This window comes from Acomys russatus, chromosome 10 (assembly GCF_903995435.1).
Source record: "Acomys russatus chromosome 10, mAcoRus1.1, whole genome shotgun sequence".
NCBI classification, from domain to species: Eukaryota; Metazoa; Chordata; class Mammalia; order Rodentia; family Muridae; genus Acomys; species Acomys russatus.
This window is the reverse complement of record NC_067146.1, coordinates 64,369,384-64,513,545: the sequence shown is the minus strand read 5'-3', so window position 1 is coordinate 64,513,545 and position 144,162 is coordinate 64,369,384. Positions and strand designations below refer to the sequence as shown.

General features: G+C 41.6%; 2 protein-coding genes across 2 annotated transcripts; one reads left to right on the top strand and one right to left on the bottom strand.

The window, feature by feature from the left end:
• Positions 1–60,358: 60,358 nt before the first annotated feature.
• Positions 60,359–141,362, top strand: Herc3 (HECT and RLD domain containing E3 ubiquitin protein ligase 3). Its single transcript, XM_051152266.1, has 24 exons — positions 60,359–60,624; positions 78,827–78,986; positions 79,755–79,831; positions 80,542–80,763; positions 81,625–81,716; positions 82,705–82,835; positions 83,674–83,834; positions 85,245–85,321; positions 90,554–90,678; positions 92,223–92,282; positions 96,038–96,149; positions 96,491–96,680; positions 98,691–98,854; positions 99,159–99,272; positions 103,993–104,016; positions 104,104–104,193; positions 106,415–106,585; positions 107,698–107,841; positions 109,581–109,747; positions 114,961–115,027; positions 115,488–115,570; positions 138,139–138,322; positions 138,548–138,650; positions 140,735–141,362. Exons 1-24 carry the CDS (start codon positions 60,399–60,401, stop codon positions 140,941–140,943), a joined length of 3,153 nt encoding a protein of 1,050 aa, XP_051008223.1. The 5' UTR covers positions 60,359–60,398; the 3' UTR covers positions 140,944–141,362.
• Nap1l5 (nucleosome assembly protein 1 like 5) lies at positions 125,529–127,434 on the bottom strand. Its single transcript, XM_051152265.1, has one exon. It carries the CDS (start codon positions 127,262–127,264, stop codon positions 126,794–126,796), a length of 471 nt encoding a protein of 156 aa, XP_051008222.1. The 5' UTR covers positions 127,265–127,434; the 3' UTR covers positions 125,529–126,793.
• Positions 141,363–144,162: the final 2,800 nt, after the last annotated feature.

Genomic DNA, 144,162 nt, shown 5'->3' with positions numbered 1-144,162 from the left:
TTGTTTGGGGACTTTACTAGGCAGCTGCCAAGAATGGAAGGATCCTATGCCGGAAGGTGGGAACTTCTTTTAGGTGGATGTACAGACTAGAAAAGGAGCAATTCAACGCCTTAGAAAAACGACACAAAAACCGGAAGACACCAAACTCGTCTCTCATGACAGTGAGACTTCCTAAATCCAGATAATCCTGAGAAACACCAGCTATGGCTGCGTCTTGAGGGTTTCTGTGGCTGTGATGAAACACCATGAGGAAAAGCCTCTTGAGGAGAAAAGGGTTTGTTCTGTTTACACTTCCACACCACAGTCAATCAGTGGAAGTAATCAAAGCAGGAATCTGGAGGTGGGAGCTGATGTAGAGACCACCGAGGAGTGCTGCTCACTGCTCTGTTTTATTTTTTATAGAATCTAGGATCATCAGCCCAGCAATGTCCCCACTTAAAATGGACTGGGCCCTCACCCAGCAATTACTATAACCTTTCTTAATTAAAGAGGCCTTTTCCAAAGTGAGATTCCTTCTTCTCAGTTGACTCTGGATTTTGGCAAGTTGACAAAAAATAGTCTAGACAGTTTACTTATTGTGAATTTGACACAACAACACTATTTAACAAAAACTGATTGTTGCTGCTACTGCTACTGCAGTTGTTGCTGTTGTTGTTGTTGTTTTTACATCCCCAAGGTCTTACATTAATAAATGACAATATAAGACATAAACGTAAAAGTCAGGGACTTTTTATAAACTCAAACAATTTAAAAGTTCATTCATTCTCTCTTGAAAAAAAAAATCCAATCTCTTATGAAATCCAAAGTCTTTACCTGTGTGGGCTCCTATAAAATCAAAATAAATTCAATCCCTTCTTATTGCAAGAAGAAAGAACCAGGCCCAGCCACAGTCAGATCAAAGCAAAACAAAACCAAAGTCCAGCCATATAAATTAAAGGTCAGGGCCAGACTTCTGAGATTCACGATCTCCTGGGCTCGTCCAAAGGGCTTGCCGTGGCACACACAGCTTGTCTAGTGGGCTCAGGCCTTTTCCACTCTAGGGCTGCTGCTGTCCTTAGCAGTTGTCCCATGGTACTGGTGTCTCAAACTGCTGGGGTCTTCTGCTGTAACTAGGCAGCACTTTCACCAAAAGCTTCTCCAGTCTCTTTTCTAGTACACCAGACAAGCCACACGCAGTGCCAAGCCTCAGCCGCTCTTCACAAACCTTTCATGCCATCAAAACCAGCACCACCTGGGGACTACCAAGATCTGCTGCCAACACTGGGTACAACCTTGGCTATCTCTGGAACACAGCTTCTGTGTTGCAGTGTGCTGGAAACACTTCTCAGTAGATTTCTCCTCATTTACTAATGTAATGCAAGGCCCAGGAGAAGCCTTCACAGATTCTTCCAGAGATTGGGTTCAGCTCTAGATAGAGAGCTATACCAGACCCTGAGACCAGACAGGCATTGACACTGATCATGGTATATGAGAATGTAATACTGAATATAAGAGAGCAATTAGACCATTAAAATCTTGAGGAGGCCCATTACATGAATGGATAAGAGAAACAGCTAATATTGTCTCCTAGAAGCAGCAAGCCAATATCATAGGAGAAGCCATAGCTAGAGGTCTCAGATATCAAAACACCCAGTGCTTTTTAATTGTGATAATTTTGACCATTTACAAAGAAATTGTCTGAGATTCCATCTTACACACATCAGAATGGCTAAGATCAAAAACTCAAGTGACACCACATGGTGGTGAGGATGTGGAGAGAGAGGAACACTCCTTCTTTGCTGGTGGGAATACAAACTAGTACAACCACTTTGGAAATCTATCTGGCACTTTCTCAGAAAAATGGGAATAGGGTTTCCTCAAGACCTAGCTATTCCACTCCTTGGAATATACCCAGAAAATGCTCTACCACGCAACAGGGACGTATGTTCAACCATGTTCATAGCTGCCTTATTCATAATAGCCAGAACATGAAAACAGCCTCAGTAGAAAAAATGGATAAAGAAACTACGGTACATTTACACTATGGAATACTATTCAGCTATTAAAAACAAGGAATTCCCGAAATTTGTGGACAAGTGGACTGAACTAGAAATTATCATAATGAGTGAGTTCACCCAGAAGGAAAAAGAGACAAATGGTATCTATTCACTTATATCGAGACACTAGCCTAAGGGGTATGTCCCATGAAAGACTTTACTTACCAGGAACATGGGTCACAGGGGAGGACATCATATTGGGATCTAGGTGAGAGAAGCATGAGAGAATGGGGAAATAGAAGGATCCAGAGGGTCCTGGAAACCTACAAGAAGAACATTATGACAGGTGGATCTGGGTCCTGGGGTCCTTCCTGCTCAAACTATGGCACCAGCCAAGGAAAATATAGGCAGTAAACTTCAAACCCCTACCAGACCTAGTCAATGGACAGGACATTCTCGACCAATGAGTGGTGAGTGAGGTCTGACTTTCATACAAACTCTGAGGCCCCATTTCTTACCATGTCCCCTTGATGGGGAGGCCTGGTGTCACTCAGAGGAAGGATAACAGGTCACCAAGAAGAGACTCAATACCCTATGAGCATATACAGGGGGAGGAGGTCCCCCTCAGTCACAGACATAGGGGAGGGGAGTGGGGAGAAGCAGGAGAGAGGGAGGAATAGGAGGATACAAGGGATGGGCTAACAATTGAGATGTAATATGAATAAATTAATAAAAAAAAAACAAACAAAGAAATTGTAAGGTTAAAAGGGCCAGACCTGAAAATAATAGGTGCACTAACTCTGGAGAAAATGGTACTTGCAGACGAGAACAAGGAGATTTTGTCCATAATGGACATGGTATTCCAAGATTTCCAGGGTCTTGTAGCAGCTGTAGGAAGGGAAAATATTGGCCTAGGGATTGCCAATCCAAGAGTGATGATCTCTCGCCATAGGGGAAGGAAAGGAAGGGCCTGTAAGCTTGAGGCCCCACAGCAAACAATACTAGCCATCTTTCTTTGGCTAGCCAGGAGGTAACAAGCATGCAAGAAGAAAAAGACTAGATATTGATGATTTAATGGATGCCTCTGAAGACAGCAAGACTTTGGATCTGGCCTTAGATAAATCTCTTACACTGTCCTCACAGATTAAAGGTTATAACATAACTACTGTTGTTTATGGTCCTTTACCTTCATGAACAGTAGGAATAATCTTGGGAAGAAGTGGATTAACTTCTCAAGATGTTATTGTGCAACCAGGCATTATAGATGGGGATTGTAAGGAAGAAATTAAAACCATGTCATACGTAAAAAAAAATGAGATGCAAATTAATGCAGAAGATAGAATTGCTCAGCTCTTACTGTTTTCTTACATCAAGGGCAAAGCTGCTCCAGTAGAAAGAACAGGTTTATTTGGGAGTACTGGAAGACATGTGTTCTGGCAAACAATGGTTAACAATCAGAGACCCAAATTACTGGTACAAATGAAGGGTGAAATGCTAAGTGCTCCTGGGGACGTATTGATATATGTAATAAAGGACAATCATAAGTTGTGCCATTGTCCAAACACAGAACTTTACAGGTATTGAGTTTCCAACTTTATAAAAGGGATCATTGCTGACATACCAATAGCCTTGCCCCTAAAATGGTTATAAAACAGTCCTCTGTGGCAAGAACAGTGGCCCATAACAGAAGAAAAATTGCAGGCAACTGAACAACTGGTCCAAGAGCAGCTGAAGGCTCACTACATAAAAGAGTCTACCAGCCCATGGAATTCCTGTGTTTGTTGTAAGAGAAGGGGAGAGAGAGAGAGAGGGAGAGAGGGAGAGAGAGAGAGAGAGAGAGAGAGAGAGAGAGAGAGAGAGAGAGAGAGAGAGAGAGAGAGAGAAAGAATAGTATTGTGAAGTTGTCCTTGGCAGGAAATTCTTGGAGTATTCACATGTTGAACAAGGAGCTTGTTATTTCCTCTTCAAGGAGACAAACTAAAGGGTGTTCCATTAGAAATGTAAGGTATGTCATGTGCATGTTGCCGTGGTCTCTATGCATTCGTATTTCTACATAGAGAAGGAGAGGACATGTCTTTATGTGGGTGAGGAGGTGGGATGAATCTGGAAAGAGATGCTGGAGGGGAAATCATGACCAGAGTATATTGAATGGACATTTTCAATAAAAAATAAGTAAGTAAAATATAAACATTAAAGATAAACTATAATACATTAAAAAAAGTCCAAGGTGTCTAACATCTGAAGAAGAAAAAGAGTTAATTCTGGTAGAACCAAGAGTACAAGATGCATATGTGGATAGAATTGATCCTAAACATGATTGTATTTTGATTATTTTGCCATTCTCCTACTGGGCTCATTATGCAAAGGGAAGATAATAATATGGAATGATTTTCTTAGCATACAAACAATGGAAAAAGTTGAAGACATGAATATAAAAATTTTGAATTAATTATAAAAAGTAGAATAAAACTGAGTTAACTGTGAGGAACAGAACAGGCTGAAATTGTAGTGCCTCTTACTAATGCTGAGATTATGTCACTATAGGTAATGAATAAAGATTGACAAAGAGCTTGCAGTAACTCCTTGGGAGAAATTAATAACAAATACCCAAAAAACAAGCATATATAGTTTATAAAAAGAGCTAATTTGATTCTTCCAGGTATTGTAAAAAGAACACCAATTCCAGAGACATCAACATTCTATACTGGTGCCAAAAAGATGGGAATGACAGGTTATGAGTCAAGTTTTTTTCTTAAAGTAATCAAAAGCCCATATCGCTCAGTTCAAAAATCAGAATTTAATGCAATCCTTATTGTTCTATTAGATTTTCCTGAATCTCTTAATATAACTACTGATTTTCAATATGCAAAAAGTTATTTTACATATAGAAACTGCTGGATTTACTCCTGGTAGCTCCTTTTTAATTCATGGAATTGTAATAGGCCATCAGAAGTAGAAACTATCCCTTATTTACTACTCATATTTGGTTCTCATACAGGTCTACAGGTCTAATGGCACAAGGAAATGAGGAAATTAACCAATTACTAATAGGAAATGTGTTAGAAGCCTCTAAATTCCATGAGAAGCATCATGTTAACAGTAAAGGCTTAAAGATAAAAATCTCTATCGCTTGGCAAAAAGCCAAAGAAATAATTAGAAAGTGTTCTACATGTTCTCTGTTTAACCAAACTCCATTGCCTGCTGGAAGGAACCATAGGGGCACCAAAAGGAATGAAGTCTGACAGAGAGATGTGTTCCATTTTGCAGAATTTGGAAAACAAAGATACATACATCATACCATTGATACATACTCAGAGTTTCAATGGCCAGCTACTTCAAGTTCTGAAAAGACGGATTGTGTAATTATACTTTTATTGGAAATAATGGCAATTATGCAGATACCTGCACAAATTAAGAATGACAATGCTCCCGCATATGTATCCAATAAGGTGAAGAATTTTATGTGTATTATAATATAAGACACATTACTGGTATACTACACAATACTACAGAGCAAGAAGTTGTAGAAAGTGCTAATCTTACCTTTAAAAATATGCTTATTATTCAGAAAGGATGGGTACAGTCCCCCAGGGACAGATATAATAATGCTTTGTTGACTCTAAATTTTCTTAATGTTGGTGACAAAGGAACAACAGCAGCTGAGAGACATTGGGTTATAGAAAAGACTGGGGTACTAGGACAACCAATATACTATTAGGATCTGTTGACAATGGATAGAAACCTGCAATAGTTTTGACATGGGGACACGGTTATACTTGTGTATCTACATGGAATGAAAAAAATATGGTTACCAACCGAACTTACAAAGATTAGATCTGACAAGGGAAGATCTCCTACTATCTGAAACATGAATGTCTTCACACAGCAAGGGAATTTTATGGGCTACCTGGTCCTTATGGCATGCCATTCTTTCATACAGCATGTATATTACAGTTCAAACAGGCATATGAAGTTGATGCCTAAAACTTGCTCAAAAATAGGGCAGAAATTTAATTTTAGATGATTTGTGCACCTTGCATTTTCCATATATAAATGTAAAAATATGCCAATACTACTACTTTTTGAAGTATGCTTATTTTCAGAGCAAAAGACGAGAGAATAATGAAGACAAAGTAAGTAGCCCAGATGAATCAACCTTGCCTCAACTACTGTTTCTTCAAAAATTTGCATGGATATCAATTTCAAAAGGTCTGGCCCAAAAAAAATCCATCCCAAAAAGACTGAACAGAAAAAGATACAGCTAGCTTTTCCAGCAGTTGGCCAATATCCTAATTTTTTTAAGGGTACTCAAAAGATGTTTTTACTTCCACACAGCAAAAATTAATTTTAAAAACATGATGCCCCCATTCCTAATAGGTGGGGTAGGTATTTTTGGTGGGTTACCTATGTTTGTTATTGTCTAGGGGAGTCGGTTATAAGTTAGTAAAGGTTATATTAAGAGATCTCTTTCTTTCTCCCCTCTATCTTTTTTCTCTTCTTTTTCTTTCCTATCTAGTGTTAGGGGAAAGGAGAGAAAAGGGACTGATAAAAGAAGGGATACAGAAGTATAGGATAAAAGGTTGATTATTGAATCTACTACCCTCAAATATTTTACATTGGTACTGCATATTGATAGAAATTTAATATTATTTTGTCCAACTTTTGTTTAATGTATTGTTCATATGCAATTCATTTGAAAATGTGATGAAAATTCTAGTCTTGAGAAAGCTAACTATTGCAAGTGGTTCAGGATGATTGGAGATGCAAGTTAGTAGTTAGGTAACTATAAATCTTACTTGCAGTCTTGTTAGATACTAGTTTAGCTAACTACAGAAATAAGCTTTATTTAGTCTCATGCATACGTTTTTAAGGTTAAGCATAGCTAGAAACAAGCAGTGTTTGTCAATTTAGACATACTGAGTTAGATAGATAAATCAATTGATCGATAGATAGGTAAATAGATACACAGATATAACTGTGCTATTATAGATAGATTATCTTTAAACACTTCAGAGACCTACATAAGATGGTCTTTAACAACAAAGGGTTTTTCTGACAGAGAGACACATCTGCTCCTTGAAGCACCTCCAATCTACTTCAGTGAAGATGATGGGCTTCAAAGAAACAAATATAGCAAAATAGCCACTGGAACAAAAAACTGTCCTTATCTCGACTGCTGATAGCAGGCTGACTGTCCAACCATGTGAACAAGCATGACACTGAGAAATTGAATGTCTAGCTTTGCAGAGACTAGGTGGGCCAGTCCTTCAAAATTCCTGCTTCAGAGAAAAGTCTGTCAGATATTCTGGGCTGGTAGGCTGAAGATTGGATGCCCCCAATAATATAGAAAAATCTTTGGTGGTTGTCCAGGCAGTCAACTGTCTTTATCATGTCTATATTTTTGGAAGCTGCTTGTCTGTACTTCCTACATATTAGGTAATATTTCCTTCTTAAGTCTCTGATGGGGTTGAAGACTAGATAGCAATAGTATTACAACAACTAAGCTTTAGTTGTTTAAGGTCTAAAATCTTATTTTTAGGTTGATAAATGTAAGTTATGATAAGAAAATGATTTAGTAAATCTTGGGCACTATGATAGGACTCACTAAGATAGGATAATGGACTACTTTCTCCAAGAATGTCAAATACAAATGGACTGGACCGTGTAAATGTAACTTTTACCTAATAATTATCATAATTATTCTTATTGTATATAGCTTATTTTTTAATAGGAAGGGGGATGTGTAGTAGATGTAAACATGTTTTTGTTTTGATCCCAAGTGTTGGATGTGAAACAGACTTCTGTGAGCGTGTGTGGTGTTTTTCGCCCAGGAAACAGACTACAAAGAGTGGAATTGCTCCAAGGAACTGAGTCTAAAAAGGTCTACTTCTCCTGTTCCCATTAACCTCTTTCCTGTCCTATATAGGGTAAGTGGTTGGAAGGGAGGTAGGTTGTGAAAGTTTTGGTTTGTATGTAAACATGCTTCTGTTTTAATCTTATGTGTGGGACATGGGGGCTGCTCCAGTTTCTCCACATCTGATAATTGCCTCCTGAGAGGGTACATGATGCTTGTCAGCTGTGAAGTGCCTCATGCAGGGGTGTGGTATATGTCCGTGGGGATAAAATCAAGCCCCTAAGAGAAACTGGGGGCTCCAAGAAAGCAGGCTGTTTATGTTTACCCCTGCTGCTCCTGGTGGCTGATGATACAATGTGATGAGAAGTCAGAGATTTCCTGACGTGAAGATTGGGCTCACCCCAAAGAACCCAATGATCACAAACAGCAGGAAACAGCTAAAGAAAACTCTGCTCCCTCTCCCCACTAATCTTCTTTCTCCCCTACCTGATCTTGGGGTGTTGGATGGGATTGGGCTGGAGAAGGGAGAAAGAGATTTAAAGAACCCAAAATAAAAATAGTTGGTTAAAAGTACACCAACAGCAGTATAAGCATTAAAGAACCCCAAGTAAAGTAGGTTTGAAAAAGTTCAAAGCCTACACAAAATACATTGTAGTTTGGATTAACAAACACATTTTTATAATCTTTATCAATGATCAGTGATGATTCTGTGGGCTTTTGTCCTTTGGAAATCAACAGCTACTATAGCTGGGTAGACACACTACATTTTTTGTCACTGGGGTATGTTGAGACCTGCTTCAGCCTCTAACATAGCACAAATATAGTCATTTTTGTTTTTCAGTCTCCATCTTAATTATAAGGTTAAATTAAGTTCAAGTTTTCAGGCTCTGCCATCCAGTGATTATGTCTCTATGGTTTTATTTCTCAAACTTTATATACTTTTTTACACTTGTATAATTTGACATTTGGTAAAGATTCCCAACTACAATCTAGAAAGCCTATTTTTCTAGTTAACTACATTAGTACCTAACATGAATTTGATTGTCCAACTGTTAATATGTATTTATTACTTATCCTAAACAGCTTGTTGTTTTCTTCTGAGACAGAGCATGTTCTTTTCCTGAACACAATACATTTCTTGTCTTTCATCTTGTAATTAGGACATTTATATTCTAATCTAATTCAGTAGTCCTTTCTAAAATCCAGTCTATCTTGGCAGGTGTGCTACTCGTCTCATTAAAAAAATTTTTTTTAATCAATAAATCATTATTTAATATATTTTGCAGAGATATCATATATTCCCCTTCTGTTTTATTACCACCTTTTAAAATTATTGTTAGATATTTTCATAACTGTTTGAACTATAGGATTATAAATCATATTGGAAGAGGTTTCATGTTATAATATCTAAAAATTGATGTATTCCAATGGATATACGTGCTGAAGCACCATCATCCCCAACTTGCGAAGGTGCCTCCAAGACAGTTACAATCTCTAACAAATGTGTAACCTTAGAATCATGCTCTCCAGAATTTAAGGCAAAAGGCCATTGCAATTCTGAATATGAAACTATAGCACGGTACATATGTTTCACCTCTCTAATCTCTGTAAAATGGAGCACATAAGGCACTGTATGACCATGTTCCAAAGCAACTCCAAACAGGATCTGCCTTTCTACTTTAGCACTTAGACCTTCATCCCATAATTGAACATTGACAGTACACACATAACATCTAGTCTGACCGTGTTGGCCTATAGCTGAAGCCTTTCTATCCACCATCCCCATGGGCTGCCATTCTGTGATTTCCTCATGTCCTTGTGGATTTTCCTTATCTGTAACTACCTCTTTTGCTGCTACTGTAAGTTCCAAACTGGATTTTTCTGAAGGTTTCTCACTTTGATTAAAAGATTCCTCCAACCTCTGTTCTATGGCCTTTAATTTACCATCTAATTTCTCAGTCTCTTATTTCTCCAAGCCTGTCTTATTCTGATCTCTCCAAAAATGGATATACAAAACCGTATTAGCTTGTAGGCTAAGAGAAACAAACTCAGATGGAATCCAGAAACACTGTGCCACTCTGTCTTCCATTTTTTATCAACATAGAAATTAATCTTTTTTAATCTCAAAACCTCTCCCTAAGGACTTTACTTTCTTAAATCCAGCTTTCCTTCTAGAGCTTACCAGCTCAGATGCTTGAGATTTCTCAGTCTGTCTTTGGCTCCTGTTTCCAGAGAAATACTTTTTTTCTTCCTCCCTCACTAGATCCTGACCCCTCCTCTACTCTGGGAAATGATTTGGTTCACAAGCATATGCTACTCAGGACAGGAAGACCCCTTTCTCAAAGAGAGCTAGGAAAGTCTGGCTTTGAGAAGTTTGCTTGTGTTAAAGTGCCACTTATTTTTCTTAGCAAGGGCTTCCTAAAAGAACTGCCTCTGTAGGGTTTGTATCAGGTTTTGTTTCTCTGGGGCTAGCAGGAGGACTTGCTCCTCTCTGTGGGATCTAATCAGGAAGCTTAAGAGCACCTGCTCTTAATGAACAGCGCTAAACGTAAACTGCTTTCTGTTCAAGTTTAGATTCTACGTAAGTTCTGGCTAGATTTGTGTAGCTTCTGCCCTATGTTGGGTGCCCAAATATTACAGTTTTAATTTAATTTATTTTTTTTCAGTTTTAATTTTATAAAACTGTATTTATTTCTTTGTTTCTCTCCTAACCAGGCTATCTCACAAATAATTGAGACTCTTTTATATTTGTTTAATAACAAGCTTCACAATACAAGAATTGAGCAGTTATTACTCTATTCTTAGCTCTTTAAGCTAATCTAGCTACCACGCAGTGTACATCTCATCAATACTTTCACTTTGTAGCTATCTTGCTCCAGCTTTTGCTCTTGATGTCTCCTGGACTTCTGCCTGTGCCTCAGTCCTCTCCTTCCTCTTCTAACTACTCCTCCCTGGATGGCAGCAGGAAGTCCGGCCTTATTCTCTCCCCTGCTCAGCCATTTGATATAAGCTATTTTACTGGCATATCATGGGACAATTGAGGAGCAGTGTTTATACAACATTGAGACAGGAAATTCTCAGAAGATTACAACCAGATGTTAGGGGGAAAGAAATCAGCCTTTGAATTACACAGTAACCTTATGCCTACAATAAGCTGTGATCTGTATACTGTGGATCATCTCAGGATTTCTAGAAATAAACAATTCAGGAAACCGTTGCCTATGGGCAAATGCAGGCTGTAATAACAGCTCCAGTCACATTTCTATGACAGTGAAATCCATCTATTGTCTCCATAATGTGATAAAGAAAACACATGGACTATTTAAAATGCAGCTAGTAGGATTGAAAAACTGGATCCTCGTTTATCCTCCATTTGTATCCAAATATAAATGTGCATATCACCTGTGACCAACAACAACCGGGACCTGAGCTGGTGAAATGGTGGTGGCGCCTCAGAACGGCTGGCTCTCCTGCTTCTCCAGAGAGGCCGTGCCCAGTCTGTGAGATTCCCCTATTCTTCTTCACACCCAGAACAACTGCAGAAATAGCTTTGGGATAGAAAGAAAGCAAACCAGTAAGGCATGACTCAAGAGTTTTTGATGCGATCTTGGTTCTGCGTAGTACTTCTCCTGGTCTCCTCCTGAAAAGATGTCCTTCCAGTGAGTGTTCCTGGTGCAGCAGCCCATCTTCCCTTCCTTAGAGCCCTTTTCTTCACCCAGTCACCTGATATCAGATGAAAACGGGACTTGGCCCCGAGTCATACTAGGGCACATGCTAAGATGGTGTTTTGTCTTGTGTTCAAGAATGTGACCATCAGGAGAAGCAGCGTCATCCACGAGAAGAAGAGTATTCAGACACACTTCATCCTTTTCTTAAGCTCAACTATGGAAACCTTCATCTAGCCAAAATCCAACTCCTCTAGTGTTTTGTATGAGTTGTGTTAATGAAAATAAAGAAAAAATATGTAATTAAAACCCAGGAAATGGTATTACATCAACCCACTTAATCCGGATTAAAACCACCATGAGCAACCGTGCCACTCGCTGTATTTTCCAATGTGCCAAATGCTCAAAGTTCAAGCAAATATTTAGACCTACTAGAATCTGTAGTTGCCCTCCAGACTGGCAATAGATTGCAGACATTTTAAGTTTTGTCCTCCCAGTTCAGACCACACCTCCTAAAGCCTTTCAAATCTTTCCTCTGCTCAACAAATACAAAAGTAAATTTTAAGATACAGTTTGCCCGTTAGAAATTTAAGCTCTGGTTCAAAAATCACACAAAGATAAATACCAAAGAACCTAAGAAATAATAGTATCATACAAGGTAAGGTGAGGAAGTGAAACCAGATGTATTAAAAGGGAATACTTAAAAATAAAAAGAGGAGTGTACATGATCTTAAATGATGGTGTAGAGGCATAAGCAGGTAATCATTAATCTGAAGAGGATAAGACAGGACCATGGAAAGTTTGTGAAAACAAAGTGAACGCCAAGCATTTCCTTTGTGTTCATTTCCGGTTTGTGAATATTTAACTTGTGAACAAACACTTTTAATTTTCGATCTGAGTTTTGGAAACGCCATCAGATATCTTGGCACCTGTCACCAGGTAGCTTTGCCCTCACATGACCCTGCAGTAAACTGGCTATGGCAGGTGCTGAGCTCTTTGCTGTCTAGTTTCTTTCTTCTTGGAGATGGTTATCAAAGATATAGTCATCGGCCCCTCCTGAGAGAGCTGTTTACACCACAGTCCAGGTAGTATCAGACCATAGACCTCTCTTCCTGCTGATGAGAGTTAAAAAGCCAAACTCACTCTCCCTCATTTTTGTTTAATCTAGGGAGACTTTTCAGAATCAATCTTACGTTTTGTGCTGGTGGTAGGAAAATGTTCTTTGTGTTCTCTCTCTCTCTCTCTCTCTCTCTCTCTCTCTCTCTCTCTCTCTCTCTCTCTCTCTCTCTCACACACACACACACACACACACACACACACACACACACACACACACAAAGTTTTCTTTCATGGATTCATCTGTGTGGGAACAAGGAGGCTGGGTTGATTGTACAAATCTAGCCATCGCCCAACTCCAATGAGGTATGTTTGCCATTCAGACCACTTGGTATACTCTGCACAGGGCAAATGTTTACAAAAATAGTGGAATTGGTAGTCATTTTTAACATTAATATCACACTAATACACTGTATTTCCTCTAGGATAGAGAGTAACAGAAAGGGGCCAAGAAGCTTGCAAGCATCCATCACTCCTGTCTTTGGGATTCTCATCCCTAACTTGAGTAGTTTTTCTCTCCAAACAAGACCATGAGCTATAAAGGGTAGAGATTTTGCTTACTTAGTTTACTCCTGTATCTGGATTGTTTGGAGTCATGTTAAGTACAGAGTACTTGGAAAGTATTTGTTGAATAATCAGTAAAGCCAAGCAATCAACATTATTTGAATTCAAACTTTAGAATCATATTTTCTCAGCTATTTTGAAAAGAACAAATAGCTAACTGATGTAAGCCGGTGTTATTCAGAATATTTCCTGAAGAAAAGCAGAGACAACAGTTTCATCTTAATTCCAAATGTGATATTCAGGATGTCGTTTTCTTTCAGGTTTCATAGGGAATCAGATTGACTTCAACCAGATTTTTTTTAAAGCCTCAGGGGTTTTGTTTTGTTTTGCTTTGCTTTTTGTTTTGTTTTATTTGTTTTCAGAACTTGACGGCTGATAGACAGGAGTGTACTTTGGGGTGATCAGCAAGCATACCCTTACCTGCAGCTTATTAGAGAAATTTTCAAAGGAGATAAGGGATGCAGGGGTGCTTCTCAGATTTTCATGGAAGAACACTCAAAATTGTGTATCCTCTCCATAGTGTTAGCCCAAAATAATAAGCCAAAGTGAGCAGGGTTTCAGTGAAATGTTTGCAGAACATGCCTTGGCTGCTGAGCCAAAGTAACTACGTCCAGTCTCTATAATACATCAGCTATTTTCCACGGTGTCTTAAGTGGGTGCAGGCCATTCACCAGTGTGTGACAAGTAAGCTTGGCATCTCATAGTCAGATGGATATGAAGTGTTGGAATTCTGTTTGTTTTAAGCTTTACCATTCTCATTAAAAATCTGTGCTTGTGCGTGCTTTTGTAGCCATACCTGTTACACTAACACACAGCTCCTTGTGTTAGTTTGGTTAGTGAATAGTTAGTTTGGATAAACAAAAATTCATATAAATTATCCCTTCAGCTTTCTTTTCCATCCTCCCTATCAGGTATCTTGATCTCTATGACTTATAAATAATGCACTAATGTTGATTTATTCAAGTCATAATTGTCTCCCTATTGACTGTCAACATGCCAAACAAATTTCATGATCTACTTCCCGGACCAAGTCTTGCAGTCTCATGAAGTTGCTGTGTACAGAACTCAACAGACAAATGTTGCCCATGGTGCTCGCCTTCTACAGTGACACTGGTGGGCTGTCCCTGGTTTCACTGAAGGAATCTTCATTCTTCTCTGTCCTGTTCCATCCCTAAAGCTGGCTTCTACTGTAGAGCAACTTTTTTTCTGAGACAGAGTTTATCTGTGTAGCCCTGGCTGTCCTGGACTTGCTTTGTAGACCAGGCTGGCCTTGAACTCACAGAGATGCACTTGTCTCTGCCTTCTGAGCGCTGAGATTAAAGGCTTGTGCCACCATACCCAGCTCCTGTAGAGTAAGTTTTAGTCCAACAACATGGCTGCTTTGGCAAGGGATAACATACAAAGACCTAGAGGTCTGTATGATCTGGCTAGAATACAAATATACCTTTAGTACAAACCTTTAGGAACACAGACCCTTAATCCCACTGGATGGAATATAGGCACAATAGTTAAGAAATGTTCACACTCAGGGCTGTAGACAGAACACAGCAGCTAAAAGTACTTACTGCTCTTGTAAAGGACCTGTGTTCAGTTTCCAGCACCCACATGGTGGCTCAGAGCCATCTGTAGCTCTAGTTCTAAGGGGCCCCATGCCTCTTCTGACCTACACAGGCTCTACATGTACATGGTGCATATGTGTACACTCAGTCACACTATGTGTGTATAAACAAAACAAATTTTTGACATGTCCACCGGAGATGCTTCTTCTTTTCTGACTGCCTTGCTATAGCAGATCTTGTGAAATACCACACTTGCTATACTTAGCTGGTTAGAAGCTGTACAGGGAATGGGTATGTTTTATGTTGCTCTTCCTTATTCTACAGAATTGGGAATAGAACCCAGGGCTTCACACCTGAAACATTCTAGGCAAGTAGCTAAAGGTCTGTGAATTGAGTACTAGTTTGCAAGACCGTCCTCCTTGTGCAGACTTCTTCACCTTTCAACATCACAGAAGATAAATTTATGGATGGTAAAGGGAAGGTGTAAACAGGAGTTTATTTCAGTCGGTCAATTAAGCAATACACATATGCTTAAAACACACAACTGGGGTAATGTATCAGGAGAGAGATGCATGACTTCTAGACACCTGTTGTCCTGTCACTCAAAGTAGTTAGGCTCCAGGTTTATGTTAGCAATTGAAGCCTCTGTCTACCACTGTGGACTCTAAAATCTCTGAAAACGTAACCCAAATATTTTCCCCTATGTTTCCTTGGTCGTGGTGTTTCATCACAGCAATAGAAAACTAATACAGGTGGATGCAAGTAAAAAGCCTTCCATAGAGACGTTTTGTGGTGCTAGAGTCACTGTGGCAGACTTACATGGAACTTACATAGAAAACTAAAGAGTGAGGTGTCCTCTGTGCCAAACTACATGGTTAAATGGATTGTTTTAAACTTGTATGCAATCAGGATGGCTTTTGGGTGGAGTCATCAATAAAGACCATTCCAAAGGGTTTGTTTTTCTTTGTTGCTGAAAGAAGCAGAGGTGAATTATTTAAAAATTTGACTTCACAATTTATAAATGTATACATATGTTAGTCCCAGATATTAAAATGTGTGTATGTGTGTATGTGTGTGTGTGTGTGTGTGTGTGTGTGTTTGAAAAGGCATGGTGGTGCATGCCTGTAATTCCAACACCTAGTGGGTGGAGACATGGTAATTGCAAGGTGTAAGATTGCCTGGGCTGAGGGGTGGGAGGAAGAATATCCTTTATTTCCTTGTGCTTTATGATCAGTGCTGCTGCATCCCTTCCCCCTTGCTGGGCTGCCTTCTCAGGCCCCAGTGGGAGAGGATGCACTTTAGTCCTGCTTTAACTTGCAGGTGTCTAGGTGGGCTAATCCCCTTTGGAGCCCTCCCCCTCTCTGAAAAAAAAGGAGAAGAAAGAATAGGGGACACTGAGGAGTGAGGACGGAACTGGGAGGAGAGAAATGAGGAAGCTGGAATCAGGCTTTGAAAAGATTAAATTAATAAATAAGTGGAGGGAAATCAATGCTGGCTTGTGCTGCTGAGATTCTTCTGCTATGTTCTAGTGTTCACTGCTTTCTGCAAATGCAAGCAACAGATTTCCCTTGTTTGCACCGCCCTCTGTTGGACAGAGAGGGAAACACTGCCTCTAGCTTTCAGAGATGATCATCTGTGAAGAAATTTAGACAGCAAGAATTCAGTCCTTGCCCCAAGCCAAGGCCTGGTTATCCCATTTACCAACGACTGGCAGCTCTACACAAACCAGGAGTCACTGCCCAGGAGTCTGTGCAGATGGCTGCGAGCTCAGTGTTCCATCATCTGAGTCCAAGTTCCCACCGCACAACCATAAACCCTGAAAACAGAGTCAGGATGGAGACTGTGTCTTAGCATCCTGGGCAACTACTATTAAAACTCCCTAGGATGGGAGTTTATTGCTTAGGAAGTGAGAAAAACAACACCTTGCGCTTATTTGAAGATGTTTGCACACCATAAAGCCATGGAAACATGACTGAAATACCACTGTTTGACAGAGAAAGCCCACTTAGAAGGAGGTGTGCATGTTCTTGAAACAAATTATAAAGACAAAGCAGGAATGAGTAACAGACATAAGTAAGGACCAGAAAGCAGAGAGGAATATTGACCCACATTAGACGAAATGCCACTTATATACTCAATGTGAACATAAGTCTTCTGCTATTTAGTTTTTATCTTAAACCACACTTTTATTTTTAGAACAAAATAAAATACATTAAAACACTAATAAGTAGCAGGCAAACTAATAAAAGCTGCCTTCAAGACATGGACTATCACTTTAGAAATGTTAATGCATACTACTAACTCTTGATATTAGTGAAAAATAGAGATTTGATTATCAAAGGCCTATCCAGTATCTTATGGAAGCATGTTTGTTGGATAAATTCTGATCATTAGAATACAAAAAAGTGAAACATCTTTGACCCAAAAATTAGAAGAAAATTAATATAATAGGAAAATTTTTAAGTGAAACAAAAATAAAAATAGAATTTAAAAAACATTAACATTGAATAGGTTAAACTCTTACTAGATAATAAGATTTTAACTAATTGGACAAAAAAAAGAAATTGCTTCTCTAGAATTCTTAAGAGAAACATACTTCAGCTAAATGGAGAAAATACATAAGAGACAAACATTTTAGAAAATTAGCAAGTGGTGTTATACTCATTACTAAGGCTAGATGTGAGTCCAGTAAAAATGTTATTGGCAAATGATACTATGTGAGGTGACTAAATCAGAATTCTATGTAATAAATGACCTAGGACTTACTTTTACCACAACATAACATCAAAATATCAATCACATCTGCTAATATAAGAGAATTAGCAACACTGAAAGTTAAGCTTTTTTGGTGATTTTCTTTATTCAACCTTTTGTGTTTTCATAGCACTCTTGAGTCTTTGCTTTTGGTTTTCTGGCTCCATCTCATGTTCAATGTGCGCCACTGCATCTATGGATGGATGTTTGCTCATGAATCACTGCTTCAGGGAACTTGAGATCCCATTGACACAGGATTAAGGGACTTTCGCCTAGCCTCCTGTCACCCAAGGACAGGAGCATTAGTTTAGAACTTTAGTCACTCATGCTGTTGGAAAAGACTAAAGTCTGCAATTGTCAGGGCTTGTGTCCTCTGTTCTAGAAGGTGGAACTAAGCCAGCATCATTAATTAACCTAGGAAAAAGAAGACTTACATTTCTAAAAGAGTATTGACAACTAATTTAGTGACACTTCAAAGCTACTTACAACTCTCCTATGTTATGTTTAATATTGTTAGTTCATCTTACAGTTGATCTCCATTTGTATTCTCATTTGATTTCAAACACAAGACAAATAATATAAAATAACCAATAACCAGCATAATGACTACATAGCCATTCTGTGGCTGGAGGTCCCTTTCTACCTCATGGTTCGAAAAATTCACATCACAAATATAGTTGAAATAAAATGCTTTCTGAATAAAATTTGCCACTCGAGAGATATGTCTGAGTAGAAAGGAATGACCTAACGTTTTTCACACAAAATGGCCGCAGTGCTGTGTATGCTGGTGATCTAGGCTTAGCCCTTCAGAGGCCATGGCAGGACACTTGGCAATGGAGGGCTCTCCTATTTGACATGGTGAAGCAATGTTTCAAAGAACAATCTGTGTTGATCAATCTTTGTTATCAACGTGACTGAATTCGGCACACAATTATAAGTTGGCAAATTTCTCTCCTTGTACTTTCAGATATAGATAGATAGTAGGTAGATGCATAGACAGCTGCATAAATGATGCTTTTCCATACATGCCTTTTTTACAAGAGTAAATTCAATATATTTCATTACACTCACCCACATTCTGGCAACTTCACAGTAAATTTGATTAGTAAGAAAGTTGTGCTTCTAGGTAAATTTCCCATTGTTAAGTGTACCACCAAATTTATGTGGTGAACGACTCCCTCCTTTGGTAAAGACTGTAGAAATATATGAATATGAAATTATCTGTACTAAAATTTTTGTATTCCTGTCATAATGTCTGATGTCAATTTTAGATAGTCATATAACAAGTTTGAAATTACTTCTATATGCTGAATTCTAGTTCTTTAAGGTAACTTTCAGTCTAGCTCTACAAGGGACTCTAAAAAGGAATCAATCAAGAGCGCAGGGTGACTCTAACCAAGTTCTAGTTATTCTTTCCTTTCTCTCATTCATCCCCAAGAGCTCACATTAAAAATATAAATAAGTTTCAAAGTCCTCCAGTCTTTATAAAATGAAATACATTAAAAGCTTAGTCTCTTAAAATAACCAATCTCTTTCAACATCCAAAGTCTTTTAAAATTCAAAGTCTTTCAACTGTGAGCTCCTGAAAAATCAAAAATAAATTTAATACTTCCTTACTTCAAAAGGGAAGAACCAGGGCAGTCAGAATCACATTAAAGCAAAACAAAACTTTAAAAGTGTAAAAAACTCAATGTCCACTTCTTCGCTCCTCCAAGGGGCTTAGGTCATTTCCCCAGCTCTGCCCTCTGCAGCACACACCGCCTGTCTTCTAGGCTCTGGCTCCACTCCACAGCTGCTGCTCTTCTTGGTGGTCATCCCCCGGTACTGGTATCTCCAAAATTCTGGAGTCTTCTTCTGCAAAAGTGATACAGTTTTCACCAAAAGCCTCTCTTGGGCTCTCTTCAAGGTGCCAAACCTAAGTATCTCTGCAGGTTCCTCGCTCATGGGCCTTCAACTGGCACTGAAGTTGCACCTCCACCAATGGCCTCTTGAGCCTCACACAGTACAAAGCCTCCAATGCTTTCCAATGCCCCTTCATGCCTTTGGAACCAGTAGCACCTGGCTGATTCTTACACTACCAACTTCTGCTACCAGAGTCTAAATTTAAAATAACATAGCCCTGATAGAGACTTTAAACTTTCCTCTGAGAGTTGAGAAGCTCTGAGTAGGTGGCTTCCACTTTCTGCATTGCCCTCAACATTCTTACTCCAAGCTCACAGCTCATCAAGCACTGAATACTCAATAGCTTTTCTCACCCAAAGTTCCAAAACAACATAGGAAGCTCTATCAGGGCAATATCCTACTATTCCAGTTCCAACTTGTCTTAGTTAAGGTTTCCATTGCTGTGATGAAACACCATGACCAAAAAGCAAGTTGGAGAGAAATGGGTTTATTTGCTTCATACTTCCACAGCACTGATAATCAAAGGAAGTCAAGACAGTAACTCATATGGGGCAAGAACCTGGAGGGAGGAGCTGATGTAGAGGCCATGGGGTGGGGGTGCTTACTGGCTTGTTCCTCCTGGCTTGTTCAGCCTGCTCTTTTTTTATTAATTTTTTCATATTACATCTCAATTGTTAGCCCATCCCTTGTATCTTCCCATTCCTCCCTCCCTCCTGCTTCCCCTCTACTCCCCTCTCCTATGTCTGTGACTGAGGAGGACCTCCTCCCCCACTATATGCTCATAGGGTGACCTGTTATCCTTCCTCTGAGTGCCACCAGACCTCCCCATCAAGGGGACGTGGTCAGAAATGTGGCCCCAGAGTTTGTATGAAAGTCATACCTCACTCACCACTCAACAGTGGAGAATGCCTTATCCATTGTCAGCCTGCTTTCTTATAGGACCCAGGAAAACCAGCCAGGGGCGTCATCACCCACAATGGGTTGGGGACTTCCCTACCAATCAATAATTAAGAAAATATCTTACAGGCTGACCTACAACCTGATGTTGTAAAAGTATTTTTTAAATTGAGGTTCCCTCTTCTCCAATTGCTAGCTTGTGTCAAGTTGCCATAAAACTTTCAGCACATCTAGGTTTAAAACAACAACAAAAAAAAAACTTTTGTGAGGAAATCATTTTGAAATGTCAACAAAAATCTATTGGACAGAAAAAAAATAATGTGCACAATTCTCAATACATGCTTTTTAAGAAATGACAAGTTGAGGGAGCACCAGCTTCCTACAGTCCACTTCCTGGTGTTAGTGGACTGCCTCTATTTAAATGAACCCACAAGTATGGCTCCTGAAGCCAGCTGCTTCAGTCTTCCAATGTGGACAGGAGACCTGTTTTCTTCAGGAATCCTCTACGCCTTCAGCACCAAGGTGGAAGTAGGGAGTCATCTGGCCTCAGGGCTGAGCAGCTATAGTTTTCAGCCTCTTAGAGGGAAGACAGCCATTGTTGGCCTACATGGTATGTTAGGCCATATCATGTAATCCAATCTAATAAATCCATTAAAAATAATTTAATGTTACTATTTTTCCCACATGGATTTATTTTGTCCTTATGAAGTCAGCTCTTTACCTAGGCTTTGATGGAGTTTGTGGGGCAGCAACAGCAGATCTAATCATGGTGGAGGTGTTTAGTCCCTCTGAGCTTCCTGAGATCGGTTCCTGACTCTCTTGCTATGAATGGCACAGCTTGTTCAGTAATGCAGAGGGGAGAAAGAAGGAGAGGAAATTTTCATGGGTTAACGTGAACTAAAAACATGTGCCCTAGAGCCTCCTGCTCTCCATTGCCATAATGAAGAGATTCAGCCTAAATGGAAGAGATAGACAGGTTTTTTGTTTGTTTGTTTGTTTGTTTGTTTTTGGGGGGCAGGGAGGCAGACAAAACAGCTCAGAGGGTTGATTATCTGCCCAGCCATAGAGCTCTAAGGCTTGAATTAAATCTGACAGGTTTCTGTGTCTTTTATTTATAAAATAGCAGGTTAAGGAATAATTTCCACTGTGTTATAATTCATTCCATTTACAAACCCCTCTTCAACGAGTACAAAACAACCACCCTCCTACACAGACCTGCCTTAATAGGAAACATTTAGAATAAATCCCCGCCCCGCCTCCCCCCTCCTTTTTTTTTCTAACTCCCCCCTCCCTTAGGACTTGGAATAATAGTTTCCCCATTAAGGGACTACATTTACCAGCTTCCATTGCAGCCTCACAAGACAAGAAGGGAGGGACTAGGTGAGGTAAAGGGGAGGGGGAAGAAACATGTGCTACAGTCATTCCTGCCCTTATAAAGGGTAACAAGCCACCTTTTTCTGAGGTAGATGGGTCATCTTGCCCAGATTTGTCATGTTCCCTTGTCCTGTAAGTCAATAAATATGGTCCTGCCTGTCTATGATCCTTTGTTTTCCATCAACGTCAGAAATTTAACCCTAACTCAATTCCCTCTCACATTCATGGTCTCAGGAAAATATAAAATAATATAATTCCTAGGGCTTCTTTCTGGCTTTCAAATATAGTTATTTATTCTTTCTCCCCTATCTTCCTTTGTATTGTTTACCATCCACAGTTAAAGCCACCTCAACCACCACCCCATTTTAGTTTTTTTTCTTTTTTCTTTTCTTTTCTTCTACTGTATTTTATTCACATTACATTCTGATCATAATCCCCTCACTCTTATCTTCCTACTCCCACCCTCCCTCCCTCTTCTGCCCTGTTCCCCTCCCCTAGACCTCTGACAGATGGGGTCCTCTTTCCCCAGCATCTGACCACAGCCTATCAGGTCTCATCTGGATATCCTGCATCCCCTTCCTCTGTGTTCCCATAGGGCCTCTCCCCAAGGGGTAATGTTCAAATCCTGGGCACCAGAGTTCATGTCAGAGGCAGTTCCTCGCTCTTCCCCCTGCCCTACATGGAGAATGAGCTGTCCATCTGCTATGTCTGAACACAGGGTCTAGGGCCTCTGCTTTCAGTGTCTTTGGTTGGTGCATCAGTTTGTGCAGGCCTCACCCCCTCCCCAGATTAAACAGTATCTAGCCACAAATACAGCCCTACAGAAGATACTAGAAGGAAAACTCCAAATCCAAGGAGACTAACTTTACACAAGAAAACACAGGAAATAAATAAACCCACATCTGCAAAAACAAAAGAAAGGAAGTTCACACACACACACACACACACACACACACACACACACAGAGAGAGAGAGAGAGAGAGAGAGACACTACTACTACTACTAACACCACCACCACTCACAAAAAAAAAAAAAAAAAAAACCCAAACCAATAACCACTGGTCATTAATATTTTTCAATATCAATGGCTTCAACTCCCCAGTAAAAAGACACAGGCCAACAGAATGGATGCAAAAACAGGACCCATCTTTTGCTGCATATAAAAAACATACCTCAGCAAAAGAGATAGACATCACCTCAGAGTAAAAGGCTGGAAGAAGGTACTCCAAGCAAACGGACTTAAGAAACAAGCTTGGGTAGTCACTCTAGTATCTAATAAAATAGACTTTCAACCAAAACAAATCAAAAGAGATGGGGAGGGACACTTCATATTCATCAAAGGAAAAATACACCAAGAGGATGTCTCTATTTCGAACATCTATGCCCCAAATGCAGGAGTACCCACATTCTTAAAAGAAACATTACTAAAGCTCAACTTACACACTGAACCCCACAAATTAATAGTGGGAGACTTCAACATTCCACTCTCCCCAATAGACAGATCATTGAGACATAAAATGAATAGAAAAACAAAGCCCAAAGTAATATCTACAGAACATTCCACCCAAACACAAAAGGATATACCTTCTTCTCAGGTATTTGAGGATATTATAAATGATAGTATATCTGTGATCTCTTTTTCAATGTATGTTGGTGGTATATAGAAAGTGTCTCAGTTGGAATTTCTACTGCTGTAGTGAAGCACCAGGACCAGAAAGCAAGTTGGGGAGGGAAGGGTCTACTTGGCTTATACATCCATATCGATGTTCATCATCGGAGAAAGTCAGGACGGGAACTCAAACAGGGTGGAAATCTGGTGCTGATGCAGAGGCCATGGAGGAATGCTGCTTACTGGCTTGCTTCCCATGGCTTGCTCAACTTGTTTTGTTTGTGTGTTTATAGAAGTCAGGACAACCAGGACAGGGATGGCACCACCTACATTGGGCTGCACCCTCCTCCATCAACCAATTAAGAAAATGCCTTACAGTCGAGTCTTATAGAGGTATTTCTCAATTGAGGTTTCTTCCTCTCAAATAACCCTAGCTTGTGTCAACTTGACACAAGAATAGCCAGCACAGAAAGATACTGATTTTTATAAGTTAATTTCGTTTTTTGCCACTTTGCAGAAATTGTTGATAATTTCTAGAAATTTTCTAGTGGAATTTTTGGAATTTGCTATGTATAATATCTTATCATCTGTAAACAGGGATAAATTAACCTTTTTTTCTTCTATTTTTATACCTTTAATTTCTTTCTCTTGTCTTATTGCTCCCCTTAGTGCTTTAATAACTATATTGAAAAAGAGTGACAAAAATCATTCACTTTGAGTTTTTCTCTATTTCTAATAATGTTGGCTACGGATTTGATATATACATAGTTCTTCCTATGTATATAATGTATTACATATATAATATATACACACAATATATTATATATTGTGTGTATATAATAATACTATGTTACTTCGATTCCTTTCTTTACCACTAGGATGTTTATCATGAAAGCATGTTGGATTTTAGCAAATGCTTCTCTTGTATCTAACTGAGATGATCATGTGAGTTTTGTCTTCAAGCTTATTTATAAGATTTATTATTATATTTATTGACAAATATATTGAACCATCCCTACATCTCTGAGACAAAGCCAACTAGGTCATGATGGATGATTGCTTTTTTTTTTTTTTTTTTTTTTTGCCTGAGGATGGAGGGAGGAAGAAGAGGGCTGGGGGGGGGGTGCACGTTGGGGCACATCCTGGGGATGAGGCACCTCCCTGTGCCCATGAGCCTCACCTTGGGGCTGATTGGTCTTCACCATTGATCTGCAGCCTCTGCTCTCCCTGCATCCCTATGAGCCTTCCCAAAAGTCAACTCAGGCCTCCTGTCTGCATCTGCAGTTCATGTCAGAAATTGTAGAACTCCCTTCATGAGTGCATGTGGCTATTACCCTGGGTCAGATCTTCTTTCTGCCCTACGGCCACATCTTGCACTGCCCTAAAGAACCTATGAACTTCAGTCTTACTCCTTTCTAATTCCCATTACACTATTGCAAAATCTTCCTTTGAGGGGAAAAATCAGTCACAAAACTTACCACGTAAAAGTCTATGCTTAAAACATCCTATCTACCTGATAGTAGCTTATTTATTTGATCGATTGACTGATTGATTGATTGATTGATTGATTGATTGATTGACAGAATCTCACTCTTTAGCACCGGCTGGCTTTGAGCTCGTGGTTTTATGGCATCAGCTTCCTGAGTGTTGGACTAACATATGAGACCTCTGAATATGTTGCTTTTAGGGGGACTTTGCCATTTAATATGCATAGTTGCCCCATGCATGTTATATATTATATTTGATATAAAATGTAAAAATCTATATTTATATTAATATTAATGGATCTGTGCATGTGTGTGCATTTGTGTGTGTTTGTGACTGGGTGGAAGGAGGAGTTTGGTTTGCTTCCCTGTTTGGAGGGTGTAGTCCATCACGGGCATAGCAGTGGTGACGCTCCGTGGTCGTGGCGCATCTGTCCACCTTAGAGACAAATTCATCACATGTTTGCAGGTCAGGAAACAGAAAGCTCCAGCCAGAAAAAGAAGAGGCTATCACCTTCGAAGCTCATCCTGAGAGTCTACTACTGCTTGTTGTGTCACATGTCATCAAAGTTGTGTGATCTTCCTAAATTGTTTCTCCAGCTGGAGATCAAGTATTCAAACAAATGGGCCTGCAGGGGTCATTCCACATTCAAACTGTTCATCACACACACACACACACACACACACACACACACACACACACACCACCACAACAACACCTACTTTATTGTCAAACTCATTTATACAAAGCAGATGGCAGTGCTGTCTTAAAGCACTGTAGATTAAATGAGCCTCTTTATGCAATATGCAACTTCAGATCTTTATTATAGCAATGCAAAAATGGACTACTAGTATTGTGTACTTTAGAAATATGACAGGAATTTAATGACCAACAGAAAGAATGACCTAATGAATTTTAATTTTTATTTCAAAGAAATTCAAAACATATAAACTGTTTCGAGTTTCAGTTCAATTTTGGGCAGCATGAGAATGGAGCTAGTAGGAGAACTGCAGTAGATGTGCCATTGAAGTTCTTTCTTGCCTGAGAACATACTTCTTTTGTTTGCTTGATTTGTTTGGTTTTATGTTTGTTTGTTTGTTTGTTTTGAGACCAGAATTTGATATATAACACAAACTGGCTTTGAGCCAATGATTCTTTCTACTGATTGGATAATGGAAGTGCATATTATATATTTTAAGACCTTCATGAAAGCTTTAAAAGTGCAAGAAATAATATTTATATATTCACTCCTATATTCCATTAACAACAGTTTGCTGCAGCTACACTTTAAAAGTGAATTTGAGAAAAACTTTCAAATGTGAGATCACACAAAGGGCTTTTGCTTATGGAAACATAGTGTAATTATCAAAATCAGGAAGGTAATACCGGTATGCTCTTACTAAATAAAGTATTAGCATACTTCAATTTCATCAGCTCTCTCATTAATATTTTTTCTTTCTTTCTTTTCCTCCTTCCTTCTTGCATTTCTTCCCTATATTTGGATAGAATATAGGGCATCTTTCATGCTAAACAAATACCGTACCACTGAGCTATACCCTATTATAATAATTTTCTTTAGCAAAACAAAGGCATTGCTGAAGTAGGTGTGGTAGCTGATATTGATAAACATGGTTTTTAGGAGACTAAGATGGGGAAGATTGAGTTTGAGGCCACCATGGGTACATAATGACAAACAGTCTTTAAAAAAAAAAGAAAAGACTCAAACAATCTCTTATCAGAACCAACTTTAAGATCAAACAGGGCATTTAGTTGTCATGTCTTCTCTATCTCTCTTACTCTGAAGTGCTTGCTTGGTCTTTCGTTCATGACATTGACGTTTTGAAGTACACAGGAAGTCTACTACTTCTTAGCGTCAGACTCACATTATGTGTTTTTTTGTTGGGAATAACACAGAAGTGGCCCATGTCCTTCTCAGTGCATCCTACCAGGAACTATCACTAGTCACACTGGCTCTGATCATCTCATTAAATTCAATGTGCAACTTGCCTGCACTTTAAGGTACTGTTTTCCTATGCGCAACGGAGCTGGTATTCTTAGTGCTAAAACAAAAGGATACCAAAGAGTTTCCGTGTGTGAAGAGGAAATGGTTGGCTCTGCTATTTCATCTTTCTAGAAAGTACAAGTAACAAGAAAATGTTTAAATGGAAATCTGAAATTTTCAGTACTTTTGCTGCAAAACTATTTATCAAAGAATCTGCAGCTCTGAGTTCCCTGGAGACAAACAGAAAAGCCTTAGAGAAACAGCGTATTCTTCCTCTAACAGCAGCTCCCGGTGAGCGGAAACATAAGACAAACAGAGTCCCTGTGATGCTGTATGTGGTTGGCTCACTATTGGATCGCGCTTCAAAACCCTCTGACAGGAGAATAATGTCCTTACGCTATTAGTCACACTTTACAATCAAAAGAACACAATGCCAGTCTTAAAACTAAGAGTCCTGACTTCCAGCTTCTTTGATCTTCAATTGTACAAGTGACTTGATATGTTTGTTTGTCTTTTGGAGTTTACACATGTAGTGCAATAAACAGGCTCTCCTCAACCTATCCTTTCCAGTGGTCCCATGTTCTAGAAGAGGGTACAACATGCCTCCTACCTAGCTGTAGTTACAGGAAGACACTGCTCACCTTGTAAATGGCATCTGTTATTACTAGTCTTGCTTGTCAACTTGACTACGTATGAAGTTAACTAAAACCCCAGCATCTGGGTTCGCCAACTTCATTAAATTATTTGAAGAGGGATGATCCATGCTTAATCTGGATCATTGAGATAAGAAGACACATCTTTAATCCAGATCCTTTGAGGTGGTAAGATCCACCTTTAATCTGGGCCACACTGTCTGATAGCAGCCTATACGGAAGATATGGAAGAAGGAAGCTCTCCCTTAGCACACTTGTTCTCACTCTTTCCAGCAAGTCCATTCCTTCACTGGCATTAGAGCCTACATTTCCATCAGGGTTTTTGACTTATACTGAAGAACAGCCAAGATATCCAACCTTGTGGAATGAACAACTACTGGATTCTTGGACCTTCCCTTTGTAGACAGACATCAGTCTATAAGACTGGACAACAGTCTATAAGTCATTCTAATAAACCACACACACACACATGCACACACACATTTCTATGACTTCTGTTCCTCTAGAGAACCCTGACTAATACACTCCAGAGAAACATTGTACAATAGTGGAGGTGCTACTGGTCAGTTTTTGGGAGCTGCTAAAACAAAGGTCCACAGGCTAGGTGCCTTGAACAATGGGAACTGATTTTTCTCCCAGTTCTTCAAGATAGAGAAAGGGATAAGGGGCAACCATAGATAAGAATGTATGGAAAATCCACATAGGAACCTACTACTTTAGAAGCTAACTAAAAATATATTTAAAATAAATAAATAAATAGATAGATAAATAAATAAATAACAGAAGCAGAGCTTCTCCACAAAGGCGGATAACGCTGCTACCAGAAGTCACAGATTTTTTTAAACCAACATTCCAGTGCTAATTGTTGGTTACTTCTGCATAATTTTTGGCTAGGGAGCAGCCCCTAGAAGAGTGGTTCTCAACCTTCTTAATTTTGCAGCCCTTTAATATAGTTTTTCATATGGTGGTGGCCCCCAACCATACAATTATTTTCATTGCTACTTCATAAGTGTAATTTCGCCATAGTTGTGAATTGTAATGTGAATGTGTTTTCTGATGGTCTTAGGTGACTCTGGTAAAACGATTATTTGACCCTCAGAGGGGCTGTGAGTCACAGGTTGAGAACTGCTGCCCTAGAGACACCCAAAACTATACAAGCTATTGTCACCACCCTTGATTTCCCACCAAAACTAGATGGTGAGACCCCATTACTGAAGACAACACAAACTGTAGAAGTAAGACTTTTTTTTTTTTTAATGAAACTGGGATTGAGCTAAAATCTTCCTCCTTGCTGGCTAGCACATATAGTGCTAGAAGGTGCTATTCCAGCTGTTGCAAGAGAAAAGTTGTCAGTTATCTAACACAGTATGGACTCTGTGTGTCCTATACTTACCTGAAAGACTGTCCCCTAGAGCTGGTGTTTGCTACTTTGCGGGTTGTTCTTTTCAGTCTTCTCTACCCCTTTTCTTCCACCCCTTTAGCCCCCTAACACTAATGAAAGAGGAAAGAAGGATAGAAAGGAAAGGCACGTGATCCCTGAATAAAGTCATGGGTCAGAAAGAAGGTGAAGTTATCACTAAACTACTTCTTGCTGATTAGGAACATCAAATTCCTTGAGGCAAGTTTGATATTCACCTTGGGATATTTAATTTCTTCTTGTTGCTGTTTCTTCTTTGGGCATGACTATTTAACAAACCATGACCAAAACAACCAACCAACAAGAACCAACCAACAACTCCCCCTAAACAACAAACAACCAGCCATCCCCCCTGTTGTGGCTCTAGCATTTCTATATCCTCTGAACATTTCCCAGAAGTCCCCACATTAAACTATCTGCACTTTGCCTCCTTTCCCACCCCATGTCCCTTTAATGTTTCCTTTCTCTCTATCTTTCCTCACTATAATGGTTTGTTCCCTTTAGTTGAAGCGCAGGAAGATGATTAACCGATTATGCCAAAACAGGCAGTTTAATTGTAGCACCTGCTCTGTCAGCTGGATTGTAGCCTTCTCTCAATGGTCTGAATCAAGAATCTGAAAGTATAAATGAGCTATAGCTTTCCTGTACTTCTTATTCCATCTGGGTTGTCTCTGGCTTTTGCATCATTTGCATGTTAGGTGTTCCACATCATCTCAACCATTTATCTGGCTGAGATGTTGATGGTTCTTGCTCATTGCCATCCCCAGGCAGTGTGCATACTCTGAGGAGTTGTTTTCTTGTGCTACTGACCCTTCACAGGTAGGCCTGGACCCTCATCAAGTCTGAAATTGTCCTGTCCTTCAATAGTCCCTCTTCCCTCAGGGACAAGCCCTAACACTCAGCCTTTCTGGTTCTGTCCCCAACCAATCACCTGTATTTTCCAAGGCTTTCTTCTGTAGGTCACAAAAGGCTTTTTGATGGTCTAGGTAGGGCTATCTTAGCCTCTTGTTTTTATTTTCTTGTTTCTTTTTATTTCAATATATAGTAGTATCTTTTTTTCTATCCTCCAAAAACAGTATGTAGCAGGGAGAGTACACAGGATAATGTCATTTGGACAAAGAAGAGAATCACTTCACTTAATTTCACAGGGCTAGAAAGGCACAAAGCCAAAACTTAACCCTCTTATCAATGAAATCCTTTTTTTCCAGGATCTGAAGAAGCTTTAAAAGGTATCTTTTATAGTCAGTTGGCTATAATTCATGTAGACTACCTTTCCCCTCCTTTTCATCCTCCACTCAGGTCTCTCCAAATTTACTCTTAATCCTCCTGCCTCCTGCCTACCCTAGCCCCTCCTCCAGAACCGCATCCATCTCCTTGGAGTGAACGTCTAGGTGTAGAACCAGGGTCCAGGGTCCTTCTAGTTCTTCTCTTTTACCTCTTGGTCTTATAGCCCATCTATAATCATCCGTGACTCTTCACGGAATGACAGAGTTCCTCTCTACCTGTCACCCCACAGCCCCCAAACCTGAATAACACCCAGAGTGGACAACAGCAACCAAAGAACAGACTATTCAACCAGCAAAGGAATGACCAGATATCTACACCAAGAATCATTTTATATATCATAACTCCAGATACCTATATCTCAGAATAAAAACAGAAAAATGAGCAAAGAAAACTAAATGCCTCCTCTAGAAAAGAGTAGGTCCCAGTCCCCATTGGAAAAGAATTATAGATTCAGACACAATTACACTTACATGCAGACAATTGATTTTTTGATGAAGAAGTAAAAAAAAAAAAAAAAAATACTCACTGGAGGAAAAACCAGCATCTTTAACAAATGGTGCTTGCCAAACTGAAGAGCTGTGTGTTGAAGAATTAAAATGGATACATATCTATCACTCAGAAAAATTCAGTACCAAATAGATTAAGGACCTCAATGTAAGACCAGATATCATGAGTCTGATAAAAGAGAAAGTAGACAATACTCTTGAAGTCATTGGCAAAGGAAAGGGCTTTCTGAAAAGAACAATAAAAACAAAGGCACTAAGAAGAACAAGTAATAAATGGGATGTTATGACCAAAATGTTTCTGTACCACAAAGGACACCATCATTCAAGCAAAGCAGCACCATATGGAATGGAAAAAAATCTTTACTAAGTATACATCTGATAGAGGGTTTATATAGAATATAGAAATAACTAAAAATCTAAATGTCGAACAAACAAATGAACAAATACCCCCATTAGAATTGAAAATACAACTAAACAGAGAGTTCTTGAAAGATAAAACACAAATGGCTGAGAAACACTGTAAACATGTTCAACATTCTTAGCCATTAGGAAAATACCAATTAAAACTACCTTGAGATTTGCTCTAACCCTAGTCACAGTGGACAAGATCAATAAAAGAAATGATGACACGTGCTGGCAAGGATGCAGGGAGGAAGGAGCACTCATTTATTGCTGGTGCGAGTGCAAACTTGTGCAGTCCCTAGGGAAAGCACTGTGGAGGTCCCTTAGAAAGCTGAAAACTGAAGTGCAAGACCCAGTCACACCACCATGAGCTGTATAAGCAAAAGATCCCACAACTTACTAGGAAAACACTTGCTCATTCATGTTCATTGCTGCTTCATTCCCAATATCCAGGAATTGGAAACAGCCTAAATATCCACCAACTGATGGATAAGCAATGACAATGTGGTACGATAACAAATTGGTTGTTATTCAGCCATTAAGAAAAATGAAATCATACAGTTCACCAAGTAAATGGGTGGAAGTAGAAACAATCATCCTGGGTGAGGAAACCCAGACCTTGAAAGACAAATATTGCATGCTTTGTCTTATATGTGGATATTACCTTTTAAGCTTTAGGTATGTGTCTTTAATTCCAAATAACCACAAAGGTTCGGTAGCTAGTAAAGAACCAGTAAGGGACAGGTGAAGCTCTTTCAAGGAAGGAGAAATAGAACATAGTGTCATAAAGAAATGAAGTGGAAAGTAAATGTAGGAAGGTTAAATGAAGATGAGAAATGGAAGGACAGAGCAAAGAAGGGAATATGGGAAACAACAAAACTAACACTAAATGTCTTTTGAAAAGCTATATTGGAACCTACTATTATAGCATCTTCCTAAAATATATACATATATAAAATAAACCTAAATGGAGACTATTGTTTTTTAAAATTACCTGTATTATCTGTAGGCCTGGCTAACTAACAATCAATCAAGACACTTGTTATATTTTCAAATAGCCTTAGTTAACCTGCGGCAGGGCAGATATCAATCCTCTAACCTACTTTCCATAGTAGGGCCTCAGGCATGGGATCCCTGTCTCAATCCCATGCCATCTGTTTTTAATAACTTCTATCAAGCTACCTCCCATCTGTAATCCCATATACTTGTTTATGTTCTTCTTCTGGGCACACACCTTTAATCCCAGCACTCCACAGGCAGAAGCAGGCAGATATCTGTGAGTTCAAAGCCAGCCCAGTCTACAGAGCAAGTCCAGGATAGCCAGGATTGTTAAACAGAAAATCCCTGTCTTGGAAAAAAACAGGAGAAAGAACATAAGAAGAATAACTGCCTGAGTGATGCCTAAGGAAAAATGAATGAAAAGATGACAGAAATGATTAAAACAACTCAGGACTTGAAATGGAATTCAATAAGGAGGTAGACACATTGAAGAGACCTCAAGCTGAAATAAGTATGGAATTTTAAAAATTCAAAATCTTAACTGGAGAACTCAAAGAAAAGCCTTAAAAGTAGAATGAATCAAGCAGAAGATAGAATATCAGGACTCAATGGTAAAGTAGAGGATTTATACAAAATACACAAGTAATATAAAATAAAAAGGAACATACAGGAAATGTGGGATACCATCATAAAACCAAAACCAAACCTTCAAATCATAGGCATAGGTGAGGGAAAAGAATGACGAGTCAATGGCATAGAATAGATCTTCAAAAGATCATAAAAGAAAACTTCCAAGCAAAGGAAAGACAACATTGATACAGAAACAGGAAGCACACAGAACACAAAATAGACAAGACCAGAAAAGAAAATTACAATGACATATTATAGCTAAAACAGTAAGTATACAGAGCAAAGAAAGTGTATTTTAAAAGCTGCAGGAGAAAAAGTACAAGTCACATATAAAGGAAAGCCCACTAGACTAATAATAGCTGATATCTCAATGGAAATTTTGAAAAGAAAAAGATCCTGGAGTAATGCATTCCAAGTCTGTGTTGGCCAAACTCCACTAATATACCTGCAAAACTATGTATCATAAATGAGAGAGAAGTAAAAATTTGCCTAAAAGTTTTATAGCCAGTTAACTACATTTAAGGAAAATACAGGAATCAATACTTCAGGCTGAAGAGAGGAATTAACATAATCAAAAGACTGAAAAATATGAAGTCATAGCTATTATAACACAAATTGTCATTGAGAACACAACACCAAAAAATCAACAACAGGATGACCACAATTAACACACATATTTTAATAACTTAAAATATCAATGACCTCATATCTCCGATCCAAAGACACAGGCTTACTGCATAGAAAATCAAAATCTTCACAGACTATTTCAACCCATACCAACTTCATTCTGAAAATTCCTTGTCAATGTGCCATTCCTTTCCTAATTGACCATAACTCTAGCATGTACCTTGTATTAACCTCTAGTTGATGTGTTGTTTTATTTGCTTACATTCTTAACTAGTCATCAAAATTCCAAACAACTTGTAAGGACCCAACCTCTTTTTAACTCCTCAGCATAGCTTTGTGTTTTTTTCACATGGAAGATTCGTGGTAAGCCGTTCTCCACTTTAAAGAATTATTCACTAGTTCCTAAATATGTTGTCAGTTTATTGGGTAGAATATGACATTTACCTAGGATTATTATTAACTCTCGCTTTTTAGAGCAAATACTATTTCCACAAGAAAAGTAAAATACGTGAAAGAATCTGTGGGTCTCTTTAGTAAGTGAGAAACAGAAGTTTCTCTGCTGTATGTGAGCTCTTGTCTTTTACAGTATCAGGATTTCAGTAAGGTGAAAATGCACAGAAATGGAATATTCTAAGTTCCCTTGGGCGAATGGGGGGGGGGCGGTGAACTGATGGGGAGCGTATCTGGATGCTTTGACAGTCTAACTGGGAAAGCGTAATACATTACAGCTTTGCTCACATGTTTGCTTGAAAGGATGTAAGTGCACGGTATAAGCTTTAGCCGGAGACTATAGCTCATTGAATGCCATGGGTAGGAAGACACTCTGTCAGTTTCAAGACAGAATTCTTTTTTGCTGAGCTGATATTTAGAGGACATCGCACATGAAGGCTTCAGAGAAAGGGAATCCAGCTGGTTGCTGAAGAGAGGCAGGTCAGCCTAGGAAACACTTTAACAACTTAGGACTCTCCCTTACTTGGCCTATACCCACACCTCTCTTCTAACTGGAAACCTAGGACTCTTATCTCTACAAATGACACATACACTACTCTCCCAAGACAGTGAACCTATGAACCCGGGAATAACCTGGAACTCGCATCTGCAAATACATTCCTTCTCTGCTTAATGGCCATCAAACTTGGCCAGTTTCTGTTCAAATACATCTAGGTCTGATCTGGTTTTGGAGGCCCATGCAATAAGGCAAAACCATGTCTTCATAGGAAATCTGAAGGAGATCCCCCTGTTTACCATGCATTATTGGACACATACCTATCCATAATTGGACCCATTCGATTAAAAGCAGGTGTATTATGAGAAGATGACTACAAAGTAAGGATATGGTCATATAACTCAAAAAACTATCTATCAAAGAAGAAAAACACCCACATTGCACCCATAGTGAGTAGATTGCTTTTTCTCCCAAATCCCATCAAAAGAAGACTCAAATACTTACTGAGGCCCTTGAGTACTTTCATTCATTCATGTGGCTCACTGTCAATCTTGACAGTGTGTTCCTCCTTAATCTATATCATCACTTTGTTTGGAATTAAAATTCCCTGTTACCTTTGCAATTTGTGTGAACCATGCCTTTCATTCTTGAACAAGAGGCCAAGGTCCTGAAAACACCTGGCTAAACTCCGACCACTTGGTCACAGTCAGTGAAGTGTAGGTGGTAATAGACGTCCCAGCCACACCACATTAAGGGATACAGTAGATGAATTTTGTAGCATTGCCCTTACTACAACTAGACGTTTTGAAACAACTAAAGTTTAGTGTCTCACAATTCTGGAATCTAGGAGTCTTAGGCAATAGTAGTATTGGTTTGTTCAGTAGGAGCCGAGAGAATCTGTTCACTGCCTTTTTCCCCAGAATCTGATGGCTTTGTGTCTTTTGGTTTATAAATGGTCCACTCAGGCCAGGCGTGGTGGCGCATGCCTTTAATCCCAGCACTCAGGAGGCAGAGGCAGGTGGATGGCTGTGAGTTCGAGGCCAGCCTGCTCCACAAAGCTAATCCAGGACAGCCAAGGCTACACAGAGAAACTCTGTCTCGAAAAACTAAAAAACCAAAACCAAAACCAAAAATAAATGTTCCACGCATCTTAACTGATGGCATCTGTAAAAAATTCAATTTCCAGATAAATTTTCACTCCAAGATTCCAGGCAGACATGAAACCGAGGAGGAATGTACTTAGCTAAGCATACCTTCAGGTTTGGGGCTTGGTGGGGACTTGTTTCCTGCCTCACAGGTGGAGCCTTCTTGCATCCTCACAAGCATGAGAGGAAGAGGTAACTCTTCCAGGGTTTCCTTAAAAGAGGCCAGCCTGGTCTACAAAGGGAGTCCAGGATAGCCAAGGCTACACAGAGAAAAACCCTATCTTGAAAAACTAAAAAATAAATAAAGATAAAAAAGGCACCAATTCCAGACACGAGGGCTCTGCTCTCATGACTCAATCACCCTCCATGGGCCTTCCCTGCTACCACTGTCACTCCGGGACTGAGGATTTCAACATACATCTGAGACGAAACCTCAGGACTGTGGCAGGCTCAAAGACTGTGTCCACCCATGGCTGGCCAGCATCCTTGTTTTCCTGTACAGCTTTGGAAGCCTTGGCTCATAATACAGCATGCTGATGGACAAAGGCAATTAGACCACAGTGGATGGTTAGCTCACAACTGTGGGGTTTCACTTTTTGGTTTTGTTTGGGGGGGGGTTGTTTTTGTTGTTGTTATTGGTTTGTTTTGTTTTTTTGTTGGTTTTTTTTTTAGAAATGGAGAGTGAAGTGCTTTCTCTCGTTGTCATTCTACTGCTGATGACAAATTCGGATGCTTTGCCTGGAACTTGGTGAGCCACCAGCTCATTGGTACTGCCTGGTGCGTATGTGCTGAAAATTAGAAAGACTAACAGCAGTCTGAGTTTGTACAGAGCTTCCTTTTCAGAACCTTTATTTTTGGCAACTATGTGGGAGTACCAGGGGAAAAACAACAAAAAAACAGAATTGTGTACTGATATCTATAATCGCACATTTTTAAGTTTGTAGTTAATTTCAAAATAAATAGGTACAAATATCTTGCTTAAATTAATTGTTAGGTGTTGGTATATTAATTTTTACTGCAAGACTTTTAGGTTTCATTTTATTTCACATATATTTTGATAAAAACTTAAAAGATCTATGAAACTACTCTAATAAAAGGGATTTTTAAAAATTACTGCTGGGGCAGTAGGGGTCAGGGGCTAAACAAATACCACTCACATGCTGTATTTGGCTCGTGCCACCTTTTGAAACCTGAGAAACTACAAGAACTTAGAGTCTGCATTCGACCTAACCCAGCCATTCTGAGGAAGCTGTTCTTGAGAACAAATGTCTGTCTCCATTACACAATTGTTTATAGTGGCAAAGAACTAAAAACAATTTGAACATGTGCCAGGAAAAATTTGCAATATATTCATTTTGCCAGATATCATGCAGTTGTTTAAAGTAATGTTATCGATTATTACTTAATTTTACTTAATTTTATTAAAGAAGTTCAATCTAGACAGGGGTGTGTGTATCTCTGATCCTAACACTTAGGAGATACAGACTGGAGGATTAGAAGTTCAAGGCCAGCCTTAGTTACATAGGGAATTCGAGGCCATCCAGGAACACAAGTGATTATCTAAAAGAGCAAACCAACAAAATTGTGGTGACCCGTGCCTATAATCGCAGTGCTGAGGAGGTAAACCAGGAGGGTCGGGAGTTTAGGTCATCTTTGGTTCTGGTCTGTGGTACAATAACATCCTGTCTCGAAAAACTTAGACAAAAAATCAAACAAACAAAATAGCTAGACCTGCCGGCTTACTTCTGCAGTTCCAACATGGCAGAGGCAGATATCAGTATCTCAAGGTCATTCTTGGTTATCTGTAAATTTAAGGGCAGGCTGAGCTACATAACATTCTGCCTCAGACAATGAAATGACAAAAATACCAAAAATGTCCATTTATGTTGTTAAATTCAGAAAACAGTGAAAATATTATGCATTGAATAGGCTACTTTAAAATTACATATGCACATTGGAAAATGCCAGGCTTTAACGTAGGCAATATTGAGCTATACTCCAGCCCTTGGTGCCAGGCTATTAAGAATTAAATGCGGTTCATGAACGACAGTTTATTTTAGGGTTTTTTTTTTTTTTTTTAATGAAATGAATGCATTTTATATAGTAACTATGTATTTGTGAAAAGAAAAACAAAATTTCTATATTTAACATTTTCATTCAATTTTAAATGTTATGCTTTGACATGCATCTATATAAATATTTTAGACAGATTCACTTTTATTACTCTATTATTCTCTCCTACTCTCTCTGGATATTTCTTTTGCCCAACAAGTTCTCTTCTTACTTTCATGTCTTTTTTTTTTAATGACACATTATTTAAATAGGGTTACTTGCATGAGCACCAGTGTGGGGACATTTGCTGGAACACGGGGCAACTAACAATGACAAGGTCACCTTAGAAGAATGACTCCTTGTCTCTCAGCAGCCACTATGTGGAGCCTCCAGAGTCTCTCACCCATCTGTGCTGGACTTTGACTGCTCCACCTTACACAGGTCTTGAGCAGATAATCATAGCTGCTGTAAGTTTAGGAGGACAAAGACCATGTTATACCCAGAAGAGAGAATGTCACAAAACTCCTCCCTAGCCTCCAGCTCTTCTATCATTGTATCCTGATGTCTCCTGAGCTTGGGCTGGGGTAGCAGGTAGTGATATATACATTCTGTTTTGTTGGGAAACCTTGCTGCTAAGGTTGCAGTCTACCCTGACTGGAAAGCCCTGAGCTTAGTGTAAATGGAGCACCTTGTGCCTTCCAGCACAAAGCAAGGCTACCACAATCAAGCTTTGTCAGTGGGGCTTCCTTTTCTCTGCCTGACCTCATCTGGAGAGTGTCTCAAGGCAGAGAAGCCTGCAACCATACCTGGAGTGTAACCTTTGACACAGTTCCCTGCTAACACGCTCCCCACTGCTGCCTATAGGATAATGAGGTACTGTGGTCCAGTTCATATGATAAGCTGTGCTGCCGACTGCAAATGAAGCATCCCTGGCACTTCAAGCCCCAGGCAACAGTGTGCATCCACCCTGGCAACCCTTCACCCACTCCCCAAGAACTATATTGCCTTTGCTCACCAGGATAAAATTGAGCAGTTTTGCTCAAGCTGGTCCCAGAAAATTTTATTTCCATCATGCTCATAGGCCATCTGAATCCCCAGTTTGTCAATTCTGCCCCCTTGGTCCCTAGGGACTGGTGGCCAAGAACCCCCACACCCCTACCCCCAGTTTGGGGATGACCACTCAACAGTAACTTTCAGCACTTCCACTTAAGAATCTCTGCACTAACTACTGACCACGGAAGCTTTTATGACAGATGTTGACAGTGGTTTACTATCTATGGAAATTAAACAAAGACACAAATATTTAATGTATTAGTTACTCTTCTGTTGCTAAGATACCATGATCGCTTTACTCTTGCGTCTTCCTGACTTGACCCTAAAGCCAGCACCATGTGGGTAATACCCTTAAGTTCAGCAGCCAGTGTGGGATGGATTTTTGGTCCCTTGAATGACATTTGAATCAGCTTTTCAGCTTTTTAAATTCAGTTGCTTGCTAAGAGCAGAACACTCCTTAGCCATTTTTCATTTCAGAAGTTGAAAACTGTGTGTGTGTGTGTGTGTGTGTGTGTGTGTGTGTGTGTGTGTGTGTGTGTCCTTGCCACAAGGGCACCCTTCCCTTTGTTAACACCGATCTAGTCTTTCCTTTATATTTACAGCTTAGTCAATCTCCTTTGTATTTACAGCCTCTCTTCTAGCACAAGGAAAGGCTATAACATCAAGCTTGCCAGTGTCCCTTTCCTCTCCAAACTCTACATTAAAAAAAAAAATTATTTCTGCCTCACTTGGTCTTTGTCATGTGGACCTACAAAAGAGTGATTGATAGCTGGGAATGGTGGCACATGCCTTTAATCCCAGGATGTGGGAGGCAAAGGCAGGGGATCTTTGTGAGTTCGAGGCCAAGCCTGGTCTATAAAGTGAGTCCAGGACGGTGAAGACTACACAGAGAAAGTCTGTCTCAAAAAGCAAACCACCACCACCACCACCAACAACAACCAAAAACAAAACAAAACAAACAAAAAACCCAAAACAAAACGTTCTAAAGTCTTCCACATTCCTCTAAAAAGCAACCACCCACTCTCTGGTTATGCTTTAAGTTTAGTGTTGCTATGATGAAACGCCATGACCAAAAGAAACTTGGGGAGGAAAGAGTTTGTCTAAAGTGATGACATGGTATGGTTAAGGGGAAGATTTTTATTGGACATATTAGGAAGAAAATTGCCCAAGGCATCTGAAAGTCCAGATCAGAGATTTAGAAAGAAAGAAAGAGAAAAAGAAAGAAAGAAAGAAAGAAAGAAAGAAAGAAAGAAAGAAAGACTGAACATTGTCAGCTGACTGTACTAGGCCATGAGAGGAGAGAGAGAGGGAGAGAGCACAAGATGAAGAGAAAGAGGACTAAGAGGACCAAGGGAGCCCATAGTCAAAACAGCAGAGCTATAAGGAGAAATGAGCAGCTGGGGTGGGAGAGGGAAGAAACCCCTGAGCTGGAGGAAGTTTGTGGGTGGGGCAGTAATGAGAAGAGCTAAGAAAAGCCAGGATGCCAGCATGGACTATGGGATGTGTAACAGCTGCTTGTGGTACTGAGGAAGCCTAGAAGCCAGCATGTGCACTGATATACCAATAGGCACTATAGACAGCCATTTTGCCCTTTCGGCTCACTTGCTAGAGAAGAGTTAGTTTCACAAGCTCCTGAGGAACGCTGGCTTTTGTCTAACTGCCAGAATTCGGGGAGAAGGAGTTTCCTTTGGACCTGGCAGGGTTCAGGTTTATTTGGCTTACACAATTAAGTCACAATCTACTGAAGGACAGCAAGCCAGAAACTTAACCGAGTAGGAACCCGGAGGCAGGAGCTGGGTTGGAGGCCATGCAGGAGTGTTGCTTACTGGCTTGCTCCTTACGGCTTGCCCAGCCTTCTTTATTACAGAACCTAGGACTACCTGCCCAGGGGTGGCACTACCCACAATGGACTGGGTCCTCCCCCCATCAATCACTAATGAAGAAGATGGCCTGTAGGGTTCTCAGTTGAGATTTCCTCCTCTCAGATGAGTTTATGTGAAGCTGACTTAAAAGCTAGCCTGCATGAGTGTCTCAGGTAGGGCTTCTATTCCTGTGACGAAACACCGTGACCAAAAGCAGCTTATAGATGAAAGAGTTTATATGGTTCCAGAGGGTTTAGAGTTAGTAGTTGCTGTCTTGGTGGCTGGGACAGCATGCTGAGATGTCACACCCTTTACTGGAAGCAGAAAGCACAGAGAGTGAACTAGAAATAGGTGAGGCCTTGAGCTTCCAAAGCCCACCCCACCTGACATACTTCCTCCAGCAAGGACACATCTCCTAAGCATCTACAAACAGTGAGACTAACTAGGAACCAAGTATTCAAATCCCTGACACTATGGGGACACTTCTCATTTAAACCAGCACATTCATAACACAGTATGGCATGATTGTTTGCCAAAACAATGACAGTAGGTTCCACTTGAAGGCCTATGACTTCTCCGGGCTCCAGTTCTTGACCAGGGTTACAGTGCTAGGTGTGGGGACTTTGCTGGACTGAGATAGAAGTCCACTTCCCTCCCAGAAAAGCCTGTCGATTTGTACTCGGAGAAAGGGGACTGCCCCCCCCCCACTACCATTCCCAGCAGGGCCACAAAAACCCAGTTGGTAAAAGGCCTGGAAACTGCCTGTGATTAACAAGGAAGGGTTTTCCCGTTCCAGAGACAGGCTCTCTGGGTATTTACTATAAAGGCATATCCTGGAACTGCCCTCCTCCTTTTTACTACCCAGGGCTTAAACCCCGGGGTCCCAGAGTGGGGAAGGTCCTTTTGTCCTTTTCTTTCATCCTCTTGGTCCTTTCCCTTCTCCTTTTTTCCCTTCTCCCCTTTCCCTGTTGGTCCCTTTAATCTTTTGGCTTAGCTCTGACTCTTTTTTTTTTTTTTTTAATACAGAATGTATAAATCTTAGGATGCATTAAAGCTGACTTCTCTGTTTCTTGGCTGTCTCATTTTGGCTACCTCTGCACTTCTTCAAGCCCTGGCTTCCTTCCCCTGACTTGAGAGGGGCAGCTAAGGCACCTTCCCACAGAGAAGTGTGAGAACCTGGGTTCTCTCTGTCCTCCTGGATCCACCTGCTCCCTCTCCAGGGGAGCGGCTGCTTTGTCATAGCTTAGTTGCATAAAGCACACTGACCCACATCCCTGGTCCCTGTTTGTACCTCTGTTCTTCCCAGTCCTCCATGCAGCATCCCGGATCGGAGGGCAAGCTTCTCAGTACAAACTTCCCCGGAGCTCCACAAAGGACCCTAGCCAGGCATGAATTTCTTCCTGTAGAGTCACCCTCCTATCTCATGAGACCTTCATGCCATTCCTGTTCTGGTGGGCACATGTTGCCTGCAGGCTGGTATTGCAGCACGCAAGGTCTACTCCTGGTTATGATCATTGATGATGCTCCCCTGCCCCTCACGCTCCCAGCCTGCATAGCATCTAGTCTTTTGAAAAACTAACCAACAACAACAACAACAAAACCTTCCAGCTTGATTTCTAAATGTCTCGACACTAAACTGTGTGGTATCTCCAGCAGCAGGGTCTTAGCACACAGTTCTTTGGCCACCAAGAGCAATGGGAATAATTTGTACTGTGTCCGGCGCTTCTGGAGCTACCTTGACCAATCCATAAGTAGGTACTCCATGCCTTGGCTTTTCAGTGAATAACTCAGTGCTTCCTGGAGCACCGTAATCTACACTTGCAGGTATCTCTACTCAAATGCCCTTTATTATTACGTTTTAACCAGCTTATAAAGAAGTAGGTTTTCATAAAGTGAATCCTTAGCCTTTGTTAACCCTCTCTCCTACCTCTTCCTCATCTCCCAGCATTCCCTCCCCTTCTGCTTTCATGTGCTGTATCCCCCCTCCCCACCCGAACCCCTGCCCCAAGTACAACCTTTCTCCTTCCCCACTTTCACGGGTTCTCAAGCTTCCTGGCCTCTACAGACATTCCATATTAACCTGCTAAACCTGAGCTAGGAAGAACATGTAGCATTTGTCTTTCTGGGCTATATTTGTTTTTTTTAAGCAAGAAAATGAAAATTATAGAGAAATTACACAGATAACCATGCACAGTTAAAAATAATAAAATAAATATATATATATTTTAAAAAGAAGTAAAAATAAAATCTCTTAATTGTTTCACATGAGATAAAGTTCCTAGAGTTTTGGCCATTTTATAAGAATAAAAACCTAGTTATTTAGGCATCATTTCTACTTCATCTCTTGGCTGGAGTTGTTGGTAACAAATCTGTCTCTTCAGTGTGAAAATTTACACAAAACCAACTAGATCCATAGGCCAAAACTGAGGCTGATTATGAACTTTATATTTGACATAAGAAATAGGTTCCTCACTCCTTCATTGCTGGTGGGAATGCAAACTAGTACAGCCGTTTTGGAAATCTATCTGGTGCTATCTCAAAAAACTGTGAATAGGGCTTCCCCAAGACCCAGCTATTTCACTCCTTGGAATATACCCAGAAGATGCTCCAGCACACAACAAGAAAATTTGTTCAACCATGTTCATAGCAGCCTTATTCATAATAGCCAGAACATGGAAACAGCCTAAGTGTCCCTCAGTAGAAGAATGGATAAAGAAACAGTGGTACATATACACTATGGAATTCTACTCAGCTATTAAAAACAAGGAATTCCCGAAATTTGTGGATAAATGGATTGAGCTAGAAATGATCATAATGAATGAGTTAACCCAGAAGCAGAAAGAATCAAATGGTATATACTCACTTATATCTGCATACTAGCCCAAGGGCCATGTCCCACGAAAGCCTTCCCTTACCAGGAAACTGGGACAGAGGGGAGGACATCCTACTGGGACTCTAGATGAGAGAAGCATGGGAGAATAGCAAAGTAGAAGGATCCAGAGGGTCCTAGAAACCTACAAGTAGAACATTATGATAGGCAGATTTGGGCCCAGGGGTCCCGCTCAAACTAAGGCACCAGCCAAGGACAATACAGGCGGTAAACTTTAAACCCCTACCCAGATCTAGCCAATGGGCAGAAAATTCTCCACAGTTGAGTGGAGAGTGGGGTATGACTTTCTCACGTACTCTGGTGCCTCATATTTGACCATGTCCCCTGGAGGGGGAGACCTAGTGGCACTCAGAGGAAGGACAGCAGGTTACCAAGAAGAGACTTGATACCCTATGAGCATATACAGGGGGAGGTAATCCCCCTCAGGAATAGTCATAGGGGAGGGGAATAAGGGGAAAATGGGAGGGAGGGAAGAATGGGAGGATACAAGGGATGGGATAACCATTGAGATGTAACAAGAATAAATTAATAAAAAGAAAGAAAGAAAGAAAGAAAGAAAGAAATAGGTTCCTACTCTTATCTACCGTAAGTTCTCCTTGGCCCACTACCCAGTTCTTGCTAGTGATATTTCTAAATTGTATTTATATCTTTGCAGAAGATTGAGCTTTGTCAACACTGCTACACATCTGGAGGCTGAGCGACTATTACTCTTGCTTCCAGTGTTTCTAAAAGCAGCTTTTCTGATTCAAATTTCAATGGTTTGTGTTTTTTAAAACCAAGGCTTTTTAACCCATGAACCACAACTTCATAAGGAATCGTATCACTGAATGAAAAGGCCACGAAAAAATTTTGTCAAGTTTCTGAATGTGCAGTGACCAGAAATTAAGTGAAAAGCAAACGAGCAAGGTACATTCCTGGTAGCACCCAGCTCCCTGAACTGCAATTTCATAATTCACTGAAGTTTTGGTTTTGAGCACACAGTAATGTACTTTGCATTGCATAAATTGTCATACCACTGAGCGTATTGTTGTCCCTATCTCACCATCAACCAACACTGCATTAAACAGGTCAGCTCAGATTTAAGACTGCTGTGTAATGAATTACAGTGTTCTTGTTTTCTGTGCATACAGTTTCCCGGTTTTTGTTTTGTTTTGTTTTTAAAGATTTATTTATTATATATACAGTGCTCTGCCTGCATGTACATCTGTCCACCAGAAGAGGGCACCAAATCTCATTGTAGATGGTTGAGAGCCACCATGTGGTTGCTGGGAATTGAGCTCAGGACCTTTGGAAGAGCAGACAGTGGTCTTAACCTCTGAGCCATCTCTCCAGCCCCAGTTTCTTGTTCTTATAGAAACATAATGGTTTAATTTCAAAGAAGAAAGACTTCATATCTACTTGTCGTCGTTCCTGAGCAGGTTAGTATTATGGTGTATAGTATTATTGTGGATAGTGGTAGAATGTTTGATTTAAGAAACTGAATTAAAATGTCCTCCGAGAGACTCCACCAGCAGGGGATCTGGACAGATCCTGGGATTCCCAGCCAGATCGTCTGAGAGTCATATGCAAAAGGTGGTCGCGGTGGGGACAGAAGGACTCAGAGGGGTCAGGCACTCCACAGGAAGACCATCAGGGCCAGTGGATCTAGACTCAGGGGGGTCTTGCACAAACTGAGGTACCAAATAAGGACAATGCATGCAGAGAGCCTAGGCCCCCTGATCAGATGGAGTCAGTGGACAGCTCATTCCACTGGAGGGGGTAGGGTGGGGATTGCCTCCGATATGAACTCTGGTGCCTGAGATTTAATTATGTCCCCTTGCAGCCCACAGAGGAAGGAGATGCAGGCTGTGCTGATGAGACCTGATGGACTGTGGTCCGCTGGACTAGGGGAGGGGAATTCGGCAGAAGAGGGAGGGAGGGTGGAAACAGGAGGATAAAAGTGAAGGGGTAACAGTTGAGATATAATATGAGTAAATTATAAATAAAAAGGAAATGCATGTTACACAGACATGCATGCAGGCTAAGCACTAATGCACATAAAATAAAAATAAGTAAATTATAAAAATATCATTCAATGAATTTTGACTTGAGATTAGAACAATTTTTTATCATTTCAGATATGACCGTAAATACACTTTAGCCATTTTTTGTACTATGTATTTATGTGAAATAGCTTTCTTAGCATTAATCTTTATAGAATCAAAGCACCTAGTGTTGAAAAACATTCTTCTGTGTTCTGAAGTAACAGGTATTCAACCAAGATTTAATTCCTCATGTAAAAATAAATGAACAGTCAATCTCACTAGTATGCTTATTTCCTGTCCTCTTGAAAAAATGGCAAAACTGTATGATAATAAAAAATCACTGTAAAGTAAAATCCCTTATGATTTCAATATCTACTTTATATATCTATATGCAAAAATTCAGGTAGGGGCAAAGAGGGAGTGCAAGAGAAGAAAGTTTAGAAAGCCTTATCTTAGATGTCCTTAGTTACCCCACAACAGAGATTCTACTTCCTCATCTTCCCAGTCTCAGAGGTAGTTCAGTTTTCACTGAAGGTTCACATGAAGCCAATGTTCCTACCTTATCCTCATCATCCATCAGGGCACTCACTGCCTCATCCTCAGCATCCATCAGGGCACTGTCTTATCCTCATCATCCATCAGGGCACTCACTGCCTCACCCTCAGCATCCATCAGGGCACTCACTGCCTCATCCTGAGGATCCATCAGGGCACTCACTGCCTCACCCTCAGCATCCATCAGGGCACTCACTGCCTCATCCTGAGGATTCATCAGGGCACTCACTGCCTCATCCTCAGCATCCATCAGGGCACTCACTGCCTCATCCTGAGGATCCATCAGGGCACTCACTGCCTTATCCTGAGGATCCATCAGGGCACTCACTGCCTCATCCTCAGCATCCATCAGGGCACTCACTGCCTCATCCTCAACATCCATCAGGGCACTCACTGCCTCAACCTCAGCATCCATCAGGGCACTCACTGCCTCATCCTCAGCATCCCTCAGGGCACTCACTGCCTCATCCTGAGGATCCATCAGGGCACTCACTGCCTCATCCTGAGGATCCATCAGGGCACTCACTGCCTCAACCTCAGCATCCATCAGGGTACTCACTGCCTTATCCTCAGCATCCATCAGGGCCCTCACTGCCTCATCCTGAGGATCCATCATGGCATTCACTGCCTCATCCTCAGCATCCATCAGGGCACTCACTGCCTCATCCTCAGCATTCATCAGGGCACTCACTGCCTTATCCTCAAAGTCTTCAATCTGAATGGTTTTGGAAAGAATTATTCTGAAAATGTCCAATTTTGAAATTTCATCTACTTAAATTCTTTTTTCCTTTTAATTAAAATAAAATTATATTATTATCCTTCTCAAGCCTCTCTCATGTGTCCCCTCTAATTCATGGCCTCTTTAGTGTTGTTACATTTGTATGAATAAATCAGGATGTACTGCGAATACGGTTTAGATTCGCTTTTTTGTATGTGTCCTTAAGATGGACCAGTTGGTGTTGATGACCATTTAGGGGGGGTCACGCCTTCATTTTTAATTAGTTCTTTGAGAATCTTGGATTTTTGGGGGGGGGGGGTTAAAGCCCCATGCTCAGTGTCTCAAATGAAAAGCAGGCAGATACAGGAATTCACTGTTGTCTTATGGTTTTCTTGAAAAGATCATTTGAAGATAAGAGGAGCCCTAGGGCAAGTCTGAGAGCATTTGTAGCCTTGGGAGAGGAAGAAACTTGTTTAGCTTCCTACAGGCCTGGGGAAGTGGAGCTGAAACTTTTATTTATTTTCTCCTTCCCCTCCTACTAGAGTTTCAGACCAAAGGTGCTATTTTGTGTCTTTAGAATGAGAATATACAGGGAGAGGTAATCCCCCTCAGGAACAGTCATAGGGGAGGGGAATAATGGGAAAATGGGGGAGGGGGGGGAGGAATGGGAGGATACAAGGGATGGGATAAACATTGAGATGTAACAAGAATAAATTAATAAAAAGAAAAAAAAAAAAAAAGAATTGGTGACTGTCATGCTCCCTGGTGCAGTGTTCTCTCTTCTCTAGTCCTGCCCCTCCTTGTGTACCACTGCAGTCCTTGGCTCCCCCAAGTGACACTCGGAACCACCTCCCTAGCACCCACCCTCCTGCTCACCAGGCCAGTCTCCTCTCTCACCTGCATGAATAATAAGAACTTAAGTGGAGAACCAAAACCAACCAACCAACCAGCCAACCCACGAACAACCCACACAAATGGGCAACGCTCCTTTGTATCCTCGCCGGCGCAAGGCAATTTTACCCAGGCAGAGGTTACACCTCCACTCTCCCGTCGTGGGTCCGGAGTCCTGCCATCTCCCTACCACCTCCCCGCAGTGGGTCTTGCAACCTGCAGTAACCTCCCAGACCCCTGGAGATCACGGGGAACAACCATCTGCGGGCCACCTCTCAGGTCACCTACCCCGCCCTAGATCCCGCCCCCCTCCCGGTTACCTCCCAGCCGCGGGTCCCGCCCCGCTCTCAGTCACCTCCCCAGCCCCTCCCTCCCCGACGTCGCCCCGCCCTCTCCGCACCCGCCGCGCCGCGCCCCGCCCCGCTGCCGCCGCCACCGCCACCATTGGCCAGGTCGGGAGACGTTCTCCTAGCTCATTCTGCGGCCGCGGGAGTGTGGGGAAACTTCATTATTACTAGGACGCTGAAAGCCACGGAGGCCTGAGCTGTCTACAGGCTGCGGCTGCCGGGTCGGCGCTGCGGGCGGAGCGGCGAGCTCGGGGGGCACCGGACGGCCGCGCCCGCGGGGGAGGGGCCTGGGCTGACCGCAGCTCCCTGTCGCGGAGGCGCCTCGGCGCTCGGGCTCGGCCGTGGGCCGCGGGTGACCTCCCTGCGTGAAGAGCGGAGTGGCGGCAGGGGAATTCGCGTTGCGGCTGGCCGTGGGCTCCTCCCATCCAGCTGGCGGGCGGGGCTCGGGAACCGGGTCACTGGTGCAGGCGTGTTGCGGGCGACCCGACGGCTGGACGGAGGAGCAGGTGTGTGAACTGAAGGGCTCAGGCTGCAGCAGTGAGCGTGTGCAGCCCGGGGGCCCCAGGGGACGAGTGCTTGAACTTTACTGTTCCAGGGTGTTTTCTGATTCTATTTTACTTTAGAGTTCACATCTGGCCCATTAGGAAGTACCTTAATTTTTTTAACCTAAGGCGTCTAGGATTTTGCTGGGATTTGTCTCATCCGGGGTGCTTTGGGGGAGGACGATTCAAGTGATATCTTCCATTTTTAAGTGCCTTCTGGCTCTTTCCACAAATAGGAAGCTATTTCTAGACCTTTTCATTTGATAATTTGATAAAGTGGACTGATTTTTTTTAGCTTTAGACTGGGGGGGAAAAAAAGGAAAGCGAAGTAAAAGGAGGATTAGCTTTTTAAAATGGAGTCAGAGCAATATGGTACTTTCAGAGGCAAATTATAGTGTGGCTCTTTTTGGTATTTCCTTGGTGAAGGAAAGAGTTATAAATCAGAAAAGTAAAATCGGTGCCTTATATACTCGAGTTTTGACCCTCTCTGAGAAGTTGAACTGTAGGAATCAATTAGATGCAAACCTTTGTCATGAGTGTAGAAACATGGCTCACTGCTAGCCAGTGGGCTTGCTTAGTAAGTAGTTGACGTTCATTGTGTTAATAAAAGAAACAGGAGTCCAAAAATGTTCCAAACGGTGTTGGAGAAGTCATTGGGCATTGCATTTCATGCTGTCATACAAATTTGAATCTCTTAAGATTTGTATAATCACTTAAGAACGTCTTTGCATATAATGAAAATAGCACCCCTGTTGGAGACAAAAGATAGCTTTTCACCAGTTTCTGAAATAACAAGTGATAAATCTAATCGGAAGGGATTCTTTACTTAAGACAGTAGAAATGATATCTGAAATGCATGCAGGACCATGGACTGTGTCGCTGATGAGACCAACATTGGTGAGGGACCTTAGCACACATCAAAGCTCCCCGTTTGCTTTATTTGGGTGATTGTGGCTTCTTGTATTGCACTTAGAGGATATGATAACAGGGAGAAACGAAAGTAGGAAGCACTGTAGCTGTGGCAGTAAAGTAGCTAGCTGTGAAAGATACCTGAAGAAATGAGCCACAAAATGGCATTATTTCTCAATAATTTCTGTCCAGTCTAAATAAGATGTGAAAGTAATGAAACTTTTACTGCCCCTGTTAAATGGCAAGAATTTTATAAGGTACTTTTTAGGGCCTAGTCACATTAAATCAACTTCATCAAGGTTGGTTTGAGGTTATCTTAACCAAACCTCTGTCTTGATAACACACTGGAGAGCATTGCGTCTTGGAATGGTTAAAGATATTCTTATTTTTCAGAAGTTTCCTCATACCATTCTTTTCTCTTTTTTTCTTTCTCTTTTCTCTTGGAGATGGAGTCATGTTATATAGTTGTAGACTGGCTTGTAATTTACCGTAGCCTAGGTTTGCACTGAACTCCCAGTAATCCTCCTGCTTCAGCCTTGAAAGCGCTGGGATTGCAGGTCTGTGCCACCCCTCCTGTTTTTTAAGCACTTTGCAGAGTCCTGTTCTGATATTGTTTCTTTAACATGCATCTCCCCATGTTGAGGTGGGACAGTTCTGGCTTCAGGTCCAGTGCCTAGTGTATTGTTAGGGGTGATTTAATATTAAGTCCTTTGAACCTTAGGATTTTTTTTTTCTGTCTTGTAAATGGAAATAATATCTAATGCACAGAGCTGATAAGAGGATTAAACAAAATTCTATGACAGTCCAGCCCGATCCAGCTGCTTGGAGAAGGGCTGTCAACAACACGTTTTCACGTTTCCTTTTGCTTTCGGGTAGTGAAGAGAACAAGGTGAATCCACAAAGTAGGGGACCTAGTTTCTGGACTCTGCTTCAGCAACTTCTCCTTCCTCTCTTCTCCTTCTTCTTTACCCCTCCCCCTTCATTCTTAGCTGGCTTTTTCCGTAGCTGAGCTGGCCTTGAACTCTCTCTGTAGCTGGCTGACGGCTTTCTGCCTCTACCCTCTAAGTGGTGGTGGTGGTGGGGGCGGTATAGGCTGTGCCACCTTTCTCTGCAGCCACTTAGCCACAGTTAACTTGGTCCAGAAGATCTTGCCTGCCAGTTCTGATGGATTGGTAAGCCGTTTCAGTAAGTTGGCCCCTTCGACAGTGCTACCTTGCCCTCTTAACCATTTGAAACATTCAGAAATGACCCTTGCTGGTGCTAAAGGTGAGTGTTTCTGTGTAAGTGAGATGGTTTTTATCATGAGTCAAGGCTGTGGAGGAAAGTCTGGTTAACTCTATGGAGATTTGCTCACTCCCCCTCTCCCTCTGGCTGCCTTGGGTTCTGGTTGTGTAATCACCAATGATTTAGTGACTATGAGCTAGCTCACTTATTATATACAGCTTTGTCTTTTTACATTTTCTTTTCAAATGTTTTATTAGCATATATTAATCATATACAATAATGGTTTAATTATCACATTTTCATAGATTTATAATGTATTTTGATCATATGCTGCTCTGTCCTTAACTCATAATTACAATATGAGAGAGCCTGCGGCTTTTGTGATGTGGTCTCCTGTTGGTTGAGACACAGTTTGGTGTTATGTTTAAGAGGATAGCTTGTAGTCTAGTAGAGGGAATTTGAATTCTGCCTTTTGATTTAGGAAGCTTCTATTTCAGCTACTTATTTACATGTTCTTGAGCAAGTGATTTAATCTTGCTAATCTTGAGGTTTCTAAAGTGGTTTTTGCCAACTTACACTCCCACCAGCTGTGTATAATAAGACTTCTGGCTGTTGTAGATCCTTGACTTGACAGAGGGTAAATTCAATAAAGTTTTTAGATCTAGACTCCGAGTTGGTTTGCAGTCACAGTATGCACTGTTTGTTTGTTTGTTTTGTTTTTGTTTTTTATTTGTTTGTTTTTCTTTGTTCAGGTTTTAGTTTTGAGCCCTGTCCTAGTTAGGGTCCCTATTGTGGTGGAGGAGAGGAATTATTCGGCTTATGTCATCACCAAAGACAGTCAGGACAGGAACTCAAGCAGAGCAGGAAGCTGGAGGCAGGAGCTGATGCAGAGGCCACAGGCAATGTTGCTTCCTGGCTTGCTCAGCCTGCTTTCTCATAGCACCCAGGACCAGTTGCCTGGGGTGGCACCACCTGCAGTGAATTGGGCCATTCCTCATGAATCACTACTTAAGGAAATGCCCTACAGGTTACCTACAGCTTGATCTTATGGAGGGATTATCTTAATTGAGATCCCCACCCCACCCCCAATAACTTTAGCTCGTGTCAAGCTGACACAAAACTATCCAGCACAAGCCCCTTTTATGTTCTGGACACTAGTCTGGTCTCTAACTGTGGAGAAATGGACAAAAGCATCTCAGGCTTGGGGCTTCCATGGAGAGCCAGAATTTTGTTCTCTCAATTGTAGAATGTTGGTGTGCTTGCTGCCTTCCTGTCTCTGTGCCACCTCCACCCCCATGATGTGTGTGTGTGTGTGTGTGTGTGTGTGTGTGTGTGATGCTGCTAGGGCCTTGCTGGACAAGGATTCACACTTATAGTCCCCTTCCAGGTGAAGCAAGGGCAAGATGATTGTCAGGGGTTTGAGGCCAACTTGTACCACAAAGACTCAACACCACAACAGTGGGGAAGGTCTAGGTGGCAATGTAGCTCATGCTATACCTCTGAGTTCAGGCCCCAGTAATGCAGAAAACAAACACAAACCACCGTTTGCCAGCTGTGGTGGCTCATGTCTTTAATCTTACTACTTGGGAGGCTGAGGCAGGAGGATTAACGTGAGCTTGAAGCCAGTCTGGCCCATTTACTAAGTGCCAGGCCAGCCTGGGCTTAATAAGTTCGGTTCTTAGTGAGTTAGACAGCTTGGCTGTAGGCTCGGGAATAAAATTCCTGCGCTGTGCAGTATCCACAGCGCCATCTTCACTACCTAATTCCAACTTGTTCTCTACAGTCATTCTAGCTTGGACTGCAGGGCGACCCTGTTTCAAAGAGTAAAAGGGAACAAAAGGGCCAGGCTTGTTATCATACTCCCGTAACTCCTGCTCATAGAAGAATCAGAAGTTTCAAGGCCATCCTTAGGTATATAATGGATTTGCAGCCAGCCTGGGCTGCGTGAGACACAGTCTCAATAAATAAACAAGTAAGGAAGTAGATGAGAGACATGGGCAGATAACTTCCTGTTCACCGGCATATGTTTGAGGCTGGAATCTTCACTGTGCTGTACCCAGTTCCCTGCTCCTGGGCCTACTTTCGGGGGCTCCTGGTAGTTTCCAGATGAAAACCCAATGTGTCTGAACAGTCTGGTGACACCCGCTCCTTTTTGTAAAAGTAAGGCAGCATATGTGCATGTGTTTCTGTGCACATATGTGCACATGTATAATTACAGTAAATGGGGGAAATAATGCCTCCTCACCCAAGCAGGAGATCCTGGTCGATCAATCTCTCTTTAATGATAGCTTCATTGTAAAAGCCATTTCACTTTGAGGTCTGCCGAAGTACAAGGGGGGGGGGGTGTCCATCGTACGTGGAGAAATACATTGTCATTTTTGTTAGGAGTAAAGACTCAACCAGCCCTACTCAGCCTGAAAACATAGCTGTACACAGGTTAAAACTGGAAAGTGTGGCTTTCTCAGATCAGGACTCAGCTCCCTGGGCACTCTGTGTTCTTGCATTCTTCTGAGAACAGGAAGCACTGAAGATGAATGAAGCTTGGTTCCCCCACAGAGGCTGCCGGTCTGTGTGGGCATAGGGTGTCCATCGAGGGAGGCTCTAAGCGGTGCACGCTGCCTGACCTGTGCTTTTTCTAAACTGTGAAATGTTCGTATAATACAGTCATGTAGGTGATGTGCATGTTAAGGAATATAAGGGCAGAAGCAGGGCATCATACTGCTATTGGACTTTACCCATGTGTTTCTTCTGCATTGTCCCTTCTACCGTTGATGCCACCGTAAGTGCTACTTTCCATTTTGTGCTCATTGGAGGTTTTCTGGTTCATACCTTTACTACCAAAACATATTTGTTACATGGTATTTAAACTTTGTTACATAGTCTGATTTCTTTTGTAGCTCAAAACTATTTCTAAGACTCAGTTATACTGTTAGCTTATTTTTAACTGCTGTACAGTATTGTATTTTGTGCATGTGGTATAGTTTATGTTTCCTTTGAGATAGGTCTCATGACATCCAGACTGGCCTCCAACGCCTTATCCTCCTACTGATATAGATGCTGAGATTATTTTTTAGCCACCACACAAAACATTCTTGTTTTTGCCCTGAGCATCCTCTTAGGGCATGCCTTATAGGTACGTACCACCACACTTCATTTGGCTTTTTTCTGTCTCTTAATAATTAAGAAATTATTATGCATATGATATGAATTACATGTTTATTTATATTTTATATAAATATATAACATGTATTAAAATATATACAGATACATTTATATTATATTTATAATTATATGTTTGTATATGATATATATCATGACACCTAGATTAATGAACTTCTCACTGCATTGTATGGTAAGGTTGCCAGTAGCCAATATGTTCACTTATATTAAAACTCAACTCAAACAGTATTGAGATTTAGGGTCTTTTTTCAGGTATATTTGCCACATTTGGAATGTACAGCCACAGCAGTGGACAGTGCCAGCACACAGCGTTCCTGCGCTGCTGCAAGTTCCAGGTTTCCGGGTTTTACTGTCTCTGTGTCTCTGCGATTACAGGAGCACCATAGATTCTTAATGAGTTAGACAGCCTGGCTGTAGGCTCAGGAATGAAATGACGGTGCTGTGAAATACTTACATCCCCGAGTCTTCACTAGAACATGCCAGCTTATTTTCCAAAGTTGCTAACAGCAGTTCACACTCATTAGCTGTGAGTTAGAGCCCTGGCTGTTCTGTTAACCAGAATTTCCAATTCTTGCAAGGCTGGCTGGGTGTATTTTGAAGGCAGTCCCTCAGCTCCTGCAGAGGGCCTCTCTCATTCATTTAGCCTCCCAAAGCCTGATGTGAGACAGGGAAGGAGGCATCATGATAAGAAGGCAGTGGGCAGGCACAGCAATGCATTGTGTGGTGGCCCAAAGGGTCAGAGGACCCGACTCCCACTAAGGTAAAGGACCAGGAGGACACAGAAGAGATTGGGTGTCTTGTTGAACATTTGCTTGCCTTTTATGCAGCTCTTGCTAGTAGAAGAAAAAAAATTAATAATAAAGTGTGTCATTAGATGAATCTTGTTACTGGCATTTGAGTTTGGTCTCTAAATTTACTTGTAGCTTGGATTTGGGGCATACCTACAATGCATTGAATCCTGGTACACAGCCTTAGTACCTGCATACAAAGCACCATTTGTGTATCTACCACTAAACATATTTGAAAGGAATTTTCAGTGAGATTCGAGTCCTGCCTGAATGTCACTAGGTGTCAAGGTTGTTCAGAGGAGTAGGAATCTGTTGTTCGGCTGCCGTGGACATGACACTAAGATGGTTTAGGAAACCATGGTTGACATTTAGACTTCAGCTCAGTCACTAGGACTAGATCAGAGAGATCCATCTACCTATCTCTTCCGAATTTTAAAGAAAACTCAGAAAGCTTGCCAGTAACCTCAAGTGCCCTGAGGAAAGTGATGGCTGTGTTGGAAGCGCAGCTTTGCTGTGGTGCAGTCTTGGCAGGACACAAGCTAATGCTGGTCCCGCCAAGGAGATCAGGAGTGACACCTCAGCAGCTTCTGGAGCTGTCCTGTCTGCAGTGGCCTTGAAGCAGAGCACTGGGCCTACTATAACGCTAGGGTGGTGCTGAGCCCTTCCTACACATGGCATAAAGCCTGTTACTCTTCCTCCTCCAGGCTTCCCAGCTAGTGTGTGGTTAACTCGGGACTTGAGCTGAGTTGGCCTGTTTGACCATTCATAGTCTTTACCAAGACTCAGTGAGGAAAAGGGGACCGTGGTGTGTGTGAGGACACCCAGAAAAAATTGTCCTTTGAAAGCCATCTCTGCTTCTGTTTTGCTATAAGAGGCAGGAAGTGGAGGCTGAGACTCAGGGTGTGTAGGACAAGGGTGTGGCTCTGTGTTCTTTTGTCACAGGTGCCAGAATTGTATATTTTGAAGGAAAATAAAAGACTCTTCCCTAAGAGCAAAGGAGGTGAATGGAGAAAAGTGGGTGAGAGAAGCTGAGAGATCGGTGATGCACAGAGGTGGCTGAGCTCGAGGTTACGCTCATGGAGACTGGCAGCGACGAGCAGCGAGTATGTCTGTAAGTGAAAGGTGACTTAGTGGTTGGGTGGTGCTGTGGTCCTTCTCCTTTTGAGACAGAGTCTCACTGTGTTACCCAGAGTGGCCTCAAACTCCTGATGCTCCTGCTTCAGCCACTCAGGTGCTGGCATTGGCAGGCCACCATGGCCAGTTACCTGGCTCCTTTTAAACTCGCTGAACTTCTTTCCTGAGAGCCACATTAGTTTAGTGCCCCCTGCTGCCATTTTGAGACATGCTAATAACCTCAGCCACATTACCAATAAGGCAAAGAACCCTGCTACAGAGATGCCTCTTGTCTGAGGTTACTGTTTCTCTGGGCAAGCACATTTTACTTGGCTACATGGAGATTTCTTCAAGTGAGGTAAAGTTTCCAAGTTTTTTTGTTCTTTTATTGTTTTTCTTCCTAAAATGTTTCTACTAGTCAATTGGAGGCTGCCCACCTAGGGCTATACTCACCCAGAGCACTGAGAGTTCAGCTGTGTCTCAACACACTCCTCCAAAATAATGAAGAGAGAGGCCATAGATGTTGGGATGCTTCGGACCCCCATTGGTCACCGTGTTTTGTAGAATTGGCCCTGGAGGCTGCTTGTTCGTTGTGGAATTCAAACAAGACAATTGTCCAGGTGAATTTAGTGACTGCTGTAGTAGAGGCCTAGCTACCCCTCTACACTGCTAAGAAATAATTTTGTTCATATAGCAAATAGTCATATTGACTGTTAATCAGGGTTTTCATTCTTTGTGGACAGTTCTGGGCACTCTTGGGAATGTTGAGCATTTGACTGAACATGTAGGTTCCTTACTGGAAAGGTCGAGCCTAGAGTCTGAATTCAGTCCTGCTGTTCTGCAGGCTGAGTGTGGTCCCATGAGTGCCTCCCTCAGCAGTGTCTCATTTGCTTTTCCCTTTGTGTGTGTGTGTGTGTGTGTGTGTGTGTGTGTGTATGTTATGTGTGTGTAGTCATTTTTTGTCTTTCTGTATCTGTAAAATATTATAGAAGATTAAACGGAGTTAATACTTATGAATTTGACTCAGAATAAGCTCAAATTAAGTCTTAATTCTTGCTGTTCTTAATGATGTAATTGTTACTATTATCAGTCAGTAGTTTCTTTTATTACAAGTAAAACAAACCCAATTCCAACAAAAGTAGGTGCCTAGAACAGTACATTTTAAAAAATTTGGTTCATTTGATTATCTATAAATAGTTGGTTCTCATTATTGCCAATAATTACATTTTATAAAGCTGCCATGAGCTCCGCTCCACATTAGTGACTCGTGGAAACCGTACTCCCAGGCAGATGCAAGAGAGGGGCAAAGTGGTTTTGTCACCACTCATATATATATAATCTTGCTTTATGTACTCTTGTTTAGTATGTATTACCACTAATTGTACATCCGTTTATGCTCTAGTTGAGGAGGGTCTCCTCCTTGCTTGATCTGGGTAACATGATGTTGGTATTTTAACCGTTTGCCTCTGTTAGCACTGTGGTGTGAATCCTCATAGCCTGCTGTTCCCACACAGTCTCTGTGTCATTGTCATACACTCTGGCATTTTTGGGAGTGGTGGCTTAATGTAAAGATGAAGAATTTTCCGTTTCTTTTTCTCTTTTCTTTTTTTTTTTTGTTTTCGTTCCTGATTATTAAGAGACTTAAAACTAGCCTTTTAGTTTATTCATGGAGAAAACTCACCTAAAGCACTCATTTTCTGTGCACAGCAGCCTTCTTGCACCCAGTGTGTCTACAAGACACGTCAGCTCTACGCTCAAGGGCCATTTTGAGTAGCACAATCACTGGCCACACCATCAAGAGTCTACAGGAGGAATTCTGGCTAACATCTGAGTAGGAGCGCAACTCTGACCTCTTCCTTGCACTGTGAACACGCGTAGCTGCTGAGTCACCTCCAGCCCCCAGACACATTTTCTTCTATTGGCTAATCCTGTAGCTGCAAATCTCTATATTACAGCTAGTTCTGCACTCAGAGGGCAGATTTATTTTGAGTATTACAAGACATTTTGTATATAGACTACAATTCAGTCATCCCCAAAGTATTTTTGTGTTGTGGAATTGTAGGCGACCTGTGGATTTGTGTGGCCACTGGTGTCCTCAGTCTTGGATGTAGAGTATGACTCTGTTGCCTCCAGCTGTGGGGGCATGGATAGTTAGTTTTAAGCCCTGTGAGTGTTGCTTTATCCCAAAGTGCTTGTTACGATGATGACAGGATGTAACAGTAAGTTGTGTATTATTGCAGTACCTGATAGAGAGTGTAATATTGTGGTTCCAATGCAGTTGTTGATAGGAGAGAAGACAAAACCATAACATTAAAATGAAGAAGGAAATGAGTGTGAGTCAGCATTGAGCAACCCGGGAAGCTCCACTATGAGCAAATGATGTGGTCTTGCCCTTGTACCCTCTCTGTCTGTTCTGTGCTTTAGAGTTTTCTTCCCTGATCTTTGCAGTTCATCAAAGAATAATAGTTAAGCTTAACACTTTTTTAGTCAAGCATCTAGACAAGACATTAAACTCTTGGGAAGAAGCAGTACTTTCTGGTTGAGACAGAGAGTTAAGTTTGCTTTTATATTTTCGTGCCTTTGTCAAAAGCTTCAAAAACTCAAAGAATAAATTAGAATTACTATAGTGCAGTTGTAAAATTACCTTGTACACACAATTGAACACCGTCAAGGAGACAGTACTCTACAGTACTCCATCTGTTGTCAAGAAGCGTTGAAACAGTTAAATTCATTGGATTATCATCTGTTTGTAGCTATTGATTTAAAGTGAGGAAGAAGGATTTGCCCATCTTAAATGCTGCATTTGCACAGAAAGGCTGTATGTTTTGTGCCCTTAGGTGCTCAGAAGTTAGAATTCTTCCCATGGATTGGCTCATGGTGTGTTCTTGACATGTGGTGTCAAGCCCTATAGTTCCCAGTAAGACTGTCATTTCCTTAGGATCTGGCAACGATTAAGTAGGACACCTAAAATGTGTGCAGTACAGCTTGGATGTCCTGATGCTTTCCTCAGAGTCTGAAAGTGACTCTCAGTTGGGGGCAATACAGCTATAAGTTGTTAGAAAAGAAAATTTAATATTATAATTAAACACATTTGAGAATCGAAATGCAATCTGAATGTACCTAAGGCCAGTCTTTGGAAGATTCCCTTTAATATCCAAATGAAGTGATTTAAATGACAAATTTTGCTGACTAGAGGTCTTCTGCATTTGTCAAGAATTCATAGGGCAAGATGCAATGTTTAAACATTTGTCATTTGCCTAAAATTTATGGTTTCCTCATAGTCCTCAATCTTCATTTCTGTCTTCAGGGAGTACTCTGGTTTTTGTTGTTGTTGGGTTTTTTTGGTTTGCTTGTTTGTTTTGTTTTTTTGTACAAGCCCACCCTCACCAAGGTTCTGATGTTCCCATACTGATAAATCACTTACTATAAGGATGTCATGTTTTTACTTTTGATGTTTGAGATTCTGAAGAGTTATTACAGGCAGCATCAAACTGAATGCTAGGTAGGCATTACTGTTCTCAAATCCACTGCTTCCCACTCTGTACTGGCCAGGCATGTGACTGTGTTACAGTTTCGGTCATCTGGCATCTCAGAAGAGGAGGAACCCTCCTTGGCTTTGTGTTTGCAATGCTGGGGATTGACCACAGGGGTCTTGTGTAAGCTTGGTGAGTTCTCCACCACTGGTATGCCCTCATTCCTTGTTCATGCTCCTTATGACATACGTGGGATCTCCTACCTTTCTTTTTAAAATGCTGAACTTTTCTCTCAGAACCACAGAGCCTCACTGGGTATTTTCTTCAGTGGAGGACTCACCTGCTTGGTATTTTCAACGGTAGTGATAGTTAAGAGCCAAAAGAACTTTTGAAGAATTCCCACCATTTTCTGTCTTGTAAAAGGGCTCCACCTTCTCTGGCCTCCTTGGTGTGTATGAACTGGTAGAGAGAGAGGAGATTTTGTCTTTTGTGAGGGCATATTTTTAAAAACGTGTGGATCTAGCGTCAGCAGTACTCACCGAGCCAAAATTGATGCTCCGTGAAATGGAAGAAGCCTGCATTATTCTATGATCTCTGTGGAAGGGGTTACAAATCTGAGAAGGAGTTAAGTTCAAAGAGTAGGAAGAAGAAACTACCAGCTCAGGTGGAGGCGTAGCCATGTCTGAGGAAGCAGGCCCACAGGGATGTAGTGCTTGTTTCTGCAAAGGGTCTGCTTCAGGGTGAGAGTTATGACTTGCGTATTGGTGATGGATGAGAGGGAGGAGCGAGCTGTTTCTCCCAGCATTTTGCACTTTGTTTCAAGTGGCAACATGCTGCTGATGGAGCTGAGAGTAGGTCTACCTAAAGGGTTCGTTCAAAAAAAAAAAAAAAGGAAAACGCCAAAGATAGGAGCATTGAGAAAATATGAGGTAAGTTCACCTCCATCACTGTCTAGTGGTGTGCAGCGTCTCGCCTAGTTGCCTGGACTCTGCTCCTTGTCAGTGACATGTGGACCGTGTTCTTTTTCTGTGTTCACGCAGTGATGTAAAGAAGATTAATTTAAAATTGCATTTTAAGTGCTTATTAAAATGCAAAACGGCATCTTTAGAGCTCATAGAACTACTTTTGATAATAGTAACGTGTTTTATTTTAAGATGCAAGACATGATGATTATTAGGAGAGGGCCATTTTTAATTAAAACAAAAGTAATGGGTTTTGTTATGCCGGTTCTCATAGGACCAGCACATCTTTTGCTCACGTGGGAAGGTTGTTTTAACTGGTCGCATTTGTTACTTGATTTCTTCTGCTGTTTCTAAAACTTGTTCTTTACATCATTTTTTCTCCTAACTCCGTGTTTTTACAAACAAAACTATCTTCTAGGCATATGACTCCCTGACGGACAAGAACAATGCTGTGTTGGGGGTATTGGTCTCTGGGCCAACCGGGCATCAGCTCCAACCTGCGCGGCATCGTCGCTGAGCCCCAGGTGTGCCGCTTTGTATCCGACAGAAGCATCAAGGAGGTGGCATGTGGAGGAAACCACTCCGTGTTCCTGCTGGAGGACGGGGAGGTTTACACATGTGGTGTAAACACCAAGGGGCAGCTTGGCCACGAGCGGGAAGGCAACAAGCCGGGTGAGTGCCACTTCCACTTTGATCTGGCAGGACAGTGCTAAGCCAAATGACAGCAGGTCAGTCCTGACCAAGCCCTTCTCTCAGGGGAAGCTCTGGCTCCTTTAAGTAGTGCAGTATTCCCCACTGAACTGAGTCTAATTTAAGCTATGTAATGGGAAAAAAATAGACTTTCTTCTTCTGATCGTATTATACAACATGCAAACCAGGATCGAGAGGTGATTTTCCCTAGTAATTGAAAACTACACGACAGTTTTAACCCGGGAGTCCTCACGGGATCGGGATCAGGTTTCCTCCCTGATAAGCTCTTCATTCTATTATTTCTGCAACATGCTTTTGTAAAGCATTTGATGCTGAGCACTGTGTGGGGCTTTGTGAGTAGAGGTGAGGGAGGCAGTGGTGAGGAAAGCCTGTGCTCCATAGATGTGTGCAAGGTGCAGGCTTGTGACAGCTGTGCTTGGGGGAAATGGAGAGGTGAGGTGGTCAGAGAAAAAAGTGAGTAGACTTTTGATCCATGAGCATATCTGTGTGTGTAAACCAAGTACTGACTGTATCCTAGGGTGTGGGTGGACATGTGTACTAGTGTGTGTGTATGTGTGACTGTAACTGAGTACTAAGTGTACCCTTGTGTGTGGGTAGTCAGGTGCACGTGTGTGTGTGTGTGTGTGTGTGTGTGTCTGTCTGTCTGTCTGTCTGTGTGTCTGTGTGTGTGTGTATTCCTGAGTACTGAGTGTACCCTGGGGTGTGGGTAGCCAGGTGCACTAGTGTGTTTGTGTGTGTATGTGTGTGTGTGTGTGTTCGTCTGTGTGTGTGTGTATTACTGAGAGTGTACCCTGGGGTGTGGGTGGATAGGTGAACTAGTGTATGTGTGCGTGAGAGAGAGAGAGAGACAGAGAGAGACACAGAGAGAGAGAGACAGAGAGAGAGAGAGAGAGAGAGAGAGAGAGAGAGAGAGAGAGAGAGAGAGAGAGAGAGAGAGAGCTCAAATATTCAGTGTACTCCTGGGTGTGATTAGACAGGTGCACTAGTGTGTGTGTGTTACTGGGTACTGAGTGTACTTTGGGGTGTGGGTGGACAGGAGCACTAGCGTGTGTGTGTGTGTGTATGCATGTGTGTGTGTGTGTGTGTGTTATTGAGTACTCAGTGCACCCTGGGGTGTGGGTGAACAGGTGCATAGTGCTGTGCCGAGACTGGTAATGGGGGAAGGAAAGGCTGAGCTGGAAAGGCAAGAACTCAGCACTGTGCTTTTCGTTTATTTCTGACGATCGCTGTGCATCAAAGCCTATTAGTTTACATCTTTTTCTTCTCACTTTATCATTCTAGAACCTAAAGTTGACACTCAGTGGACATGCAGTGTAGACTTGTGACCTTAGTGTGGTAGTGCTGAGGTGAGCCTCCCTGACTGCTCATGGCTCATAACCTAGCACACTGTGAGTCTCTCTGCTCCTTGCTGTTTATATCACTCAGTCCAGATCAAGTCTAGACACTGAAGTTTCACTGAAGAGCGCGGGGGCTGGAGAGATGGTGCGGTGGTTAAAACAATTGCTGCTTTTCTCAGCTCTAGGTCAGTTGGCTTAGAACCTCCTGTAACTTGAGCTCTAGGGGATCCAATGCCCTTTGCTGACCTCTGGGCTCACCAGCCACACCCATGGCATATACTCACACCGACACATAGAAAATGCATGTAATTTTTAGGAAGAAAAGAGACCAGGGATGGTGTCCTGGAACTCCAGCATCTGTGGGCCTGCAGGGTCAGGAGCATCCATCTGTACTCCTTCAGGAAAGTTGCATCAGGTGACCCTTCCCAAGTCTCCTCCTTATGCCCCCTACCCTGTGGCATGTGGCTGTGCCCCTCTACTGCCCCACTGTTTTGGGCTCTACCCTAATGTCAGTTTAATTTGTAACCGTGACTTTGTGCTGCACATTTGAAAACAGCAGACTGCAGGATTGGCTTTAAACAGCACTGTGAAGTATGTAGGGGTTGATGGTGAGTGACAGAGGCAAGAGGACCCAGACCACGAGGCTGCTCTCAGCCGTAGAGCAAGTTGTAGGTCAGCCTGGGCAATGCGAAACTGTGTCCGCTGCCTCAAGTTAGGAAGGATGTGAGTGTGCCTAGTGGGCTTCCTCTTGGTCATTGTCTGCCCCCAGTTCCCATGTAGAAAGTGCCCACTATGTGTGTTCATGAGGATGTAATTACAACTTTCCTGACTCACTTCTTAGTATGATTCTTGAGGTTTACAGGAATGGGTTTGTAGGCTCACCTACCCACCAGTGTCCTTTTATACAATGCATCTAATATGAGAAGTTTTCAAATGATAGTTCTGTGCAGTAAAATACTATCAGTGGAAAGTGTCACTAATTATTGAGTACCTTGTATTTATTATGTTTTACCATTAGTATAATATATAACTACCCTGAAGGCAGAGGGAGATTTTTTTATTTTTTACTCTTGGCCATCTTTGTGGAAAACATTAAAACCCCAGCTCTTTTTCTTCCTCCTTCTCTTACAATTCACTGTCTCACATTAAGCTCTGTAAGGTCCCGTTTCCTCAGGTGAGAGGCACCATTTAACAATGAATGCCTACAGAGGGGTGTGCCAGCTCACAGCCTGCCCCTCTTAGGGAATGTTGGCATTCCAACAGGAGTTGGGCACCCTGGACTCAGCTCCTCATTCAAGTGATTTTTTTTTTTTTTTTTTTACATTTGTGGTGTGTGGCTGGGGGGAGGGGGGAGAGGGGACACATATCTGGAAGTCAGAGTATGACTCTGTGGAGCCAGCTCTTTCCTCCCTCCTTTATGTGAGCTTGTGTTCTCAGGCTGTGCAGGAGCTTTTCCTCACTGAGTCAGTCATCTCACCTGCGCCATGCCCAGCTTCCCTGGCCAGCTTTTGAGGGAAGTGTCCTGGAAAGTGAGTGCTTATTCCTGTCCTCTTAAAGATAGCAGGGCTGGGGAATTTCACATCCGGGAGCCTAGTATAGGTTTTTTTCAATGCTGTCTGACCCATGCTTCAGCCGTGGAGGTAGTCTGTGCGCTTGTTTAGTACAGAACCCCCAGACCCTTAAGCCTTAAGCATTTTGAGTCATCCACTTTTCTCTAGCAGCTGGAAAACTCTGACCTGTCTCTGGAATTACAAGGTGAGATGCCTGAGCAGAGAGTTCTCAAACCGTTCTGGTCTTTTTACTACCAGGAAGTAAGTGTAGCCATAAACAGAATTCTTTCTGAGCTTCAGTTCCCTTTTCTGTTAAAGGAGGAGACTTCTTGTTTGGTACTGTAGGTTGGGTTTTGTTTTGTTTTGTTTTTTGAGCGGGGGAGGGGGGGTGTTGTTGTTGTTGTTTGTTTTTTTTTTGTTTTTGAGATATACATTTATATAGCCCAGGCTGGACTTGAACTTTCTGTGAAACTAAAACCATGACCTCGAAAACCTGATCCCCTCATTACCCGCCTCTTCATGTCTTTATGGCCCTGCCTCTGGCAGATACCTTCACTGTAGAGGTAGGGAGGCGTACACACATCTCTCACTGCACCTCTTTGCTTCAAATCCCAGGGTGGCAGCCGGTGGGTAAAGAAACAAACATTCTGGCAGGATAATGGCAGCCATCTTTAGAAGGCTATAGTGAATGGGTGGAAGTGAAATCCCCTGGCTCCAGAGAGTCTCTGGACACAGTGCTGTGGAGGTAGTGGGGACCACTTGGGCCTCTGGAGGTCAGTGGGCAGTGCACAGCAACCCTTTGTCTTCTTGTAGCCACGGTTAGGGCGACACCTGCCACAGCCAGGGCTGGGTGATGGCAGCAAACCAGAGAGGAACACCAAGAAGGCCTTTGGAGTCAGCAAGGGGATCTGGTCCTACCTGGGATGCAACTCTGGGCTAAGATAGGGACTGCTGTGTGAACTGCAAGAGAATCCAGAAATTTCTGTTCCAAGTTAAGCTAGTATGTTAATTATAACTCCACAGCAACTGTTGAGTAGTCCTCTGAATGGAGAGATGTGTAGGTGGGTGCCTCCATCTCTTCCCTTAACTTTTTCATGGTGTTCTAAATCTGGGTACCATTTGGTTTATTTTTAATGAGTGGAAGAAAGAGATTGAGCTTGCTGGGAATCCTTACGGCAGGGGGCTACAGAGCAGTCAGGTCCTGTTGGAGGGACCTGGGTTCCCTGGCACCAAAAGGGGCCTTCAAGTGGCACTGGGGAGGAAGCTGCATGACAGCCCTCTGCCAAGAGGGTCTTCTTGTGAAAGGCAGGTTGAGGTTGCAGCTCACACCTCACAGATCAATTGCCTTTGAAGTATGGTAAGAGTCTTAGGAATGAGTGTGTGATATTGTACACCAAGCCTTTGAGACTGTGCTGGGAAGGGAGCTGGAGTTATTCTCATGGGCTCTAAGGTCTAGATACGGAGATAGGTAATGTGCCTGTTTCGGGCTGCAGAGAATGTGAGAATGGGTGCTTGTCTTTTGTCTGTATTCACTACGCTCCTCTCGCCTACGGCAGTGTGGTTGCAGATGGCTAGGGCAGCCGTGGACGACTTGTTGCTTTGCCTTAACACTTCATGTCTTGAAATTCCAACAACCCAAGGAGCCATTGAGTCTGACCTGTAAGGAGGAAAGTTGGGCTGTCTCAGGACGGAGGCCTTTGGTTGGCATTGTGCCTTCAGTCTGTCGAGCCAGTTGACAGATTGTTTGCACACTTTGTCTTTAACTGGTATGACATATGGACTTGGCTTTTTGATGCAGGTACCCCATGGTCATTTTGAGAATATGTGTTGCTGTAGATGCCCTTGAGGCTCCATGTTTTCCTCAGATAGTCATTTTTCAACTTCCCAGCTCAGTAATGCTCCTCCATCCTTGGGTATGTAGAGAAAGGGTAACTTCTTTTTAAAGACATATTATCAGTTATGTGGATGTGTGTATATATCTGTGCGTGGGTCTTTGCCCACGAGTGCAGTTGCCTATTGAGGCTAGGACAGGGCATCAGATCCCCTGTAGCTGGAGTTATAGATGCTGGTGAACTGCCTATCGTGGGTGTTGAGAACCTAACTCAGGTCTTCTGCATAAGCAGTACATGCTGTTAACCTCTAAGCCAGCATTCAAGCTGCAAGAAAGGGATATTTCAAGAATAGGCCAAATATTCAAACTCCTAGCTATGCCTGTCTGTATAAAGTTCTGAGGAGTGGAGGGTTAATGTTTAGGTGTGTGTGCGTGTGTGTCTATGTTCCATTTGCAAACAAGCCAAGGGCAAGGATGCCTGGAACAACTAGCATATTCCTAACAACTTATTAGGCTTCACCTAAACACAGTGTCCAGCTTTGCTGGGCTCTGGCTCTTATGAATTCTTTTTCTTTCCTTTCTGCAGCCCACCCCTCATCGAGATAGCTCTGAATAGAGGCATGGTAGGATTATTACTAATTCTTTCATGTTCTTGTCCAAAGCTTATTGTAGAATTTCATAAGACAAAGGGTTACCTAGGTGGGATTATAGGGAGACTTGTGTGGTTCCTGTCTTTTGTAGTAAAGCAAGCAATCAAAATGAGGTGGGATATTTTTTTTTGCCCAAATTATATTTCTATAAGCAACTTAATTTGTAACTGAAACATAAATAAACACTGACATCTGTTTAGTAAGCTCAGTAGAAACTGTTGTCTGTGTCCATTTACTGCCCCTCTCTTGGTTCCACCCCGTTGTCACCACCCCACCCCTTAACTTCCTTCGCACACACTGATTTCCAGTGTTGGGACTTTGGTGTAAGCTAACCCTTGTATTATTAGGGATGTCTGAACTTGTATCACTATCCACTAGACTTTCTTCCTGTCCTGTAGGTGCAATAAGTTCAATTGACATTGACTCTGTTGGGCTTCCAATTCTGCATAGACGTCCCTTGGAATCTTTTGTAGGGAACCCCAAGGATGACATTTTATAACAAGTCTCTTATGTCCTATGTGATTCATAGCTAGGATTCTTTCTTTGCACTTCCTCATGGTTACCTTCTCCCTTTTGTGTAGGTAGTTTAAGCCAATTCACACATGCTGTATTCTATCTAAGCGCTTCCATAATGCCATCATTGAACGGAATGGCTCTGCTGTTTGATGAATGAGGTTTATAATGTCTAAAAACCTCAATTCCCGGAACTGTGGCGGCAGCAGCTGCTGCTGCTACTGCTGCTGCTGTTGCTGCTGCTGCTGCTGAAAGTTAGGCTTTCAGCTGGGGTATCTGGTTGCTCTTGGCCTCTGAAGGATGTGACAGTTCTTGGTAGAAAGCTGCGAGCTGAGCTGAAAGGAGGCAGAAGCAATCCTTTACTGACTCCATGTTATTGAAGTGTGTAACTCTGGTGTAGAAGGCACAAGTCACTGCGGGAAATGTCTAGATTCAACACTGCACTTGTTAGACTCCCCTTGCTTCCTCATTTGAGTGGCAGGTGGTCCAGGAGGCTGCATAGCCCTCTCTGATGGAGATAACAACAGTAGTCAGTCCAGCACTTGTCTTTAGTAGGTGTGTTGACCACTGTTTGGTGGGGTTGATGAAAACTTACTGTTTTCTACCCGTGACAGGCATTCTACTTTGTTTGAAGACAGTTGAATATTTTTGAAAAGATATACTTATTAATTTGCATATATCTTTATGTGAAGAGTTATTGGTGTTTTGCAATTAGCATTATTTTAGAAAATTAACACAGCAGCTTGCATTAAATAAGAGGCTCTGTCTCCTTGTCATAGTGAGAGTGTTTATGCCTATTATAAGCTGGCATCATCTATACTATGATTAGCTTTTTAAAGCACATTAATCCTCATGATGGCTCTAAATTAGGTCAGCATTATTGTCTGAAGTATATGTAAAGGACGAAAGAGTTGGGTTTGGGCTGACAGTTGGGGTTTAATAATTCTAGGATGTTTGTCCTTAGACACCTCTAACAAATAAATTGCTTGATTTTATTTCATGTGTATGAGTTAAGTGTTTGCCTGCCTGTGCATTTATGTACCACTTGTGTGTCTGGTGTCCACAAAGGTCAGAGGAAGGCATCAGACCCCCTGGAACTAGAGTTACAGGTGGTTGTGAGCTACTGTATGGGTGCTGGAAAGGAGCCCGGGTCATCTCCAAGCACAGCCAGTGCTCTTAATCACTGAGCCATCTCTCCTGCCCCCATTCAAACATCCCAGGTTGAATAGGTCTTCCTGACAGGATTTTATTCTCAAGTTGTTTTTCTTATTTATATTTACTTTCTGTTCATCTTTATGGAAGAAACAGAGTGGATATAAGCTTGGCCACAAATAAGTTTATGTTCCTTAACCTATTAGCTAAACACTAACTACAAAACAAAGCACATTGTTAAAAGGTAGCAAGAGACAGTTCTCCTTTCATCGAAAAGATCATTAGACAACTGTTGTCAGTTGCATGCTTTTAAAACAATGTGCATATGCGCGCAAACATGTGCCTTTAACTTTTCCTGGTTTCCCTCTGCTTATTGGTGTGCAAAAGCACCTCTTACCCTCTACAATAAATGCGTATCAAAATTGCTAAGCTACAAAATTACAACTGCAACACAAATATTCAGAATTAAGAGATATATTTACCGACTGAAGTTATGGAACATTGCCAGTGTGTTGCCAAAAGCCCGAAGCTGCCATTACTCAGCTGCTAAGTGTACATGTATCCCATAGCTGCTTATTAAAGAGCAGAGTCCAGGGGCTGGAGAGATGGCTCAGTGGTTAAGAGCGCCGCCTGCTCTTCCAGAGGTCCTGAGTTCAATTCCCAGCAACCACATGGTAGCTCACAACCATCTAATGTAATCTGATACCCTCTTCTGCAGATAAAGTACTCATATGCAATAAATAAAATAAATAAATCTTAAAAAAAAAAAAAGAGCATAGTCCAGCACTTGGAGTGGCCTGTCTTAGACCTATTTCACTATGAGGCAATTCATCTGATATATGTAGGGCTTTATCATGTAGCATGTAGTGATCTGCTTTAGATGATCTTAATAGGTATAAACTCCATCCCCACCTGCCTCCCAAGTGCTGGGATTACAGGTGTGTGCTGCCACCACCCGGCTCCATGCTGGAATTTTGAACTCACTTGGTTTGGTACATGTAGCCACAGCTGCTTTGAGTCCACACGTTCAGTATTCATGTCGTGTCCAGAGTTAAGCATCCTCTGGCTCTTATATTCTTCCTGCCCTCTCTTCTGTGGATGCTCTCTCAGCCGCATAGAGATGCCTCACTTACAGCTGTGCACTCAGAGTCTCTTATCCTCAGCATCGAACAGTTAGTTGTGTCTGCACTAACCACTGCCCGCTGCAGCCGGATCTGTGGACAGAAACATGAGTGTTTAGAAGGCAGTTTGACAACATGAAAGCAAAGCAGCATCTATAGATTCTGCTCTAGGGCCTATGGTTTCCCTAAGTGTGCGTTTTGACTGTGTTGATAGTGCTGGGCATGGATTCCCTTCTGTGGAGCAGGCCTCGAATCTGATCTAGAGTGTAGCTGTTTAAACAGCCATGCCACTGTTACACCCGTGGACACATCGCTATTGTAGGATGGAGGGTTCATGTTGGTAAGACTGTTGATAACTTTTTCCCCCCAGCAGCCTGCGTGGCATCTGTTTCCTCTATCCAGATGCACCCTTCTGCCATTCTGTCTGTTCATCCTCCTCCCATATTCTCCTGATTACCTTCATTGTCTCCTATTAACCATGATTCTCTGAAATCAACTTGCATAGCTTCCATGTTCAGGTGAAAACCTGCAAAGTTTGTCGGGCTGGAGAGATGGCTCAGCCGTTAAAGGCTAGGCTCACAACCAAAAATATAAGAGAACCTGCAATGTTTGTCATTTTGTATCTGATTTGTTTACCTAATATTAATTAATATATATGTCCTGCATATAAAGCTCATCTATATTGCCCCACACCACAGAATTCCCCACTTTTTATGACTGAACAATACTTTACTATGTGTGTATACCGAATTAACATTATCTACTCACCCATCATGGGGGGCTTAGTTTGACCCATACCTTGGCTATTGTATGTGTTTGAATATATATCATCCCATTTGAGTGCACACATGTCAACTCTGTCTGTGGGTACACTAGTGCCCTGGCCATGGGTGACTCTAGTGGTGGTGCCGTGGCACGGTTGTGTTGGGGGTGGGGCCTCTTTACCTGCAAGCCTGGCTTTCAGGTAGCCATCTTGCTGTGTGTCAGCTTTCATGATGTGCAGATCTATCTGTTTCCTGGAATCAGCCAGGATTTCAGCCTTTCTTTCCTATTGGGCCTAGGCCCTGAGCAACTATTAGTTATGTGCTGCAGTCACCTGTGTACTTATGGTGGAATGAGAGAAGAGGTTCAAGATAGAGATCACTGTGGCTACTAGCTTCCAAGGCAGTGTACCTGTTATAAGATGGCAGAGAGCTGGACCGATTTCCCCAGAGTGAAATCCTTTCGTTTCCTGGCTGGGTACAAAGACGAATGTGTTTTGGACCTTAGTGAAGAATGGATTTAAAGTTATGAATATTTTGTGGATGGGAGAAGCGGTTCTCATTGTTTTGGGTAGAATGATTTCATTCACTCCCGTTGCTTTTAAGAATATGCCTCATTCCTACTCACATTTGAGCCTCTGGTTGAACATGCCTGTATAGTAATCCTGCAGAATTCTCTCTGTTGAGATATGTACACGTACATCTTTATAGGTTTGGGACCTTTGAGGATATGTGTGCACTATAGGCATATATGCTACATAGTATAGCTAGAATCTATATTGCTAATATTTAGAAATATATAAAGTTGAATAAAACATACACATTAAATGTAAAAATTTTAAGAATAGAAAAATCTAGAGAGGAGAAGAGGGAAAAGACCACCATAGCTCATTGCAGAAAATAAAGTAAGTGACTGAAGTAGAGACAACGTCTCCGAAAACAAGTTTTACAATTTCAGTTGAGATTAGATGTGTGTGTGTGTGTGTGTGTGCGCGCACACATGCGCTTATGAGTATACATGCATGTGTGTGTATATATACAAGTGAAGGCCAGAGGTTGACATGAGTCTTCCTCTGTCATTCTCCATTTTATTGTTTAGAGACAGGGTCTCTGTGCCTCTAGCACACTGAGACAGCTTGCATGCATCTTAGCAGATTAGGACATAGAAAAATAGAGCCCGGGCCTGAAGAAGGGCAGGGGTGCGACCCTTAGTGCCTGCCCTTTGGAAATCTACATCCCCTTCCTCTGTCTAGGCCTCACTACCAAACACTGCACAAGCTCGTGAAGCAGCCTCACAATTAGGGCTTCATACCTGTGAGCCTGTGGGTGCAGTTCCTATTAATACTATAGCAAGTGTCAGTAGGGAAGCTTGCTCTGAAAACTGCAGCAGGGAGACAGTGGTCGGAGATCTGAGACAGGGGAATGAACCTGAAGGTGATCATATGTGGAGCGTTAGCAGACCTAAAGTGTACTATGCAAGCTTTGTGTACCCCAAGCGTGGATCACAACATCCCCATAGGATTGGGGTACCCATGACTGAGCATTCAAGGTGCTGAAGACTGGGACCATCTGGCTGCTAGCTTATGGTCTGCCCTGTCCAGCCTTGAAGAACAAGGCAGCACAGGGCAGCCATGGCTTTCTGCCCACACAGCAGAGCCTCAGGCTGCTAGATGAAGAAGAGGGCGCAGAGTAACCCACAGACACTGATCTAAAGAGTTGGTGCCAAAGCAGCCACATGATCGGCCTCCTTAGAGGGAACCTGCCCTCTTTTTCATCACCCTCTCCTTTTCTGATGACATTTAAAAAAAAATTTTTTTTTTTTCTGTAGAGAATGTTTTGATGTTGATTAGACCAATTGTTTTAAATATTTTTACTCACTACTTTTTACATTTTGCTTCTGGGCATTTTCTTTTTCCTTTGTCTTTTACCTTCCCCTTCCACTTCTTCTTGTAACAGCTGATTTCTTTGTTTTGCTATTCATTTTCTTGAGACAGGTTTTCACCACAGAGCCCATGCTGGCCTCAGCCTGCAGGGTGCTGGGCTTCACGCCTGCCTGGCCACACCTAACTTTAATACTTTCCTTTAAATTCTCTCTTCTGTCTTTTCTTTTGGTTTTATTCTTTCATTCTTCCATTAGACACTTCTGTCTGTTTTTTTCTACCCTCATCTTTCCTGCTTTTAGTTTTTTTTTTCTTTGTTTTTATGTTTGCTTTATTTTTCCTAGATCTCCTGTCTTCTCTGTTCCTTGCTTCCTCCTATTACATTCCCCTCCTATCTTTATTTTTTCTAGTATTGCTCTGCAGTACTGTTTTCATTTTCTCTTCTTCCTGTTCTTACTACGTAGTATCTTCTTAGTTCATATGCTGTTGTCTCCTCCATCTTAGTTCATATGCTGTTGTCTCCTCCATCTTAGTTCATACGGTATTGTCTCCTCCATCTTAGTACATATGATATTGTCTCCTCCATCTTAGTTCATATGCTGTTGTCTCCTCCATCTTAGTTCGTATGGTATTGTCTCCTCCATCTTAGTTCGTATGGTATTGTCTCCTCCATCTTAGTTCATATGCTGTTGTCTCCTCCATCTTAGTTCGTATGGTATTGTCTCCTCCATCTTAGTTCGTATGGTACTGTCTCCTCCATCTTAGTTTATATGGTATTGTCTCCTCCATCTTAGTTCATAGGGTACTGTCTCCTCCATCTTAGTTCATATGCTGTTGTCTCCTCCATCTTAGTTCATATGCTGTTGTCTCCTCCATCTTAGTTTATATGGTATTGTCCCCTCCATCTTAGTTCATATGGTATTGTCTCCTCCATCTTAGTTCATAAGGTATTGTCTCCTCCATCTTAGTTCATAGGGTATTGTCTCCTCCATCTTAGTTCGTATGGTACTGTCTCCTCCATCCCCATGTTACTGGCAGTGTAATTATAGGTCATTTACAGCTGCTTCTACAGGTAGTTTACCTCTCTCTGAGTGATGCAGGGGAATCATGCCTGGTGCATTGAGAACACTGGCTGAGAGTTTAGCTACCAAAGTACAGTTGTAAGAAATTGTACCTCAACCCTGTGACAGGGTAGTTCTTCCTGAATTTTGGCAAATAACTCAACTGACAGAATCTGGGAAATTAAAACTTCAAAAACAATAGGTTGGCCCCAGATGCATAAATCCCAATTCAGAAACACAAGAAATATGGGGACAGGGAGCTAAGGCGACACAAGTCCTTTAAAAGTTCAAAATTCTACAGCAGTCACATCCAGCGATAGTGAAGTGCATGACGTGCAAAGAATTCAAAGGATTGATGATGGAGTGATGGCAAGTTCAAGAAGAGCATGAGCAAGCACCGGGCTCAGTGCAAATGCAAGTGCATAGCTGAATGAAACTGGGAAGACAGCGTAGTGTGTAAAGTGATGGAGGGTTGGCTGGAGAGATGGCCCAGGGTTAAGAGCACTTCTATTGTTCCAGAGGAGCTGGTTAGGTTCCCAGCATACACAAAGTGTTCAGCAACCTCCTTAACTCCTGTTCCAGGGGATCCTGTACCCTCTTCAGGTCCCTCTCACACTCCTGGCTTCCACAGACATACATGCAGGCAAATACCCAAAAATTAATTAAAAGGTGATTCGGGGGCTGGGGATATATATAGCTTAGTGGGTGAAGTCCTTGACTCGCCTGCACAAGTCCCTTCGTTGTGGCTCTGTATAAGCCAGGCATGGAGGTGTACACCTGTAATCCAAGCACTTGGGAGTGAGCGATGGGAGGATCCAAAGTTCAGAGTCATCCTTGTGTACATAGAGACAGAGTTCAAGAACAGGCTGGGCTGGAGATAACTGTCTCAGATTTTTGAAAAATAGTGATTAAAAAAAAAAGTTTAAAAGAGCTAAAATTCCTGGAAAAAATCAAATTGAACAATTGGAAACGAGAAGCTGAGTGAGTCAAACAGAAAGCTCAATTGAGAGTCACACTTACCAACTAGGTCAAGTGGAGGCAGGATATCAGGGAACAGCAACAGCGAAGAGGCGTTAGAACATCCACACAGCCGTAGAGGGACACTGGAGGATTACAGAGCTATAAGACATCTGGGATGCCATCAAAGGGTCAGATTTATGAGCTGTGGATCTACTAGGAGAAGATGTACAAGTTAAAGGCATGCAACATATTGCATAAATTTATAGGATAAAAATTCCAAATTCTTGAGAAAGAAGTAGACACCTAGGGGAGACTTTAAGACCTGACCACAAAAGAATCTCTGTATCATGTTGTCGTAAAACAGCAATTGTATAGACCATCAGCATCAGCAGCTGTTGAAAGCTGCAAGGGGAAGATGACAAGTCACATATAAAGGGACCCTTCTCCTCCTCAAATATGAGAAAATGTGAAAGGCAAACACACCAATAATAGCAGATTTCTCTTAGGAACCCAAAAACAGGAGCACATAGAATAACCTGCTTCAGGCCCTGAAAGAAAGTAACCTGCAGCATTCCTGTATCCAGCAAGACTGTCCGCAGAACTAAATGAGGAATAAAGACATCACATAATCAACATGAATTAAAAGAATTTACAGTCAGTATACCTGAAAGGCGTAAGGAAGTAAACACAGGCATAGGTATGGGATTTGGATTTACAAGACTCAATTGTTCTCTGCCTGTAAGAAACTCACCTTGTTGGTCAAGGTAAACCCAGCATGAAAGAGATAGGGTGGGGAAATAAAAGAGATTACAAGCCAAAGGGGTCTGAAAGCAAACAGGTGTACTAGTTTTCTGGTAAGGCTGACTCCAACCCATTGTTAGGAAAGACAATGAGGGTCACTTCATGAAGAGAACTATCCATCAGGAAGACCTGAATGTTCTAAATGTGTGCACTGAACATTGGTACACCAGGTTTCTAAAGCAAACATGACTGAACATAAAGGTTCAGATGGACCCCAATACAGGAAAGAGGATGACCTCAATACCCCACTTTAACTAGGTCCCCCAGGCCACATCCCAAAGTATCAAAGAAATACCAGTGTTAAACAGCACATCATTGTGAATTAAGTGGGCTTCCACTCTATCTACAACTTCAGAATGTACATTCTCAGCAATTCATGGAACTTTCTCCAAATAGGTCATATCTTAGGACACAAAAGAAGTCTAAATAAACAGAAGAAAATCAAAACATCTTATATTTTATCATATCATAATTAAATAAATCTAGGAATCAACAATAGAAATTAGAGGGCCAGGCATGGTGGTGCACGCCTTTAATCCCAGCACTCAGGAGGCAGAGGCAGGTGGGTCACTATGAGTTCGAGGCCAGCCTGGTCTGTAAAACAAGTCCAGGACAGCCAAGACTACACAGAGAAACCCTGTCTCAAAAAACAAAACAAAACAGACAATAGAAATTATAAAAATATGTGAACATGAAGATTAAATGAAGCCTTTAAATGATCAGTAGGTCATTGAAGAGACTGAAAAAAGAAGAAAAACTTTCCTAGAATCAAATAAAATGAAAACAATATAACAGAACCCATGGAATATAGTGAAAGTAGCCAGAGAGGGATGTTTATAGCTATAAAGACGTTACGCAGTCAGCAAAGGTTCAAATAATAACCCATGACGGAAGAATAAGACAAGAGATGTGGTTAATGAAATAGAAAGGAAAAGAACAATTCAAAGAATCAGTGTAACAGAGTGGATCATTTAAAAGAATAGATTATCAAACTTGTAGTCATACTAACCAAAAGATGCATGAAGACGCAACACAATGGGAGATGACAAGGGCGACTAAGATACCACTGAAAACCAGGTGTTCGTTGGGGGCATTCTGAAAGCTTATATTTCAATAACAAGAAATTCTAGAAGTTTCTAGATACATAGGACCTACCAAAATTAAACTGGGATTATGGGGTGGGGGTACTAAACACAAGAAGCAAAGAGATTAAGCGACAGAGTCCAGCTTGAGTCACTGCTGGTTTCTGCGAGATAATGAAGTAATAGACACATGTTCTTTTAAGAGTTCCATAAAAGACAGAAGAAGTGAAACTTCCAAACTCATTCATGAAGCCAGTATTATTTTGATATCCAAACTGGATAAAGCCACAACAACAATACAAAGGAAAACATCAGACCCACTTTCCTGATGAACATAAATACAGAAATCCTCAATAAAATACCTGCAAACTCATTTCAGCAACACAGCGAACATAATAAATGCAGTAGAGTTCATCAATATGTCTGGGACAAAACCCTCCATGATCATTTCAGAAGATGCCTTTGTTGGGCATCCAACATCTCTGAAACACAGTAGCTGGGAAGAGACTAAGAATAAAAGAATCATGGTGCCACATAGTGGGGAAACCAAGCATTTTAAGAAAAGAAGAAATCAAACAATAATGTGTTTGCTGGTGGCATGATCTTACACCTCAAAGACTCCAATGATTTCACTAGAATTCTTTTTATTTTCCCCCGAGACAGGATTTCTCCGTATAGCTTTGGCTGTTCTGCTTTGTAGACCAGGCTGGACTTGAACTCACAGAGATCTGCCTGCCTCTGCCTCCCCGATTGCAGGGATAACTGACATGTGCCCCGTGCCAGGCTTCACTAGAATTCTTTTGATTTTTAGAAAACATTTTTAGAAACGTTTCAGGGTATAAATTAACATAAAAGTTAATATTTCTTTCCTACATAAATGACAAACTAAGACAGAATTAGGAAAAGGATCCCACTCACAACAGCCACCCTCACCCCTGCCAAGGAGTAGCACGAATCAGAGATGTGAAAGACTTTTGAGGTTGTACTTTAATTCCATTTCTCCCTTCCCTTTTCTCCCTCCAAACCATCCGCTATACCCCTGCCTGCTGTCCTTCAAATTCCTGGCCTCCTTTTTTATCAGTTGTTACTGCATGCATATATGCATTTGTATATGCGTAATATTCCTAAATACAACCTTTTGAGTCCATGTAGTGTTACTTGTATCTGTCTTCAGCACTGAGCATTGACATAGACTAACCAGATGGTGTGCTCTTCCTTGGGGAAAACCACCTTTCCCGCTCCCAGCTTTACTCAGTTGCCTGTAGTTTTTTGTGTAGGGTTGAGGCCTTGTGGGCTGTTCTCATCAAGTTTTCATGTTCATTGGTGTCATCCTTGTTCAGCTCATGTTTGGATGGTCATGTTGGTGAGACTTCATGGGTGTAGCATCTGGTGTTACTGGGAGGCACAATCTCAGCAAAGTCCCTGGTCCCTTGCCTCTTAGGACATTTCTGCCTTTCAAACATACATACGTATGTACGTACATATGTATACCCCCCACACACACACGTGCCACATTTTCAGAACTGTTCATTGGATGATGTGTGTCAAAATGGTTCCATGATCTGGCCATCCATGCAGGTTCTCTCTACTGCCTACTGCTCCTGGCTCTTTGGGATGAACATCCCGAGTACTGCTGCATAATGTGCACATTGTAGTTTTAGGTTTTTGAGAAGCCTCCTCAGTTGCTGAACTAACTTACATTCCCACCAGCAGAATCTACGTGCCCTTGCCCGGCCTGTCTGGCACGTTTATTGTTCGCCTAATGCCAGCCATTCTGACCACGTCGGTGTGGACGTGATTGGCCCTTTTCCTGATGGCTAAAGTTAAAGCCTTTTCCTGTATTCATTGGCCACTTGAACTACTTCTTAGAGAAATGACTGTTCGTTCATTCACCCGTTTATTAACTGCATCATTCTTTCACTCATATTAGCTGCGTTATTTATTTTTCTTGCATTTGGTTTTTAAAATTTGTTATGCATTTTGTGTAATTAACCCTTGGTCAGATGAACCCATGGTAAAGGGTTTCCCTCGTTCTGTGGATGAGCCTTTCCTTGTTTGTTTGGTTTTTGTCACACAGAAGCTCTTTAGTTAGATGCAGTCCCACTCGTGAATTCTTGCTATTTCCTGAAGAAACTTTAGTCTTTGTCTGAAAGTCACTGCCCACACTTACATCATAAAGTATCTCCCTCCAAATGCTTACCTGTAGTGATATCACAACTGTGGGTCTGACATGAAGGTCTTTGAACCATTTGTTAAGGGTTTTTTGTTTTGTTTTGTTTGTGTGTTTGTTTTTAAGTCAGGGTCACATGTAGCCCAGGTTGGCCCCTGAATTCATTATACAACAGAAAATGACCTTGAATTCCTGATTTGTCTGCCTCTGCTTCCTAAGGCCTGGGACTACAGCAATGTGCCACTACACCTAGATTAAATTATTGTTGTTGCTTTGTTTTGTTTTTATTTTTGCTTTTTTTTTTTTTTTAATAGGGTATAAGGTAGGGATGTAGTTTCAGTTGTCTACCATTTGTTTAAAAAAACCTCGGTTTTCCACTCTATGCTTTCAGAACCTTTATTGAAAACTCAAATGGCTGTAGCTGTGTGGTTTATTTATAGATCCCTATTCTACATAGCTATACATGTCTGTTTTCTGTATCACTGATTTTGTTATTATAACGGAACAGCATAATTTGATGTCAGATGCTACAGAGCTTTTAGTGTTACTTTTTTGGGGTCCATGCATGTACGTGTGATAGATTAGCCATGTAGAAGAAAATGGAGCTGGAGAGTCTTATGTTAAGTAAAACATGCCAAACTCAGAGAGACAAGTAGCATGTGTTTTCTCTAACATGTGGTATCTCAGTAAAAGAAAAAAAAAAGTGACACAATGAAGGAAGATTTAGGGAAAGGACAGTGAAGTAGGGAGAGGCATGATAAATACACACAATGAGAATAAATACGATTAATCTCATAGACAGGTATGAAAATACTGATGAATCCCCAAAGTGTAATAGCTCTATAAACTTACAGTTTCATGGTTCTCTTTATGAAGTAAGACTGCCCTGGATGGCGATCACTATGACTCATCTTCATTGTCAACAGCTGGGTCTAGAACTCATCTGGGAGTATTTGGGGGTGTTTCTGAGATTTAACTGAGGATGGAAGACCTACCTTAAGTGTGGGAGATACCATACTATAGGTTGGGGTCCTAGACTCAATAAAAAGGGATCAGGAAGAAAGCCCGCAGAGTGGAGCATTCCAGGCTCTCTTCCAGGTGTCAGAATGTGAGGATTTACACCGCTCACTCCTTTCCCATGATGCACGGTGCCCTTTTAGCTATGGGTTAAAATAAATCGTCCTCCCCTCCTGGTCAGGTGTTTGTTCATGCCACGGAAAGTGGCTAATGCAAGGGGAGCAACATTTCTGTTTCCAGGTTGTATATTTTCTTCCTTTGTTTTGCTTTCTTTCAGAACAAATTGGAGCATTGGCTGATCAGAACATCATACATGTGGCATGTGGCGAGTCACACAATTTGGCTCTTAGTGACCGGGGCCAGCTGTTTTCTTGGGGCGCAGGAAGTGATGGCCAGCTGGGCCTCATGACTACTGAGGATTCGGTGGCAGTGCCCAGGTGAGCATGTTACCCAAAGGATTCTTGAGTTTTGACTGTTTTCTTCATGCTGTTATTTCCTTTATGCTGTCAACAGCGCCTGGTAACACTTGTGAATATACGAAAACAACTCTGTTTAGAAATGTCTGCCTCAAGTTATAAACCGATGAGCTGGTCCAGAAGTGGGTGTGTCTGATGGACTAGCTGCTGCCTGAGTCCCTAGCAGCTGGCAAATGTGTTGATGAGAAAGCATGCCCCTTTTGTCTCTTATACTTATTTACCTTGAACTGATGATCAGGAATTTTTAAGGTACTTTTCTTTTTTTTTGAGGCAGGGTCTCGTTTATCCCAGGTTTGCCTTAAGCTCACTGTGTAGCAGGGGCCGACCTTGTATTTCTGTTCCTCTTGCCTCTACTTCCTAAATGGAGGTTCCTGGGCCCTGTCCGTCATAGTCTCCTCCTTAGCATTTGTGAAAACAATAAATAATTTAGAGATCCTACAGATTTTGTGTGCCACAGTAGTGACTTTCTAAAGTGGGGGTGGCAGGTAGTAGGGTTTTAAAAGTGGGTTCCAGGTGTGGGAGAACTTCATTTGTTTTAAACAGCAAATTCCTAAGAGTCAGCCTAGTTAAAGCTGTAATAGAATTTTTTATCAGACAAGGCTACCTGTTTGATTTTTAAAGATATTTTAGACAAGATGATATTTTTCATCAATGTCTTTAGTTGAGAATGCTTCTGATAACTGTGTTTTTGTATGACTGCTCATTTAAGAAAACCCTCTTCTGTTTTAGGTTAATACAGAAGCTGAACCAGCAGACCATCTTACAAGTTTCCTGTGGCAACTGGCACTGCTTGGCTCTGGCAGCTGGTAATTTATATAAATATATGCTAATGCTATGTTATCTATAAAAGCACTTCTCTCTTGCAGTCAGTCCTATGTTATCTAACTTGAAAGCTTTAGCTGAACAGTGGCATTTATCAAACAGCCTCTCTGTAGCTCAGACCTTCTTGGACATGTAGATAGTACTGCAGGATGTATCCAGGACAGTGCCCAGGTGTTTTTGAGAATATAGAAATATTTGCAGACTTTGTTTAGAAAAGCTACAGTCCATTCTCAAGCTCCTCTCTACTATCAGGATTCCGGATAAATGTAAAACTGGGAGGTGGTGCAAGGACATGCTGTTCCTGCTCCATGTCCTCCCAGGCCTCTGTCCCACAGCAGCGGCCGCTCCTGAAACTATGCCGAGTCTCCTGGTTCAGTGTGGTCAGAAGGAAGGTCACCTTCCTTAGATGTGAGCCTGGTCACCAGCCTGTTTAGAATTGAATTTACTTAAACCTTTAAGGTTTTCTTTGGATAAGGGTGGATAGCCTTTGAAGGCCACTAAAGCTTGCATTTGCTTCTCTGTTGTCAAATGCTGACTTAGTCTTTGGTAATCGTAAAACACAGCATCTCTTTCCTTTCTCTTCAGTGTTTGGTGTATGTAGGGCGCTAATGAATGGGGTAACAGCTAGAGTGTCTTTGTCTATGGGACCCGTGTCTCTTTGTTTGGCACATCACTTGTCCTGTTGTTATTTCAGATGGGCAGTTCTTCACATGGGGAAAGAACAGCCATGGACAGCTGGGCCTGGGGAAAGAGTTCCCCTCCCAAACCAGCCCCCAGAGGGTGAGGTCTCTGGAAGGGATTCCACTGGCTCAGGTGGCTGCAGGAGGGGCTCACAGCTTTGCCCTGTCTCTCTCAGGAGCTGTTTTTGGCTGGGGAATGAACAACGCAGGGCAGCTAGGGCTCAGTGATGAAAAAGGTACGTCACGTCTCTGCATGCACTCTTCAGTAAAAAAACAGTGTGGGCCTACTGTGTGTGCTGGCCCAGAGCTAGGTGTTGGGGAACAGCAGTGAGCAAGACAGGACATCTATGACTTAATGGAGACCGTGTTCTAGTGGATGGATGCCAACAATAAAGAGTAAATAGATAGTGTGTCACACGGCTTTTGAATACGCTTCATGTTCATCACGAGTTGGTCAGGAAGGAGTTCTCTGATAAGAGCATAGTCAAGCAGAGCTCTGTAGCGAACGGGGGACATGGAGATAACTGGGTGAGGCATGTTCCAGTCAAAGGGAACAGGAACTGGCAGGGAAGTGAGTGGTGAGGAAGCAGAGGTGGAGATAAAGGACGCTGTGTGGGCCCTGCTACCAAGGACCCCAGCGGGCACAGTGGTCACTGTGACTCCTTTTCTCAGTGAGGGAGAAGAAACTAAGGGTGCTGAGAAGAGGTGTGGTCTGGGGTGAGTAACTATGGTGGCTCAAGGGGCAGGATCTATTTGGAGGTGGAAACCGGGGTCAGGTTTTTGTAGTGCTAGAAGATGGTGATTCTGTGAGTAGGTTGTGTAGTTGGAAATGAAGGGAAAGCTGGAAGAACCAGGTTGTATGTTTGGGGCAAGAGAAGATGACGTGAGGCGGAGCGGACGGAGTTAGTATAGGGAAACTATGGGTTAAGGTTTTAATAAGTTGAGCTTAAATTTTGTTGGGTTTTTGACGTAGAGGTGGAGGCAGAGAGATGAGTGGGAGTCAGGAAATGAGGGGATGTAAAACTCAGGCTGGTAGTTGTATGAACATCATTTAAAAAGCCAATGCTAATAACATGCTGATGCTTAATTTATTTTAGATCGAGAGTCTCCGTGTCATGTGAAGCTTTTACGAACACAGAAAGTTGTGTATATTAGTTGTGGAGAGGAGCACACAGCGGTTCTCACAAAGGTGAGGGGCTTAGGGGACTTGGCTGTGGATCCGGGGGAGATGGGCAGTTTCCCATTTTGCAGGGTGGCTGTGGTGGAAAATTACCATGTTTGGACTTTAATTTCCTCTTTAGCTTTGATTGTCTCGTCCTCTTTAGTCTTGATTGTCTTGGGAGGAATAGAAAGAAGACTGCTTTTTGAAAACATGTCTATGCTTTCCTCTTGGATAATCTTACATATTCTCGAGGTGACATGTTAGATAACTTAAAAGTATGGCCTATATACATATGCAAAACAAAACACATCCTTTGTTCTTTTATAACAATCCATTTGAATATATAAAACAAGTAATAATTTAATTGCTATTTTAAAATTATTAGACCATCTCTATTGCTTCTAAAAACACTGACATGCTAGAAAGAATGAAAATCAATCATTTCTTCTTTCCTTTCGTCCTTCTTTCTTTTTTGTGGCTGTTTTGAGACAGGGTCTTGTGTACCAGGATGGCCTTCGTCATGCCTTGCAGTGTGTATTAGTGTGATTTTTGAGCTCCTGCTCTCCTGCCTGTGCTTCTTAAATATTGGGACTATAGGCTTGAGCCACCATGGGTAGCTCGAAAATGTGTTTTCTTATTGAGGAGTTGCTATCATATAGACTTAGCATTTATTCAAGTACAAATTTAAAATCTTGATTATGGAGTTTATGTATGTGCGCTATGCACATGCCTGTTGCCTGCGGAGTCCAGAAGAGGTCTTTGGCTCACCTGGACCTAGAGTTACCTGTGGTTATGAGCTTTGGATGGTGAGTACTGGGAACAGAACTCAGGACCAGTTCTACTGCTGTTCCTAAACTGCTGAGCTAACATCTAATAAACATCTCCAGAAAGGATGATGGTCATCGGTGAGTGTGACACCTTATACAGACTGGTGAGATGGCATTTTATGTAAAGGTTTTAGAGGACAGCCCTCAAACTCAGGCACCAGAGTCACTTGACCCTTGTTCCTTGTCAGAGTGGAGGCGTGTTTACCTTTGGTGCTGGTTCCTGTGGGCAACTTGGGCATGACTCCATGAATGATGAAGTTAATCCAAGAAGAGTCCTGGAGCTGATGGGCAGTGAAGTGACTCAGATTGCCTGTGGCAGGTGAGTGTCCCCATGAGCTCTGAGGGTAGCGATGGTAGTGAGACTCAGAAGATGATGTGGCAGTGTGGAAGCCTGTGGGCTCACTCATCCACTGTCATTTAGAGAAAACTTTTTGTTGTTGTTGTTTTCTTCTCCTCTTCTCCTTCCTCCTCCTCTTGCCCTTCTTCTTCTTCCTCTTTCTCCCTTTCTTTCTGTTCTTTTTTTTTTTTTTTTTTAAAGCCTTGCTGTCCTGGACTCATTTTGTAGACCAGGTTGGCCTCGAAATCACAGAGATCTTCCTACCTCTGCCTCCCTGAGTCCCAAGATTAAAAGCTTGTGCCACCACACCCAGTTGAGAGACTTTCTTTGAAAAATAAGGAGAAAATTATTTCTGGCCTACTCACTGTGCAGACATGCATGTGCATATACACATGCACAGACTCCCACACTAGCAATTATAATACACACACACACACACACACACACACACACACACGAGAGAGAGAGAGGGGGGGGGGGTGGGGACACGGATGGACAGACAGACAGACAGACAGAGACATAGACAGAGAGAGACAGAGAGCCACAACATCAAATTAGGAAAAACTTTTCATGTTTTAAGTAGGTTTATGCTTTAGTGTTGGACTACTTTCATAGCTGTCATGGGTCTCAGCCACAGGTTAGCCGTGCCGGATGGGTGTCAGAGGAGTCTGTTGTAACGAAACTTAAGAACATGGAAAGGCTCCACAGGAACTTCTAGGAATTGCTGTGATCTCATGTGGAAGTTTAAAAAAAAAAACCAGACTGAGTGTATATCTTTATCAGTAGAAAGTATGCCAGCAAGTTATTTATTTACCCACAGACAGCACACCCTAGCCTTTGTGCCTTCTTCTGGACTCATCTATGCATTTGGCTGTGGAGCTAGAGGTCAGCTGGGAACTGGACACACATGTAATGTTAAGTGCCCATCTCCTGTGAAGGGGTACTGGGCTGCCCACAGTGGTCAGCTTTCTGCTCGAGCTGGTAAGAATAATTTTCATTGGAATTATATTTCTAAGTAATCATAGCTATCATTTTAATATGTATTTGTTACTTGTCTTCAACTACGTTAGAGGGAATTAACAGGTTTTTTTTTCTTTCTTTCATTGTGTTTTGGTTGTTTATTATCAAGTCATTTCAGTACTCATTCTGCATGAAGCTATGCAGTTGAGAGCCTAGAGGACAATCCAAGGTGCTGGTGGTGTATATCTTATTTTTGTTAATGGTGAAAATTAATCTTAAAGTTGTAATTGATTGCTTAACAAGTTCCATTAACAAATAAGCACTAAAAAAAACAAGCACATGACTATTGGCCGTCACCCCTTTGCCAGAAGTAAAGGTCTTATCCCACCTGAGGTTAAATAACTTGCTTAAGAATAGAAAAATTGGGTAGGCACGATGGCTCAGCAGTAAAGAGTACTGTCTGCTCTTCCAGAGGTCCTGAGTTCAATTCCCAGCAACCACATGGAGGCTCACAACCATAATGTCAAAAAGGAGAGGGGGTGGGCATGCGGTAGGTAATAAGGAAGTAAAGGTAAAGCATAAAATGATGTAATTTTATTGTAATAAAAAGAAAAAAGCAATTAAGTGATCTTAAGAGTGTCCCTGTGACCAACCAAGGACAATACATGCAGTAAACATCAAACTCCTACTCAGATCTAGCCAATGGACAAGACATTCTCCACAGTTGAGTGGAGAGCAGGGACTAACTCTGACATGAACTCTGGTGCCCATATTTGACCACTTCCCCTTGGTGGGGAGGCCTGGTGGCACTCAGAGAAAGAATAAGCAGGCTACGAAGATGAGACTTGATAGCTTATGACCATATAGCGGGGGAGGAGGTCCCCCTTGGTCACAGACCTAGGGGAGGGGAATAGGGTAAAAGGGGGAGGGAGGGAAGAATGGGAGGATACAAGGGATGGGATAACGATTGAGATGTAATCTAAGTAAATTAATTAAAAAGAAAAAAAGAGTGTCCCTGTGATGAGACCCTGGGACTTGAAAAAGATGTCCTTGTACTGCTAGCATCATCCTGAAGGGGACAGAGAGAACTACATGCAGGTGTGTGTGTGTGTGTGTGTGCGTGCGCGCGGGCGCGTGCGACACACATGTTACCATTTATAGTAGTGCCCATTTTAGATTTCTAGCTGGTGGCATGACAGAATTAGCATGAGAAATAGAAACAAGGTCAGGGTTAGCTGGCTGGGAGGGTATGGCCAGTACTTCATATGTTTATTTTTAACTGAACTAGAAACAGTCCAGGGCAGTGAACCAGGAGGGCCTCTTTTCTGTATATAATTCAAACAGATAAGCTCTCTGAAGGGTAGTTTGGAACAAGAAGGGATGTGGGAAGCAACTGTTGACAAACATACTGTCTGGTGTGCTTTTTGACAGATCGCTTTAAGTACCGAGTCGTTAAGCAGATCTTCTCTGGAGGGGACCAGACTTTTGTACTCTGCTCTACCTATGAGGTAAATATCACGTTTAAAGTAGAATGATGGTAATCAATGTTTACGGTAATAGTTACACAAAAGCTTTGTGGCTCTTTGTTTATCTTATTAAAAGAAACAAATTAAACTTTCACATTCTGCCCACTTAGCTCCTTCGAATTGCTAATGATTATCCTGTTCTTAACATTTCAGAGTTGTAATTTATAGTGTAGAATTAATTATTTATATTCATACTTGTTCTAAAAGAAATATAAAGCGGCTTAGAGCATTTGTGCTACTATTTTTCTGTCTCTTCACTGTTAAGTACAATGAATGCCAGGTGTTTGATAACTTAATGGGATTCATTGTTTGATGCAACTGAGTGTATAATGAATATTTAAGAGAGATTGAAAAAAGTTCAGATTTTTTAAAATGTTTATTATTTATTGCCTGGTCATGATACCACACTGAGATTTCCCTTCTCTTGCTCCTGCATCAGTATTCCAGGTAAGCCACAAAAAACAAGTGGTGTACATGCGCATGGCAGTGCACTTCCGTAACCCCAGTACTCACCTGGTAGAGACTGTAGGTGAAGTGATCCTTGGCTGCTTGGACAGTTTTGGCCAGCCTGAGCTACATGAGACCCTGTCTCAAAGGAAAAGAAAGGAAAGGAAAGGGAGAGGACGAGGAAGAGGAAGGAAAGGAGAGAGGCAACAGTGACATATGCTTTTCAGAGCTCAAGGTCTGGTATAGATAAAACAATCTGTGACATTATTTAGTTCATTCTGCTCTTCACGACCAAGGACAGTCAACTGAAGAGTGCTGTAGCTTTCTTCTTTTTTCTTTTACACACTCCTACTTCTACTAACAAGCTCTGCAAGGGGGCAAACTCAAGTCAGTAATTGGAAAAGCAGGAGATTTTGGTGGGAAGAAAAGAGCACCTGTGGAAACAAAGGCCTTTTCAATTAACGAAAGCCTGTTCATTGCTCTAACACTGCCTCCTCCTCCTCCTCTTCCTCCTCCTCCTTTTCCTCTTCCTCCTCCTTCTTCTTCTTCTTTTTTTTTTTTTTTTTTTTGGTCTTTCGAGACAGGGGACAGGGTTTCTCTGTGTAGCTTTGACTGTTCTGGACTCGCTTTGTAGACCAGGCTGGCCTTGAACTCACAGTGACCCACCTGCCTCTGCCTCCCAAGTGCTGGGATTATTAAAGGCGTGCGCCACCACTGCCCAGCGACTCTGCCATCTTTAAGTCATGTTGCCTTCCTACCATTCCTTGGTTCTGTAGGAAAGGTGTTGCCAGGCAGATGCTGTAGCCAGTGAGCTGTGTTTCAGTCAAGAGCCTGCAGGAAGCCTTGTAGGTCAGCCATCTTAGGGGTGATGTAGAGTGGCTACCTTAGACATGTTTTGGCTTCGGCTTTGTAACTTCACAGAGAAAATCCTAAAGGAAGCTGAGCTTATGCCAGTAGGAAATGCTAAGTGCTAAATCCTAAATGCTAAAAGCAAAAAGCACAGGGTCTCTTCAGTCATTTTTGTTTGTTTGTTTGTTTGTTTTCAAGTAGTAGACTTGTAGGAATTCATTTCTGAAAGAAACTGAATTAAGATTCTGTCTTTGTTGTTGTTTTTGAGGTAAGTTCTCTCTCTGTAACCTTGGCTGTCTAGGAATTCTCTCTGTAGACCAGCTGGCCTTGAACTCAGAGATCTACCGACCTCTTCCTTCTGAGTGCTGATAGTAAAGGCATGTGCCTCCACTGTGGGAGAAACTGACTTAAATAATATCCAACTTTTTTTCCCCTGAGAATTAAACATAAAACTTAAATTTCCATATACAATATGTTATGTAGCTGAGTTTCAAATATATTAGTAGTGTTGGGTATGGAAAACAACCCACTGATAAAAGGCAGTAAGGCATACGATAGTGTTAGTGTTAGTTAACCTGTAAGTTAAAGTTTCATCTGGCGAAAGGTGTCCCCTATTAAAGTTTTAAGTTCACAATGGAATGTTCCTCCCCTTTACCTAGAGAAAGTAGCCAGGCTCACCTGAAGCTCACAGTTTCCCTTTGTCTCAGTCTCCAAAGTGCTGTCCTTGCACACCTGTCTTTTCAAGTATAAAGTCACACATATTTACATATTATTATATGTAATATAACACAAACATGCAAGATGCTTGTTAGATACAGAGATTGAAAAGTATATGCTTACCTAGTTCCGCTATCACTACTTGAGTGTGTGAAGTCGTAGCCAGAAAAATAATGCTTCAGAATCTTTTGGATTTTGAAATATTTACATATATATAGAGTACATTGGAGATGGAACCCCAAAACTACACAAAAGCTTATGTCAACTTGAATACATTATGGAGGTAATGCCATATGACATCTTAAATCACTATGTGTGTGAACGTGAAACTCGCTAGGACTCAGATACACTGAAGGCATGTTACATGCCACCTTACATCACCATTTGCAGGACTGTGAATCATACTACCACTCAAACACACTGTTGAGGTGTGTAACAGGATATCTTAAATCACTGTGTGCATGAACAACGCTTTTTCCTGGGGCTTTCCACTTCTGGACTCCCAGCAGTTTTGGATTTGAAGCTTCCAGGTTTTGAATGTTCCACATATACTCATATTTTCCTTTGCTGTGCTTCTTCACAATCTAGGTGTACTGAATGTGATCACAACCTCACCTTTTCCTTTATAATATTCTCAGGATAAGCGAAAGAGGGAAGGTAGTTAAAATGCTTAGAGGTGTGTGTGTGAGAGAGAGAGAGAGAGAGAGAGAGTGTGTGTGTGTGTGTTTGCCTCAAGCATGTTAGCTGTAATTCTCTCTCTCTCTCTCTCTCTCTCTCTCTCTCTCTCTCTCTCTCTCTCTCTCTCTCTCTCTCTCTCTCTCTGTGTGTGTGTGTGTGTGTGTGTGTGTGTCTCTCTCTGTCTTCCTCTCCTCCTGTTCTACCTCTCTTCTCCCACTCCTAGCATGTGGCAGGCTCTGAGTTTGGTCCCCACACCCATGGAGGGGAAAATTAGTCTTTTCCTTGTATCTGTCGGTTATTGAATATGTGATGAAGAATGAGTGAAATAGTTTGAGACCTCCATGTATTTTCTGTAAGTTTGTGTTATTGTTGGTGTTCAGGTGTCCCCTTGGGGAAACAAGCAATTCAAGGTTAGTAGGAGTAGTGCTTTACAACCAAGATGGGGGAAAGGGAGCTGTGTGGCTGGTTCAGTTGTCTATGTTGGTTTAAGAGTTTCTTTTGATATAATTCAATTATAATATTTGTTCTTTTAGTATATGTGTGTAGTCATTTTTGTGAAGTAATTATCAAGAACTAGATAATATGATGTGTGTTACAGAGACTTTCTGTTCTCTGCATAATGTTAGCTCTCAACTGTGGAATAGAACCAGCAAGCTTCCTGTGAAAGCTGAAATTTATGTACAAGTGTAAAGGAGAAAACAATGATTTTTCTATGAATTGATGGCTGACTGCTTGAATATTACTTTTCCCTCCTTTAGGATGCACATACTGTCAACTTTTTCTTAGTACTGGATAATGAGTAGATGTTGGAGAAAAAAATTGGAAATAAGCAGATAAGTACTTATAGTGGTTTCTTTAAAAATACCACTAAATGGTTTGGCAAGACAGCTCAGAGAATAAGGGCGCTCCCACTAAGAGGCAAGATCTACTTCTGAAAGCAACATGGTGAATGGAAAGAACCAATTTATGGAAGTTGTCCTCTCACCCTCACACATTGTGTACACACACACACACACACACACACACACACACACACATGCTCGCACACACAAAAGCATTAATAAATTACTGTAAATTTTAAAATGTCACTGGGGTTGGGGTTGGAAAGATGGCTCAGTGGTTAAGAACATTTGTTGGCTACTTTGCGAGAAGACCCAGGTTCAATTCCGAGCACCCAAATGGTAGCTCACAGCTATCTGCAACTTCAGTTCCAGGGAATTCATTACCTTCTGGTCTGTGGGCACTAGGCATATAAATGGTACACAGATATACATATTGGCAAAGCACTTACACACATAAAGCCTAAAATTAAAAAGTGTATCACTAAAAGGTATATAGTGTGGACAGTATTTGGGATTTTCAAAGCTATTATTAAAATCCTTTTGAAACATCCTTTCATAAGATTAAAGTTATATACATGGAACCAGAAATTAAGAATTGCTGGGGCTGAGGACATGGCTCGGTAGTGAAAATGCTTGCCCTGCAAAGTGTGCTGACAAGAGTTCAGATCCTAGAACCTTTGTAAAAGCCAGGTGGGTGTGGCATTAATCCCATTGTTGAGGGGCAGAGACAGAGCTAGCTGGCAAACCAGACAAGGGATGTAGTCAGCTCTCAGGCCACTTGAGAGGTGTTGTTTCAGGGAATAAGGTGGAGAGTGATCAAGGAAGTGTGACCAAGATAACCTCTGACCAACACATGCTTCTACATGCACATGTGTGCACATCTTACACACACATTTATACCCCCGCATGTGAAAATACATCTGTAAAGGCATGCACCGTACACACAAACAATTGAGGAAGAAAAAGTCATGTACCTGAATTTTCAGAAATTGCTTACACTATAACTAATTTTTGCCTTTAAACATATTAAAACAGTTTGATGTAGCCCAGGCTGGCTTTGAGAATTCACTGTATAGCTGAAGGTGGTCCTGAGCTCTTGGCTCATTCACTTATTCTCCTCACCTCCCAAATGCTGGGATTGCAGGCATGTACCATCACGTCTGGCTTAAACATTTTCTATATTACATTTTCTTGGAATTGAGGGAACAATTATGGCAAGAAACCAATATCTCTGTGGGATAGTGACTCAGAGCAAGGGGAAAGAGAGCTAGCTAGAAAACCTGTCACAAGTTGAAACAGAATCTGTAGAAGAAACACCAACCCAAGGCTCAAGGAGACAGGGCTCGGTGGAGGGAGATGCTGAACTTCGGTCACTCGCAAAAGAGGCTTCACGCAGCCTGGTGTGGTACCCTGAAGTTCAGGCAAGGGAGCCTTTGTATAATGGCTGCCTGCCACTGAGTATAGCAGAGTGGAGCAGTGGCCCAGGAAGATCCTGAAGAGCAGACTGCCCTCCTAGCTGCAGGAGTGGGCATGGGCCTGTGTTCTGGGGGAGAGGCTCTGGGAAGCCACCAGTTCCTTCCTCAAATTTGTGACGTGTATGACGTGGAGTCCATGCTCGGGAAGGAAAGGAGAGCAGATCCATGCCTGTCATTTCTCTTTTCTCTTGTTTTCATTTCTCCAGAATTCTTCTCCTGCTGTTGACTTCAGGACTGTGAACCAAGCGCATTACACCAACTTAATAAATGATGAAACCATAGCAGTTTGGAGACAAAAACTCTCAGAACACAACAGCGCAAACACGATCAAGTATGTGGTTGTCTTTTCATTTTGCTTCTTCCACAGCATGCTGGAGTTTTCTTTTATCAGCTGGGTGGCTGATACTCTCTGCACATACACTGAGTTCTGCGTTTACGGAATCATTTTTGTACATTTATTGAAATCTCATCTCATTATCCTCCAAATAACACAGTGGTTTGCTCTCCAGTTTTCACTCCTCATTACTTATCATTGCAAGATCTATGAAGTCCCGTGAAGGAAGGCCGAGTTGGTACCTCTGCTGAGAGTTCTTTGTTTTATGTTGCATCTAGAAATGGTTTTCCTTAAGGAACCTTGAATCTTAACAGCCTTTTATTTTAACTGATATGAGTAACTTCTACAGTTTTTTCATTCAATGTAAAATTAGTTAAAATGATAATTCAGAGTCTTCTGGGAACAAGGTATAATAAAAATGTGAGACTTTTGTTGAGTTTGGATAATATTTTTTTCTCTGTATTTTAACACATTTTTATTGACTTTGATGACTATGATCAGCATGTCCATGTTTTTCTTGTAGTCTCATTTATGGAAACAAATAAATCAATCTGTGTAACAAAGATGGCTATCTTGAAGAAAAAAATACACAGTGGATCTTGCTTTATGATCCAAACTGTTCTGGGTGGCGTAAATGCCCAGGCCCCGCCCTGCAGCAGTCCACAGAGTCTCCTCCTATTGTGGGCATTGCTAAGGAGCTGAGGCTAGAGGGGGGAGGAAGGATAAGAGAGACCAGGATGCTGAGCAGCAGGCGACCTATGCACGTGAGCTTTACCAGGACTTCTGATTTTTTAGTTAAAAGTGGAAACGAGAGGAAGTCACCTCTAAAGATGCTACATGACCCATATTCTACAGCTGACAGAAGTTCCTCCGCTCCTTCCTCGCCATTTGCTTGTTCTATCCCTTGTCTCTGGTGGCAGTCCTGGTCCTCACAGAGTAGGCACTTCCACAGATTCTGCAGATGTGATAGTCAGTCTTTCTTTCCACTCATCTTCAGTTTCTTTCTCAGATGGTCAGTAGAATAGGAAGACATGATTGGGCATTTATTAACTTCTGTGCTTGCGAAATAACAGCTTACTTTAAAAAAGAGAAAGAAGGAAATGATAAGAGAATGGCCAAGCTTTTTGTTAGAAGCAGTTTTGCTTTTATGATTTTTTGACACTTAAAAAAAACTTAATATTGTCCATTTGGAGGTGAAACACTGTTCTCTAAACCAGGTATGTTATTAACTTCTGTGCTTGTGAAATAACAGCTTACTTTAAGAAAGAAAGAATGGATGGCTGATAAGAGAATGGCCAAGCTTTTTGTTAGAAACAATTTTGCTTTTATGATTTTTGACACTTAAAAAAAAAAAAACCTTCATGTTGTCCATTTTGAGGTGAAACACTGTTCTCTAAACCAGGCATGCACCTGCTAGAGGAAAGAAAGTGCCCCAGTGACCGAGTGGGCTGTCTAGGCGATGGCTGGCTTGCTACTGAGGCTTATATAAGTGCTGATTTGTAATTCTAAAAGACTCCTTTCTCCTTTTCTGTCTTGAACAGTGGTGTTGTTCAGATACTGTCTTCTGCAGCTTGTTGGAATGGAAGTTTTCTGGAAAAAAAGTAAGTGGCCTTGAAGCTTCAGACGCCCATGTGTGATGTAAATCCTTATTGAAAGAGGAAGCTGACATTTGCATAAAATGGAAGCATCTAGGAATGGTGAACTAGAGAAGCCCAGGGTGTGGGTGTTCACTCACTCCTCAGGGGCAGATTTGCAGACAGAAAGGGTCCCTTCTGAGACCTAGTGTGGCCGGAAGCTGGAACTGCAGGCTGTCTGAGGGTGCTGCTCTCCACATGTGTTCCTGACTTGTTCCTAAATTCAAACTTCTTGGCTAATTCTTTGTTTCTATAGTTTGCTGAGGTAATTTTCATCTCACAACAGGAGTGAACTCTTGTGGAGGTCTGAGGGAAGCTTCATTCTGGGGCTCTGTGGATTCAGGATCAACTCTGGCCACCATCAGAGGCAGAGAGCAGAGGCAGCAAATAGAGTGTCGCTTGGCCTAATCTCTTCTGCAGACGGCCGGCCCCTTAGGAACCTCAGACAGCAGAATGGGTTTGCCAAGGATTGGGATCTTTGGATATCCCAAATCCTATCATTTTGTGGTCCATTTCAGCCACTGATTAGGGTAATGAAATATTAAGATGAATATGTTAATCAGGTCTCTGTTACTGTAAAAACCATACCTGCGATAACTGAAAGGACATGCTTACCTCAGGTACATTTTCAGCATTTTCAGTCCACGGTCAGGTGACCACATTTCTTTGGATCAAAGGTGAGGAAATCCATCATAGCAGGAGAAGATTCCATGTAGAAGCTAATTACCTTCTGCTGGCTGTCAGGGAAGAGATAGGAAAGGGCGAAGGTCTAGTATTGAAGGGTACGCACACTGTGTCTCACCTTCTTAATGCTCTGCCGTCTCACAGTGATGTTACAGGCCATAGTCCCTTCCCTCCACATTTGCCATTAAGTAGATATTCAAATAGCAACAACATATAGCAGTGAGGAGGACTAACTAACAGGGTGGGTGAGAGGGAAGCAGAAGGACCATCATGCCCCCCCGTTACTGCATGAGAAATGCAGTTCTTGTCTCACAAGGGATGAGTGGCCATTTATTCAGGAGCTAAGTGTGAGGGATTGTGGCCTAGGAACACAGATTTCGGTCATCCTAAATTCCTTATTCCAATGTGGCAGCAGTTTCATGAGGTTTTTATAGAAGGGGAAAAAAAAACCCAAAACAAACAAACACCAAAACCAAAAATTAAAAAAAAAAACAAAAAACAAAGAAAGCCATAAATCAGTATTTTTCAAGTGCATTGGTGAGTATATCAGGGAGAACCTCCTGTCTAGGCCTTAGAATCACCTGACTAACTACATTCTTAGCTTTTGGGGGTCTGATTATACCTAATTAATAGTCAGAATTATGTTAGCTCACAGTGATGAGCAATGTATGGCTCCATAGGGTCTTTTCTTCATTCTTCAGAACCACTGGTTAGTTAGAGGCTACAAAGGCAGTTCTTTGTTTACTAGGGCACCTGAAGTCAAACCACTCCGTTCTGTGTGTAGTCGCTGCCTTCCCCTGGAAGGAAAGGTAATAAGGGTTGTACTCTATGGCGATGCTGCAGCAACAGTGGTTTCCACCCACGGTGACTCTGCCGTGTTTCCTGGCGTTTTTTGGCTGTTACAGGAGGGAAGGGGAGGGTTGTGCTTTTGTTTCCAGTGGGTCCAGAGGTGCTGGTGAACATCCTATAGTCTGGCCTGCCCAAGAAAAGCTTGTCAGGGCCTCAAAGCCAGTATTACTGAGTCTGAGGAACTCTGTTCTAAAGGATAAGTTTTATGAAGGCTAGGAATGGCTGTGGCCAGATGTACTAGGCTATGTATCTTTAGTGCTAGACATTAAATTTAATTGTATTTGATAGAGATGCCCCAAAGACACACCAGAGAAAAGACAGCATCTTCAAGAAGTGGTGATGGTAAAACTGGACACCCAAATATAGAAGAACGAAACTAGACCCTCATCTATCACCCTGCACAAAAATCTACTCCAGATGCACCAGAGACTTCAGTACACAACCCAAAAGTCTAAATTACTAGAAGAAAAACAGTTTGTACCCTACAGCAAATATATATTAGAAAGGACTTTTTGAATAGTCTTCTGGTTGTTTAAGAGTTGAGGCCAGCAATTGATAAATGAAAACTCATAAAACTAAAAAGCTTCTATGTAGCTAAGGGGGTTATTAACCAGGTGAAGGGTACGAGGGAGCCTTTGCCACCTACACGGCTAATAGAGGATTAATATCAAGAATGTACAAAGAACTTAAATCGTCAAGCAGACAGTCCAGTTAAAAAGTGGGTTATCTACCCGAATACAGTTCTTCTCAAAAGTAAGAATGAAAATGACTAAGAAGAACCCTTAGTATTAATTCAACAGCCTTAACAATTAGGGAAATGAAAATTAAAATGACTGAGATACCATTTTGCCACAGTCAGAATGGCTGAGATCAGGAAAAGAACTGGCAGCTAATGCAGGAGAGAATATGGGGAAAGTGGAGCCCTCTTTCATGTAGATTTTTCTTAGCAACACAGGAAAGAAATCCTTCCACCCTTGTTCAAGGTTACTTTTAGTATATTAGAACTATTATCTTAGTTAATTAATTTTTAGAATAGCAGCAAAATGCTCATCAAGGAAGTCTGAAGCAGTTGTTCTGGACCTGACCATTTTGATTCCAGTATATATACTAAAATGTAGACCTTCCAAGTTTTCCTCTGTTTTAATATTGTCAGAGATTGTTAGAATCGCCGGAATGTACCTATTACTCAGAGCAATGCCTGTTTTTTAAATAAATATTTTGTAAATTAATAGATGTGATATTAGCTTCTCTGGGAAGCTAAGATGTGTGGAGTTGGAAAAATTACTTGATTAAAGTTCGAATAGTTGCTATATAGTCCCTGGTGGGCGACTGTAACTGACTCTGTCTGGTTAAGAGAGATAGTAACTTGGCATGTGTTGATCTGACTTTTATTTTAAATGCTTTTTGAGGGAGGCTTGGAATAAGAGGGTCTATGTGCCATTTGTTCCTGAGTGGGCCTGTTTGCATAATGGAAATGAGTGGGTGTGGGTGGATGATTGCAACCAGCCACAAAACGCACAGCTAACAAAGAAGTGGTTCAGGCAAAGGAGCTGCTTTCATGCCTGTAAATGGCCTGACTTGAAATGATAATGCTTTACTTTGACTTGAGGGAGGAAAGGTTTGAAAAATTTAAGCCATGTTTAAAAGTGGAATTGCACACAGCTCCACCCCACCACCCACCTTCCTCCCAGCTCTTAGGAGGCAGAAGCAGGTGGATCGCGGTGTTCAAGGCCAGCTTGGTCTAATAGAGACTTCTAGGCCAGTAGGGACTACCTGGTAAGACCTTTTCTCAAAACAAAAACAACCAGGGGACTGGAGAGATGGATCAGAGGTTAAGAATACTGTTCTGCAAAAGGTCCTGAGTTCAATTCCCAGCACACAGCTCACAACCATCTGTAATGAGATCTGGTGCCGTCTTCTGTCGTGCAGGTGTACATGCAGACAGAACACAATAGAAATAATAAATAAATAAATAAATAATTTTTTTTTATATGAAACAACCCCAAGTCGGGTGGATAGAATTGCCGTAAGTCGCCTTCTGTCGGTCTTCTTAAAATTCGTGTTCTTGAATATCGTATCTACTAGATCAAATTAAAATCTGCCTAGAACGGGTAAGCTGATTAACTACTTAAGTTTTTATCAGTGTTTGCCTCCCTTTATTATATATGGATCTCTGTTTGTTTGGTTAGAATTGATGAACATTTTAAAACCAGTCCCAAAATCCCTGGGATCGACCTGAACTCAACTAGGGTTTTATTTGAGAAGTTAATGCATTCGCAGCACTCCATGATCCTAGAACAGGTATGTTGTTTGTGTTTGTAAAATGCAGCTTACACTGGGGTCTGCTTTTAAGACACAAGGAACCTCAACACGAGGCAGATAGACTCCTGCACAAGCCTTAGTTTTGTAAAAATATTCGTGTTGGGAGTTGGGCTGTCTGTTGCCTCTCTAAAGTATCAGGTCCATGTGGGCGGGAAGCTCCTCCCTTCTTCCCGATGTTCTGAGGCTGCTCCTTGTGTTTGCTCAGTGCGCACTGAATAGGCAAGAGCTGTGCGTTCATCAAATAACTTCCAAGATTGGAGACAAGTATTTAAGCCTCGGATATGTTTAAATCTCTCACTACTTTTCTTTCTCTCTTACAGATATTAAACAGCTTTGAAAGTTGCCTCATCCCCCAGTTGTCAAGCTCACCCCCAGATGTGGAAGCAATGAGAATCTATTTAATACTCCCAGAGTTCCCCCTGCTTCAGGACTCTAGGTATTACATCACGCTGACCATTCCCCTGGCGATGGCCATCCTGCGGCTGGATGCAAACCCCAGCAAAGTATTAGGTAAGTTCATCCGCAGTAATAGCCCTGGCTCTGGACTGGCTGACTTTGTTTTGGCAGCTGGCTCTTGTGGACTGAGATCTAACAATCTATTTGTTGCCATTTAATAGCTTTACCATTTAATCCTCTCTTTGCCGTTGATTTCTAGTTTAACCAACTGTTTGCAATTGGTGCGAATTGAACTCTTATTTAGCTTCCTTGATATGATTCATGACAGATTAATCCCAATTTTGAGACATTTGTAATGTTAGGTTCTTGAACTTTAAACTGTTTCCTTCCCGCATTTGCTTGCAGTTGTAATGCCTCAAATGTTAGTGTCCTTCTGTCTGTCCCTCTCCAGTACGGACGTTTAGGGGGTGGGAGCCAAATGAACAGCTTTTGTGATACAGAGATCTCCAAGAAAGGAGAGACAGAGAGTGACCTAGTGAGGACTTACGGAATGTTTGTTTTGTTTTTCTTTTTTAGGACAGTTGAGTCCACACTGATTTTTGCAGGCTCCGGACACTTTGCTGAGATAAGAACCTTCCGTGTTCCTCAGCGGGCTGGAGAGGGTCTCTGCTGGAGTAGCGCCCGAGACGTTTTTAGTAATCCGGTGCAGAAACCTGTCACCTGGCTTTTTACTTTTTTTTCCCCCTCCCTTGGTAATTTTTCCAGGTGTTTGTTGCGACTTGGTAACTTCTGTGGTTCAGGTGGCCTGAGTATCCCTGGAGTATGGTTTTCCCTCAAGCGAACTGACCTGCTTCTGGCTTTCCCGTTGTTTCCACCTTCACACAAGAGATAAAACTGGAAGTACTAATGAATGCATTAGTAATATGTTAGTAATTAATTAACACTTTGCAAGATCAGGAGCTGTTCAGAGCCTGTTTTCTTAGGTATAAAATAGAGCAAAATGGCAGTTTGAAAAGACATTTTATCAGACTTTTTGAGTTTTGGCATTTTAATTTCTTTTTTAAATTTTTTCCAGGCCAGATAACACAAAACATTGCAGGATTATTCAGATTACAGTTAATTTATTTCTAACTTCTGACAGTTCATATTTAAGAGAAAACTTCAAAGTAGTGTGAGCACAACAGATACCTGTCACACAAATCCAACAGCTGCGTATAGTCTGTCCTTTTTATTTGACTCTGTCCCCACTTTAATTTTGCAAAGTTTATTTCATGTGTATGGTTATTTTGCCTGCATGTATGTTGGTGTACCATGTGTGTGTCTGGTGCCATGGAGGCCAGGAGGGGGCATCAGATCCCCTGGAACTAGAGTTTCAGATGGTTGTGAGCAGCAGTGTAGGTAGTAGGACTAAAACCTGGGACTTCAGTGCTCTTAGCCTCCCACGTTAATTTTTAATGAAATATTTTAAATAAGGAAACCTTATGGGTTGCAGTATGGCTGAGTTCCTTTCGGAAGAATTCCAGTGAAATAATCCTGCCTGGCTATGAGCAAATACCACTTTGAGAGAATATGTTTTATCTGTTTCTGAAACACAAATTATGTCTTATAACAGGAAGGAATAGTTTCCCTCTTCCTCACTTAGTATGAAATGTCCCTTGCTCCTCCTACAGAGTGTCTGAAGTGGCTGAAAACAATGTTGAAAGGACCACGGCACACAAATACTACTGTAGTGGGTGCAGGCCCCTGTGCCCAGAGTATGTGTCTGGCCCCCGCACAGCCTGGGAACTGAACTTTTTCAGATTAGCCTTCAGCATGAGTTGAAAAAAAAAAACATAAAAAACATTTTAAAATGAAAGAGGCAGGGGGAGAGGCAGGGAGGGAGGGAGGGTGGGAGAAGGAAGAGAGAGAGGGAGGGAAGGAAGGGAAAGAATTTTAGGGCTTCAGGTATAGTTGTTTTCTCCACACACATTTTAATGGTTCCTTTTAAAAATCAGTTTTGCGAAGCTGGATCATAGACTAATGTTCATCTTCTAGCCATGGGAGTTGTAGCTATCAGGAAGAAGACATAAGAAAGAACACTTGCCCACGGTATGCGTTGAAGCATGTCTTTCCTTCTTTCTTAAGATAACTGGTGGTCTCAGGCATGCCCGAAATACTTCATGAAGCTGGTAAGCCTCTATAAAGGGGCAGTCCTTTACCTGCTGAGGGGACGAAAGACATTTCTCATCCCTGCACTCTTTCACAATTACATGACTGCCGCTCTTAAGCTTCTGCAGAAGCTATACAAGGTGACCCTTGGGGATGGGCAGGGGGCGGAGGGTGGGTGGAGGGATGAAGGTAACTCCCCCCCCCCCCCAGGGCTCCCCAGGACACCTTTTCTTTTTTTTTTTTAAGATTGCTTGTTTGTTTGTTCATTTATTCACTTTACATCCTAGCCATAGCCCCATCCCTCCTCCCCTCCCAGTCTGCCCCTCTCTCCCTCACCCGCCTCCCTCTTCCTCAGAAAAGGGGAGCCTCCCCCCTGCCCATCCATCCCTCTGGGTGACTTTTCAATTCCTTAGTTTTAGTTGTTTTTATTTTGGTCTTCACCAGGTAAATCTTAAAGTGAAGCATGTGGAATATGACACATTTTACATCCCTGAGATTTCCAGTCTTGTGGACATTCAGGAAGACTACCTCATGTGGTTTTTACATCAGGCAGGCATGGTAAGAATTCATGTAAAGCATATTTTAAGGCTTTAGCCATTTTGTGCTTTTTTAAAAAATACATTTTATTAATTTATTCATATTGCGTCTCAATTGATATCCATGAACCGTACTTCTCATCTTTGACTTTAATGCTGGTTCCATACCTGTCTTTTTCACTCAATTAATTCTTGCATGCTTGAACTGTGGAACTGTATGAAATGTAGGGAATCATAAGTGTCATTAGGCTTCATAAGGTATCTGGAGCTGCAGTTATAATAGGAAGAAAAGTAAATCAAAGTATCTGAACAGTCAGACTGATAGAATCAGTGGGAAACTGGAGTTGTTTCTTAGTACATTGTAGGCTCCAGTTCAGCGAGATGAGACAGTTCTGGAATTCTGTTTTAAGGCAGTGTGAATATTTCAAGATTTGTTTGTTTGTTTGCTTTGCTTTTTAAATATTTTACATATATGAATGTTTTAGCTGCATGTATGTCTGCACTATGTGCCTGCCTGGTGCCTGCAGAAGCCTGGCAAGGCCACTCAGTCTCTTAGAACTGGAGTCACAGACTGCTGTGGGTTGCTGTGTGGGCGCTGGGAATCAAACCTGGGCCCTCAGCTCTGAACTGCTGAGCCATCTCTATTGCCCCTTGTTTTGTTTTCGAAAGAAGATCTCATGTGTCCCAGCTTCAGACTCATAATAACCAAAGATGACTTTTATCCTCCTGCTCCTCACCTCCCAGGTCTGGGATTATCAGTATATCCTTTTATGCCTTCCTTTTATGCATTGCTCGGGATCGTACTCAGGACTTCTTTCAGGTAGATAAGCACCCATCTAATGAACTATGTCTCCAGTCCATGTGAATATTCTTAATATTGCTTATCCATACATTTGAAGAGTGAGGGTGATATATTTTACACTATTTACTTATTCTTTTGAGCCACAAAGTAAAAATCAAGACGTTAATATATAAACTTTCATCATTTTGTGGATCTTGGGAGATCTGACACACAGCTGGCTTCCAGAAGTCATCAGCTGGCTGGATGCATCTTCTGCAGGAGGCTTTCTGCACACCACCTCCCCACTGATTTATCCCTGACGTTTAGGATCATTTGTAATGTCAGAAAACAGGTAATCATTTGGTACTTACATTTAAGGCAGCTGGTACAGCAGACATATTTTAAGTGAGGCATTTGCTAGTTTTTCAGATTCATCACCAGCATTTTTTTTCTGTATGTTTTGAGCTCTACAGTGGTCTCTAAAGGCAAAAATATTTATGTAAATGTATTTAACTAAATAGCCAAGGTATTTTTCTTTGTCAGATGATAGATGATCAAATTAGTGGAAGTATTCTTATAGAAAACTTAAAAATTAGGACACTGTTGTATTTTTTTTTATAAGATTATGTTATTGTTTTGAAAAGCAAAATACTTTTCAATAGAAATCATGTGTTAAAAGAGTTGATATTGGAATTTTAATGTGGGAACATCCGTGGACTCTAGTCTTGTTTTCTTTAGAAATTATACAGTGTCAGCTTGTAAATTGTAAGATGTTAGATAGAGACAGAGTGAGTCTTAATGAGTTGTTTCAGGTGACTGCGTTGCCCCCGGGTAGAACACAGGCCTGGGCAAGTTGAACAGCTTTTCTCTAGTGTGGCTTTCTCTGTCTATGCATCGTGCTGTCAGCAGAAACCATGTGGGAGACCATGGCCCATGCTCCTGCTGACTGTAAAGGGCAAGGAGGCTACTTTTACAGTGGTATTGATGACTGCAGACTCACAGTTGAGAAAGAGGGTCATAGAAGGCTTCTGTGACAACTCCTACCCTCCAAAAAGTAACAGCCTAGACAGAAAACCATCCAAGAGAACAATTAAAAACTGTGATAAGGGGGCTCAAGTATAGCTCTCCACAGTTGATGGCTTCTGTCAGGGGTGCAAGTGGGAGAGGATTCAGAATTTTTTTTTAAGGGGCTGGCCGGTTGGGGGTGGGGGTGACTATGCTCCAGGGCGTGTATAGACAACATAAATTGGACTTTTTTATTCCTTCTTTTTTGAGTGGATGGTCACAGTGGTTGGGGGTGTGGGTGAGGGGGTTAAGGAGTGAGTGTAATCAGGGTTCGTGATGTGAGGAGGAGGAGGCAATAGTGGTTTATCTTCTTTGTTAATAATGTGCCATAGTCTTCATTTGAAAACCAAAAGGTGTACAGTGAATGTCCCTGTAGGTTCCCAGAGAGAGTAGCAGGACCAGTGGTGAGGCATTCAGAGACAAAATATGAGAAATCTTGCCACCTTGCTGGTGCGTCAGACAAGGTGCCGCCCAGGGACTGTCTGCCTTAGGGTGTCAGGCAAGCATATGCGGGGGAAGGTGGAGCCTGAGCAGAGGTAGCTGTGCTTCACTTCCAGGGCTATGCGGCTGTTCAGATGCTCCTGGTCAGAGCTCATCTAGGAAGTGTTGATTTCATATGTAAGAAAGGATGTTTCTAGTTCTTCAGTTCTGATCTATTTACTTATTTGTTGCTTTCATATACTTTAAAAAATGAATTTGTGAGTTGCACCTTGAAATACAGTTCACTGGACCCGTGGAACTGCAAGTCTGTGAGACCCATTTCTGGAGACCTGCATTACATGTTCCAGACTTGGTCCCTCTGGACTGGAACTGTTTCTCTGACGTTTCTCATTGTAGAGAAATGTTCTAAGATTCCTTAAGGAATATAGTTCTAAAGGATTAATAGGATGGATTTTAATTATTATTGCCATTATATGACTTCATTTAAATGTGTATAATCACAAAAGGAGGTATAGTTCTTATATATCAAAACATAATACCAATATACATAAACCAAATTAAATGTACACATTAAATACAATATACATGAACCAAATTAAATGTACACATTAAATAGGAAAATGCTATAGTCAGTGAAATGCTTATGAGCTCCACAGACTTAGTATGGTGAGCCAGTGTGTCCCCTGGAAAGGAATGTTCCAGCATTCTAGACAAGGACTAGAGCCACCAGGCCTAGGCTTGAGTTCTCTCTCCCACCTTCAGGGATGACTCAGCTACTTTTTCTCCCTCTGCTGTTAAATCTTATTCATGCAGCAAGCTAGAGGAATTGTGGCTTTTCCCTTAGTAAACGCAGCATCTATCAGGCAAAAATGCCCTTTTCTTTTCTCACTGTACTTGCACAGTTAAGTCATTAACAGATAAGTGTAAATTGTGTGGTAACACATAGTTAAGAAGAGACCTTTCAGAATGTGTTTTTATTTTGTTTAGAAAACCATTTAAAAACACAGAACACTCACTCTCTGAGACATTAAAGTGATACAGTGCACTCGGATCTCCAAGCATGAGTTTGCTCATTGTTTTTTTTTGGATAAATGTTACAGATCAAGATGATCTTTATTCATAGTTTTTGTGTTTCTGTTGTTGAAAATATTTTTTTGTATGACTGTCACGAGCACACCATGCTAGAAACATGGACGGATATGTTTGTGTCTTTCTGCAGTATATCAGTTTATTGAACAATAGTAAATTCACGTCTGCTAGTTATTTTCCACATTGCTGTGACTAAATGCGGGGGCTGGGGGGGAGACCAACTTAAAGGAGTTGAGAGGGATGTGATCTCTCATAGTGGAAGAGGTGAGACAGTGGGAACATCCGGGTCTGCGGTATCTTTCAGGAATTCAGTCACTCAGATGACTTTCTCCTAATATTTTTTTTTTCTTGCGATAAGCTATCCTGTAGCCAAGGCTGGCCTCAAGTGTACTGTATATCAGAGTGACCTTGAAGCCTGCTGCTGCCTTCTCTGCATGCGAGGGTCCTAGGCATGCACCACCACGCTCAGTCTGTGTAGTGCTGGGAACTAAGCGCCAGGCTTTGTATGTACAGGCATGGACTCCACCTACTGAGCTCCTTTAGCCTGACCGTCTCAGGTTTTATTCTGGCCAGGACCCCGGCCCGTAGGATGCTGCTGCCCACTTCCATGGTGGGTCATTTCTTGTCTTACCACCTTTAACAATATATCCAAAATGCCTTTCAGAAGATTGTAAATTGACCATAAAAGCCAGCTAGCTCATGAGAGATGGCTGTTAGCGTATTACACGATCTTTTATTGTAGTCTTAACTATTAGCATTACCTGTGAAATCAGATTGCATTTCACAAAGTATGCACGCAGGTTACAGAATGGCTACAAAAGAGCTGCAGTGCTTAAGAGTCCTTGTGAGAAGCAGATGCAGAGCATTGTAGGTGCTTCCTTCCGGTCTTGTTGAATCCAGATAGATTGCTGCTGGAGGCCAACAGAACTGAGCCACAGGGCCAAAAAATGAGTCACAGCATCATGCCCGTGGCAAGGCTGAAGTGTCATCAAGGTGAGGTACAGGACCTGGTTCAGATGGACAGATGGTTGGATGGACAACTCAAATGGGCCATGGCTGAGCTGAGTTGAAGCCCCAGGCACAGCTGACAGTTCTCTGCCTGGCAGGCCCTTAAAAGTCTTTTACTTTTTAAAGAAATTATTATTATTATTTATTTATTTTTTTTGGTCTTTTTTTCAGTCTGTATCCATCAAAATATCTTTTCTTTCTCATCAAAATGTTGTTAGCAATTGAAATGGTATTAGGTTGCTGGCTGAATAACCAGATAATGTGAAAGGGTTTGTTATATATATTTTATATTTTGATGGGGGTAAAATTATGTTTTTATAATTCAAGTAAGAGTCTGTCTTTTTTGTTCTTTACACAGAAAGCCAGACCGTCTATTATACAGGTAAATGATGCCTTTTGAATACACTAATGTATCTCCAGTGTTCTCTGTAGAATACTGTAATAACACCAACGCTGTATTTTTTTCTAGGATACTGTAACCCTCTGTTCCTACCCTTTCATCTTTGATGCCCAAGCGAAGACCAAAATGCTACAGACTGATGCTGAGTTACAGATGCAGGTAGCTTGTTCAGAGTCATTTCTTCCATTTACCATTCTTCCCAATGTCCACATTCAGCTGTAATTTCTCCTAGTGGAGGAGCATATTTCTGAGTGATATTTTATTATGATTTAAAAAGTTACATTTTTCAATGATTTTATTTTATTTTATTTTTTTGAGAAAAGCTCTCATAATAGTCCGGCTTTTTCTGAAAAAAAAGTTTTTTGGTTAGAAATTGATTCCTTTGTGACATTTTAATATATATGTTTACATATATATATGTATATATATATTTAAAGTGTGTGTATACATATCATTATACTTCGTTCTTATTTGCTTCTTCATTACCCTCTATCTCCCTCTGAGGCACATGCTTACTGGTCCCCTTCTCCCATAAATTGCCCCTCCTTTCATGTTGTCTGCTGTTTCTCTCTTGCTGTACTTAGGCCTCTTCTGCTCTCAAAGTCCCCTTTTTCCTTCCATGTAAGTGTTCACAGTTAAATGTACATTATGCACATGAGAGAAAGCAGGATGTGTTTTCTGTCTGACTTCTTCTGCTTAGCATGCCCCTCCAGCTCCAGCTGTTTTCTTGCAGGTGTCATAATTTCATGCAGTTCTCTCCGTGAATTCTTAGAGTTATTTCTTGTGAAAGCCCTTGCCCGTGTCTCTAACATTTTTCTCTAGTATCTTCCAAAGTTACTTTGATCTATTTTGAGTTGAATTTTTTATATCTAGTTGGGTTTTTTTTCTCTTTTCTTTTTTCTTTTCATGTGACTATCCAGCCTTTCCAGCACCATTTGTTGAAGAGGCTGTCTTTTTTATTATGTGTGTTTTTGACATCTTTGTCAAAGATTAGGAGTCTGTAGCTACGTGGGTTTAATTCTGTAATCTGAATTTTTTCTCATTAGTTTTCTACACAAACTATATCACAATAATATTGCTACAGACTTGTTTAATATGTAAATTATATTAATATACAGGAAATAAAGTGAGATTTTGATAGAGACTGTATTGAATTTATTGCTTTTGGTAGATGGTTATTTTTATGGTATCAGTCCTGTCTTTCTATCTTCTGGGGGCAGTTTTTCATTTTTTTCCCCCCTACTATCTTAAACATTAATTGTCAAGGTCTTTTACCTCTTGGGTTGAGTTTCTTACCAGGCCCGTTTTGAGTTCACTATGTAATCAAGGTTACTTTGAAGTCTTGGCCTTGCTCCAGGCTCCTGATGCTAAGATTATGGGTGTATACCACCATGCCAGCTTTACTAATCTTATGTTCAATGTATATTTATGTAGACTTGGAGTGATAGGTATTTTCTCTTTCTGCCAGGTAATAAACACTTGCAGCTTTGTTGACCCTGTGTTTCCATTAAGAACTGCTTGACTCTTTTGTAGGTGGCAGCCTCAGAAAAAGAAAAGGGGGATTAAAAAAGAAAAACAAAAACAAAAACAAAACAAAACAAAAAAAAAACTAAGAACATCAGAATACCCCCAAACCAAAGCAAAACTTTATGTATATTAAGTCTTGAATTTAATATATTTTTTCACATTGTAAATATTACTCCCAGCCATTTAAAATGATAGAAAACCATTATTAGCACAAGAGTTATACAGAACCAGGTACCAGCCTTTAGGGTTCACAATTTGCTGACCTGATGCAAAGGGGACATTCAAATGGAACTTGGTGGTCCTCAGTGAATCAAAACAAATTTAATAGTTGCATTTACTGTGCATTTCATTATAAAAATACAGTTTATTTTGTTTGAAAGTATTCAGAGACATTCATGAATTAGCAGTCCAGGTCTACCAACCCTGCTCCGAATGGACATGTCTTCACTTGTCTTTCTGTCTTGCTGTCCATGTATATCTATATCTCTTCCGCATGGACACAGCTTTGACACTGTTGCCTGCAGGCTATCGGCTGAAAACGACACTTTTCACAGTGCTTGTTGGCTTCGTGTTTTCATGTCCTCTGCCATGATCCTTCTAGCATATCGTTATTGTAGTGTCAACGAGTTGAATTCATTTTACTTGGCCTAATGATTTAGATCATGTGACTCACGAATTATTTCAGCTAATCTCGTTGTTATTAGAAAGATTTATGTGGCCTGTAAGTTTAAGTACCGGCCGTGAAGAAAGTTAAGGTTTTAGAGAAAAGGCAAAAGGGAAATGCAGTCAGCCATCTCTGGAGGATGTGCGAGCTCTGTGCTGTACTCACAGTTGCATGGCTGTCCGCTTCCAGGTGGCAGTCAACGGCGCCAACCTGCAGAATGTCTTTATGCTTCTCACCCTGGAGCCTCTGCTGGCCAGAAGCCCCTTCCTGGTCCTTCACGTCCGCAGGAACCACCTTGTTGGAGATGCTCTGAGGGAGCTGAGCATTCATTCTGACATCGACTTGAAGAAGCCTCTCAAAGTGAGCCCCTTCCATGTATTCCTTCAGTACATCCGCAAGCACATGGCAGCAGAGATCTTACCAGATACAGAGGGCGGGAAGCCATTCATCATGGATTTCAATTTTTTTTGACAAGAATCTAATCACTTCCTTTTGTCAAGTCACCAGAAAAAAAAAAAAAACCCAGCCCATTGTAACATCAGATTAAATGCTGTTGGCTTGTGAGAGATTATGGGGTTCTGCTTCTGCTGTCTGTAGTGTGCCCCCTCTAGAGTGTCAGAAACAGTCATAGAAGATGAAAGGGTTTGACAAATTACAACAACCAAGCTCTCACCCAGGAAGATTAGGATGTCCAAGATTTAAGGGAAAGAAGGTGAATGAGAAATGGAGAGATGGCACAGTGTGATGCCATCTACAAAGCCTCTTAGTACAGGCAAGCGTAACAACTTGTAATGGATGATAAAGGACTCTTCACATAGGCTGCGTTAATTACGTAGGACAGCTTACTGTGCTCAGCGCCCTGTGTGAAACTTGGTGTATACAGGAATCCTGAGGGAGAGTTAATTCTTTGAAGTTGCTTACATTGAATGACTTCTTTCAGATTACTTCATAAATGCTGGTTTCAGGAGTTTCAGAACCACAGTCCACAACAGATTGAACTGTATTCAACAACTCACGTTGTTACCATCTCCAGAATGTCTTAATAAGGACACATATACCCAGCTCTAATCCCAGCTAATGACCAGGCTAGAGCAGGAGAAGGGGAAGTTCACAGCCATTCTGGACAACTTGATAGATTTTTGTATTGGAATAAAGCACAGCAAGGACCAGAGGTGCCGCCCAGTGGGAAAGCCTTGTTTCACTTGTGTACGTCTCAGTGGACGAGCACTTGCTTCCCATGTGTGTGACTCCTGTTCAACTACTAGTACCTTACATAAAAGAATTTTTTTTTTAAAGACCCTAATAATCCTACCAGTTGATCTGGTTGTTCTCCCTAGAACTTCTGGGTTTTATTACACACAGCCCCTGTTTTCAATCAGTTATGCAGACGGGTCTCTTGCTTGGTTGCATAGTTAAGGCTTTGGCTGGTCATTGCTTTCCCTGAAGTATTCATTTTGTTTTCATATTTCAAGGTAATCTTTGATGGGGAGGAAGCAGTAGATGCTGGTGGCGTCACAAAGGAGTTCTTTCTTTTGCTGTTAAAAGAGCTTTTGAATCCCATTTATGGGATGTTTACCTACTATCAAGATTCCAATCTATTGTGGTTTTCAGATACAGTAAGTTCATCATATTACAGTTTGCATGAAACTTTCTGTTCGTTGTCAGACAAGCCCCTTGGTTTCTAGCACTGCAAAATTAACCATTAAAATGCCTACCATGTCCAGACTTCAGGCTTGACCCACTTTCAAGACTCATGGTGGATTTTGTCAGCCATGAGCCTTCAGTGCCATGTCTAGTGGGTCAGACCCAGGCCATAATATTCATGAAGGCTGAAAGGAACAGTGTGATGAAGAACTTAGTTTTAGGGGCTAGACAGTTGGCTCAGTGGTTCAGAGCACTGGGTGCTCTTACGTAGGACCCAGGTTTGATTCCCAGCATCCGTGTGCTGTTGTTTCACAACCATCTGTAACTCCCAGTTCTAGTGGGTGTTGTCTCTGGCCTCCTCAGGCAACAGACATGCATGTGTGCATAGGATGCATGCGGGCACAGCACCTCTACACCTATAAAGTAAAATAACTTTAGAAGATTAGTTTAGCTCCTTTTGTTCTGTATCATAGCACAGAAACAAGATGAGAAGGGGAGCCACATAGAATTCAACGTGTATGGGCAGTGGAGACAGACCAAACTAGTCAGCCCAGTGATTGGAACAGCTCCCAGGCCAGACCCTACTGTTTTCCAGTGCTAGATATATTTTTTGGGTTCTTTAAGAATTGAAAAAATGAAAACATTGCCATCCACTATACAGTCTGTAGGCCAAAACAAAAGAGACTGTAGATGCCAGAGAATGAGTTAGGAAAAAACAACTGCCAGTTACTGGGAACGTTGGTATGGGGGTTCCATAAGTCAGGGTTCTCTACAGGGCCAGAACCAGTAAGATGAATTTGTATTATATTCAAGGTTTTATTAGTCTGGATTACATCATAGGTGCTAGGTAGTCAACAGTGGCTGTCTGCGTGCTGGAACAGTTGCTCAGTCCTTGAGAGTGGATGCTTCAGCAGGTCCACTTTGGTGGGAAGGCCTGGAAGATTCCTGGAGAGCATTGCTCATTAGTCCACAGTAGAACCCAAAGAAGCTAGAATTTGATGGCAGCAGCAGCAGCAGCAATAGACAGCACAGGCAATGAGACAGCTTGATTCCAGCCAAGTTGACAATCAAGATTCATCATCACAGAAACCCAGAAACACATAGATCTGGGTAACAAATATGACCCGAGCATTTGTGTCCATGGCCCCGGGTGGCTGTATAGTGCTGGGTAGGCCAGGTTTCAACCACACAGACAAGAAACACAGGACAGGCTACTCTGGATCCAAACAGAGTCAGAAATGGAGGGGGTGAGGTGATTCAAACAGGACTCTAATGGCATAGTGGGATCATCCTTTACGACGAATCAGTTATATTCAAAGGGCCAAGAAAATGCTTTCAGTGAAAAGCTATAAAAGAATGAGAAAAGAAATTGGTTTTATAATGTGTTTGGCATTGGCAGTCACATATTCTTTTAATAATGGTAGTTTGTGTCTGAATATGCTCACATTTTATTTCAAGAGGAGAGCTAAGTTCTAAAAGACATGCTCGGGCTGGGGGTGTGGCTCCATGGTAGAGCATTTATCTAGCATGCATAAGTACCTGGGTTAGATCTTGAGCACTTGAGGGACTCCTGGAATAACAGCTCATGAGACTCACCATGCTAACAGAAATAAAGGCTTTATTCTAAAATACGGAAAGATTATTAATAGGTGGTAGAGTGCTTCAGGGTCCTCAGACACTATTTCTAATACATTTTCATGCACCCTAAAAGTGTTTTGTAGAGCACAACTGGTTTCATTTGATTGGCATAACCTGCGGACTAGCTATCTACAACTCCACTGTGGTTGACCTCCACTTCCCTTTGGCTCTCTACAAGAAGTTACTCAACGTAAAGCCTGGCTTGGAAGATTTAAAGGAGCTGTCACCAACTGAAGGCAGGTAAAGAAAAGAGCAAAAAGTTATGCTGGTGGTGTGGGGACCTGTCCTCGTTGCTCTAGCACATGGATCTAAGATGGAAAACAACATACATGCAAGTTTGGGTGTATTGGAACATTTTAGGTTATACAGCATTGCCTGTGTGGACAAGTGAGAGAAGTAAAAGAGGCCTGGGGCTGTAGAGATGGCTCAGCACTTAAGAACATGGTTGCTCTTTCAGAGGACCTGGATTTGTATCCCAGAACCCTTATGACAGTTCGCAGCCCTCTGTAACTTGAATTCTAGGGGATCCAATGCCCTTGTCTGGTTTGTACAGGCATCAGGCATGCACAAACATGCAGGCAAAAACACCCAGACACATAAAATAAGTAATAAACAATTGAGATGTAATATGAATAAAATAATAAAAAATAGACCCAGAAAAATAAAATAAGTAATAAACCTTAAAATAAGAAGAGAGAAGGAGGTGGGGAGGGATAGACAGAGACAGAAAGAGAGCACAGAGACAGAGACAGAGAGAGAATAGCTCCTCGGGAATACACAGTAAATTCTGCTTTCATTATTTTGTACCTTCCCCGCTCCCAACTCACACAAAAAGGAGAACCTGAGCCTTGTCATAGTGCAGAGGTAACAGTGGGGAGGCTACTGAGATGAGATACTGAAAAAGTTTAATGCTATAGTGATAGATAATTCACATATACCATACAACTGACGCATGAAAAGAATACTTAAAATATACTTTAGTGTATTTATAGTTGTATGACTATCACTGTAGTCATTTCTAGACTATTTTCACCACATGAGAGGCAACCTGGCATTTTGCTGTCTCATGTTTTATTCCCGGTCTCCGTATCATTAGTCTCAGGTAGACACTACTGTGCCTTCCACTTCTATCAGTCTGCTGTACTGTGTGTGTATTTTTTTTTTTTTTTAAGCAAGGTCCCATTATGTAGCCCTGGCTACCTTGGAACTAGCTATGTAGACCAAGGCAAACTCACAGTCCTTTCCTTGTGAGTGCTGGGACTAAATATATGGACTGTCATGCCTAGCTACTCTGGATATTTTTTTTTAAAAATAGAATCTTACAGTGTTGTTCAGTTTGTCTGTTTCACTTGGTATGTGGTCCAGGCTTGTCCTGGGGTAACATGAATCAGTGTTTGACTTTTCACACTGGCAGCTAATACTCCGTGGTGCACCGCTGTAAGACGGTCCTTGCGGAACACTCCTTATACACATACATTGTATGTTGTTCCTCTCTTCTTCAGTCGATGGACACTTGGACCTTTTCTGCTTTCGAACTGTTATGAATAGTGTCGCTGAGACCATTTGTGTACGTTTTTGTGTAGACATAGGCTTTCGTTACTCTGATGTACACCTAGGAGCAGAATTGCCGATTCGTATGCTAATTCCATATTTAGCTTTTTGAACAACTGTTAGAAGTCTTTTCAAAGGAGTCTCTCCTGTTTGCTTTGTTGCTGGAGGTTGGTTAGGTGTTTTGGTTTTGTTTCTTGGCTAAGTGTCCCCTTTTTCCTGAGTTTTTCTGTGTTGATTTTGGGCAGCCAACAAACACATGGCTGGCTTCAGAGGGAGGGAACAGCTTTTTTTTTTTACGGGGAAAGGTTGTGGCTTTAAGTTGGTACAGGGGCTGGCAGTAGTGCTCAGTGGTACCAGGCTTGTCTAGCATCCCAGCAACTCTGAATTCAATCCCAGCACCACAAACCAACAAGCCTGGCTGCCCATAGGAGTGAACACCTGTAATCCCAGTATGCAGGAACTTAAAACTGGCCTGCATTTCACAGCCAGTTCAAAGCCATACTCTGTCTCAAAAATAGTGTATTTACAGAGCATGGAGGTATGGCCTAGGTTTAACCTCTAGTGCTAGGGGAAAAATGTGTGAGGTACTTTCTAGAAATGAGACTGCCATACTTACATAGGATTATATGAACTCATTAGGAGCACTGAAAAGTTTAGAATATGGGGGGCGGGGTGTGGAGAAAGAGGAGAGAGACACAGCCGTGCTGGTTTATTTTGGTTGCTAAAGAGAAGGGCTGCAGTAAGAGATGGGACTGTTCTTTGCTTTGTAGCCCTGTCTGAGACTTGAATATTTTGAAGAATGGTTTTTCAGGTGGCCAGCTCTTGCTTAGTCAGTGAGGAGGAAGCAGAAAGGCGTAGGTCACAGCTGCCATGAAGGCCAGAGCTGGGCCTGTCACCTCCTTTCATTTCACCTCCTGAGGCAGAGCCTGGAGGGTAGCAGTTGAAGATGGTTTCCTCCAAAGGCTGGCATGTTAGTGATTTGACCCAACAAGAGGAAAGCTGGGAGAACTGCCACTGCCATAGTGTAGTCATTCTTACGGAAGATGCTTGCAATTCTGTTGTAAATGAAGGGTGTTATTGTCTTTCCTCTGTTTTGTTGTTGTTGTTTTTATTTTTTTTAATCTGTCTTGCTGTTTTTCGTTTTTGTTGTTTTTTTTTAATGAGGAAAGCCTTGAATCTGATTACTTTCTCTTAGAGATTATCTCTTCTCTCTGACCTTATAAGAAAAACCAGCTGAACACACCTGTATGCAGGGACATAAATTCGTAAGTAAAAGTGATCTTTAAAATGTGGGCTGGTGAGATGGCTCAGCAGGTAAAGGTGCTTGTGAACACACCTGGCAACTTGAGTTTGGTACCTGGCAGGGAAAGACCTACTCTTGGAGTTGTCCACACTCCTGCTATGGCATGTGCATGCTAATAAGTCAACACATTATTAAACCTACTGAACTTGACATCACTGGGAAACCCTGCAGTTATATACATGGATTTGTACAACCTAAGTTAATCTCTGCACTGAAGTCCTCAGCCAAGAAAGCTGTCCCAGTTAGAACTTCATGACACTTGATATTATAAATCTGGTCCAGCTTAGTCCCTGCCACCAGCAGACAATCAACCATTGATCAGTCAGAGTTCAGATTGCCCCTGTCCTTTTGAGAACTTCCAGAAATGAACATTATGACTTTGAGGATAGCTTCTTTGTTATATCATGTCCTAAAATTATGCCATTTATAGAGTGATGGTTTTCATATGCTGGCACTTCCCTCCAAACATCCCATAGTTCTAGATGGCAGATCTTTTGAGATTGCTTCTTTGTAGCCATGAGTTCTAACAATTGCTGAGCAGCTCTAGTCAATGATCAATGAGGGATTTCCCAGTATGTGACTTTGGTAGAAAAAAATGACTAATGGAAGATTTCCCAACACTTGACTCTTTCAATATCAATGCCTTCACTCATCCCTCCTTGTTGCAGCCCCTGGATAACTCTTGACAGAAATGCAGGGCTGGATTCACTAAAGGAAAAGTATGAAATGGTTTAGTTATGAGGATATATTCTATTGGGAGAAGGGATATGCTGGTTGTTTCTATTAGTACATTCTGAAGAATATGTTTCTTCAGTATGACAGATAATAAAATACCACATATCTGCATTAGTAAGTGAAGCAGGAATTGATGGTATACAAAATCCCAAATGTCATGATACCAAAGAGTCAGATTCGAGAAGAACAAAATCTCCAAAGTCTAAAGTTCTGAAAATTTCAGTCTCCAGAGATTAAAACCCTGAAGAGTTAGAAAGATGGTCTGTGGAGAGGGGCCTGGTGCTTCCTTGATCACATGTGGTGTAGGTGCCTTGTAGTGGGCACACTGGGGACCTAATTTCCATAGGCTACTGCATAAGTGCAAGTGGATCTTTCCATAGCGTCTAATACTGGAAATATAAGTTACTTGATGGCTTCCAAAATTTGGGGGTATTTTTGTTGTTGTTGTTTTTGTTGTTGTTGTTTTGATTTTTGTTTTTTTAAACTCATGTACCTTTGCAATTTGACAGTGAGAGTCTATTGTATTATCACTAATTTTTTGCATGTGTCTAAAAGTGTTAAAACTTGCTCAATAGAGAAGATATTTCCTTTTCATACATCTGCATTTATAAAAGATAAAATTTCTCAGCATTTTAGTTCTTTGGCTGACTCTATATTGGGTGGTGACACACAGTAATGAATAATCATCTTTTCAAAGGAGATGGGCATTCTTCACTTTGCTCAGGTGGCCACACTTAGAAAGCTGCTGCTCCCACCTACCATGCCTTGTCATTTGTTTCTACAATTCCTTTTTTTCGATGTATTCATTTGTGTTTCTGTGGATATTAACCGTGTATCTTTACAACTGGTTTGTGTGGTTTTGCTTCAGAAAAATCTATTATTTGCCCATTTTGTGTTTTGAAGTGGCTTTTATAAGTAATAGATTATGTTGTTATGTTTTCCAAACCTTCCTATAAAGTGGCAATAGCTGTGCTTTATACGCTGCTGTTTTTCTGCTGTCTGTTGAGTGGTTGTTCTGTTCTTTATCATTGTTACGAATGGGTGTTGAGGCAGGAACTATTGTGCATTGAGTGAGTGAGCTGCACCCCCATTCCTAAAGAATTTTAAAACCTATATTCGCTAGAATTGTATTTGAGGTTTTGGACTTGAGGAATGTTGGGCATTAGGGATTCTGATGCTCTGGGACTTCAGCACTGGGGTTAGGGTGTGGGTGATTGGCAAGCATGGCAGCAGGCAGCAGGCAGCAGCCTTGGTGGCAGGAACAGCTGGGAGCTTATGTCTCAAACCTCAAGCAGGAAGCCTACAGAGCTGCTTAGGAATGAGACCTCGCCCCAGTGACGCTTCCCCCAGCAAGGCCACACCTTCTAAACCTAACCAAACACCAAATGGTGCCACCAAGTGGGGACCAGGTATTCAAATACAGGAGCCTGTGGGGGTCAGTCTCATTTACACTACCACAGGGACTTTGTGGCCTTTTCCTCTCTGTAATAGTGAAATGATTATTTCACTAATGTATGTGGGTAAAGGCCCTTACCATATCCTGTTCTCTTGCATATGTGCCTATACCAAGGAGTGCCAAGGAGGAGTAAACAAAAGCTTATCAGATGTAAATCCATCTGAATTTCCTCATCTGTTTAGGAATGTGTGTCAGCAGTGAAGGCAGTCAGTAGAGTCTGCTAGCTTTGTTGTCTAAGGTTGCTTGCATGGCTTTCTGAATTGGTTACATGACTTCTTTCTGTTTTCTGAATTTGCTCACTCTAGACTTTTCTTCTCTAGTTTTCTTGGCAAAACCTGTGGACCTAATCAAGTTAGAGACACCATTACAACATTCGCTTTGCCTCTTTTCCTTTCTTTCTTTGATTAGGAGTCTTCAAGAGCTTCTAGATTACCCTGGCGAAGATGTGGAGGAAACTTTTTGCCTCAACTTCACGGTAAGTCTTCCTGTATTTGTGACTGTGGCTGTTCTTCATGGTGATGACAAGTCGTAATTAGCATTAGATTTCTAACAAAACAACAAAGGCAGAGTCGAACTATTTCAGTCATCATATCTTGAGTTCAATAAATGAGCTGCAGAGAGGAATCTGTGTTTATCTGTGCATTTAGGAAAATTACCAAAACATTAATCTTCTTTGCTTTTGACTTGTACAAGCTATTACTGTATACGGTTCATGTCACTTTCTCCTTGAATCCGCTTACTGATAACTCCATGACTTAAAATATTTTTAAGGTGTTGATGTTCTCTGACTCAGATTTTTATTCTACTCCCAGTTTCCTGTTAACACAGTCATTGAATTATGTTTATTCCTAGTTTCCTTTGAGTGATTTGGGTCCCAGAAAGTCAAATGATAGTTAACAAAAGTGAAAACACATCTTTCTCTGCTTTCAACGAAGGTGTGCCGAGAAAGCTATGGGGTGATAGAGCAGAAGAAACTGATACCCGAGGGAGACAGAGTGACTGTGTGCAAGGACAACCGGTGAGTCCTGACCCGGGGATGCTGCTGAAGATGCTGGTGCTGTATTTTCCTGAAGTTTGATGCTTTAGTTTAACATTAAAATTGTATTTTAATGTCTCTATGGAGAAAGTGAGGGCAGTAGAGCAGGAACTTGAAGCTCATGGAGTGTTTTTAATAGCCATGGATTTAGTTGACAGCTGTTTAGCTGCAGATTTGTATCTTTTTGGCTTAGAGGCTGAGTAAGTCACTAAATCACATAAACTGTTTGCTTTCAGATATCTCATCTAAAAAGCAAAGGTGATAAAAATTGCCTTGCCTACGTTATAGGATAGTTGTATCAATACAGTAATATATAGGAAGGTGTTTTGGAATAAAATAGATGGATAGCACAAGGTTTCACCTATCTACCAAAATGCCTAGTGTTATAATGCTACAAAAATATGTATTGAATAAATAAATATCGTCAGCGTGTGTGTGTAGAAGGAGAAGGAGACTCAGAACCTTCCCTGCTATACTGTCATGACTGATTACTTTTCAACCCTGAAAGGTGTTAGGATTTCCACCTCCCAGTAAACAAGCAATTAGTTCCATTCCAGTAGCAGCTCCATGCTTATTAACCCAGCTACGTTCTGATCTGCACCGTTGGGATATCAGACTTATCACTGTTACTACAAATACTCTGAGAAAAATAACCTAAGGGATAAAGATTTTTGGCTCACAGTCAAACATGAACTGGTGGAGCACCATGATAGCAAGGTATGGTTCAGGAAAGCTGCCACTTCTATGGGAGCCAGGCATGCAGGGAGGCTGAAGAGGCCAGGAGCAAGATTCATCCTTCCATGAGAAGCCCTAGTAGCCTTCTTCCTCCATTCAGGCCACCTCCTTGCAGCCCTATTAATATGAACGATTTTTAAAAATATATACACTTTTATTATTATACATATTTACAACAAACTACCTACAGCAAGAAAAGTCAAGAAACAATCAGGAATTATATAAATGTTACATCCATAGAGTTTTGGTGATTTGTATAATATGAACTCTTTATTGGATAAGCTTTTTAATAAAGTTAGTGCTGTTGTGATCCACTCACCTCTTACTAACGCCACAAGCTAGGGAGTGAGCATCAACACAGGTGCCCTTTGAAGGTACAATTTTTGTTCAGAGGTGTCTAGCTGAAGACCTGTCTTGGGACTTGGTTTTCAAAGAGATCACCTTCATACGCCACCCCAAGCCCCGCGTTACTTTACCTGTGCTTCTAACTGGTAGGCCTGTAAATCGGGTTTCATATGTGCCTCCCTTTCCCATGTTGGTTAATTTAATTGAGTGGGTGACAGAACTCAGGAAAGTGCTCACTTGTGTGAGGTACAGATGAAGAGCTGCCTAAGCTGCGGTATGAGGAACTGGGCTTTTGTGCCATATCTGGGGCACCTTCTGGAAACTTGTCTCCTAATGATGTCTGATTTGGGTTTTATAGAGACATCCATATCTAATCTTAATAGAGTGTATGGGGAAACCCAGCAGGGTCTTTCTGTAAGGTTCTTTTTGGCCTGTGTTGCATTGTTAATATGGATCAAAGTCCCTTCTGAAATGGGTATCTTATCATCTATAGCCAGCAGGGTAGGTCAGTGTAAGGCAGGGACAAAAACCTGGGATCTTTGGACAAAACCAAACAATGCACACACATCTCAGAGTATCACAGTGCTGACTTAATACTTTTAAGGTAAGATTGAAGATTTAGCTGAGTTTTCAGGATGAATCTCAGTCCCTGAGTTATCTTGTTAGAGGAAGGTAAATATTTGATTTTGTTTAGTTTTGCATTGAACTATGATAATCTACGTAGACATTCATTCACTTTATAAACACTGAGTGTTTGCTGTGTGCCCTGCATGGTGTAGATGGTAGGAGGCAGCTACTTTCTATCATTCTATCTCTAGGTTGAGAATGTACACAAATATGTAACAGGTTATAGTATATGTTATATGTTTTGTAAATCAAGTGACGTGGACATAGGAGAGAAGCAACAGGCTCTTTATATGACATTTAAGAATTCAGATGTGGGGACACTGTAGGCACAGTGGCTGTGGGAGTCAGAACCTTCTGGGTTGATACAGGGTAGAGATTGGTGAGGATTTGTGAGTGGGTCAGGACATGATGGGTACAAGAGTTTTAGAGTGAACATTGTCAAAGCCTTGAATCGAGCTCAGGTTGAAAGATAATCGATATCAGTTTTAGGAAGATAGCTTTAATGTAGCCTTATGGAAATAAACAGTGTGCATAGAGACCTGAGAGGAGGCCATTGAGTTGGCTCGATTAAAGGACGGCAGGGGCCAAGATGAACGTTGTAGAAATAACAAAGTTGGTTATGTGTGAATGGCACAGTCAGTAGGTGTCTGATTTTGTACGAGCAAGGCTTGGCACAGTTTCTAATTTGGGTTGCTGTATAGTAGTTAACAGACTATAAATAGAGCTGGTTCCTTGAGGGAAGTTCTATTTTGAATGTATTGCTTTGACTGTTTGGTAATACCCAGGAATTATTTAAAGCAGGAAATTGACAGTCTTGTTAGAAATCTTTCCTTTGGTTATGCATACCACCATTAATCACTAGTGAATTTCAAGTCACTTCCAATGAAAAATTGATAGAAATACTAAAACAAGAATAAAGAAAATATAATTCTTAGGAAGATCTGTGTAATTAGAATGCATGGCTAGCCACTGAGATGAGAATTTGAACATTACTGCCATTTTCATTGTCTAGCAGTCAGTCTTGTGTGAGACAAGGAAGGAGGATGGGAACAAGAAAAGGCTTGTCTCCAATGGGGGAAGGCTGTGAGTGAGGCTTTTTGACTACAGGCTTTATCTTGCATACAACACACAGTTACCTTTCCTGTAATATCAACCTTCCCTATGATCCAGGACATGAACTCTTTGGAAAGTGTTAGTTCTGCCACCAGAGTTTTGAATACAGAACAAACATGACCTCAGATGATCAAATTACTTCGGTGTGTTTGTTCTTGTTCTATTGCTGCAGGGAGACACCATGACCACTGCAGCTCTTATAAAAGAAATCATTTAATTGGGGGCTTGCTTACAGTTTCAGAGGGTGAGTCTTGTTCATCATGTGTCAAGGAGCAAAATCGTTAGCTCTTGAGCAGTACGTGAGAACTTTGATCTGCATGCAGTAGGAGGCAGAGTGAGAGAGGAGGACAGAGTGTATCTGGGCCTGCCATGGCCTTTTGAAACTTAAAGGCCCACCCCCAGTTACACACTTCCTCCAACTAGGCCACTCTTCCTAATCCTTCCCCAACAGTTCCACTAACTGGAAACCAAGCATTCAAATATATGAGCCTAGGGGGGCCCATTTTTATTCAAACCGCCACCCTTGGCTCTGGAAGTCTAGTCTTGACTCAGGTGATGTTGCAGCCATTAAAACCTTTATTGGTTAAGGAACCAAAAAGCTGATCCTTTATCTTTGTAACATTGGTATTTTCATTAGCATTAGATAGCTTATTCTCAGGATATTTTTTCCTTTGTGAGAACAATATTATTATTTATGGCAAATTTATAAAGCAAGTGTTGCTTATAATTTGGTTCCAGTTATTTCTTCTTCCTACTTTTGGTCATTGTTTTACAACAGATGCATGTGCATGTATGTGTAGATGCACATGGTCAACATTTTGGTCTGTGACAGACCATATATGACACTCATCTACTGAAATTTTAGTGGAAAATTCTGTCACCTAATGACATTAGAGGCATCATAATGTCACAACAAACATGGCACCTTCCTCATATGCCGATGGCTGTCCTGTCAGTTGCATCAGGAGTGATACCTACAGAACATAATACACGATAGTAAATAAGTATGTTACTGGTTTTTATATTTGTCATAGTATACTTTCAGTAATTATTTTAGAGTGTTGTTGGCACACAGGAAGCACAGCTCTCTCCCCAAGGGAGAAAGACATAGTTCATTATAGAGCCAAATAGTGAGTGACCAAGGCTTGGAAAGCACGGAGTCCATCATGCCAGGCTTCGTGTTCCAACAGGGCAGGTTAAAAGTACATTGGTGGGAATCTCAGGGAGACGGGCTGCAGGAAGATGGAGGAATGAATCTCTTCTATAGGCCTGAGATGCTGTCTGATTACTTCTGTCTCCTAAGGTACTATATTCCAAAGGTTTCTTTTGTTGTGGTAGTGGTGGTGGTTCTTGGTTCCAGAATGGTAGGCCCAACATCTTGTTAATTGCAGAATGGCTTAAGGGGTTAAATCTAGCCCAAGATAAGCTGTAATTAGGCAACGGACTTATTCTAACTTCTCCAGAGCACTGACATTTCAATCAGCGATTCAGACTTCACAGATACATCTTCTTCCTGGGAATTTGCCTTCTCTTTCACAGTGGCAGCCACCTCAAGCATCAGGTGTGTGTCTGCCTAGGCCCGTGTAAAAGAACACTCTTTGAAACACACACAGTGATGAAATAACCTAGGAGTGTGTTTTATAGCAAAGTGTCCCCAAAATGCACATTTAGTCTCTAGTCTTTCATAAGATGTCTTACCTTTTGTATTAACTTGGACTCAGACAAGAGTGAAGGAGTGTGTGTGTGTGTGTGTGTGTGTGTGTGTATGTGTGTGTTGTGTTAGAAATTAACACTAGGGTAGAACATCCTGAGTAATGGACTATTTCTTACTCTGGTGAGCCTTCACAGCATTGTGTGTGTTTGATGTACTTGAAGGCAAAAAGCGATTCTGCTCAGGACTGGCAGTGTAGTCTGTAGTTAAGGCAATTTTAGGCATTTTCAAATTCTTTTCATACTGTTATTAAATTATTTCTCTCACACTTTGCCCAGTTAGCAGACATTTCGCTGAATCAGTAGCTCGGTTGAGTCAATGATTGCAAGATAAACTGTGTGAGAATGCTGAGATATAACTGTTTATTTAGGGAGATAAGCTGTTCTCACATGCCACCATAACGAGGCCAGGGAAGACTAAATTGCCATGGTTTAATCTGAAGACAGTCTGAGAGCTTATCTTAAACAGATGCACCTTGGGGGACAGATGTGTTAGAGACCTAGGTCCTCACCTGCTAACACTTGGATACTGGGAAATGGAGAAGAAGGGACACACACATGATGTTCTGTAGCGTGATGGACAAACCTGACCTGTTACTTCAGGCAAGGAAGAGTGGGCCATTGCTAGGGGAAGCCTCACTTGGACAGCTTACATGGCTTAGGTGGGCGATTAGATTGTAAAAGACTTGGGGCGGTAGAGAAACTAGGTTGTGTCGTACAGGTGGTGAGCAATCACTACCATTTTGTAAGCAGAGAGCAGCTGTGTTACAGAAGTGGGCTGAGGCTGCACTGTTTACTTTGCCTCATCTTTCCAGCCTTTATTTCGGTTGCTGGCACATGTGCCCTAATGAGCATTGCTGACCCTGAGTGCTTCTCTGGGTCAATGATCACCTGCCCTTCGAAGAGAGCTTATGTTTGTTTGAAAGGCAAACCTGTTTTCTTCTCTCTTGCTTTTTAGTTGCCGGCCTCCCTTTGACAAAATACCTACTGTGGGATGTTCTAATGGTACCAGAAAGATTGCACATAAGCCTAAGAGTAGTTACAGGACAGCGTGCTCAACCTCTGCTTCATCTCACGTACTCTCATAATGTAGGTTACTCTAGTTGTTCCTAAAGTTGCAGGAATTTCACAGAACCAGTAAGCAAGCAGTCAGTTCTGGAGCAAACATGGCTGATTGTCCTCTGACCCAGTTAATTTCTTCCACTGTTCAATGGACAATAACATTATATCCCGCAGGCTGAAAACTCAAAGTTTCAAGACACCCCTAAGCCCTTTCAGGTGCCAGTTGTGAGCTTCAGGGTTGTTTAACCTTTGCTTCTGACTGGCTGGCTTGTAAATTAAAGTTCCCACAACCCCTACCCTCTGGTTCTATTGCTGTTTCAGTAGCTTAAACTTTTCAGGGATATATTGTTGCTTTTACCAAAAATATGTTATACAGGGTACACATGAGAGGATGCCTCAGATGAGATATGTGAGAGAGAAGGTATGGAAGAATTGTGTGTCCCTCAGGTTGCATGTGTCTCTAGGAACTCCACGTATTCAACTGTCCAGGAGTTGTCCAAACCTTGTCCTTTTGTGGTCCAATAGAGAGTTCCTCTTATAGGCATGGGCGCCTAGCAAACTGTGTGACAGTCTTCTGGATAAGAAGTTGCAATCTAATGCTAGCATACTGAATATGAGCTATATTTAGGTTTTTCTGGACTATGTAGAATTTCTTTGTCTAGAGTATAAGGCAGACCTCTTTGAAATGGAGTTCTTGTGATCTTTTATGAAGCAAGGTTAGTTAAAAAATTATGGGTTGTTTTTGGTTTTGGTTTGTAGGGATGTTTGTTTGTTTGTTTGTTTGTTTGTTTTCCCTTAGTATTGGGCATGGAACCCTGGGCTATGCCAATAGTAAGATATTTGCTGCCATGGCTCCCTTGGTTGCACATATCAGCAGAATAAAAATTCCATTCAGATTAGTTACATGCATCCAAGTACAAGAATGTCTGTGGCCACTTGCTGGTGTCTTCTTCATTTGCTGGTCTCTTCATAGTGGTAGCCACATCTGGATGGCACTGCACTGCATCACTCCTGTGGTTAAGTATTTTTTATATTCAATAACGTGTTATTACCAGCAATGAGAGGGAAATAGCTTTTGTTCTAAAGGGCATCTGAATTCTATAGACAGAACTGAGGAATGGAGCCTTGGCTCTGATGACTTCTCTTGACCCCTCATTGGTGAGGGGTGCAGTCTTTAAGGTCCTTGTTATACTCGTAGCAGACTGTGACAGAAACAAAAGACAGTGAAAAGGCCAGTCAGACTTCCAGAGTGCTTTCCATGCACTCTCCTAAGGACTTAGCATGGGATGCTTCCTGCTTTGCAGATGATGAAATTGAAACAGAGAGAACTAGATCATTTGGGCCAGCTGTACAGGTAAAAGAAAAGGACTTGATTCTGGCCGGGCCTGTGCTCCAGAGGTGTACCCTGTCACTGAGAGCCCACAGTGGAGAGTCCTGCCCTCTCCCCTAGGGGAGAAAGTGGCTGGAGAATTTACTGTTTCTCCTTTTGGGCAGACTATAATTTTCTTTAAAAAAAAAAAAGCTAGTATGGTTAAAAGTGTACTATATAGGTGTGAAATTGAGTGTATGGATTTTGAACCAGTGAATACAGTGCGCATACAGGATTTAAGATGTTGTAAAGCCCTTAGGAGCAGGACTTGGAACATGCCTTTGATTCCAGTGCTCAGAAGGTGGAGGCAGGCAGATCTTTGTAAATTTGAGGCCAGCCTACATAGTTAAGTTCCAAGATAGGCCAAAGCTATATAATGAAAACCTGTCTGGAAAAAAGAAAAACAAAAACAAATAAAGAGACAAACAAAACTACCACCACCACAACAAAAACCTCATGGATACTTGTAAATACTGTGTAGTCTGCTATGCAAATGTGTTTTCTTTGGATATTTGGTTTGTTTGTATGTTCTTTTTTTTTTAATCACCCATTCTATATTCTTTCAGTCCTTCCTCCATTTTTACTAAAAGTGTTTAGAAACATCCTCTGTATAAAAGAGGATTGTTTGCCTTCAAAACATTGCCTTTTAGGGATAAAATTTAGAAATACGGCATTTTGAATCGGTTGGCAAATATTTTTGCTAGGTTGATTTTTATTAAAGAATTGTGTCAGGTTTTTCATTTTTATTGGTGTTTGAGAATACCTGTTTCCCTCAGTCCTCACAGTATCATTAAAATATTTGCATTTCATTCATACATAGGCTACTTTAAAGACTCTACATGGCACTGACCTGTTCTAATGCTGTGTGAATTTGTAAAACACTTTTAAAAACATGATTTATTGATAGCATTTGCACAGTCCGTAACTGTCTGAAATCTCTGCTTTTAAAATGGTTTGTTGTATAAGTTTCAGCTCAATAAAAAGAACATTTGTTTACATCTATGCATGTGTGTGAACCTGCAGACAATCAGAGCCTTGGCACTGAGCCTACTCTGTGAGCCTTAAAGCTGCAGATTTCTGCGTCACACTCTGAGAGCGTGCACTGAATGGATAATTTGTGCTGCTCCTTACGTTGTGCTTTGCTGAGTTTGGCCTGTCAAGGGTTAAAATGTTTCACTGCAAAGCAGTATTTTACTTGCCTGGCGGAGATGGTGTCCTGCCGACATTACTGTGCAGCCATGACGCACTATCAAATAAGCAGCTCAAGGGACACACATTTAGGATCAGCTCAGTGAGGAAGTAAAATTGACATCCATCCTAAACATCCCCAATGGCCAGAAAAACCTGTGCTAATCATATACATATATAATATAAAATAATGCCTGCTGGCCATAGCAGGCAGCTAGAAGATGTTTGCCTTCAGCCTTGCCGGAGCCCAGCTTCACCCTAGTGCTGGCCATAGGAACAGGTCTCCTTCCCCAGTTTTTCTTCTTTTTAAAATAATCAACTCAAGTTCTTTATATAAATCTCTAAGAGTAGTAATTTTCATATATTTGTCAAACTATTAAGCCCATTAACTTTTTGTAGTGTGTATCTATTACAGATATGACGCATGCTACTTGTTTGCATTTGAAATGAGTTTATATACTCAAAACTTGATTGTTTTCTAATTTTTTGTCTTGTCATGTCTGTTTATTTCTTTGGGCTGTATGTCTCCTAATCTTAGCCTTTCTGTATCTAATAATTGATAAGTATTTTATGTATTTTTTTTTATTAAAATGTTTCCTTGAGTCTATTAAAGTCTTACTTGTTTCTAAATTATTGAAAGCTGTCTCAGCTATTCTTATAAGTGAGCAGCAAAGAAATTATATCACATTCCAGATCCCACTTGGGCTTTTGAATTAAATTGTGATAAATTATAAATTAACTTCAGAAGAATTAATGTTTTTTGATTATGTAAGTCAAGGGCTTAGTTTTTTTTTGTGAAATCCCATTTTTTCATATAAATTCATATAACATTTTTGTTATAGGATAGCTTATGTTTATGTATGCATATATTATTTCTAGTGTAAAAGAAATCTTATATATTTTAATGCCTTGAATTAATTATTGATTTTAAATACTAGTCTGACAACCAACCAACTTATCAAACTTGTGTATAGTGTTTTTTAATTTGTCTTCTTGGGTTTTCGATGTCTAATAATCATATATCCATAAAATAAGTTTTCCAATTATTAGACCATTTATTTATAGTTATTTTTTAATTTTTACCAGACCTAGAGAAATACTAAATGTCAGTCTCTCCATTTCTGAAGATGAGTGAATGTTCACTGTTGTTACTGCTTTTCTTATTAAAATAACCATATGATTATGATGATCATAATGTAAGTAATATGCTCCTTCAGTTGGGTTGGTCCGGCTGTAAGAAGATTACCACTACCTGAGAGTTGTTCATAGTCATCTGTTGTCATTAGCAACCAGTTAGCACTGCCCTCCATTCCTGTCGTCATCAGATTTTGCTGCAGTGTGATTAACCCTTGCAGCAAATGGAAAAGAATGGCGTCTGATGATTTTGTGTGTGTGCATTAATAACGTCACATTAAAGCCTTACTTTTTCTGAGAAGAAATTAAAACCAGGTTTTATATGGAGGAAACCGAAACAAGGTAGTTTTTTAATGTCTTCTGTTTCTGAATTAAAAGCCGTATTTTTTCTGATAATAAGGAATCACCAAGGTAAAAATTAATAAAGCGACCATTTTCTCTTACGTAGCAGAAGAGGAAGAGAGTTGACTTTTCTATCAGGGTCTTTTGTCTTTATTATAACAATAATAGCTGGAAATTATTGCTAGGTGTCAGACGTTGCTGTGTGGGATGTGGTTTTTTTTTTTTTTTTTTTTTTTTTTCTTCTTCTTCTTCTTCATAATAACTGTGAGGAAGGGACTGTTAACCACCCACTTCTATAGATGAGAATACAGGCAGTCAGAATAACAAGTCTTTATTTTTTGAAAATACTGTTTTGTTAACACCACAGTGGTAAACAACTTTATGTTTGTATTTCTTTACAGAACATTGGTTCACAGATAATTCAAAACCCACAAAGAAGCTAAAGGCCTTTGTATGAAATGTCTCTCCCCAAAAGTCCTTCCTGGTTTTGCCATTCTGTCCTCAAGCAATAAAATTTGATTATGCACCATTTAATATGTCACATTTACATAGCAAAATAATGAAGGCACAGCTAATACAAGCAAACTTAAACCCTTTCTATTTCTGAGCTGGGGGCAGGGATACACGCGTGGATTGATTCTTCAAGTAGATATTTTTTCCAAACATTAGCTTCATTGAGGAGTTCTGATGGTTTTCACAGCTACTTGCTAAAAGCTACAAGACAAAAAGACTTCACAAAAGGTCAAACTACGCAACACTGGATACACATGCTTTACAGAATTGCTACATCCTACATCTCTTCAAGTAAATTATATTTCTAAAATACTATAAGGTGATTTAATACTTAAAACACTTGGGGTCATTTTGACGATTTTTGTAAACACTACCAAGAAAACAGATAACATGAGACCATAACAAATGAACACATGTTGACAATATTGTACATGTAATAACCCTCCGTTTTTGGAACCATGTTCTTTCTGTAATTTCAAAATATTCAAAATTTTCAAAACTTGAAATGGCAGTTTCCCTAGCCTCGGAAACAGTAGTCTCTAATGCTGTCAGTCCAGTCTTCCTCCATGCCACGTCTCCTCTGGAGTGTAAAGCTGATGACTGGGTTTGCAAAAGCAAAAGTCTTAAAGATGACGTCGTTCTTGGGTTCCTTTTCCTCCAGTGCTGGTAAATGTAAAGAAACTGAAGAATTAAGCATTGAGAAGAGTTCAGTCTTAGCTTGGGTGTTCAGGTGTAGTGTGATGAATGGATTTCAACGTGTGACGCACTTTAGTTCAAATCTAACTGACAACCGTTCATCAGTCTCAAGTCCAGTTCTCACAGAAGAGCAGGGAGAAAAAAATAAGCTTAATTAGGCTTTTTTTTTAAAACGTCTTTTGGCATCTGTTTTACACAAATAAAAGTCAGATTAGAAACGGGCTAGCCAGAATCTACTTGATTCAATTTAATTTTAGGAATGTCAGAATAGATTCACATTGTATTTTGGACAAAACCTGAGCCTTTTAAAGTCTGCCGACATTGGAAATAAAAGGGGCGGGGGAGGGGTTGTCACCTGTCAGCTGCTGTGCTCACTTCTTGGCGGAGTCGGGACCCCCAGTTGCGCCTGCTGCAGCCTCTTCCTCTTCGTCGTCGTCATCATCCTCTTCTTCCTCATCGTCTTCATCATCCTCTCCCTCCAGGGTCCACGCGCAGCCCTCCATCTCTCCGGTGAGCTCCTGGATCTTGGCAAGTAGGGGCTTGTAGATGTCGTTGTACTTTTTCTCTAGAGCCTGGAATTCTTTGTCAAATTTGGCCTCAATCTTATCGCAGCGCTTCTGCAGCTTTTTAAGCGCCAGAACCCGGCACTTGACGGAGTTGGGCAGGCTCTCGATAAAGTCATTTTTGGGCTTAGGCGCGTTTTCCGCGGGGGCCTGTGGCTCCTCGGCCGCGGGCGCAGCGGCACCATCAGCGGCTGCGGCATCCTCACCACCCTGGGCGCCCTCCATTACCTCGTCTTCAGCGCGGCTCTCAGCGGGTCCCTGCTTCTCGGGGTCGGCCATGGCTAGTTCTCGGCTCGGCTCGGCTGGTTTGCCGCAGTGGTCCGGTAGTTGCGCAGTTTGCGGCAGAGCTGGTCCAGGGACGTCCTGCAGCTGTGACTGCGGCTGGTCCAGAGTGAGTCTGAGAGGATGCGGCAAAAGCTGACGGCTGTGGTGACGTCCGCGCGGCCGCTTCGCAGCTCGCGGCAAGTGAATGGCTGCTCACTATCAGCTGACAGCTGTGCGCACATACTGCACCAGATTGTTGCTATGCTCCTATCTCCGAGGTCTCCAAAACCTGCCACTTAAACACTCAGCCCCCTCCCTCCGCCCCCACCCCTGTAGAACTGGCTAGAACCAGCTTGAGGCTGAGACTGTATTTTTCCATACCTGTTTGTACAGCTTCAGTCTGTTTACTCTGTGCTCCCCCCTCCCATCTCAGCTCTCCGAATCCGCAATGCACCTGTTCAACTTCTGTCGGAAGTGCGCCATAGCTGATGCTGGTCACCCTTGGTTATGGGTACCTTGCTTTCCAAATCTCGATTGCGTCTTAAATTTATTTCCAGAGACTAGAATTGCAGGAGAACCATTTTCCTCCTACTCGTTTGCAGACCTGCAGTGCAGGTATCTACGCACTGACCATCTTGTGCTCCTAGAGCCGCCAGCCAGTATCTCTGTTAAACCTAGCTAGCTACTCTTGGTGGCACATTGGTGCAGGAGGGACCTTGGAATTTATTCTATTAAATGTTTATGTATGAAATCTCTGCATATTAGCACCCTGGTAATGTTACTGAAGGATCCAAACAGGCACCTATGAAAAGGAATAAAGTAAGGGTGAACAGAAGCTAGACCCTTGGGAGTGTTCAACCTGTGATATTGTGATAAGATGCCATCATCTCCAAGTGTCTAGGGCCCAATTCGTAGTTTTCTTGGGAGGCACACTGCCTCCGGATGTCAGGTTAGACATGCCCATAAGGGCCAGGGGGAAAAGAGGTCATTTTAATACATCTTGAAAAGCATGTGTGTGGTCCTCTTCTTCCTTAGGGATCCACAGATGCACATACAGTCATTTGTCACCAAACAGCTAATGGATAACCATCTGCTCTTTGGGTCTGCTTGTGATTTGCATGTGAGGTCATTGGAAAACACCATATACATCAAGCTCTTGTTTTCTGATGATGAAGTGATCGGACACTCTTAAGTTTTTACTCAGACAAGCCAGAATTAGAGAATTTTTTATTTCGTATTATGAATTTATTTACTTATTTAGCTGGCCTACGCTCATGATGGCCTTGAGCTCTGGCTCCTTTCTGCCCCCTTACAGTTTCTGGAATAAAGGTGAGGAAAAAAAACTTTAGTGGTTCCTGGCAGCTGCATTCCTTACCTTTTTAGGAGTTTTTCTTTCTCTGTGGTGGGCCATACCAGTGTCCTGCGCATAAGAATTCTGTAAGGGATTTCTACCTTTTGGTTCTTATGTACATTAAGTTAATTATATGTAAACCATTTAGTCCTGGCACATAGTAAGCATTGAATATTTTAAGAAAATTGCTTTGTTAATATGCAAAAGATAACTATGCATAGTGTCTTTCAAAATAAATATCTGATCAAAGAAAGTAAATATGTACAAAATGCATTTTTAATGCACCTATGAGTCCTTCAGTTTGTTTTACCTCCCTCATCCTTTGTGCTTTTTAAATTAAATTTATGTCCTTATGTGTTGAAGGAGTAACTACATGGTCTCTGGTATGAATGTATGTTGGTTCTAGCCTTCCAGGCTGTGTTTCTATCGATTTACCTCAGGTCTTCAGGCCTGGGAGCAGATGGGTTATCTGCTGAGCCAACTTGGTGGTCCTCTTTCAATACTTTTTCTTTCTTTCTTTCTTTTTAACTCAAAAGATCCTAACACTTAGTAAAATCCAGCTTTGGGGGATATTTCCATAAACGAACACATTCCTGTTAGCACTGTGGCAATCATGACAGAGAACAGTAACTCTGCTCCCCTGAAACGCCCTTGGGACCTTTTCCCTACCGTGCGTATGACACAGTGGCCTGTTTACTGCCTCAATACTTCTGTTTGTTTGTTTTGCTTTGTTTCCAGAGACAAGAGTTTCTGTGTAACCCTGAATGTCCTGGAACTCTCTCTCTCTGTAGACCAAGCTGGCCTTAAATTCACAGAAATCTCCCTGCCTCTGCCTCCCTAATGCTGGGATTAAAGGTGTGTACCACCACCACCTGGCTTAAAAGTGTTTGTTTTGTTTTTCAATGCAGGGTTTCTCTGTGTAGCTCTGTTGTCCTGGAACGTGCTCTGTAGACCATGCTGGCATGATCTCTGAGATCCACCTGTCACTGTCCCTGAGTACTAGGATTAAAGGTGTGCTCCACCACTACCTTTTTTAATTGTTATGAATGGAATCACATGCAGTATTTGGAGTCTGTCATTTTCACAAGCAAATGCATTTGATACCCATTTGTATTGTCATGTATGTTACTAATTTCTTACATTGTATTGTTGAGAAATATTTCTACCAGTGTTATTCCCAGTTTTTAAAAATATGAATAATACCACTGTGAACGTATGTCTGTAGATTTCTATTTGAACACATCTTTGTTTTTTGTAAATACCTACCAGTAAAACTGCCGGATTATTTGGTTTATTTAACTTTATAAATAGCTGCCACACTCTTTCCATATGGCTGTGCTAGTTTGCTTTCACACCAGTAGTGTATGAAAGTTACAGTTGTTCTGTATGTTTTGTTTTGAGATGGAGTCTTTATATACCAGTGCCAGTTTGTATGGCAAACCTGGAACTTGCCTGCTTCAGCATCTTGACTTCTGGGGTTACAGTGTTCCTGGTATCCTTAATGACGCATGATTCAGAATATTTACCAATGCGCATAGTTACCATTCTTACATTCCTTACACTCTTCTGTCCTTTGTGGGCACCAAGCATGCAAATTACGTTCAGACATCTATATATGGAGGCAAAAATGCCCATATGCATACAATAATAATTTTTTAAAAGGAATCATGTAGGGGAAGCTTTAGGTTGAAACAACATTAGAGAAAGAGAAAGGGGGAAAGAGGGAGGGAGGGGATGGCACAAATAGCTGGATCTGCTTAGGGTAAGGGATGGAGCCTGGATATGGCATGGGTGGGCTAAGTCAGGTAAGCTAACCAGACTGGGCTGGGACAAAGGATGTGCAACTAGGAAAAGTCCTTGGGGGATAGGAACAGAGCAAGCAGAACTCTGCCCATCATACTTTTGAAGAAAAAGGAGAAGTCATTTAAATCTGAAGAGAAATAAAAACTTTCAAACATTTCTTCAAACCAGTGAAAGTAGAAATTCGACACAACAGAGCTGGGGCTGTAGAGAGAGCTGCACTAGCACAGAAGCTTGTTGCATTGACTACCGGCTTCGGTTAGTCAATAAATAGGGAATAAGCTGGGTGGTGTTGGCACATGACTTTAATCCCCGTACTCACATTCAGGAGGCAGAGGTAGGTGGATCTCTGAGTTTGAGGCCAGCCTGGTCTGGCCTCAGTGAGTTCCAGGACAGCCAGAGCTACACAGAGAAACCTTGTCTGGAAAAACAAAACAAAACAAAAAAAGACTTTGAATAAAGAAACTAATGAGGCATCTTAAGGACTTAGAAGAGGAGGAACATAGTAAACCTAAAATCAGAATGAGGAAAACAACAAAGAGCCAAGATAAACCTGAAAGTAAAGAAATATGATATCAATAGAATAAGGATTGTTTTCTTTGAAAGGGTAGAAAAGAAAATATATCCAATTTTTAAAATGAGAAGAGTGGCTTAATAGTTTGGGATAGAATGTAGCTTGGCCTACATTTATCTTTCTGAGTCTGGCATTTTTATTTAGCGTGATCTCTTATTCCAGCCATCTTCCTGCAGATAGTGTAATACATATACCACACTCTCTTAATTGTTTATCTGCTGCTGACGCTGGGGTAGTTAGTGTTAATTTTCAACTGCGTACCTAGGTACTGGGTGGGCCAAGCCTCTGGGCACACCTGTGATAGAGTATCTGGACTAAGGTTAGTCCCTGATAATGACCTGTGGGGTTGTTTTGGCTTCCCTGATTGATGTGGAAAGACCCACTATGATTGTGGGTAGGACCAATCCTGGGTGTTGGGTCCTGAACAGTATAAAATAGGGCAAAACGAGCGCCAGTATGCATTAAATCATTGCTCTCTTTTCCTTATTACAGATATAACGTGGCCAATTATCTCACATTCCTGATGCCTTTACTTCTATGCCATAATGCATGTGGAATTGTGAGCCAAATAGGCCCTTTCACCCTTATGTTGCTTTTGTCAGGGAATTTTATCCCAGCAATAGGGAAAAAAAGGAAAGTAATTACAGGCAAAGGCTGATTCTATAGCATGGCTGTTTCGGTTAGTACCACAGTCAGCACAGTACGTCAATGCAGGCAGTTTCATTTCCGTTGGATTTATTTCTGAATATGTCTGTTATTGTTATATAGAAAAGCTTCTGACTTTCGTACATTGGCTTATGTATTGCTGCTCTGATGAAAGTATTTATCAGATCTCAGCCTTTATAGCAGAGTCTACGCTATTTTAATGACAGGATCACGTTGTCTGTAAATAGAGAGGCTTTGGCTCTGTTCTTTTCTATTTATAGTCCTTTCACTTTTCTCCTTGCTTTTTGCTCTGGCTATGCCTTCAAACTATATTGAATAACGTTGGGGAGCATGACACCCTTTTTTCATGCCTGATTATAGAGTAAGTGCTTTAAGTTTGCCCCCATTCCATGTCATGTTGTCTGTCTGTCTGTCTGTCTGTCTGTCTGTCTGTCTCTCTCTCTCTCTCTCTCTCTCTCTCTCTCTCTCTCTCTCTCTCTCACACACACACACACACACACACACACACAGAGGCATCTTGTCTCTTGTTTTTAGTCTTCATATCTTTGCTGTGTCTTTCCACCTGTTAATTTTGTATTTATCTTGTTTTTATTTTCCTACAATATTAGCTTATTTACTTGACATCTCAGAAGTTTAATGTAGGCACTCATGGCTCTAAAGTTCACTCTTAAAACTAGCTTTGCAGTGTCCCTCAGGTTGTGGGAGCTGTAGTTTAATTTTCATATGAATTCACGAGGTTTTTAATTTTCTCTCTGATTTCTATAACACACTGATCGTTCAAAGTGTGTTGTTCAGTCTCCATGCCCTGGCTTAACTTCTACAGCTTCTCTTACTGTTCATTTCTGAGTTTCTTCCGTTCTCCCAATTTCTTCTGTACTTATTGACTTGCTTTATATCTTAAAATGTATTCTGTTTTAGAAGTTCTGTGGGCTGATAAAAAGAATATATATTGCACAGGTGTTGGATACAGTGTTCTGGATGCTAATGTTAAGTCCATTTGCTCTGTGGTCCAATTTAACTCTGGTGTTTCTCTGCTGATGTTTTTGGTTTGGATGAGCCATTGAAGAAAGTGAGATTAAATTCACACAGTTTCATTTTATATGAACCTCTGAGTGCCTTAGCATTCAGGCGTGTTTGGGTTTGGCCATTGCCAGGATTATTATCTGTCCTTGATGCAATGTTCTCTTTATTGTTACAGTGTTACCTTCTGACTGATTGTGACTTGAGGTATGCCCTGCTAGCATATCTGCGTGATACACTTGCTTGATTATATCTGCTTCTGCTTGCTTTGAAATATTTTTGCCTAGTGTATTACTTTCCATCCTTTCACATTCAGTCTGTTTATGCCAGTGCGAAGAAAATAGGTGAAACTTTTTAAAAAACTATCTTGTCTTCTAATTGATGACTTAAGACATTTGTGATTACTATTGAAAAATATATAATAACATCTCCCCTTCTTCATCTTAGTGGTGTGTTGGTTTACTGGCTTAATAATGTTTGATTCTTTTCTGAGCTCTTAAGCCCATGACTACTGTTCCTCTGGGTTGCAGTACTTTAAGTTTCTTTTGCAATGCTGGCTTTAGAGGTTGTCTGGAAATATCTTTATTCCTCCTTTTAGTAAAAAAATAAATAAATAAATAAAATCTCTTTGCTTGCTTGCTGTAGTAATGGTAGGCAGGTAATTTGCTTCAGGGGTTGAATAGTTCCTTTATTTTCTCCAGGTCTTTGAGTTCATCTAAGATATAGCATCTGGGGCTGCTATTTTGATAGGTCTGTCTTCACAGTTGTTGGGATTTTCCCTACTTTTGATACTTGGATGTCATTTCTTTCTTTCTTTCTTTCTTTCTTTCTTTCTTTCTTTTTTGTTTTGTTTGTTAGTTTGTTTGTTTTGGTTTTTGAGACAGTGTGTCCTGGACATACTTTGTAGAACAGGTTGGCCTTGAGCTCACAGCAATTTGCCTGCCTCTGCCTCCTGAATGCTGGGATTAAAGGCATGCGCCACCACGCCTGGCTTTTGCATATCTTATTTCTTTCTCTAGATTTGGAGAATTGTATGAAGAAAAAAAAAACTGATTCAAAAAATCATTCTGCCTCTCAGCTCTCCCTTCTGCACTACCGACCAGTGGATTTGTTCTCTTAGCTGTGCCCTAGAGGCCTTGTCATACTTTGGTCATTGTGCTATCTGAATTAGTAAGTCTTCAATCCTGTCGTCCATCCCTGATTTCTTTGTTTTCCCTGGCATAGTCTATTGGTGGTGCTACCGTTGAGGGTTCTCTTTCATTTAGTGAGCTTTTTATCTTTTTATTTCCCTGTGTGTTCTGGTATCCATTCCCACCTTCAGATCCCCGCTCTCCCTCTCCCCCAGGTGCGTGGGAATGGTGGAAGCAAACAAAGCTCTGATTTCTGAACCAAAGGAACCCATGCTGCCTGCCCCATCTTAGAGCTCTTTCAAACCCTGTGGCAGGGAGGAGACTGAGTGCTCTGCTAAGCCAGGCTTTAGATTCAGGGAAGAGCCTCAGAGCTCTGTCCCCAAGGTAATTTTCAACAATAGGACCTTCACCCCTCACCACAGAATTAACTACACCTGCAGTTCTTGAAATAAACAGAGTCTCAGGAATGCTCAGTGCAAAGCAAGCTTCTTAGTGTGAAGGAAACCACGCCAGCATCCATGGAAGTTGCTTCCTTTGCCCCTAGGACCGTGCTACCAATGAAAAGCAAGAGTTCCATCACTTACCGCCCCACCCTAGGCAAGTTGCTTTTTTGCCTTTCACTCAGTCTTTCCACTATAAGGGACGGCCTTAGCTCCCACTTGGAATTGTTCCATCTTTACAGGCTCTCTCTTGGTCCACTGTCAAGATGGTACCTGACTGTAGCACTGAGATACTGTGTGCTTCCGCTCTTGTCACCCAAGAGGAAACACTGTTAACCGGTTTCTCTCTACCTTTTAGCTGTTCTTTCTCTGTGTTTTCAGTGTCTAGTGCTCTTACTCTAGAGTACAGTCCTCGCTTTTGACCTACTGATTGATGGAGTCTCAAGATGGAAATTTCCAGAGGCTTAATAGATACATTCCACTCAGGCATCTTGGAAGAAAAAGTCACTGATAGAAATGAAATCCTATATACTTCTTCATTCCCATCTCGCTCACTCACTTTTCTTTTTTTTTCTCCATCCTCCTCTCTCGCGCATTTCATACTGTGGATTATATTCAGGGGCCTAAGACCTCACACCTCCTAGGCAAGCCCTCTACTGGCCTCTACCCCAGCCTCCATCCTTTGCATAAAATACCGCCCATTTGATGTGTTATTTCTTGTTTTCAACTTTTGAAATAAACACATGCGTCAAGATGTTTTAGCATGATTGCTTTTATTTTTAATGATGGAATTATATGTAGCATACACATATCATATATGTAAAAATCCCTAAATCGTATGACAGCAGTAGCTAACATACTGTTTTAGAGTATTGTGGGCCCTAAGTATCTTTATATGTATTAACTGTTTTCTTATTTCCCAGATGAGGGGACTGGGTGCTATAAGTGGCTCTTCTGGCTTTTGTTAATAACATTGTTCTGGGGGCAAAGGAAGCAATTTCCATGAATACTGGCGTGATTTATTTCACACGAAGAAGCTTGGTTTGTACTGAGCATTCCTGAGACTCTGTTTATTTGGGGAAGTGCAGATCTAGTTAATTCTCTGAAGCCGGTCTACTTTATGATTCTGTCTTGTCTTTGCTCGCTCTTACGTTAGTGGATCGCTGGGTATGTTTCTCTGAGTTCTCTAGTTAACAGCAGACATCCCAAGTTCTTTGCCCTTTTCCTCCAGATCTTGTTGAAAGCTCATAGAGGGCCAGGAGGAAAAGCAATCTATATTTCCAACTCTTCTGGATATTGACAGATTCTCCCCTTAAGTATTTATGTCTCGCTCCTGACTTTGTGCCCCTGTTTGTGAAAATATCCTGCCCACCGAGAAAAATATAATTTTGATCCATAAATTATAGCAACTTTCAAAGAAAAACTAACTTTACTCTACAGTAAGCCATGTGGGAGGCCTGTCCACTTGGTCAGCCTTCTATTTTTCTCGGTAACTTCTATAACAATCAGATCAAAACGGCCAGGATATTGAACAGTTAACAGTTCTCCTAACTTATGTCCCAACTACCAGTTGAACAATAAACAGAGAGTAAACAAATATGCACACCTGATTAGTTGCTTAGGATGCTGTGTGTCTGTTCAGCCAGCCACAGCTTCCATGTGCCAAAGACCTCCTGTCAGGTTGTTGTGATGGTCCCATTTCCTGCTATGAGGCGTCCCCCACCCACCCGCCATTCCTCTGGCTGCCTTCCAGCCTGTCAAACAAAGGTGGCAGTGGCTAACTACTTTGCTCTAGAATGATCTGTTTAACTAGCCTTTGTTTTTCTCCTTTGGCTCCTTCATTTATTCCCACTGTAAGTATGTGGCTCTCTATGAGGTTTCAGGTTCCCTATGGTGTTACCTCAAGTTTATGGGAATGCTAGACACATGGTAGCAAATGGTAATGCAGTGCTGTTTGCATTTGCCTAATTATTGTGAGACAGAATAGATGCTGAGACAATTGTTTCTTGAGGTGCTTAAAGGATTTATAAGAAAGCAGATGCAGTCAGGTGTGTAGTACAGATGTGTGATCCCAGTACTGGAGGCAGCAAGGTTAGATTGCAAATTTGTAACCAGTCCAAAACAAAACAAATAGAAAAAAAATAGTTACAAAATTGTGTCCTGGTCCAACCATAGTGTAGGATTTGTGTAGTTCTTTCTTTCAGCCCCCTCCTCCTGTATTTACATGAGGTAGGAAAGGAGGGAAGGGGAGAGAGAGAGAGAGAGAGAGAGAGAGAGAGAGAGAGAGAAGAAGGAGGAGGAGGAGGAGGAGGAGGAGGAGGAGGAGGAGGAGAAGAAGAAGAAGAAGAAGAAAACAGAAGAGAAGAGAGAGAGCGCGCGCGCAAGCCCACAGCTCTTTTGCTGTAGCTAGCCAGCCACTTGGGATTGTTAGTCAAACTAGTAATTCTCTTGTTTCTGCCTCCCTAGGACAGGGTACATCCGGCTTTCCCCTGGTTGCTCAGACTGTATCTGGGTCTTCTTGGTTGGACAACAAAGGCTTTGCTAACTGAATTGCCCTTCTAGCCCTTTAGTAGTTATTTATTACTCTCAAATGCAATTTAATATGATATCCACTTTAATGTTCTTTTTATTCTAGTGGACTTTAAACTTTTAAAGAAACTGCTATTTATAAGGATGTTATATTTTAAAATACTTGAAGAGTTAGTGCTGGAAGGACAGCTCAGTCAGCAAGATGCTTGCTAGAAACCATGACTGAAGGAAATAGACAACATGCCCCACCTACCTCCATACCTCTACCTCCTCCACCTCCTCCTTCTCCCCTCCTCCCACCCACCCCCTCCCTGCTCCTTGCCCAGCAGAGGCTCCTTTTCAGACCCTGATTAGGCACAAACCACACTGGAGCACCTGTTTTCACAGAGAGCTCCTTTATTAAGCAGGGAAGACAAATTAAAGTGGCTGCTTTCTGACCCAGACAGAAAAAGCAATAACAAATGACCTTTGTGCCATTTTTTTTTTTTTTAAGAAGAAAAAAAGGGAGGTCTTTGTTAGAATGGGCTCTGATGTAGGGGTATATTTTGATTGGATATGTTAATTAGGTGAACTAAAGGGGGCTTTTGATTGCTGGACTTTAATACTGTGATAGCTGGGCCTTGGTAGTCAGCCTCTGGAGGAGGAAGTGGCCAAATGAGGGAATAGACCTTGGTTGCTAGCTTTGGGAATGTAATCTAACAGTTTTTAGCAAGTCAGAGGGACTTGGGGAAAATGGCAAAGCTTGCCAGAGCCAAGCTTGCTGCCAGGCCCAGACTGGCTAGAATCCCTTCAATGCTAGGGCACACTTGCACCCCAGTGCCAGGGAGGTATAAGCAGGTGGATCCATAGGGTTTGCTGCTAGGCCAACCTATTCTACTTTGATGAGCCTCAGGCAGTGATAAACACTATCTCCAAAAGCAAGGTGTCATCTGAGAAATGATACCATGGGTTGTCTTCTGACTTCTGTATGTACGTACATAAACACCAAAACAAAAGAAATAAATTAGGATATAAATAATAAGTAGCTTTAGTTTCTGAAGGTAGAGCAGTTAACCTACAACTGTAGCCTTGGGCGGTTTTTTAAAACAGTATTTTTTTCCCCTTAAACTAAACTCTAAGGAATACGTTAAAGAGATGACAACGGGAGCAGCTCAGGTAAGTACTTTGGTTTTGTACACTTGCCTCTCCTATAGGCACTCAGTAGAATCTGAGGGTTAGGAACTAAGGAAGAGGAATCCCTGATAACATCGCCTTCACAGATGCCTGATCAAAAGCCGTTTTCATCACTTTCAACCCAAGTGTAGAAAGGCGCCTTCACAGAGCTTGTGCAACTCAGTGCCAAGACTACAATGTATCCCGCTTCCCCGGTCTCCCTGCAGGCAAGAATTTGTGGATGCTTACGTGAATTATGTCTTCCAAATTTCGGTTCATGAGTGGTACACAGCCTTTTCCAGTGGCTTTCTAAAAGTTTGTGGTGGAAAGGTCCTTGAACTCTTCCAGCCTGCAGAACTGAGAGCCATGATGGTGGGGAACAGCAACTATAACTGGGAAGAGCTGGAAGAGGTAAGCTCTGGAGCACAGCCGGGTGGGTGGGTGTGCTGAGGACCTGGCCTCCTTCAGGTGCGATGTGCACGCAGCTGGGTGGGTGGGTGTGCCGAGGACCTGGCCTCGTTCACGTGCGACGTGCTTGGGCAGCTGCTGGAGGTCACCTGCCTCTGAGTGGCATCTGTTGCAAATGCGAGCGATGTCCAATGTGTGCTGTAATTTCTGTTTTCCTCTTTTGGACAGACTGCTGTCTACAAGGGTGATTACTCAGGCACACATCCCACTGTGAGACTGTTCTGGGAAACATTCCATGAGTTCCCACTAGAGAAGAAGAAGAAGTTTCTCTGTAAGTACTCATCACATCAGTGGGTTGTCCATATTTTAATGTCACATCATATAGGGTGATATATTCCACAGGTAAAGATGTAACTTCCTAACAGAAGTCAAGCTTCAGTATATTGACTGTATAGTAACTAAAATGTATTTGAGGCTGTGAGTACCCACTCATATGTGAAACAAGGAGATGAAAATAAGTAAAGAGTCATTTCACTGGGCTGGAGAGATGGCTCAGAGGTTAAGGGCACTGACTGCTCTTCCAAAGGTCCTGAGTTCAATTCCCAGCAACCACATGGTGGCTCACAACCATCTGTAATGAGATCTGGCTCCTTCTTCTGGTGTGCAGGCACACATGCAGGCAAGACACTTTGTACTTAATAAATCTATCTTTAAAAAAAAAAAAAGAATCATTTCACTGACCTTCACTTTCTCTAAAAATAATAGTCATTCTAGCTGGAAGCTGTGGTTCACGCTTACTGTCCCAGCTACTTGGAAGGCTGGGATAGGAGGATCACTTGGGCCCAAGAGGTTAAGATCAGTTTGACCAACAAACATAGTGATTCCCTGACTCCCCAAATCTTAAACAGATTAATCTGGAAGGATTCTAGATGAAGCAGAGAAGATTTGATTTATACAAGTTTTGTTGTGGTATGATCCACTTAACGGGTAGTTCAACTGTTTACAGTAGGCGACCGAGCAGGTTTTAGTGTATACAGGTTCTACACCTCTCACAGAACAGCTTCAGAGTACGTCCATCTCTCAGAAACGCCATACCTTCCTCTACCGCCATCTTGAGTTTGTCCATTGTAGACTTTGTTTGCAAATAGAGTCATACAGTGTGTAGTCCTTCGTAACTGGCTGCGTGACATTGGAGTAGGGCAGTGGCTTTAGAGAGTAAAGTGAAGTTAGTTTCCATGATCAAATCCAGGCTTTGAGAAATGGTTGGATCTTCCTGTCTATAGCTGTGTAATAGCCTCATAAGTAGCCAGTGAATAGAATAGAATTTTTATCTGCATGAAACAAAAAAGGCTTAAGAAGCAAACCTCTTGGCTTTCTAAGAATGGGCAGATATTAATATTAATGGAAGGCTTAGCTGAAGATTCTGCTGCTCATATGGAGCAAGGGTGAGGGGAAAAATGGTACCTCACAATAGAACCCATCTGCCTGTGGACAAAAGGTGTTGAGAAAGTGATGTGTTAATTGATGAAGGGTTGGGCTGCCAAGTGAATGTGGAAAGCTGTCACTTTCAGGGGAAGCCTTCCTACTAGTCCCGGGAGTTTCCTTAGAAAAAGGTATCTCGAGTTCGAGAGCATCGGACTTAAGGATTTTGTTGTCTGTTGTCGTTGATGTGTTATTAATTCTGGGAGTTTGGCAGGAATGGTTATATGTTTATATGCCTTAGACAACGGCAGATATTTGAAATGGCTGATGAGGACTGGCAGATAGTACAGTGGCAGAGTGCTTGCCTAGCACCTAAAAGGCCCTGAGTGGGTACCCCAACACCACCATCACAAAAAGCGGGGGTGGCGTGTGGCAAGTGGAGAATGAGTTCATTGTAGTGATTTCTGGCAGTTCAACAGTGAAAAAACAAAACAAATAACAACAACAAGAAAAAGCAGTCTGCCACACTAGGGTACAGGAGAAGACAACCACTTCTGTCTATACCGTGCGGGAGAAGTGAGTTATTTGTGCTAAGTAACAGTGCATCACAAGCGGGAACTGCCTAAAGGGCATGCAGGTCAGGTCTTCTTGGTTTTGAAAAGGAGGGAGAAGAGCAAGTAGATCCCTGAAGCTAAACAGCGGTCTGAATGGCTCTGTTCTCAGACCCCTGAGGTACCGGGAGATCTTGAGGTCACAGACCCTGGGTTCTTTGCTGGTTGTCTTCTTATAGACAGTCATTCCTTTTCTCATTGCTTTTGTGATGGTTCAGCTCTGGGGATATGCATTCTATAGCGTGCCTGAGCATCTGGCATCCTGGCGCATACATGTTGGCACATAATAACATTGTAGTTCCCACGGAAGCCACAGGGTGTCATGCCTTTCTCTGTTGCCCAGAAAACTGCATAGCTATTGATGCCATTTTCTTCCCTGCAGTGTTCCTAACAGGCAGTGACCGGATTCCCATCTATGGCATGGCCAGCCTGCAAATTGTCATCCAGTCCACAGCCACCGGGGAGGAGTATTTACCTGTGGCCCACACCTGCTACAACCTTCTTGACCTCCCTAAATATAGCAGCAAAGAGGTTATGAGGGCTCGGCTGACCCAGGCCCTCGACAACTACGAGGGCTTTAGTTTGGCTTGATGCGACCCAGCTTACCCAGGACATCCTCTCCGCCCTCACTGGCCACATTGCAGCTAATACAAAGTACTGTGGGGAGTGGTGGTTTCTATTTTTTTATTGTTTAAGTGGATTGACACTTTTGAGTCCTAAACCGTAGTCAGTGTGTTTCTGGGGTTCAGCAGTAAATAGTCTTTTTGAAATATCAGTGGTCGAGGATGAGCCAAAAGTAGGCTTTAGTTTGGGATGTGGATTTGATCTTGTTTGGTTTTGTTTTAAACCAAGGTGTACCTATTGTTCCTTCATCTGTGAATGTATTGCAATCTGGATTAACCAGCAGTGGGTTTTCAAGCTTTTGTTTCCCAAATGTCTTTCTGCCCCAATGTTTCTTCACCAGCTTCCCTGCTCTTTTCCTCAGTCCTCACTCCTCTGAGGGATGATATGACTGACGCGTTCCTTCTTGTGTGCCATGCAGAAAACATTTCCTTTCTCCGCAGCTTTGGGAATGCATGGCTTGTTGTTGCAGCCCACTCCAACCCATAGACAGAACAGGCTCCTTCAGGACTCCCGATTCCAAAAGGCTGTGTGTGGGGCCATTGCTTGTCATTGCTTTTGAGCCTTAATGGAGGAGGCCTTCTAAATACACCCTGCTTAAAGAAAGCAGAATCACAGGTGTGGTGTCATGGCGCCTGGCTGCAAGTTCCTTATAATAAAGTTTTAAGACACTTAAAAAAATAAACAAACACGGGGAGAGGGAAAATAAATAAATAAACAAACAGAACTACCCGAAAGAAAAGAAACTAGGGCCTGAAGGAGTGCTGCCAGCTTTCCAGGGCTGCCCATTGCTTGGGCCCCAGGAAGACACAGGCAGCAGTCTCAGGTTCCAGGTGGGTTGCATATGTCTATGACCCGTGACCCCCTGGATTTACCATGACTTGGTAGACCCCCTTTACCTTGCTTTTGAAGCAAGTTGCATTTTTTATCTCCATATTGCCCAAGAACAGTACAATGAATACGCCCCCTCCTTTTTTATCACTTTATATGCACTGATTTCCCTTCCCTTTTCTTCCCTGTGCTCCCCACTCCCTTTCTTTATTCTTACTCTTCTTGTCTTTGCTGCTTGACTCAGTTACCCTTTTTCTTCTGCTAGTGGGTGCATGCTGTCTTTTGTTGTTGTTTTCAATTTTGTAAGTTTTTTTTTTACCTCTGTCTCTGTTAAAATATGAAAATATTCTTCATGATAGAGTTTCTGTTTATCACATTTGAAATGTTCCTTTACAGTGGGATTTCAGCAGAGGGATTATGTTAAGTCAAATACATTTGTCTCAAAAATGACATGTTTAACTGCCCATCATTGGATAAGAGAATTCTACATGATCAAAGAACTCATGTAATCCTAATTTTAAATCTGTAGTAGATAGAGAAAAAGACTTATTTATATAAAATGAAGTACATATAGATTGTGATGCAGCATTGAGTCTTTATGAAGGAATGTAGATTTTGCTTTTTCTTTTTGTTTTTAAAAGTTACTCCAATTGCTAAATTGGTAGTTTTTCAGTCCTTATAAATAGAAAATTTAAAAAAAGATACACAATTATATGAAATGTTTATTTTCTATGTGTGTGCATATAATTCAATATTATGCAATAAATTTGGTGTTTTAACTTAAAACAACTTTGTATTGTACTTGTGGGATGGACAGTGTGCTTTCCATGGAAGCGTTAAGTCTTCCAGCTAGGGAATAGAATGACAGGAACTAAAAGAAAGTGGATCCAAATGCTCTACAGGTGGATAGGCAAGGGATGGGGAAGAACGGGAGTGGTGAAAGTGACTGATGTTCAAAAACATTTCTCAGAGAGGGAGGGGAACTAGCAAGGCTCAAACATGGAGAATACACGAGGAGGAGTCTAGAGGAGTTTGAAAGGTGCACCAGAGGAATAATGACAAACAGAACTGAGTAGGAAGGAGGACCTCAGGCCCAGCGTTGGTATTCAGACCATGTGTGTGACTCCATAGGATGTGGTCAAGAATGCAGAAATGGAGTGGTTAGACATGAACCTGGAAAATTTTGATGATGTGATTTAGAGGAGTTGGAATGAGAAAGACGGAAGCAGAGAGGAGCTCATAGAATTGAGGGAGGTGACAGTGGAGACAGAAAAGAATATCTGAATAGTGGAGAAGGAGAGACGAGGAGAGACTTCTGAAGGAAGTCAGAACTGGATATCTCAGGCTAATGAGTGTTAGCCCCTGTATGAACTCTGTGTGTGGAGCCCAGCAAGAAAGTATTTTAAGTAAATTAGTAATGTAAGTGTGATGTATTGTTTCAACAGAGTTAATAATAGATGTTTTAAAATTCATAATGGGTGAGATGGTGCAGAAGGTAAAGGCACTTGTCAGCATGTCTCACAACCTGATTCAATCCCAGGACCCACCTGACAGACTGAGAGAACCAACCCCCGAAAGTTGCCCTGTAGCCTCTACTTGTGTGCCATGGCATGCACACACCTATGTACATACACACAAATAAATATACATAATACAAAATTATGTAGAAGTAGTAAGGGGAGCTGTAGCTTTTTAATATTAAAATCTATTCAATAAATAATAACTTACAGAAGTGCTAAGTTTGAGGGAAATATTTCCCCTGTATGTTAAATTTAGAACACAAATAGATTGTTTCAATTTCTTATTACAACATTTGTTTCTTCAGTATTTTTGTGTGATAGTTTTTAATTTTTCCAATTTTAGGTCATTCTATTCATGTAAGTAACATTTTTCCTACTAAACATTTATGCCACAAACTCTAATACTTTTATACTTCAACATTTAGATTTTCGTTTCGCAAGCTGATAAAAATAGAGTGAGGTTGTTATCCTTGTAAACAGTAACTCTACAACCTCACAGATGGAACCTGTTAAAACATGGCTTTTTTATTAATAGTTCATGGCTTAAGTAACTAAGGAGGATATGTGAGAAGGCTGTGTTTTGAAACCTTTTGGAGGTTCACTTTTAGTTTAATCATTTTGCCTTAAAGAAGAAGACAGACAATGTGGAAACCCGTGTCTGGGGAGCATGCAGAGCACGAAATCTTTCTCCAGCAGACGCCAAGCTCTTGGAGCAGCTTACTAGGTAAAGAAAGCAACCTTGAATTCTCATGCTGAATCTTCAGAGACAGCATGGGCCAGCTCATGTGTGCTTGATTTCATCCTTGGGCATTTCTCATTTGTTTTTGCTTTTAAAAAA

Excerpts from the sequence above, each read along its gene's own strand:
- Herc3 (XM_051152266.1), top strand. The coding sequence starts at position 60,399 with ATGCTGTGTTGGGGGTATTGGTCTCTGGGCCAACCGGGCATCAGCTCC. Across the intron at positions 83,835-85,244 it reads TCAGCTTTCTGCTCGAGCTG|ATCGCTTTAAGTACCGAGTC; the intron begins GTAAGAATAATT and ends GCTTTTTGACAG. Across the intron at positions 96,681-98,690 it reads AAACCCCAGCAAAGTATTAG|ATAACTGGTGGTCTCAGGCA; the intron begins GTAAGTTCATCC and ends TTCTTTCTTAAG.
- Nap1l5 (XM_051152265.1), bottom strand. The coding sequence starts at position 127,264 with ATGGCCGACCCCGAGAAGCAGGGACCCGCTGAGAGCCGCGCTGAAGAC.